The sequence below is a fragment of the Balearica regulorum genome, chromosome 21 (genome assembly GCF_011004875.1).
Source record: "Balearica regulorum gibbericeps isolate bBalReg1 chromosome 21, bBalReg1.pri, whole genome shotgun sequence".
In the NCBI taxonomy this organism is placed as follows: Eukaryota; Metazoa; Chordata; class Aves; order Gruiformes; family Gruidae; genus Balearica; species Balearica regulorum.
The window spans coordinates 6,992,175-7,112,058 of NC_046204.1; the positions used below are offsets into that span (position 1 = coordinate 6,992,175).

A 119,884-nucleotide genomic window follows, 5' to 3' on the forward strand; every position below is an offset into this window, starting at 1 on the left:
AGGAAGGGCACTGGCTCAGCCAAAGCAAAGCTGGACACTGAACCTGGCTCAGAGCATGCAGATGGGTAAAGCTCCTCCTCACTGCTACCTAAATTCGGCAATAATGGCGCTGCTGCTGACAGATAGCTCACTAGCATTGAAAAAAATCATCATCCCCCTCAAGCAGAAAAGCTCTCCAATGCAGCAGTGATCTGCAGGACACAGGGTTCCCCCCCACCTTGTCCTACGCAGAGACACGGATCCACCCGCAAATCTGCCTGCTGTGAGTGTCCCATCGCAGACCCGTCCCCGGCAGTAAATCCACTCTGTGCTAAACCATCTCTTCCCTCTAACCCCCGCATCTCCCTTTCCGTCTGCGTTCGGATGAACCTGAAGCATTTTCTTTCTCCCCCTCGTCTCCAAGCATACGTTAGTGTCATAGGAGGACCAGGGTGACCAGATGTATGGTGTCCATAACGAACCATCTTGTCTTCACCGAGAGGGATGTGCTTTAGGGAAACGGCAAGAACTCCGCGAGCAGATGCCTAGTCAAGAGCCTTTCCCTAAGCCCAGCTTCCAGAGGCTGACTTAAGCCCCAAAGCTTAAGAATTTACGGTTCTTGCTAGACAAATAAGTCAGCCATAGAGAAGCCCACGTCCCGTGTCTCCTGTGCCTGTTAAAATGTTTGCTTACGATGGCTTTTAGCTCCTACGAAGAAAATAACATATGTCAGGAAAAATCCTGGGATTCATACCAACAAATCTGGTAGCTGCGGCATATTTATTTATAAAACAGAGCAGGATCCGACATGGAGACCAAGGCAGATGTGAGACCTTGGGAGAACACAAAGAGTTGTTTTAGGGGGAACTAACACTGAAGGTGAGGCTGCATCAATGTGATGGCACCGCAGAGGAATAATTCCAGTTCTGTTTCATGCCTGGGACCAGTCCAGGTGAGTTATGGGACGAGCCGAAGGGTGCCCAGCTTCCAGGACCAGCTTCCCCAGCTTCTGGCCCGCTCGGTATTCAGCTCACTCATGCTTCAATGTTACACGAGCGTGTAACTGCAAATCTCTCATGCCTGTACGCTCCGAATGCAGCCTGCATCAACGGGCTGCGAGGTTTGGGCACGATTAAAAAAAAAACCAAACCAGAAAAAAACCCAACCCTAAACCAAACCTCCTGCTACATGGAGAGCAATTGAGCAGTTCTCATTATCGCCATGTGCTGCTCTGTATGTAAATGCAGTTTTCCTCAACCTGGAATGCTCTGAAGAAAAAATTAAATCACCTTGTTGGGAGATGGTGATGATAAAAAGCGATAACGCAGGGCCAAGCAGGGAATGGCTCCTCCTCTGAGCAAGTCAAGGAGCCTCCAACCTGTTTGGTGGGGAAGGACCACAGTTAATTCCAATGAAATTCCATGGTGCAACATCTGCCCTCCCAAGATCTCTAGTTCTAGCACAGCCAAAGTCCACCGAGGAAGGGAATTAAGCATTTATTTAATGTTAAATTAATCTAAGTATTTATTTCATGTTTAAAAGAATAATTATCTAATTATTTGACAGCAGAGTCCCTAACACGATCAAGGGCCCTGTACGGGTGGCTGAGCACAGACTTCGTAACCCATCCCTGCCCCAGAGGCTGCCGGAGAAAAGTCTTTCTTCGTGTGCAGAACACCAACACAGAAACACCCATGATCACCAGCATGATCGCACCTCACCGACGGTCCCCAGAGCCCTGAAAATCCCGATAAGTAATTGCAGCAGAGGTAGAGGATTAGAAAGGAGAGCTGGAAAGATCTGCCCCCGGCTAACGCTGCCTAACCGCAGCAGCTCTCATTTCCTACACCTCGATTTTCCCACCCCTAAAACGGGGCTAATCCCAGTTACGTGCGTCTCTGCAAGAAAACATGACACTGGGAAGCACGAGCATCTCTTTCTTTCTGCAGCTGAAGCACCCATCAGCCTCTGGGACTTCCCACGTTGCTTTTTCTTTTTACTCTAATTAATTAATTAACGTCTCAGATTTGCTTTCAGCTGCCTGCTCCGTTCCCATTGAAAATCTCCTCGCGTTTCAGCTCCTGTGTTCAGCATCCTCCTGGGCGCTGCGATGGGTTGCCATGGAAAAAAGCCATGATGTCACCTCTACAAATAAAACCGCCAGACCCCAAAGTTCATGTCTGTGGCTGAAGGGGGAGGAAATCCCAACGTGCAGAGGGACGCAGGGCTCTTGCCTTTGAAGAGGAAACCGAATTAGATGAATGGGGGGAAAGCATCAGATGACAATACTTGATAATCATGGGTTTTAGTTGGAAGGGGAAAAAAAAATAAAAGTCAGAGAGGAGTGTTTGAAGAGCAATGGTGAAGGGCCTGGTCCTGCCTGGGCTAATGCACCACTATCAGCAAAACTACATGAATGTGCACAGGGTTTCTCATGCACAGACAGAAATAACAGTTCAGATATAGAAAGTTTCAGGGTGTGGGAACAAAGTGGCTCTGTGTCTTCATTAAAAAGGAGGGTGAATATCAAGACAAGGAACTAACCACCATCATGGGAACTTCCGGCTGATGCCTACGGGCTTGGCCATTTTACTAGTCCTCCCATATATATAACAAAAACACAAATTCAGAGCCTCCTCAAGGGCTGCTCCTTCCACGCAAGGTTGAAGGAAGCACAAACACTGCACAGGGAATGACAGCCAGGGAAGAAATCCTGCAGGCTCTTCCCACACTGCTTTCCACTTCCCCTTTTTCTCACCTTTTATTCCCACAGCTTTAAAGAACAGGTTTGATATCAGGTCTAAGCCAGCTCCTACCCTACAGCGAGAGACGGGACACAAACGACTTTTCCATGTTCCTGCCAGTTCTACACCTCCGTGACTCATTCTACAACCTTGTTTTTCACCTACATCTCTATTTTAGAGACAGCAAGAGCTGCGGCTCCCTCACAAATGTCACAGCCACTGCGTGACTTCCCCTGCGCTTCTGCTCCCAAAGGGACTCCCTTACAGGGGAAACCCAAGCCCCGCTCCCGCACCATAGAGGGGGCCAGGCCCCACAGCAGGCAGAGCCAGGCCCGACCCCCAGCCCCACACTGTACAGGGGGCCAGACCCCACACCAAGGCCAGGCCCTGGCCCCTAGCCCCACACTGTACAAGAGGCCAGGCCCCACACCAGGCAGAGCCAGCCCCTGAGCCCCAGCCCCACAGCATGCAGGGGCCAGGCCCCAACCTCGAGCCCCACACCAGGCAGCAGGGCAGGGCCTGACTCCCAGCCCCACATCATACAAGGGGCCAGACCCCACACCAAGGCCAGGCCCTGACCCCTAGCCCCACATTGTACAGGGGGCCTGGACCCCACACCAGGCAGCAAGGCAGCCCCTGACCCCCAGTTCCATATCATACAGGGGGCTTGACCCCATGCCACAGCCAGGCCCTGATCCCCAGCCCCACACCAGGCAGAGGCAGGCCCTGACCCCCAGCCCCACACCGTACAGGGGAGCAGGCCCTGACCCCAAGACCAGCCCAGCCCCCCCCCCAGCACAGCCCTGGACAGACGAGCGACCCCTCAGCCCTTTCAGTCCCCTCTTTATTGTCACCCCCCGGGTAGGGGGGGCCGGAACGCATCTCTCCCGGAACGCCGCCATCGCGGCCGCGGTTGCGGCCGGGACGCTGAGGGCTGTGGGTGGGCGGGGATGGCGGTGACTGCGGGCGGCGCAGGCGCCCTTCCCGCGCCCGGCGCCATTGCGGCTGCTCACGGCGAGCCCGGCGCCAGCGCCCCCCCTGCCCGGACATGGCCACCGACTCCTGGGCCCTGGCCGTGGACGAGCAGGAGGCGGCGGCCGAGTCGGTGAGTGGGGGAGCGGGGAGGAGGGCGGCCGCGGGGGGTGTGTGTGGGGGGAAACCTTGGCGGCGGCCCGGCCCTGAGGCGCGGGGCCCCCGGGGCTGCGCTGGTTCCGCCGGCTCCGCCGCCTCCTCACAGAAAACAGCGAGCGCCGGAAACCCCTTTTCTCCTCGTTTTCTTTTTCTGGCGCATCAAGAGGGGCAGGGAGGCCCCCGGCCTTCCCCATCGCGGCGGGGCCCTGCTGGCAGCACCGCCTCGGGGCGTCCCTAGGCCTGGGCTCTTCCTTCCAGGAGCAAAATATACCCCTTTCTTTCTGTTTTTAAATGTCTTTCCTTTCTCCCCTCATTTTCTGAGTGTCAGAAGGGCAGGGAGGCCCCTCTCCTTCCCCCTCACCCCGTATCCAGACAGCCCTGTCAGCAGCACTGCTTCGGGGGTTGTCACCTTCATCCAGAGGCCAAAAAAATCTCCTTTTCTCTCTTTTTTTCTTTTTTTTTTGTTTTTGGTGGCGTTGGGTTTTTATATTTTTTCCTGCTGCTGAAGTGTGTGGGAAGACCCTCGAGGCGGTGGTAAAAGAAACCCTCGGGGAGATGGGCTCATCCTGGGGCAGCCTGTGTCAGCACTGCCCTTGGCTCCGTTTTCCATCCTGGAATGCGAATTTTCTCCCATTTTCCATCAGCAGAGCTATCAGGGAGCGGAGATGCAGGCACAGAAAACAATCCCCTTCTCCGTGTTGTCATTACAGCTTAGAAGAAGTTGTATTTGCCTGAAAACTCGTGAAATCAAGTTAATCTCACTCACTTCACCTCCTTTGCCTTCGAGCGTGGGTTTTTGCTGGGCCTGTGCAGTAGTTTTAGCGGTTGGTAAATCTGGAGGCTTTGATGAAAGCTCAGTAAAACATAGGTACGGTAGCCTTTGAATGACTCCGATTTTGTGTTTTTCTTCACTTGCAGTTGAGCGGTTTACACCTGAAGGAGGAAAAAACCAAACCAGATGCCAATGGTGAGTTACAGCCGCTCTGACCGTCTTAGAAGGGGCGTGATGTTTTCCTGTTGGGTTTGGAGCACTGCTGCCAAAGTAAATTCCTGATTAGTTGAGAACTTCCAGAAAAGGGAAACATAAAGCTAAGTTTAAACAGCAGCATAGACTAAATATCTGGTTCGAGTGCTTGTTCTGCTAGGCTAAGTTTTTAAAATTGTGTTTTGATGTATTAAAGGAGCTGTGTGGGCAAAATCTCTTGCTGTGGGTGATAAATTTCAATTTGGCCGTATAGAGCAAGCCATAACTTGGGTTTCTCCTGAGCAGGGTTCTCATCAGGAAAATGGGCTGTTTTGCAGCTTTTCCCACAATATTCAAACCCTAAAGCTCTGCGGGCCTGACCTCACATCTGCCCCAAACTCATCTGTTTTAATTTAGGTGCTGTTGTCAAAGCAGACGACAACGTAGAGAAGACAGAGGATGAGGAGAAGGGTAAGTGCCTTCTTGAAAAAAACCTTTGCAAAGGAATGTTGAAAAGAAATTAATTTTGTATATACTTAAAGTAAGTCTGCCTTATGTCTCAGGATGGATGATCTTGTATCCTGCCCCAAGGACTTAATTGTAAGGCATGTCCTTCCTCCATAATACTTTTAAAGCCATTGTCCTGTAATAACTTGCGAGACTCCTGGATTAGAGTGGAGAGAAATAAGGGGATAGCAGTATCCTCAAAGGCAGGACTGGATACAGGAGCAGTTGGATAACCTGGAGCTGGAATTGCTGTTGCAACCAACATGTTGCATTTATGAAATGGCTGTTAAGAGGTGGGTAATGGCTCTCAATCCTTCAGAAGGTGGCTTAAGAGAAACATGCTTTAGAAAACAGATTTATTAGCAAAACCTCCAAGTGCAGCAGTTCAGCTGTCTGTTTTAATCTCACTTAACCTCAGCCCTTGCTGCATTTCAGCCCTGGAATCTTTCAAAGTACCATTTGTCCTCAAACTTTCCTTAAAAAGAAAACAAACAAACAAACACTTGAAAGGTGTCTGCCTACACCTTAGATAATAACAGAGGCTTTTAACCCTGTCCCGCAGCCAGATGCTAAGCTATAATATCGTAAATAAGCAGAGTTCTGTAGCTGTTAAGGTCCCCCTTAAAATAGCGCTTGCTCTGGTTTGTCTTCCTAAATATTACATGTGAATCTCTGGGATATCCTGATAGATGTTTCATTCAGGAAGTTTCAGCTCTTTAGGCATTGTTCTGTAATAGAGAATTTCAGTTTTTGGATGCATCTTGTCCTCTTTAACTAGCTCAGTAATGCAGTGTTTCAGTGGGAGCGACACCTGAAACAGGCTGTGATTTAATGGGGTTTTTTTCTGCCTCCTTTTTCAACAGAGGACAGAGCTGCCCAGTCCTTGTTGAACAAGCTAATCCGCAGTAACTTGGTTGACACAACAAATCAAGTGGAGGTGCTGCAGAGGGATCCCACGTCGCCTCTCTATTCTGTAAAGTCCTTTGAGGAACTGCGACTGTAAGTCCTGTTAGACTTCCTGGCTGTGTAGCAGGTATCGCTTAAAAGGTCATGGGTTTCTGTTTCAAGTTACTGCAAATTTGTCATTAATAAATTAGTGTATTATTTCTTGTATTATTTAAATGCAAGGAGAATTATTTTATCTTGGTACTTTGTGAAGGCTTCCATCTGAAACGAGTTCCTTTTAAGTCCAGGCTGGTAGAGAGCAAGCATTGCTTTCTATAATCAGCTCTAGCAACGGTATTCTGAATTTTAACGTATGTTTTTTGGTCTCTGAATGCGCAGCGGAGCTTGTGTGTGATAAGCTGGATGAACAGAGGAGGGAGGGTTGTCCTTCCACGGCCATCATTACTTCGCCAGCAGTTCTCCAGTGAACGCAGGGAGGCTGGGAGCAGGTGTCCCAGCAGCACGGTGCTGTTTTGGAAAACACGAGATTTGTTTTATTGGCAGAAGTAATGAACACAACCGCCTTCTGTTCCTGGTCTCTGACAGTTGTTTGTGAAGGTCCGTCAGCAGCGAATAGTACAAAGGGAAAAGCTTATCTTTTCTCTGCTAGCGATGTCGGATTTATGTACTGGAGAGACTACTAGCGTTAGTGTTTTCTGACCCTTCCTGTAGAATACCTTTACCGGTGGAGCTTTCAAGCGACGATAGCTGTATTTAAGGCATGATAGATTTATGTATTTTTTTAATCTGCTACAGAGGCTGTCCTGTTGGAATTGTTGTTGGCTATATTGATGGTCTCAGGTTTGTTGCCCTTCTGCAAGCTCCACGGGGAAATCAGAGCCGACGAGACTCCTCGCCGTGAAATGTCAGCATGTCGTTTCACTTTGTTAACGTTAGTGGCTGAACGTCTACGAAAAAAGCTGAGGTCCTGTAGTGCCCGTTAGACTAATTCCCATCTTTCAATAGCCAAACAATCCTAGTGAGTTAATGATGGGGGCAGCCGAACTAATTGAGTCTTCATTTTGTTATGACTTGGTGTATCCTTGGCAACTGTTGCAGAGCTGGGCTTTGTATGTCCTTGCTTCTGAGCAGCACAAGGTTACGTTTTCAAAGAGCTTTTGTTCCAGCCATCGTCTGAAAGGAATATATGATTTTTAAAAAGCATGTTGTGCTGAATGGGAAGTTATAACAGCAGGAAATGGTGGGCAGGAAACCTGTAACCTGCTTTGAAAGGAAAGCCCTTGCTTCTGAGCACCACTAACAGCACTCCAGTAAGCACTCGGAGGTCATCGGCTCAGAGTTCGCTAGCACCATAACCTGCATTTTAGGTTGTTCTTGGAGCTCCTTGTCTACATGAGTGTCTGCTAAGCCTAGAAAGCTGCCTTGAGAAAAAGCAGTTGATGCATGTTTGACGACTAGCAGTGTCACCGCATGCTTCAGTTTGAGTGCTGGGTTATAACCACGGATCACTAGCTGTGGTCCGGCAAACTGGGCTGATGGGTCATTTACCAGTTTTGTGCAGTAAGCCAGTATCGCTCTGGTGTTGGGATGTCAGTTTGTTTTTCGGAGTCGGTCACGACTTACTGAAGGCCTTGTCATGTTTTCGTGACATTACACTTTACTCTGTTCCTCGTATACTGAGGTTGTGTTGTCCCATATTTGAGTCTTCAAGGAGTGATAATTTTGGTGCTGAGATTAGGCGTGGCCAAGGAAAAAGGATTGGCCTAAAGGACAGGATTAATGCTCTCTGCTCTGGGATTCCTGGGATTGTCTGAAAAGCTGCTTTAGAACAAGAAGCCCAGCACTAGCCTTAGAGCTGTGACACAAGGTTTTCCCTGTAGCCATGAAAGGTTTTGAAAAACTTCTTTCCAGACTTTCTGCTGTCGCTTGTTGTAGCTTCCAGGCCCTGTTTGAGGTCACTTCACCGGTGTAATTATAGCAGAGACACGGAGGGGGGTAGCTCTAGGTCTGGTTGCAAGGTTTTTTCTCACCTTTTTGTACACAGACGAAAACCAAATGTACTTTAATAGGTCACAGTATAAAACCTCTGTTTTCAGGAAACCACAGCTCCTGCAAGGTGTCTACGCCATGGGCTTCAACAGACCATCTAAGATACAAGAGAACGCCCTGCCCATGATGCTTGCTGAACCGTATGTACACATACTTTCCACTCCCTTCCAGTATAGGAAGGATTTGACAGATTTAGCTGAACTTTGGACGGGAGGATGGTGATGGGGGAGCTGTCTGGGCTGTGGTGAAAGGCTTCCCACAGTGCCATGGTGTTTCTGTGGTCACCAACTATGTGACAGCAGCCCTGGATTTGTCCCCCTCCTCCTAGGGCAGGTACTGAACACGCAGTGCTGCTGTGTTCAGCCAAGGTCAATCCAATTTTCCTGGTCAGCGTAGGGGAGAAATAATAAGGCTGCTGTGGAACATAGCTCCAGAAGTCCGTGGTGGGTGGGAGTAGTTGGGATGCTGCATTGCCTGCGTGGCTGGTTTTCCTCTCTGTGCCCCTAAACTGAGTCGTATGAAGTGTTAAGACACTAGGGGGAGATGTGCGAAATAGAAAAGTACTGACAGATAATCGCAGTTTTCCTTCCAAATCTCCATAATCAAGAGGTGCTGAGAGAGATTGGTAGAGGAGCGTAGCTGGTTGAGTTAGGCACCAGTCCGGAGCAGTGGTAAATCTAAAAGTTATTAAAATGCCACTTGCATTTTCTTTATCATTCAACCCCACAAATACGTTGTCCAGGCGGTTCATCCGGTTGAGCTCATGCCTGCTGTATGTTCTGCAGCCCACAGAACTTGATCGCACAGTCTCAGTCCGGTACTGGCAAGACAGCTGCCTTTGTCCTGGCCATGCTCAGTCGGGTTGAACCTGGGAACAAGTATCCACAGGTAAAGTTTCTGGGACGTGACTGGGGGCGGGGGTTTGCGGTGGTGCACTGCCACCTAGTGAAGAGGTTGGGCTTCTGTGGAGACCTTCAGTAGTAAATTTATAGCGTGGTGAACTCATCTCTGTGACGCTGTTTCTGTAAACTGCTTAGCAGGGGCTGGTGATTTGGGGACTCTGTCAAAATGCCTTTAGTGCAAAGACGTGGATTTTGCTCGTAGCTTGTTCCTTTCAGTCCCTCTCTTGCGTCACTCAGGACGCCATTGCTCTGTGGGGAGTTAAATCGAGGGGAAGGGGGAATATCATTCCAGGAGAAATTAAATCAGAGAAATATTGCATGCTGCAGGGGGTTAAGTAAGTGGAATTTAGGATGGAAGAGAAGATATCTGTGACAACAGAGCAGAGAACACCCAGAAAGAGGCTTTTTTAACCCAGTTTCCTTAAGAGTTGAGCACTGCTATCAAGGCTAGAATTCTTTCCTTAAAAAAATGCCGTTCTTATCTCTTAGATTAACTGTAGGCGCTAGGTTACTTGTCATTACTGTCCACATGTGTCCCCTAGCAAAGCATCTGCACTCTCAAGCCTGAGGAGCAGAATTGAATGCAGAATGCCACTAGAAGGCAGAATTGAGGGGCTTTCAGAAACCGTTCAGCTGCTCACATGTTCATCTTCAGGAAAACTGCAATAATAAGGATTTTTAAAAGGAAGTGTGATAACATTGCCCAGGATGTTGGTCATCTCGAACACGTTATCCTTCTGTCCCTCCAGTGTTTGTGCCTTTCCCCAACGTACGAGCTGGCACTTCAAACAGGAAAAGTGATTGAACAGATGGGAAAGTTTTACCCGGAGCTGAAACTTGCATATGCTGTCCGAGGCAATAAATGTGAGTAAGGTGAAATGTTGCCAGCAGCCTGTAAAAGAGAAAATTGACGTTCCTTGGGTGTGATACAGTAAACGAACAATAGAGTGGTCAGATGGTGAAAGTGGCTGGTTCAGAGAGGGGCAGAGTGTTTCACTGTTTGCACAGCCCTCTTAGGAAAGCTTTCCTTTCTGTCTTGGCAGTGGAGAGAGGTCAGAAGATCTCCGAGCAGATTGTAATCGGCACGCCTGGCACGGTGCTGGATTGGTGTTCCAAACTGAAATTTATAGATCCCAAGAAAATCAAAGTGTTTGTCTTGGATGAGGCTGACGTGATGATAGCAACCCAGGGCCATCAGGACCAGAGCATCCGCATTCAGAGGTAAGGGCTCGGCGTACGTTGCCCGAAGTGATTTTTGTTTCTTTCGATTATAGCTTTTCCATAACGTAGGGACAGCAAGGCTAGATTCTTGACTGGTTTCTTCACCAATAAAGTAACAAGATTAAAATGATATATTTAGCTGTAATCCAGATGGTTAATAGAGGCAGAATGTCAGGGGATGACAAGCAGTTTCATTTTCTTACAGAATAAAAAGCCTGTCCCTGGAGCAGGGTTTATTCATTCTTAAGAATGCAAGTCTGGATGCCACTGGTCCATGAGGGAACAATCAGGTGTTGGTTAAGATTAGCATTAGTCTTTCCAGCCACTGAAATAACTGATTCTGAGGTGACTGTTCGGCTTTGCCCGTAGCAGTAATCCCATCAGGGTATCAGGGGGGCGACAGTGTTGTGCAGGAACCCTGCCCATTTTGCTCTCTCTTGCAGAATGCTCCCCAGGGACTGCCAGATGCTTCTGTTTTCAGCCACTTTTGAGGATTCTGTGTGGAAGTTTGCTCAAAAAGTTGTTCCTGACCCAAACATTATCAAACTGAAGCGAGAGGAGGAGACACTGGACACTATTAAGCAGTATTACGTTCTGTGCAATAACAGAGATGAGAAGTTCCAGGCTCTCTGTAATATCTACGGCGCTATCACCATTGCCCAGGCCATGATCTTCTGCCATGTGAGTCCTTTTGGGGAACGTTCATCTCAACAACCCTGTTAGTGTCTGCTAGTGCTAAAAACCTAGCCAGGCACGCTTTTCGGAAAGAAACCGAGAAAACAAATTGCCCTTTTCTTTGGCTTTTCTGGCTCCCTCTGAGTGGAATCTTGAGAGCCATGATGGCACTAGCTACTTTGTTTCTCTGGGTTTGTCCATCCAGGTCATTTTTATTATTGAAGTCCTCTGAAGCAAAGATCAGAGGAACCCGTAGTTTTCCAAAACAAAGTATTACTCAGAACTACTGAAAAAAACCCCCAAAAACAAAACCAAAAATGTTTTGGGGTTGGAAAGTAGATAAAAATAGAGCAGAATGAGGGATGGGGAAGTCTTGTAGTTCTGCGGCTGATACATAGCTTTTCCTGGGACTCTGTTTTCTTCGGGTAATTGGTGATATACCTCTGGGGTCTCCTGTGAATCGTACTGAGACTTCTTGTTTTCTGGAAACCACCATAACTTGCGTTAAAAACCAGTGCGGACAGCACCAGAACAGCCACGTAAAGCTAGCTCAGACAAGGCAAAGCCTGTATTTGGGGTCTGCTGCAGCAGTCTGCTTTGATATGTAATAATCTCAGACATAACTGCAGCTCGGAAAACCATCATAATGGGAAACTGTTTAAATCAAGACTGCGCAGAGCTTCTGTTGGATTTCACAACTACAGTCAGCTTTAACCCTGCCATTTTCCAAGCTGAGTAGTTTTGTTTGCTTGACAATGGTCGTCAGTCTTTAGCATACATAGGTAACCCCTCATAGAGCGAAAGCCGAGGAGCAGAGCACAAAGAAAACGCGTATTTTTCTTAAACAAGGGCTCCTGCGGTGGCAGATGCATGTTTTCCTAGTTCTGACATGAGAGCTGGGGGCACAGTTTGTAACGGAGCAGGGGTGGGCACAGCACTTGGGAGCTGTTTCCTTTAGAGACACACAAACCGAGCAGCCATGGCACTCCCAGTTGATCCCAGAGAGCATTAAAACTTCCTCCCAAAGATAGACCTCGCTTTGTGTTTCAGACTCGGAAGACAGCCGGCTGGCTGGCGGCGGAGCTCTCGAAGGAAGGCCATCAGGTGGCATTGCTCAGTGGGGAAATGATGGTGGAACAGAGAGCTGCGGTGATAGAGCGTTTCCGAGAGGGCAAAGAAAAGGTGCTAGTGACCACAAACGTCTGCGCCAGAGGTAGGGCATGGCAGAGCCGGGCTAGCGAGGGGCGGGACCGGTGGTTCCTAAGAACATTGGCCAGCTTGCAGAAAGAACTCCTATCCTCAAGTGTTCTAGTCTGGAGAAATTAGGGTCCTTAAAGTAATTCCTGGGCTGCTGGCTGTGTCTGTGCAGATAAAGATGCCTGTGTGCAAAGCCAGGGTTCCTTGTAGGCTTCCTGCAACTTGAGAGGAAAAAATCCCTTCTGTGGGAATGTACAGCCTGGCTTGTACTGCTGACCCGTGGTGTTTAAAATAAACATGTTCCAAAATATGGAAATCTGCAAAATCTTGAACTCCAGTAGGAATTTGTGTTGCAATTGGACATCCTAGAACAGTTAAGACAACATAAGACTTGGAAAAAACTGTGAGGGCTGTACAGCTTCGGAGAGGAGAGTTTCCAAAAATCTGTAAGTGCTGGTAAAAGCATCTCCGACTGCTTTTTCGTTAGCCATTTCAGTGGGATTCTCTGGTGTAAGAGCTAGATGTTTTTTATTTCAAAGTACGCCATAAGGATATTGTGGGAAAGGTCCATTTCGGAGTTTGAGACTGGCTTTTAACTCTTTGCTCAGCGTGGAGGCAGCTCTCTGAAAGCTGTTGGAAATTCTGCCGGTAACCAAACTGCAGGCAGGTCAAGTGGTTTAAATGCAGTTGTGTAATCTGATGCTTTCTTTTTATCAGGGATCGATGTAGAGCAGGTCTCTGTTGTTATCAATTTTGACCTTCCTGTGGATAAAGACGGGAATCCGGATAACGAGACTTACCTGCACCGGATTGGCCGTACAGGTCGCTTTGGCAAGCGAGGACTGGCTATCAACATGGTGGACAGCAAGCACAGCATGAATATTCTCAACAGAATCCAGGAACATTTCAGTACGTACCCTCAGACTTTCTTCTATCTCTAAAATCGGATGTTATTTCTGCAGAATTGTGACTAGCTGTATACTGGGCAGATCGAACGGATAGTTGTTGAGCTTTAAACTGACTGCGGAAGAGCACGTCAGCTGCGTTTTGTGTAGCGTCACATAGGATTGTGATAGGAGCAGAAATAAGTTGAGTTGTCTGTTTGTTGGCTACCTGGATAGTCCTTAAAACGGATGGTTCCAGGAGATGGGTAAGAGCCAAGTACCTGGGTGGGCCTTTGCTAAAAGACCAAAGTTTTATGTTGTAGTTTTAAAACCTGACCGAATGTTTCATGCATAAACCCCTCAAGACCAGCTGAAGAAAACAGCTGTCCTTTCTCTGCTCTGTGTTACGAAATCTGACTTATTTCTCATCTTTCCCAGACAAAAAGATAAACAAATTGGATACTGACGACTTGGATGAAATTGAGAAGATAACTAACTGAAGTACAGCTGCTGGAACTGGTGTGTAACCCTGCTGTGGAAGCTCTCTCACTACAATTGGATCAGCGTTCAGATTGGCACGCCTCTCAGCTCATCCCGAAAAGGACTCTAAGATACGAGTACACAAAAATTACCTCATTTTAAAAATTGCAGTTGGACTTCAAATTGTGCGACTACGGGGAGGAAGAGGAAATGTTTACAGAAGCTTTTAACATTTCTTAGTTTAGCCTTAAAACGGGAAGATCTTTTGAATTCTAAGAAATATGCTTGCCAAAAAATGGGCAGTATGGAATTATCTAAAACAAATTTTAAAAAACCCAAGCTTTATTGCCTTTAATTGGAATAAAGGTCAGCATTAACCTGATCAGTTAAAATTCAACAGCCAAATATAATAATGGACATAAGTAAAGAAGAAGAAAAAACTCAAAAAAACCCAAACCAACAACAAACAAGGCAGCTGGCTTTTGGCTAAAAACTCAACTTGTACAAAATAGGATGTCATTCTCTTTGGCGCTCCCCTGAGCTCTTTAAAACTCATTTCTGGCTTTCTGATGGATTTGCCCTGCTTTTCCTTACGTAAAATTTGTCCTAAGGATGTCTCCAGTAGCTCATACTTGCAAACACAGGTGCTGTGTTGCTTTTGCTGGGCAGTATTTTCTTTTAATTTGTCCTTGCTTTGTTAGAATGGCCACTATACATAAAGCAGTGCGGTGGTGACAGCGCTCAAGTACGGACTCGAGAAGTTCATCTGAAGCGTTTAAACCTCGCCAAGGTGTAGGTAGGTGGGTGGGCTGGGGAGGGAGGGGCAGTACAAAGGGAACTGTACAAATTGATTTTCTGAATAAATTCACCTCCATAAAATGCTAACGTCTGTTGGAGTGGGGGTCAGTCACCTTTAGGCAGGTGGTGCCAGTTCTAAGATGCTGCTGTGAAGCTCCGCGTGAATAACGTACAGAACTGCTGGGCTTCACCGATGGGTAATAGGAATAAAAGAAAATAAAAAATCATGATAGCTGACATTGACCAAAAAAATTACCTTTCGAACACCAAATTTACCTGTTACAGTATGTTTCAGTACCAGAGTTTTGAGTTAAATTGCTCAGCCAAATTGCAGACGGGAAGCGCTCCACTTTCATTGTGCTCGTAAGTCATCGGTCCCTCGCCCCAGGGTGATCCTTGCCGGAGAAGGAAAGATTTACAACTTCTGTGCTCGGGCTTTTAGTGCGGTTGGGACCATTCTCATGCGCACAACTGAAAGCCTGTGGGTTGTTCCCCCAGCCCGGTTTCCAGGAGAAGGAGGCTCCTGAACTAGAACTTAGGGTGCACAGCTCTTTTTTGGGGAAAATGGGACATGCGTGAGCAGCCATCGGCCTGCTACTCGGTGCAGGAATCACTTCAAAACAAATGTACAAATTGTAAATTTAACTAGGAATTTTCTTTGCAATTTTGGCCATCATATTCTGTTCAAAGACAGGAACATGGATCCTTTTACCAAGTAAAAAAAGGCTCATTTAAAATGTACCTAAAATTTTAGGAAATTGTGCACCCTTTTATCAATTTGTATAAAGGCTTTAGTGAAAAGAAAAAAAAAAAAACCTGTTAAAATTAAACTTTTTGTATTCTGGGGTGTATCTATTTTTATTCTGTTGGAAACCTATTTAAAGTGGCAGGTGAGTGAGTGCTTGCGTGTCGAGTGGAAGACTTGTTTCAATCACCTACTTTAATAGTACAGCTGAATGACCTCGTGACAGCAGAGTATTGGGTTGAATTGTCATGAAAGCTGCTGCTGGTCCTGTGTGCTGTTTCTAATGTACTTTTAATTGGAATAAAGACCACATACTGAACCATGCCTCCAGTCGTTTCTTGCTTGAATACTTTTTGTTGTTGTTCCTAGCCAGGAGTTCTGATGAGTTTGCTATTTATGGCCTCAAAGCATCCTGTGACAGACTGAACTTCACCTGATTTAATGCTGAAATTCTGAAAAGCTGCTTGCAAGGGAGCTTGTTAGATGATACCGCACCGTAAATGAGGTCAGATAAATACTGTTCTTCCTCTGTAGTGCTCCCAGTGCCAGACTTGTCAGAGTTGCTGCCCAGACCTGCCCGCCTGCATCCCCACAACACTTTTTTTTGAAGGGAAGAGGAAGAAAATGGGAAGGAAAGAGGCATTTTCCCTGCACTGTGCTTGCCTCCATCAAGACTTTGATGTGGCTTTCAGAAAGGGAAATAATTAAAATGCACAGCTTTGGAGATGCTGGAGCCTGGGTGAGTTTGTTAGAGAACCAAACTCATTCAGCTTTATCTTGGGTGGAGATTTTCCAGAGGAATATCCTCCAGCATGAGGAGTGCTGTCTGCTCTGATCGAAGTTCCTCTTCTTCTGTTCTGGGTTAAAGCACCGGCCCCTGTGCGCCCTCAAACCCGCGTGGTGGTCACTGTGTCTCTGGTTGTTGGCAGCAGGCAGTCACTCATCCGAAGGGCTTCCTTCTTTGCCGCAGTCTGGTGTTTGGTACCGGACAGAGCTATAAACTCCAGGAAGGCATGGCAAGATGCTGTGGATGGCAGCTGACCATCCAAAGTCTGATTTGGATGGTCGTCAAGGTATTTGCCATCAGATTAATGGTGTTTCTTGTTTAAGAGGAGAGGCGATGGCTAAGCCTCTGCTTCACATAAATCATTTTAAGTTCAAGTTTCAGCCTGGAAGGTTTTATTGATTGTACTACCACACAGTATGAAAACACTCTGAAACTTAGAAGTAACATAGCATACAGAAAAGAAAAATCAGAAGAGAATTAACCACCTAACACCGAATTAAACACGGAAAACAGTTCCTGTTCCTGAACACAAGTGAAATACTTCCCTCCCCACTGTTTGATTAAAAGCACCCATAATGTTTTGACACCCTGGTCTCCCTGAAGACACCGGGATTGCTGCTGTGCAATTACCATCACGCGCAGCAGTAGGTAACGCTATTTCATCGGATACCAGTTTTACAGAGCCGCTGGACCCCGAGCACTGGCTTTAGAATGAGCTACCTCGTGGTCAATGCTGGCACTGGCTTTCTGCTACTGTCCTGGTTCTGCTACCGTTCTGAGTTGGTTAAACACACAGTTGGGTTTACCTCAAAATATTAAAATTAGCTCATCTGTGTGGCAAGTGGTCCATTTTTTTAGTAGCCTGAACCTTTGAACCATAAGAATTTCCATTAAAACCTGGCTGATGATTTTTTTTTAATTTTTTTTTAATTTTTTTTTTTTTTTTAGCACAAGCACATTGTATTTATCTAAAACATGCCAAGGTACCCTACCGGCCTTTTTAAATGATGGTTTAGTAAAAGATGGTCTACTGCCTGAGCCAATTCCTCACTCAAATGCAATGAATATATTTTTATTTAAAAATTCTCAAAGCAGCACTTGCTTTCTCAGGCTAACTCATTTCAGTGTAAAGGTGTTAAATGGAAGTATTCTGTAACATCCCATCTTAACTCTCCATCTATTCTTACCTATGGATCACACAAGTTGAATGAGAAAAGGATAACTACGTAGAAAATCCTGCTGGTCACCAATACAGCCAAAATAGTAACTATTTGTCCTCAAAAGGACGATGTAGTCACACTCTTAAAAGCTGCACTGAGGTTATCCAGAAAGAGCTGAGTCCTCACAGGTATATTACCATCGGTTTTGCAATTTAATACTTCACAATAATCCATTAACTTGTTATCACTGTTTTTTTCCAGATGGTTTTTGGGTTTGATCTTTTTTCAGTCACTCTCAAGAAGATGTTTGGGATGGTGATAACCTACTAAGATGGTCCTCCAGAGTGGGACCTTCCTGAAGTATGGAAAAGGACAAGGGGAGAGGTCTCGGAAACTTCAGTCTTCAAAGAAGAAAATTCACAATTTCAAAAAACCCAAAAAAGTCAAAGGCTGGTGGTGCTCAGAAAGCGATTTGTGATGGCACACATGAAAAAAGATGCTATTTATGTAGCAGGTCTATCCACTGGAAATACTATTTCAACACATAGACACAAGTCTGCTTCAAGGGGAAGCTTTGAGAAATGGCAAGATGAAGAAGTAGGCCCAGGAAATATCAGGCACTCAGTTTTTCGGAAGAAGTAACACATCCCACTCAGTGAAACGACCCAAGGTGGTGTTTCTGCGCACCTACAGATCTGCGTCGTGCTGATCTTTCTGTCGGATGCACAGCAGAGACTTGTGGCGAATCCCACATTCGTGGAGGGACCTCGTAAGGTCAGAGAAACTCCTTCGGGGCACCTCCATCGTCTCGACGCTGCAGCATTTGTATTTGGCCGACATTTTCTGTTCCGCCACAGCAAGGACGGTCTGGAGAGTGTCGGTGGGCTTGAAATGATGTTCAAATCTCAGACCAGAGGGAGATCGAATAGCAAGCAGCAATTGTGACTCTTCTTTCGGTGGCTCTTCCACACTTAAAATCGATGTCGAAGGGCTCTCTTGTCTCATCTTCCTTCCTGGCTTCTCAAGAGGACGCTGCGCGCATGAGCCTTCTTCATCAGGGACATCAGTTTCTGACAATGCACTGTCAGATCCTTGTTTTCCAGTAAGAGTTTTGATTTTCGAATTGTCCTCCCGCTCCCCGCTCACGTTCAGCCGGTCGGTCTGTTCAGCTACAGCTTCCACAGCGCCGCTCCCTACGCCTTTCCAGCCGATGGAGGGGAGCACCCTGTACTTGTTCAGGGAAGAGGAGGTCCTCAAAGGCACTTGCTGCAGGAGCTCTGGGATTTCCTCAGGAGACACCTGGCCAGATGGGAATGCCGGTTTTGTGGACGATGCTCTCCGGCTGTTCACTAATTGGTGGGGAGCTGCCGGCGGCGGGGAAGGCAGCACTCGGCAAGAACAGGCTTCCACGCTCTGAGAGTAATTGAAGCTCGGCCTCGTGCGCCCCTTGGCAGATTTTGGCCTGGTGACGTGCATGTCAGGGGTGTTTGTCCACAAGAAAGCGGCTGCTGTGCTTGAAGGGAAGCAGAGGTGAGATGGTGCTAAGTTCAGAAGAGCCGCTGTGGCCATTGCTTCTCAAGGCACCTGCGAACGGGGTAGCAGAGGGAAAAGTTACAGGAACTGGACAGAAAGCTTCTAGAGAGCTTAATCTCCTTACAGCTCCCATTTTTGTGCTGCACGGCAGCTAGAAATAGCAATCGACCCGGTGTATCACCCTATAGGCAGGCGGCAATCCTACAGTTCACTAACAGCCGAGTCAGACAGTGGGATATGTGTATTTATAGGTGCTGGCTTTGTCAGGGATTGTTTAAAGTTGACCTAGGGCATCGGGAAGTTGTGCCCTTCCCAACGTAAAGAAAGTTTTTGATGGAAAGAACAGAAACATGTTTTTTCTGAAGCTAGAAACTCAGTGAAAATGGGAGAGGAATGAACTTCAAAGCACAGATCTGGCCTTTTTGCTGTTCCTGCAGTGACAGATCAAGTTCCCATCGCAGACTTTTGGGTAAGACTGACTATGCTTTGCTTTTTAAAAAATCTCTGAAGACCTTTGAAATTGAATATGTCTGATTCAATACAGAGAAACCCATTTTGACTTCTCCTGTGACCAAAAGCTGCTTAACAGAGATCAATGTTAACTCCCTATAAAGATGAAGCCATGTTCTGCTGCATGTTCCCCAACTTAAGCTGTGCTCAGACCACTCGTGCTTTACCAGGACAAAGCAGTCTGAAAGTCCAGACAACCAGGCCACAACCTCACAACAACGTTTTGGAGAAATGGGGACAAGGTCACTCACCTCCTCTTCCTTTTCTGTGGTTTGTGTAGCAGGGGAAAAAAAAAAAAAAAAAAAAAAGCCAATTTTCATTGCTTGGCATTCTCCAGTAAAGATAAAGTCGGACTCGCCTGCTGCTCATCACCCCAAAACAAACAAGCCAAGAGAAGGGAACAGCCACTGTGGTTGTTCCTCAACATTTTGCCAGTGACGCATTATTTAAAGCTTGATTTCTCCTCCACCACAGTGAAATCGAAATGCTCAGCAAACCAATGCCGAGCAAAGCCAAGGCAAAGCCAAGCTGCTTGGAGACAGAGAGGTCCTCGAGCAGAGCTACGGAAGGGACACGCCACCCAAGTGACTCCTCAGTTTCCTAGGAGCTACGGAAGGGACACGCCACCCAAGTGACTCCTCAGTTTCCTAGGAGCTACGGAAGGGACACGCCACCCAAGTGACTCCTCAGTTTCCTAGGAGCCTGGGTCGGTGGGGGTGTGTGCCTTTCATTTACTGCTAAAGTCCAAGGCAACAAGCTATAGTTCAGCATCCTCTGAAGAGGGACTTCTGAGCACATCAGAGCACTTACCACATATCACCAGTTATATTGCCAGCTCAAAGGATTAAAAACCCCCAAAACAACCAACCTGCTGGAAGCCATGGGTCTGAGCGAGGGTCTGTACTGCTTCAGCACAGTATATATTAGAGGTTTACCAAGAGGAGCTGTTTTAAATATGGCACATTTTACATTTGGGTGCCTCAGCGAGGGATTGGCATGGGGAATTGCAGTCAGGGAGGGCTCTGCCCACAGACGGCCCAAAACACTGCGACCCCAGGGCCTGGCAGAGCAGGGCAGGGCAGGCAGCCCTGAGCCCCTGGCCCTACGGCACAGCCCCGGCCCCACGGCACAGCCCAGCTCCCCAGAAGAGCCCTCAGCGCCACAGCCTGGCCCCAGCCCCACAGCTGACCCTAGTCCTGGCCCCATAGTCAGGTCCCGGCTCTATAACCCGGGCCCGGCCCGGCCCCGCCGCCCCTCGCCGCCCCTCCCCTCCCCTCCCCTCCCCTCCCCTCCCCTCCCCTCCCCTCCCCTCCCCTCACCTCCCCTCCCCTCCCCTCACCTCACCTGCCGCCCCGGGCCGCCCGCGCCCGCCGGCAAACACAGCCGCGTTGCCATGGCGACCGCCCCGCTTCCGGTCCGTTCACAGGTCCCGCCCCGCAACCACCGAGACGACCCGGCCGGAGCGCCGCCAGTCGCGGTCCTCCAGCTGCCATGTCGGGCCTGGTGGCTGAGCAGGACGGGGTCGGGACGGGACCCCGCGTCCTCGCTCCGTGTCTCGGGGCTCCGGGAGCGCAGGGAGGCCGGGATCCCGGTGGACTGCCCGGTCCGTCTGCCCCGGCGCGGCAGCGGCCTGTGGGACGGGCCGGGGATGGCCGTGACAACCTGGTGCGGGTGTGAGGGATGTAACCAGGCTGGGGGACGGCCGCGATGTCCCACCGTGGGCCCGGGGGACATAGACGGGCCAGGGGACGGGGGTGGCAGCTCCTCTCCCACACAACTGCCCCAAACCCCGTAGGCGAGGGTTGTGCTGAGGTTGTCCCCGTCCCTCCCGCCAGAGCTCTTGCTTCCCGCTGAATAAAACCAGACTAATTTAAACTACCGAACTCCTTAGTTTTGATGAGAACACCTTTAGAAAACTACACTTTACACACAAGATCTGGGGACCTAAAGCATCCCGGTGTGCGCTGAGGGGAGTCCTGATCCCCCCAAGTTGGGTTTCCTTGTGGGAATGTACCCCGTAACGCCGCCATTTCCATCTCTCCCCGTTAATCCCTTTTTAAACCTGCCTCTAGTTAACCAGATGCTTCTCCCGCTAACAGATGCCCACCAAAGGCAGCAAGGAACAAGCAATAAATAACTTCAGATAACTTATCTACCGTCACATTGGGGATCTCCACCCTACGGGTGAGGGAAGATCAAGGCGTACCTGTGCCCTAAAAAAGGTAAGAAAATAGTTGCATATCAGCTCATCCCATCCACAGGATGTTCTGCGGTATCGCGTGGCAGATGCACACTTTGCAGATCAAAGCACCGGGCGTATTTACATTTCGGTAAGGCCCTGACCAAAGAGCCGGGCCGGTTGATACTCCTCTTTCTTTGCTCCGTAGGAAGGCTGATCCCAATGTATGGGATAATCACTTCCATGTGTGGTTTTTAAGCCCTCGGGTTTGTGGCTCAATTGAAGAGAGGGTTTAGCTTCCTCCTAAGATCCCCCGCAGAGAGGGAAGGCTCAAAGTGAGGGGATTTGGTTAAATCCACCAGTGGATCCCCAGTCCGGATGATCCCAGCCCTCTGGTCTCCCTTCAGGCCCCTGGATGGTGCCTTTCACGCGGGTTTAGCCAAACTCTACAGCAAAAAGCCAGGAAGATCAGGGCCAGCTTTCCCCGTCAGGGGCAACCCAGCAACAAAACCTGCCCTGAAGGACAAGGACCTGCAACGCCGAAGCACATGAGCAGGAGCGGTGCAGATAATGACCCCCCACGAGGGGGAAAACCTCTAATGGAAGTTTTTTTGGTGGATGAGGCGGGAAGGAGTTGCTTAATCGTCAGGGATGCCATGGCTTTTACGAGTCAGGTGGGGGGTTTGGGCATCAGTTTGCATCGCAAACAGTTTCTCGTGCAGATGGTGAGTGGGTAAGCCCCATGCCTGAGCGGGGAGGCAGGCGAGCTGCTGCTCCCTATCCTTTCCATATTGGGCTTGGATGGCTGTTTATTCCATTTGGCAGCAGGAAATAAAAGGTTAGAGGGAAGGAAAGCCTGGGACAGACATCTCTGCCAGCCTTGAAGGACAGCCATGAGGTGACATCCCTCCAGCGAGCAGCTTTGGTGGCTCTCAAGAAATGCCACAAGGGTTTTTCTTCTTGTATTACAAACCCCGGGGCCATTTTCTTACAATCTCCCGCCCAGAGTTCCCTTCCCTAGAAGCGTGGTTCGTTACTGAGGGTGGAGCCCTGCCTGATACTGTGCATTTGTGTGTGTGTTTGCTCTGGCCCCACGATTTCGCAGCACTGATAGCAGCTTTTGTTTGTTATCTCCTCTGGTTTTCTGCCTCCCTTGTTTTTTCCATATCATGCCTCAATTACAGTGATTAAATAAACTGTATTCGAAAAGCATTCCCAGTCAGATTTCCATGGTGTTTCCAGCCTTTGCTGCTGCTGATTTAACTTCACAGACCCCTTGCCCATGCACTCCCGGGGTATCCCGTGCCCTGAGGGCAGGACGGGAAAACTACAGACCCACGAAATGAGACTGTGGCGTTCGCCATCCTCCCTTCACCTCCCTTTGCCGATCGGCATGGCTGCATTTGGATGCAGACACGGCTTTGAGGGGACACTTGCAAGGGAAAGACCGAAGAGGAACCATCTCTGAGCTTGCAGGGTGCGAGTTGGCAAAACCAAGCACTAACTAAATCCCGCGACTTTTAAAACCATGGCCGAGACCTCAGCTGGCCTCATCCCTGAAGGCGCATCGGCCCGACGTGGAGACAGCTTCGTGCCCGGCCGACAAGCAGAAGCGAGATGACGGAGGAACACAGCGCTGCGGGGAAATTCATGTTTCTTGTAAAGAGGAAGGATGGAAACCTTCTACTTGAGCGAGGGGCCACTCGGCGAGAGCTGCTCTGTGATGAATAGCGCAGATAGAGGAGGGGGTGGACCTCTACCATCTATATAAAGCGAACCCGCGACGCCGGCAGTCTCGGAGCTGCGAAGTCCAGGCGGGGTAAGGAGAGAGGGGATTTTATTGCCCTCTTATTTCATTAGGCAGCTTGGGGGGCAGCGGTGGGAGGCTGCAGACAGTGAGCTTCTCCATCAGCCCCGGGCAGGACAACCACTGTGTCCCTGTACACATCCCTGCCAAGCGCCGCATCCCAACACCGGAGTCGGAAGGCCCCACTGGGAGTCAGCAGCGCTCTCTCGGGCACGGGATACCTTCACAATGCCGTATATCCACGGTGACGCTAATGTCACCGTGCGGTGCTGCCAGGGTGCACCCCACCGGCTCCGTGCCCTTGGCATGGGCGTGGGGGGGGGCAGCATCTTGTCCTAGCCCCGGGGTGCTGCTCATCGCCCGCCATTGCGGTTTCCTCCTCCAGGGCCAGCCTGAGGATGAAGAATCTCCTCTTTGCCATGCTCTTGGCTTGCGGTAAGTGCCCCAGTTTCACCAGGCCAGGCTGGAATCGTGTCTGCACGGCAAAAAAAGACATACAAACCCAGAGTCTTTGTGCACGATTCAGGTTTTTCTTTAAATTTTGCAGTTTAATGCTTCGTGTAGCACTGCTGCGGTCCCGGAGGTCTTTGTGACGGTGAGGCTTTGGGATACTCAGGTCCACAGTTATTTTAAGAGGTCCTGGAGCCTTTTGTCACCTGCTTTGCTGCCTGTGCCGAGCCCAGGGCTGATCCTGGCAATGTGGTGTTGCTGGTTGCAGGATGCAAGCGTGGCATAGCCCGTACAGAGCAATAATATCTTCTGCCAGACTGAATCAGGTAGCTGCAGAAACCAGACAGAATCCTGAGGGGGGTTTTTGGGAGGGCTTCTTATGGTTTGCATGCCTGAAAGCATGGATTTCCAGCAATGCCAGACTTATTTAATTTCTCTGCCCAGTGCGAGCCTGTCCCTCTGCCCCTCTGCAGGGCTGCTGCCAGCTCACGCCAGCGTTTTGGAGCTGGAGCGGATGATCAAGTCGACGACGGGGAAAAGCGCCCTGCTCTCCTACAGCTGGTACGGGTGTTTCTGTGGCATCGGCGGCAGAGGGACCCCGGTGGACTCCACTGACCAGTGAGTACCTGGAAAAACATCCCCACTCACCACCCTGCTGCAGGGTGTGCGGGGTCCCTAAAAAGCTCCTCACTGGCAGCCGGCCGGTGCTGGCGTGCTCGGAGAGGGGGTTTTGTGCTGTTCTCCAGCCACGTCCTGCTCCTGCCTCTCATCCCCTCCTCCTGGTCACCCGAAATTGGAGGCTGGACCTTCCCTTTACCTTCCAAATGCAGGAGGGGAGCAGGGGCAGCGGTTTGAGATGTGTCCCCCCCCGGCAGGTGCTGCCATGCCCACGACTGCTGCTACAGGAAGCTGCGAGAGGGCAAGTGCAGACCCCTGATAACCCCGTACCGCTTCGATGTCACCGACGGAGACATCGTCTGCAGTGAGTACCGCCGAGCAGAGGGGGGGTCCCACAGAGGTGGGGAACCAGCAACTGCTCCTTGTGACACCCCAGCCCCGCAGGAGGGTACACAGGAGGGCATTTCCCCCGCTGGGGATGAAACCAGCCTGATGCCTGGTCGGGTTTGTACAAGAGGACGCAGCGTACAATAAATGGGCGCCACAAGGGATACGGGCGGGTTGGAGAGGATGAGCACCGCAGCATGCTGCTCCATGTGCTTTGCCCGGGCAGCTCCAGGCATTGGGGGTGCTCAGAGGGGACCTCATCACCAGTGCCAGCTGGAAAAGCCACCACAGAGCCACCGTGGGGGTTTTTTTTCCCCACAGGTGACGAGCAGAGCTGGTGCAAGAGAGAGACCTGCCTATGCGACAAGGCGGTGGCTTCGTGCTTCGCAAGCGCTTTGCATTCCTACAATAAATCCTACCGCTTCTATTTCAAGCTGAAATGCCGAGGAAGTAAGCTCCAGTGCTGAGGAGGGGAAATCTGCACGCGAGGTCACAGATTTTGACTGGCTTTCCCAATGGCTGTGGCAGGAAAAGCCTGATGTGGGGGCTGAGCATAGCCGGAGCCAGCAAGGCTCCCTGCAAGGTGATGCGCAGGGTGAGGGAGGGCACGCACACATTACGGGTGGAGATCTCCCGGCAGAAAGACCCATCAGCTTCCATTTTTTTGTCCCTTCCTCCTCTCTTTTCTCTTTTGATTTCATTTCCCACCAAAGATGATGAAATAAAAGTTATTCGAAATCATTCTCCGTGGTGTTTTTCTGTAAGAGTCACTGAGCTTGAGGCACTGCATCTGGGTTGCCAAGTTTGGGGAGTACTTTTGCATCACATTTGCACGGTCCCGACTGCAGCCCGAAAAAGCCGAAGGTCCGATGGGCAGCTGTAATTTGCAGCCAGTTATTTATTTACTATTTCCCTGGCCAGGTCTATTCCGCTGCGGAGCAATAGTGCTGCTGCCGGATCCCCAGCTACAGAGGAGAAATGGGGACAAATAAATGCCACCAAGTAAAACTCTTTGGGGTTTGTCAACAAAATAATTCCCCAGCGGCGAGCCCAGATGGCAGCTGGCTTTTTTGGTTTCTCCCAACACCCCTTCCCACCAGCTGAACTCGCTCACAGAGCTAAAACAGAATGGTGCATTAAGGGGCAGGTGAGATATGGCCAAAAGGTGTTTTTAGAGGAATAATGGAAGTGGGAAAATGTGGGAGACGGTTTGAGACCCTCCTAAAGAAGAGTTCTCTGCAGAGGAGGGAAGATTCCAAAGCTCCGTCCATCCCGAGGCGGATGCTAATTCAGGAAGGCAGTTAAGGTGGTGACTAAATGGTTTCTCTGCATGGGGGTTGCAGGTAGGAGGTGGAAACATCCTACAGAGAGAAGTAAAGAGAAGTTGCATTCACTCATCCTAAAATACCCATTTTGTTTCATTCTCCTCTCACGGTAGGTGAGTGTTTAATCATCCAGTATCTGCATAACCCCGTGTTTCTGGGGACTGCACGTTTAGAGATGCTTTTCTTGTTGTCCATACACTTTTCCCACAGAACCGATAGATAACTCGCTCTGAATCATCTTTGCGGCGTGGCAGAGGAACAGTTCTCAAACCATACGACTCCTCGAAAACCCCAAACTTGTTTCATTTGCGGTTGCCGGGACGCAAAAGCTGAACCAGGGTTATTACTTCCTCCCCGTCCCGATATGTCACTGTGGTGCTGGGGAGGGCAGAGAAGGCGGCCCTCGGACATCTCCAGCCGGGGGTGGAGGGAATTGGCTTCCTCCTCAGGCTGGAAATGATGCTGCTTTGCTGACACATCCCATCCGGCACCGGCCCTCGTGCATGGGGTACGGAGCCAGGGTGTTGGGGAAATTTCTTGCATTTCTGTAAAGGGGAAGGATGGCACCTTCTCCTTCACAGAAAAACCCAGCTGGCAAGATGTGGGTGAAACAAGCGTCCGACGGTGGGAGCAAACCCTATATAAAGGAAGCCCTGAGGGGTGCAGGGCCCTACAAGCAAGCGGCGGCTTTCCTGAGGTAAGCGGGGATGGAGGAACGCTTTTCCTCTCTTTCCTCCTTTAACCAAAAGCTGTGGTGCGAGGCAGGGAGCGAGGTCCGTGCCGGGAAAACAGGAGCAAAGGAGAAGCTACCTGAGATGCCAGCTCAGAGGCAGAGTGGCGGGGTGCAGCCCTCAAGGGCTGATCGTTCCTCCAACTTTTCTTCCTTTCCCTTCATTTTGCTTTTTTCCACTCCTCTGCCATCCAGTTCCCATCGCTTCCCACCCCCAACGCGGCAGCGCTTTGTGCTGAAGCGATGGTGACGGGCACATTCTCACCTCCCTCATCTCCCCTAGTCCTCGGGGGTGAGGACCATCTCTGTCCTCAGATGACGGGGGAAGTAAAAAAGAAAGTGTTTGATATAATGGGGAAATGGTTTGATTTCCTCTCACAGGGCGGTCGAAAAGATGAACTTTCTCCTCGCCTTCGCCGTGCTGTTTGCTTTGGGTAAGTGTCCGCGCTCGCACGAGTCCCACCGCTCCCTGTGCAGTTCTATCCATGGAAATCAGGACCAGGTTGGTGATTTCTTAAACTTTCCTCATCACCACCTCTCCCAAACACGCAACAACTCTCCTGCACCGAGCTGGGAATAAGTTTCCTCTCTGTTGCATCTACTTACTCATTTTTAAGACATCACCAGCCTGTGATGTACCAGTTTGGGGGCTGGAGGGATAGGGATGCTGCTGGAGAGCCAGGCGTCAGCATGAGTCGCACCGATTTCCCCCCCCCCAGGCTTGTCCCCGGCTCGCGGGAGCCTCTGGGATCTGCACGAGCTGATTACGAAGGTGACGGGGAAAAACGCCTTGCTGTATTACTCCTTCTACGGCTGCTACTGTGGCTTGGGGGGCAAAGGGCAGCCCAAGGACGCCACGGACAAGTGAGCACCCACTTAACAATCTCCCTGCCTGAACACATCCTTGCATGGTTTCAAATTTGGAGGGTAGGGGGCAAAAAAACCCCAATTCCCAAAGCCTCGACCTCCCGTACAGATGCTGCCAGCTGCACGATACCTGCTACGACAGCCTCCTGAGATACCACTGCAACGCCATGGTGCAGGGCTACGACTACGGCTGGCACGGCGGCAGCCTCTCCTGCAGTAAGTAGGACCCTGGCAAAGGGGGGTGTCATCCCCTCCCCTAGCTGGGGCTGACCCTGGGCTCCACTCTGCCCGCAGAAGGCAGCTGGTGGTGCGCCCGTCATTCCTGCGAGTGCGACCGCAGCCTGGCGCTTTGCCTGAAGCGAAGCCTCGGGAGCTACAGCAAACGCTACCGCTTCTACTTCAAGCACTGGTGCCGGTGATGGAAGCCAGGATGCAGGGCTGGAGCACACGCCTGGGTTCTGCATCCGGATCTCTCTACGTCCCTGCCTGCACAGAGCACGTTAGTGCTGCTGTAAATTTGATCAATGTGAAAATAAACAATGTGCTTAAGCCATCCCGGTCCTCTGTGAGTTGCTGCTGGGCAGAGAGAGAAATCCCTGTAAATACTCAACATCATCGTCCCCAAACACACCCCAAACTTTGCAAAAACTCTGCCTCGGCCCCTGCGTCACTCCAGGCTGCAGCCCACGGGGAAAGGGGGGGGTTTGGCCGGCGAGGAAAGGGGCGTAGCAAAAAGCATTTTTGGGACAGACGAGTCATTTCAGCGCTTCCAGTTTGGAACCCAGGAGCAGCACTCTCCCTGGGAGGACGGGCTGGCAGCAAGGAAGTGGAGCCGGAGCGATCCCCCGGTGAGGACTCCCACGTTCGCCCCACTGCTGCGATGGGGCGGTCGCATTGCTGCCGCAGAAACAAAAATAGGGGGGTGGGGGGGATGTTGGGAGGAGGCAGTAGGCATGCTGCTTTCTGCTGTTTTCCATGCCTGTGGATAAAGTGTCATTGCTTTCAGGTAAAAACTCAGCCGGGAAGTTGCAGCCCTGGGGGGACAGCTGCTCTGCTGCTGCAAAGTGATGCCCTGGGTGCTAAAAGCGATGGGATGGGAGGTGGGAGATGCCCGGGTGGTGGGACAGCTTCAGGAAGCGTTTGCTTTTGGCCAAGAGGCAGCAACACGGATGCAAAGGGGCACGGCTGCCTGCCTTCCTCCCTCCAAATTTTGGGGCGATCTGACCTGATTTCAGAGGGATAAGGTTTGCAAGGTAGTCCCTGTCAGCTGGCCATGCTGCCTGGCTGAGTCTGTCCTCCATTTCTCCTCCCAGGCCCGGGTGAGAGGAAGATGAAGGTCCTACTGATGCTGGTGGTGCTGCTCGCCTGCAGTAAGCACAGCCATTCCTCTACCCATGGACGGGAGCCAGGCTGCAGCCCCGCGCTGATGCCGGGAGCATCCCCAAACCCCCATGCTCTCCCTGGGGACCCCCCCCAGCAAACCCCTCCTCTCCCCCCCCTGGTTCCCCAGGCATTGTTTCCGCATATAACTTGCAAAAATCACGTTTTCCGGTCGCTCTAGGTGTGTTCACAGCTCGCGGGAAGCACCCGCGCAAGTTCGCACCGGGACTCGAGGGAAGCACCGTAGGAAATCTGACTGCCCACGGCTGTTACTCGGCATGGGGCACCAGGGGCACACCGAAGGCTTCAATGGACCGGTACATGCAGCGCTGCCCGGGATGGCTAACACTGGCCCTGGGGTGGCTATTGCTGGCCCTGGGGTAACCCTGGGGCTCTTCCCACCCTGCTGGCAGAGCCTGTTTCAGGTAGGTTAGAAGCATCTGCCACCGTGTTTCAGATGGGTCCAGGCTCTCCTTCTCACTGCAGGTGCTGCCTGCTCCGTGCCTGCTGCTACGCCAAGCTGGCTGCACGGCGCTGCCCCGTGGGACTGATCCAGCCCCCCTCGGTGCCCCAGGCAGGAATCCCCACCTGCAGTGAGTCCCCGCCGTTGCGGTTTGGGATCTCTCTTTCCAGACCATCTCTGTCCTTTGTGGTGCCCTTTTTGGAGGCAGCTCCCTGGGGATGTTCCCAAAAAGGAGGTCTCAGGTGTGTTTTTTCTCCGGTCCCTGCAGGGTCCGGGACCTGGTGCCAGAGAGGTGCCTGCAGATGCGAGCGGGCAGCCCAGCTCTGCCGGATGCGCAGCCGGGGGCTGCTCCGGCGTCGCACCAAGTGCCGGGGACGAGCTGGGTGGTGTTGAAGCAAAAAGGCTCTTTGCAAAACCACCTCCAGGCTGATAAGCAAAGGGACGGCGCAGTGCCGGAAGCATTTCCCAGCCCTGGCAGGTCTCCTCGTCAGGGCTTTTTGGCTTCGACACGAGGACAACAACCCTCTCGTGAAGTTGCATCATTATACACTGGATCCGAGGAGGAAGAGCGGCACAGATGCAATGTTTCAGCACAGAAAAACAAGGGAGGGGTGGACACCTGCGCCTTGTCGCTGCAAAGGGCGAGATGGAAACCAGCGCGAGCCTCTCCGCTAACACTCATTTCCCCTTGGCTCGAGCTCCCTGTGCAGCCTGTCAGCTCCCTCTGCTTTTTGCTTCACTGCAGATTCTCTTCTGTTGCTCCAAAATAAAACCAGAAAATGCAAAACATCAGGCCTCAGTGTGACGTGACTCAGCTGAGCCCAGCGACCACCCCTTGCAGGCAGCAGGGCGAAGCTAACCTCTTTGCTAGTTTTCCCATTGAAATACGCAGAAAAAAAAAAAAAGACAACTGAGACGCGACGCATCTCCCACTGATGCGCGTCTGCACCCCTGAACTTCCCCTTGCTTAGCTCTGAGCCTTCAGGCTCTGAAAATTTGCAGTTGCCCTGAGATAGAGATATCAAAGCCGGTACAAAGGGCTGCAGGCAGGCACGATGCTGCGGGAGGGCTGGGCGCTGGCAACCTTTGCTGCAACGGGGTGGCCGGGAGCTTGCTGTTGCCTAACACCCAGTTGCAGAACAAAACAAATTTCTCACCAGAAAAGAATGTTTTGGCCCAATTCTGCAAAAACCCTGAGCACGTCCCCTAGGAAAAGGCAGGTCAGGCTGTGGCTGCTTCCCCCCCAACCACCGCAGCATCCCCACGGCGCAGGTTTCCTGTCCTGCAGCCCAATTCGGTAGGGTTGACCCCTCCAGGAGGTCTCAGCGCTGCAAACCCCCATGGGGCTCAGCACTGAAATGCAGCCACAGAAACAGCAACAAAACACTTCTTCCCTGGATATCAGCAGCTCTAATTCCTACCCTGGCTTGCCCCAGAAGTCAACAGCACCAGGAAATATCCCTTAAATCAGCACTGCTTCCCTGCAAGCATCAAGCTCTACCATCCTCCTCATCCAGCAGCGTTTGGTCCTGGGGAAGACAAGGAGGAAGGAGCGGGCAGCCCTTTGCCCAACAGCTGCTGTTTGCAAGGCATAAATCAAGGATCAAATCCTCACCGAGATGGGAGAGGGGCAATCAGGCAGACAGATTGCAGGCCAGGATGAGCCGAAACACAATCTCCCTGTTTAAATTTTGGGTGAATTTTAACTACCTGTGTATTTGTCTGCTTGGACAGCTGGCTGTATGAATCCATTCATACAGAGGTCCAAGCGCTGATGTGTTGGCTCAGACACTGCACTCCCTCAGTACATTGCAAGAAATTGAGCTGTAAAAGTGGTATTTTGTATATTGCAAAAGAGAAACAAACTCCACATCCTCCCAGGGATGCGGGTTCAGCCTGGGGCGGGGGTGTTATTTCACTTTTGGAGAAGGGCTACTGCAAACCTACCCTGGGTAGAGGGGTTGGGGCGGGCGGTCTTTCGCCTGGCAGCTCAGGCAGTTTGATGCACAAAAATGTACTTCATTCCCCAGTGATAAAAACTGGCTGCGGACTCAGAAAATATTGAATTATGGCAAGCTCTGGTTCACCTCATTAACTCACTGCCATCCCAAGGGTCTATGTAAATTGGTCCGGAGAGCTGATGAGGCAAACGGCATGTGCCAGATGGGGGAAGAGATTTTGCTGAGGCCCTGAGCCGAGTTCCCTTTTCTCACCATCTCTCTGATTTCCACCCAAGTTGCGTCCTTGTTCCCTGCCTCAGTTTCCCTATCAGTGATGGGGGGGATTTCCTCTCCCCGGCTGGGCGTCTGCCTGCACCGGGGTTCCCCGCAAAGTGGTGCAGAGCTGTATGCACCTCAATCTCTGCCAGAAGAAAACTGCTAAGGTGTTTGGCATCATCTATTTAATTAGAGATTCTCTCCAAGCAAACAACATGACCACCCTCTTTTTTCACCCTTCCATTATACGCCACTTGCATTTATTTTTTTTTTTCCCCTCACTCTGCTGCTTGCCTTATTTTGCTTCAACACAAAGATGAATCAGAAACCTCATGCGATGGTCCATGAGCGTTGCCTGCTCTGGTTTGAGAGCAAGACTATGCACAGCACCCAGCAGGTATGGGGAAAGCGATGGAGCATCCCCACACGCAAGGAGCATCTGGGCGCTGACAAGCTCCTGCTAACAAGAAAACCGGCATACGCTGCTTTTACTCGATCCTACCTTCAGCTGCAGCCTGTTCGTGGCTCACGGTGCTGCATCTCACCCGCTTTGGTAAGTCAGGAGGGGAGGATGCTTTGTACTGGCTGCATTTTCTCCCTGCCCAGGTAAGTCACGATGGACACAGTAAGATACAGAATGGCATTTTCTAACCGAGACATCAAAAAACTAATAGTCACCCAGGAACAGAGCGGTTCCCATTCTCCCTCAAGTTCTCCCACTTTGTTCAGGGGAGGAATTGGGATGCTGAGATACCCAGAGCCACACACGGATTCAACCCCAGTCTGCCCCACTCGTCCCAGTCCGCTGAAACCTCCCCGGGTGAAGGGTTCCCCCAGCATAGGGCATCCTGCAGCCAGCGCCTACGGCAATGCCGAGAGAGACTCGCACACCAAGCGGGACCGATAGGGCGAGGATTGTCAATATTTGCCCACTTTGGGTTCTCCAAAGGAGGGGCCCCATCGCGTGGGTACAATGGCCATAAAAGCGACCAGCGGCACCTCGGGCTCACCCAGACACCGGAGCTGCCACCACCAGGCATGAAGCTCTTCTGGCTGCTCCTCTGCCGTGAGTACCCCGCGCCAGCTCTCACCCCGCCAGACGATGTGGTGCAGAAAGTCTGGCACTCGCAATTTCTCCCCATAAACAATAAACTTGGGGAGGGTGAAAATACTCAGTTTTGGTACAGAAGGGTGGGATGAGAGGTTGCTTTTCCCAATGCTCCTAACCCTCTGTCTCCAGTCGCAGGGCTGGTCCCCGCCAGCTGCAACGTGTTACAGTTTGGTGCAATGATTACATTCAAGACCAAGAAATCGCCGCTGTCCTACAATGGTTACGGCTGCTACTGCGGCTTGGGGGGATCCAAACAGCCGCTGGATGCGACTGACTGGTAAGTCGGAACCTGGAGAAGGCAGAGCGGGTGCGAAGGGACCGCTGGCTGCTGCTCTCGGGAGCTGCTGCACACCCGTGCACCTAACCCGGGCACAAACGCAAGATGTTTCTCACGGGGGCTGTGTACCACCAGATGTTCAGCACTGTGGTATTGTCCCCACCACCCCCCATCCTGCCCTGACCACAACTCTCGTGCTCCCAGGTGCTGCCATGCCCACGACTGCTGCTACAAGAAGGTGGCTTCCTCTAGCTGCAGTCCCAAACTGGTCATGTACGAATACACCACCTTGGGAAGCCAGATCATCTGTGGTAAGAGACAGCGCGGGGGCAGAGCCCCGACGGGGAGGGCACAACCAGCCACGCTCTCCTCCGAGATTTCCTTCACGCCTTCCTGGCTTGGAAACCATGTGCTGGGAAGGGGGTGAAAATGGGGGGAAAACACCAGGAATAGGATAAACATTTATTTGCTGGGACTATGGTGAAGTTTAGAGCTTGGAGACCTCCTGAAGAAGGAGGCTTGCTCTTCTCCAGGGGCCAAATATACAGGGTTTGAGGTGAGCCTCCCATCATGGATGGGGATCTGGCACTGCCACCTCGCCTTCCCCAGAGCAAACCCTGCCATTTCAGGGCGAGTGGATTAAAACAAAGCACTTCACGGTGATCAAAGCAAATACCTATACATACACAAGCAGATAAAATAAATTAAATGGTCCCCCCAGGGCCACGCATGGTTTGTAGCCAGGTAGCTCCATGCACCAGAGGTAAAAGAACTACCCAAGACACCCCAAACTCGGCATGGGGGCTGTGCACGCCACGGGGACGGTCCAAAAGTCACCCTGACTCTCACACCCTTCACCCCACTCCATCCCACCAAATTTCCCCAAATTTTCTTCCAGGATCCAAGACTTGGTGCAAAAGACAGAGCTGCGAGTGCGACAGGCAGGCGGCAGAGTGCTTCCAAAAGACAGCCAGGACCTACCACAACCCTTACAAGAATTACCCCTGGTTTCTGTGCAAGGGCAAAACTCCCTCCTGCTAGACACATCAGGCTCAAAGTTTGATGGAAACGGTCTAAATTGTGGGGGTTTTGCCTCCCCTGTGGCCAGGCAGGGCCTGGCCCAGCCTGGTGGCACCAAAAAGACGTCTGGCGCCTTTCCCCACAGCCGGTGCACAGGGAAAGCCTGCTCCTCACCATTAAATAAATCATAAAAATGAGGGAATCCCTGCAAATAAAAATACATTTTCAAAGGCAATTTGTAGAGCATGTTCAGTGTCCTGTTTGCATTCGGGAATTGATGGTGGAAGGGGTAGGAAACAGCATGGAGCATTCACGGCTGGTTTTCTGAAGTAAATATTTATGGCTGCACACAGTTTTGCACCTTTTTCTTAAAAAAACCCATTTCCCAGAAGTGACATTTTAGCAGCCAACCAGTAAATCTTAAGAGCTTTGGAAGAAAAAAAAATAAAATCACCAGAAACAGCAAGCAGCTGCCGCACCCTGACCCCAAACTCGGCCCCCCTCTGGGAGCTTGGCCGCAACACAGCCCCATCTCACTCCTAACGACTCATTAAACAATTAATACTCACTAAAGCCAAGGGGGACTGTAGTGGTGATGGTCTCAAGGGTTTGGGGGGGGGGTGTCTTCCTTGCACCCCACCTCCAGGAGGGGCTGGAGCTGGCCAGGCAGGTCTCCTCAGGCCACAGCTCCCTCAGCCACCTCGTCCCTCACTGCAGCTGCACTCGATGCACAATTAGCCCTAACGAGCCAGGGCTGGCTCATCTCCAGAGAGGTCTTCTGCACACCTGCCCAGGGAGGGGGGTGAAAGAAAGGTGCTTCAAGGTATTTTCTTCCAGTTTCACCTCAGCCTTGATGGCTCTGGCCTGAATCCATCAAGCACTTTGTCAGGAGCCACATCCCTGCCCCTTCCTCCCGTAATCCTGGCGTCTTTGTGACTCCAAAACACCCGTTTTCTCCTTTTGCTCATTTTCTGAGGGCTTTGGGGTGAGGAGAGAGCCGGGCCAGAGCTGACGAAGCCAGTGCTGCCCTCTAAGGTTTGTGCCTGCAAATGGGCTCCGCTCCAGGCAACAGCAAGGAACGATCACGATCACACCACTCGACATGAGCATAAACCATCTCCGTTTTATACGACGCTGGAATACGAACATGAAGACCCCATACGTACAACTCCATTCACACCGTTCAGCTGGCACATCTTTGTAACCTTTATTGCATCCAAAAACCAGAAGTTTGGTAACAGAAATAGGTGCCCTGCTGAGTGTGCAAGGAGAAAACTCTGATGTAATTCCAACAGACTCCAGAAACAGAAGTCTTGTGGTTTCAACAGACTAGGTACAGGTACACCAGAAACTGAGGAGTACAGACAGAAAAGCCCTCCTGGACTTTGCGAGGCCAAGATGTGCTTGTGGACGGCAGACAAAACATGGTTAAATGCTTCAAACTTCCAGTTCAACTGAACTACTTACCTGCAGAGACAGGATTTGGGGAAAAAAAAAGTCTAGGGAAGAGGATGGCGGCACACAGGATCATGGAGGAAGGGTGTGGGCAGGACCCCTGATTAAATCAGTAATAAAGAGCAATCCTCCTCAAATCCCAAGGGAATGCGGACTGCTCATTGTCCTATGACCGCATACCATGAAGCGGTTAGCTCCACCAAAGAATAAACACGATCTATGAATCACAATGTTCCTCTTCTCTTATTTCTCTTGTTTCTCGAGGCCCTTCCTCCTGCAAGGAAAATCCATGACCCGTTTACAAAGCAAATGCCCTGCCTACAAGTGAATTCCCTGAGGGGCCCTGTGTAATGATTCCCTAGAAAAAACACACACTGTAAGGGCAGGTGGAAATTTCAATAGCTAAAGGAAAAATCAAACAGACAAAATGAAAGTTTTAACATCTTTGGATACAAAATGTTTGTGCACGTACAAAGCTATCCTGGCAAAAATAAAGAGTTTGACCGGTCTAACAAGACTTATGAGCCCAGCACATCAAGAATGTTTTAATCACATTACACTTGGAAATGAAAGCATTTTCAGCCACATATTTGGTTACAGGTATCAGAGGCCATGAGCTGAATGCCAGTGCCTCTCTGCTATTTCAGATGTGCCGGTGTTGCAGACCTGCCCGTTTATCCTGGACACGCATGAGGTGAGGTTTTGCAGGTCCCTTCACACCTACAGGAGCAGCTCAGCTGGATACAGGACAACTCCCTCCACAGCTCCCCAGGCTTCGAACAACAACAACCCCCTCATCCGCTCTGCCTCAGGAAAACAAAAAAACCAATTCATTCAGATCAATCATCTTATTCATAGCATACAACTGCAAATTCTTCCCATCTTTTTAACCTTGCAGAACCCACCCATTTTGGCATAAAACGGATTTTGCCAAAGTAGTTTTTCACGTTAAGAACAATACTGTGAATTCAAGGCTCACCTGTGCTCTTCCTACCTACAATATACTCCTCAGACTTCCCTCGGAGCAGTTACTCATGCCTACCACTGGCACTTGACATGCCGCCTCACTCGCCAGACACTATGTCCCACCATAAAGTATTAGGAGCTGCTTGGTATTACTTTTTATTTTCACCAAGCTCATCACAGGAACCAAAGTAACTTCTTCACCAGCATTAAAGCCTGTTTTCCTACACCACCAGTACTTACAGTACAGCTCCTTTTTTTTTTAGTCTTCAAATGCTCTCGATGAACAGTAGCAGAACACACAAAGTAGTACTAGCTCAGATCTTGGCAGTTCAGTCAAAAAAGGCATTTATATGTCCATGCTGATTTGGAAACTTCAAAGAACGCATCGAATTCTTTCAAAAGCCGTTTTCCTTACTTTCAAAAAATCTGTTTCTTCCTGCGCTGGTTGATAAGGTATCTCCTGTTACCTATTGTGTGTGTAAGTGTGCGTGTGCTTTCTTCAAGCTTAGTCCTTGATATAAGTCCAAAAACCTGAGTGAAGCTGAAATGCTGCAAGCCATCAATTGAGGGCCAAGTCCCACAGTCCTTACACTTCAGCTCAAATTCCCAGTCCTACAGCAGAAAGTATCACTGGATTCAAGCTGTGCATTCTACGGTACTTGGTGACCTTACTGAAGAGGAATTTAAGATGAAAAAAATTCTACCCTGGAAAAAGCTTGATTTATGAAGCGTGAAGTAGGCAGGGTTCCCAGTGATCACTGCTACTTGGAAGCTTGTTCCCAGAACTCTTGATCCTTTGGCTACACCAGTTTCATTTGGAGACTCACAACTATCAAGTTCCTGGCTTGTACTAAAGCTCTGGAGTAGCCCAAAAGCTCCAGAGTATGGCAAAGGAGTGGAGATTCCAGATGTCCAAGTAACAACACTCAACAGAAGTCTCATGCCTGCTCATGTCACATTTTGCTACCTCATTATACTTAGCAGATTGAATGAATCAGCTCTGCAGTCTCAGGAGTCCACTGGCATTATTATTGTTATTTTTTTAACTCAAAAGCCCTCAACAGCTAGCAAACAAGCTGATCTCAAACTTAAGCAAGCGTGGATGCAGTAATCCCATTCTCCCTTGATGTATTAATCACTTCTGAAACAGCCCAGTGCAACAACACAAGCAGTTCTAGTTAAATTAAAGCTTATCACTGGATTCTTGCATGGGGGGAAAAAAAAAAAAAAGAAAAAAAAAGAGGACTCTCACGTTTGATACAGTGTTGGCTGACACACTTAGCTTTGGAAAGGATTCTGGGATTCTGTTCCCTTATTTAAATTTAAATATAAAAAACCCACCCATGTTCCTGAGTTGAGAACTGTTAAGCTTTTCCTGACAGTAAGGTAAAATAAAGCTCCTCCAAGCATAACCAAGTAAAAAGTTGTTATATAAAAAAAAAAAAAAAATCTAAGCACATCACGAGATGTCAAAGCAACTCTGACACTGCAATGTGAAGAGAAGGTTCTTGCCTTCATCTAATTCCAAAACTATAAACCCAAGTCTCTACTTTTTGTTAAGTTCAAACAACTCTTCTCACACACAGGTTGATGCAGAATTACTGAATAATTGTTCGCCCCACAACCAAAGGAACAGGAAGTTCACGGGTGCTTAGAGGTCTCCGCAGAAACAGATTTTCAGATAACACTTGGTACTTGGAAATTTACTTTAGGGGAGTTTTGTCTTCATCGGTTTTATTTGCTTTTCTCACCAGAGCACTGAGAACAGATTCAGTCATATGTTTAGAACTGCCATGGCCTTCACCAAGGTGATGTGGTTGGTTGAGTCCGTCTCTCTCCTGCTGTTATCTGCACAGTTACTCTTGTTGGCCAAGACCTTTTGTCGGTGTCTTTCTTCCTGCCGCTTCTTCTTCTCTAGCCACTGCTGTTCCTTCTTTTGTTTTTTAGATGCCTGAAAGAGAAGGATGAAAATACAAAGTTGAAAACACACATTTTCTGTTCAGTCAGGGAAAAATAATACACTGGAAAGGAGACAAGCCGCTTTCAAAGCAGCTGCCAAAGAATGCCTATTCCAAACTACATATCAGGACTTTATTTTGTACCATTTTGGGCAGAGTGACACACGTCACTATTAAATATTTATATCTGACAAGTCACAGCTGTAGCAGCAACAAAATCCGGTAAGCGGAAGCTCTTTTTAATTCAAAGAAGATGATAGTTGCTGATTAAGCAATCCTAAGCATTCCTGTAATCATTAAAGGATGTGTAAATCACTGCCAAACCACCCTTCACATACCTTTGTGTTTCTGCTAGCTCGATTCTCTTCATCGGATCTAGCCTGCCCTTTGTTGTTTTCTATTTCACCCTGCTGCAAGCTCCCATTTCCAAAGATTCTTGAACCAGTTTCGTTTTCTTCCTGCAGAGATCCGCTACACAATTTCTGATCCTTGCTCTGGAGATCACGCTGCTCCTCAGCACCTACCAAAACCAGAGGTTTTTCTCAGACACGCTCTACCCTGAAGCTGTGTCAGTGTCAGTTATTTCCTTCTTCCCGACTTTCTGGAAAAGAGTGGGGGTTTTTTCAGAAGCTGGATTGAATCTGCCCTCACTAATTAACCTTCCCGAGCACAGAAAGGCTGAGGCAGCAGCACAGCCAACAGCAAGCTTCCCGAATTGCTGATTACAGTGAACGCTAAGGTCAGACAGCACTCTTCTGAAGCACCAGGTGACAAACTCCAGGTACTTACTGATTCTTTCCACTTCTTTCACTTGAAAGATGGCAAATATTGCAGATTCTATATTGTAGTCTTCCACTTCCAGAATCTGGCTTAGTAAATCGATGTCCTGTGCACAAGAAGAGAAAGATAACACTGAAGAGAGTTCAAAGCACTGACATACATTCACTTAACAACCATCTGCACCACTGAGAGGGGGTTTCTGGCTGCTTTCATCACCTTTCAATTAGCCTGTATTCCATTTCTGAAAAAGGTGAGGGAGAAAGCGTTAAAATCCTGAACATATAAGGAAAAAGGTATATGCTGTTTCACTCCTGACCCTTTCTGTTCTATGCACTTGCACAGTGCAAGCAGCAGTCTGCAGGAAACTTGCAGGCTATCCAGTGACAGCAGCGAAGACTCACAGAGTGTCTAGTCATTTGAGATCTTCAACTACAGCCGTCCTCAAAGGATTTCAAATTTTACAGAATTTATTGTTTCATGGTAAAATTTTCTGAGACATTGCAAGACAAAGCTTCCAAAATTATTAGGTATCCACACAGAGTATGTATTTCATCTACATTTAAGGGTTGAGTCTAGGATGAAAACCATCCTGATTTGTGGCTGTGGTACTGAAACTGTCCAAGATGAATGCTTTTTAGAATTTTTCCCAAGCCTACTTTCACGTATCAAGAAGGTTTGAATGTTAAGCATAAAAAGGTTACTCAATACTTACCGAACATCCAGTCGCATTACACACTTTTTGGATAGCATCTTCCATTTCAACTTCAATCTCATCTTCAGACTCACCCTTCTGTGGCTTCACTTCCTTCTCCTTATTCAAATAATTTTTGCAAAGCATCTGCAAGAAAAGCAAAGCCCTGCAGATCCTACAAGCACATGCAGCAATTTCATCATATGCAGTAAAAAAAAAATCTGACATCATAATAAATTTAATTATTATGGCACACTTTTCTCAGAAACATCCTGTGTCAAAGCATCTTGGAAATCATGTAACTCCATCATCACTGACACCGCTTCCCACGACTCATACACTACTGAGCAAACTCACACATTACGAGATCATGCATACCAACAATCACTGGCTTTTGAAATGAAGTATTGCTGGTTTTTAACAATACCACCCATTATACAGTTGTGTGCAGAGGACCTCAAGGACAGCACAGCTTACTCCTTAACAGGAAAAAGCAAGATATGAAGGGGACTACTATATCCAGCTGCTGCATTTCCATCTCTTTCCTCCCTTCCCTTTGTTGTTGCATTCGAGGTGCACAAGTATATAATTTAGATGTGGCTGCTTCAAGACATCTACAGCCCTCATCACAGCATCAGATTTGGGATTGATTTTCAGCCCAGTAATTTAAAGGCTTCACAGCCTGTCTCAAGAGGGTAGGCAGCACTAGTTAGAACGACCTTGGGGGCTTTTCCATCCCCAGCACGACACAGGGACCAGACTCTTTTCTCAATCTCAATGCAAATGAATGTTACCGGTTGGTTTCCTTTCTCATCTGCCTTATTTTATTTATCACCCACAGCTGATTCGGGTCATCCTATCATAACTGACCTCCATCTGAAGATACGCTGGAGCCTCAGAATTGTCATTGATTCTCCTCACACTGTCGTAGTGCTCTCCATAACGATATGCAGCTTGCAGTTCCCTCACATTGTTTTTGTCCGTGCCCTGAATCTAAGTGAAACAAACAAATTACAAATGAGGATTTGGACTCAACTTTAGCATCATATTATTTTTTTGAAGCAATGATAAACACCACGATCAGAAGCAAAGCACACAGCTACTGAAGAATCTTTAACAGGAAGAGTTCATCTAATAATCCAAATGTGCCTACAGGAACAACAGAGCTTCTGTCTCAGGGATAATGTTTGAAAACCAGAACACAACGTTGGGTCAGTTACATCATAACAAAAGAAACCTGGTATGAAATATTTCAGTGGAAAGCTCAAAACTATATTCCACACTACACAGAAGCTATTAGTGTGCTGATCATCTTCCCAGAAGCAATTTCAGTGACAGCTCCCATTGAGTGTACAATGTCTTTTGCCCCTCAAACAGGAGAAAAAAAGAATCCGTTCAAGTTATGGCCACAGTGGAAACAGTCATCCAGAGTAAGTTTTGTTCTGCAGCTCAGACAAGATGCTGTTTTAACAGTTAGCATTTCAAATGGATATATTTTGTTTTTAAAAGAAAGACTAATAGAAATAAAGCCAATCCACAAAAATTAACTCCATTCAGGAGCACTGTTAACAATCAAATGCTCCTTTGCTTTATCAGCACCAAGTACAGCAGCTTCTGTAGAAAATTCCTGCCCTGAGCATTATCTGTACTGATGCAAGAATAATTCCTACCCTAATCATCAGTGTCTCAAACTCTTAGCTAAAAGCTACACAGCATTCCACCTCTTGCAAGGAATGCAGAAAATTACACTGCATTTGCAGATCTCCTTTGCTTACCTGTCAAGCCAGAGTTCAAAGATCTGACAGCTTTCCTGGAGAAATCATCAGTAAGCAAACGACAAGAAATGCTTGCTTTAGGGCTCCAGAATTTCCCAATCCTTTTACGTCTTTGAATCAGCTTATCCCACCTTACAGAATATACACCAAGTCACCTTTCAACCATGTCTGCGGTTTGTGTCGCACTAATGACTTCACAACAGATACTTTCCATTCATCTATTTTACACTTGTTCACCTTTAAGTTCCAACTCAACACTTGGTTATACTTAACTCCTGCCTTTTATCCTATTAAGTTATTCAACATGTTGGAACTCAGTAAGATTTATTTTCAACACTCCTCCTCTGCCAGAGCCTATTAAATAGGTACTTAACGAATCCCAAAGCTCTTGAAAGATAATTCTGAAAATTACCCAATTTAGCTCTCAGTATTGAAGCCTTTTTTTTGCAATACACTGGAACTGTAAGTAAAAGATAGCTGCAGATAAAAAAAGGCAAAATCACTGCAAAAAGGTAAGCAGTTATCCAAAAAGCCAATAAAATAAGCTATACATCTGAGCTCAATGCCCCAAGCTCTACATTTATGGTCACTACCAAAAAAGGAAAAGGGTGTTTAAAGCCCTAAAAAGTCCATGCAGAGATGCCCACCTCCAAAGGGCTTTGAATTAGGCCAGAGTTTGAGGAACAGCTGGAGGTCCTGAACACTTCTCACATTTTTCCAGCTAGCTGCAGTGTATACAAATGGTTCTCTTAAAATTAAAGGATAACTCACCATCTGCTTTAACGTTGGGACTAAAGGAGATATTCACACCATCTGCTTTAAGCGTCTTGCTGATCTGCCTCTCTGGAAATGCTCTTTTTGGAATCTAATGTAAAAATTTGCTGAGGCTCCAAAGCAGAGAGAGAGGTGGGGGAAAAGTATGTAGATGTATAGAAAATTAAGAAAAATTGTGTCCTGGGTTAGTCAAGTCCAGCGACTTGCTCACATTGTCACCATGCTGTGATCTGACACCCTGATGTATCCTCTGTGCACGTAGGAGACTCCTTATGTTACAACTATTAACATCTTGCTCTACTTGCGCCACTCAAGAGCCTAAGACAACCTTTCACTAACACAGCTGGACTCAGGCAAAACAGAACCTCATCACAAACTCCGTATTTACAACCCTGGAAAAGTCAATGAATGAGGAAAAAAGAGTTTAAAGTTTTTGAGAGGATATACAAAATATTGATAAGAGTTAAGTACACTGAGGTGAGCATCCGGTTCAAAACAGTAACAAAACATGAACAGCACCCCCGTGAACTCTCCTGCAGGGTCATTACCTCTGTACACTCTCACAGGTCAAGCAGTTGAGTGTTCCCACCATTTGTGTGGTTGTCAGGTACGTTTGTGGGGTTTTTTTAAATATGTAGCTTAGCTTTCTTACTGCCCATGGCTGCAATAATAAGAGTTTAAAATTGTTTGGGTCCAGGAATCCACCTGACACTGTTTCAAATGTATTTAAGGCACCACTGACAGCTTTCATCTGCTCTTTTACCTTGATTGCCCTTTTTTATCTATATGCTTCATTGGTTCTGTCTGTAAATCTGGGCCAGAAACAATCCTGACTTGAAAACAGGTTCTCACTTGCTCAACGAATGGGCAGAGATCGAGCGTGAACCCATTCCAGTGTGGACTTGCCACAGAAAACCAACAACAACCAACCAAACAAAAAGAGCAGGAGGGACCTGACGGATTACTTGTTCCAGTGCCCCGCTGTCAGAGGAAACCATACACACAGTCCTCTCCAGAAGTTGATCAAACACCGCCTTAAGGTTTTAAAACTCCTTCCCCTCTTCTGCCCAGTCCAGAACCTCATTTCTCCAACTGCCAGAAACCTCCTCATTCCAAACCCCACACAGAACTGACGGAGCTTCGTTCCAACACACTGCAGGGACTGCCCTGTTATACCTTCAATCCCATATTCCTGAACCTTATTGTACACGTTTCCTTAAGCCTGGCTCAAATTCCTATCAGAAAAGTCACCTTGGATGCAGCATAATCTTCAGGAGAGAGAAACTTATCAGTGAAGCTAGCAGCTTAAAACCAAACTAAAACATACTGCTCTGTCTCCACATACTTATCTTTCATGCATTCATTGTTTTCTTTCATTTCCTCTCCTCCTAGCTGAAATCTGGAGTGTTTTCCTTCAAGGCTGAAAAAGCAAGCACAGCTCTACACCATGGCCAGCTAACTACTGCTACCGGCTGCTTTCTTTTAATAAATCAGGAAGTTTCAACACTACTTGTACACATTAGCTAAAAATTAGGCCAAAACGTAGTAGTTTTGTTTCTCACCTGCCACAGTGGGGCATTAAGCTGATGAATAACCACATTCATTTGATTGTTCCTTGCAAAGGCCACAATAGCATCGTTGCCAGTAAAGGTACCAGGCTTTGCCAAATTGGTAACTAAAGGAAAAAAAAAAACATTCAGAAGAGTTGGAAACCCAGTTTCTGACACTTCCAAAAGCACTGGAGGGATAGTGAGTAACAAAATTTCAACACAAGTCCAACAAATTCTGGAAAGGAAATCCCAACTGTGAAAGAGTAACTGCTGAGGCAAGAATGTGGCAGCAACAGAAGTTTATGTATCTTAAAGGACCACAGAAACCTCTAAAAAACACAGTACATCCATGGATTATGCAAGGCCATCAGCTCTGTGTTAGCTCGGAAGGAAGAGTGCCACATCCTAAATGACCAAACTGCTTTCATGTGTCACCTGCATGGCACATCCTCAAAGCTGTTAGAACAAAGGCTGTATTGGTCTCTGCTTTGGGTCTTCCCCCAGGTTACCACTATAAAATACCAAGTGTCAAGGAGAAAAAGAAATCAGCCACTCAACACCCACCAGTATTCACAGAGAGCTAGACAATTTTTCTAAGTTCCTTTTGAAAACACCAAATTTTTACTTCTTTTTTTGCCTCTCTTTTCTTCTCCAAGTTTTTCCTAAATTTAACAATTTCCAAGACAAATTTAATGCAAGTTTGATAGCTCATCTTTGCACAGAAACATAACAGACAGAAATGTAAACTCAGTTTCTAAAAACCAGAGAGGAGCCCTACCATAGCTCTGGGATGAGGCAATGTTTAGTAAGAAGGTGCTCAAATGAGATGTAATCACATTACACATAACCCCTTCCATCGGTTTCCTATGGAGACCATACCGTGTTTCTCAAAGGGCACATCATCCTCCACAAAAGGCTCAAAATCCTCCCACTCCTTTATCATGTAATCCACCATTTCCTGGTGATGTCTGAGGTAGTTCTGCAAGTGCCCCTCAAGCTGGTCACTGAGGGCCCGAAACAAACAATTGCTACAGAAAGAGAAACCGCAAGTTAGTGTGTCTGAAACATAGCTAACAGATACACCATTAAACCAATGATCCTGGTGTAGCAGCAGAAAGAATATGGCATTAAAGGGAAAGGAAAAGAGCCGCACTCTTTCTGCCCAATAAGTTCAACAAGGATATGAATGTGAACTAGCACCTGTTCCCTGTGCTTTGAACGGTTGCTGAAATTTTAAGAAATACTGGTAGGAACACCATGTTTTAAGCGAACATGTCATCAGCTCCAACACAGTAAGTCAAGGGCGGCAACAGTGCTGGCCAAACTGTCTTAAACTGACACTGACACAAATGACATAATGCAACAAAGGACAACCTAATCATCTACCAAGCAATTTCTCAGCAGAGGTGTCTAATTCCCCTTTCTCCCAATACTTATGGACCTTCCTACCACTCAGCAGGCCAACTGAGCCCTCAGCCCCTGGGGATCACTTCCACTTCACACCTCCCCCTCAGCCCCAGGGTACAACAGGCCCCGCACAAACACAGAGCAGAGCCCCCGGATCCGTGTGGGGTACATGGGGGAAGCCTTCATGCCTGCGGAGCACTGGTCCCACTCAACCCTGAGGGGAAAGCCTTCAATCCCCAGGGACACAGACTCCCTACCACCTGGGAGAGGGGAAAGCCCTCAGTCCCTGGGGGCAGGAGGCCCATGGAAGCGCCAGCACCAGTGGTGCTGGGGAAAGCCATAGCCTGGCACCTCCCGTAGCTTAGAGACCGAAAGCCCGGAGCTGTCTGGTGAGGCCGCCGCTGCCCGAGCTGGGGACAGGAGCTGATACGGCGGGGGGACTGCAGGGGCTGCCATGCCTTCCTGGCTCCAGCAGCAGGCCGGGCCTTAGACACCTGCAGGCGGGACATCCCCCAAAGGCACACAGAAGGGGTGCCTGGCCTGAAACCCCCCTCAGCGGCCCTCGCACAGCCCCACTCACATTGGGGCTGCGGGCTCGCTGAGCCGAGCAAGGCCCCAACATAGCGCATAACGTCACTCTCCACCTAAATTAAAGTCCACTGTGCAAAACTGTAAACGTCGAGCCCCTGCTCCCAGGCCAAAGGTGCCAACCCCAAAACAGATGCCTGGCCTGAAACCTCCCTCAGCGGCCCTCGCACAGCCCCACTCACATTGGGGCTGCGGGCTCGCAGAGCCGAGCAAAGGCTCAACATAGCGCCTGACGTCACTCTTGACCAGAAATCAGGGTTCACACTCAAAACTGTAAACATCGAGCCCCTGCTCCCAGGCCAAAGGTGCCAGCCCCAAAACAGATGCCTGGCCTCAAACCTCCCTCAGCGGCCCTCGCACAGCCCCACTCATGCTGAGGCTGCGGGCTCGCCTAGCCGAGCAAGGCCCACTGTGCCTGCGCTGCCCATAACGTGACCATGCCAGCACCGAGAGCGGCACAAGAGCGCCCAGAGTGCCTCCGTTCTACCCCACCCCCGGAGGATTTCTCCAGGAGGAGGAGGAAGAGGAAGGTGAGAGGAGGGGATTCCAGGAGGGAAACTGAGGCTAGGGGAAGCAGAGGGCTTTAGGGTTCAAAAGCAGTGGGAGCTGCAGAGGGGAGTGCAGCCATGCGTCAGGAGCAGTTCAGAGAAGGGTGACCCGTGGGGAAAAGGTTGGGGCAGATGCAGAGAGCAGCACCATAAATTACAAATATTGTACCAAATTGCTTTGCCGGAGACTGCCAGATTCTTCGCCTCATTAGCTTCTACTGTTAATTGTACTCCTCTGTCCAGGAACTTGTCCTCAGGGGCACAGCCACAGCCCCCATGCCTCTCCCTGCTGCTCCAGCACACCCCCCACCACGAGAACGTGGCTGTCGGCAGCGACGGGTCGGGAGGAGAGATGAAACAGCACCAATTAATTAAATGTGATTTTAGCATGCCGAACCTTCGTTTCCCATTTCCTCAGGCACTGAGGGAAAACTCCTCTGAACTGCAGAGGGGGGCTGGAGAAGGGGGCACAGCAAGGAGACGGTGACTTGGGGAAGATCTCCTGCTGCCTTCGTGCTCTGCCGCTCTTCCCACAGCAACCAGTGAAGAAGCCACCCACCCACCGACGCCCTGCCATGCTGTCCCTTTGCTCCACGGGTATCGTGACAGAATCTGTCTGATGCTGTCAGAACTGCTGCGCATCAGTCAGATTTCTGTCCAATTCCTAGCTCGCTCTGTTCAGAGGATGCAGCCTAATGGCTTTGTGATGAACGCTAAGAAAACACCCCAAATTTGGGAACAGACACTGAGGTAACGAGTGAATCGGCGCCCTTGGCATGAATATTGCAGACGTGCCATGGAAGCGCATCGCAGACTAACAAGGCAAGATAAAAATCACCAGGTAGGATTATCCTGCAAGGCATGTCAGGTCCCATTTACCAGGTCAGTTGTTAGTACCAGCTACGAGGCTGCTTCTGAGCACGATCCACTGTGGCTTTACTCACTGCCAAGAACAACCTCTGTTTCGACCTCAGTGTAAAAGATTCCCCGTCGCACCAGATGATGCGCTGTAAATCTGAAGGCTGTTGTCCATTCGCAGCAGCCCTCTGCTTTGCTCATACGTACACTAGCTAACAGGGTCAAGAGGCTTCACATCAAGACAATTTTTAAGTCACTTTTTTTTTTTAAGCTCCTCTTGTCCAGAGTCACAACAGCAGCTTGGGCACAGGAAGAAGCTCACATGACTATCACCAGTATCTTCTCGGATGTTCTGAGTATTACTGTGCTCAAAGCCCTATGTCAAGTGAGGATTTTACCCTGAAATGACACAACTGCTCTTTTATATCCATTTCCTGTCATAAACAAGTCCACAAGAAGCATTCCATAGGAACACATTCTTATGCAAACATACTAAAAGCAGGAAAACAGGATGAGTACATAAACTGACTGCAAATGATTAATGAAAGAGTAATTAGCCTAAGTAGCATTAAAAGACTATAGGCAATTCAGTTAAGTACAATCTGCACGCAAACCAGTGAACATCACTCGTGATGCCAAGGCCAAAACTGAGGAAAAATTAGGGCACGTCCTTTGACACCTGGTGGAAAATTTCATCAATGGAGGACAAGGAACAGACATTTTTAATGCAATATGACCAATAAAAACGGGGCAGAGAGGCCACACGCTCCCTGAACGGCAGTGCCAAAACCACCACCCAGGAATTGCACGCTGGCGGCCTCCCGAGCCCCCACACTAGATGACGCTTCTTCCCCTGGGGTCCCCAATGGCAGAAAACCGCGGCCCCGGGGAAGCAGGAGGACCTCTCTGAAACACAACGCGCTCCGCTCCTCCTTCCCTCGAGTGAGTTGTCCTCGCTGCTGATGTACATCTGTAGCAAAACAACCGTGCCTCTCAACCAGGTCTGAGTTTCCAGCACATACAGTCGAAAGGCACGCACGTCACCCCCACCCATTGCCAGAAAACAAACAGAGGGGGAGGCATGGATTCATCCCACATAGTTTTTAACTGAAATATTCAAATTAGGAGTGTAGTTTCCCCTGTTGGTGTCTGTTCCAGCTTCCCAACATCTGCAAGACACTTTCATACTGTTCTGGTAATTAAGAATCTGTAAATTTTAAGACATTTCCATTTTGGACATGGGAACTGACAGACTAAATTTGAAAATTCTAAAGCATTGTAAAAATGGCAGGTCTGTCTTCTGTTTTCCCAGATCTTTTCTTTTTAACAGTGTTAACTTACTAATAAAGAGGTATGTGAAATGCAATAGAAAATTCTCCTATTTTTAAACATAAAGGAGCCTTGCAGTTCTCCAGCCCACCTCCAGTTCAAGTACGAGTCCCACTTCTGCAACCGAAAGATCTTCAGGCTCCTAAAGTTTAGAGTCACCCAAAAGTCCATCAAACACCACTATATGCCACGTCAGCAGAAATACAGCAGACACGCCTGGACACTTTCACAAAGTTTGTTTACAACAAACCTTCTGCTGTTCCTCAGCAAAGAAGAACGAGCTCTTCTCACCTCACCCCCCATCAGTGAGTTCATGAGATTAGAGTCTTCCTGAACTCCTCACCCTCCTAAATTGCACTTGTTTGATCTCTTTCTGTTGGAGAGGCTGGTATGTGGTAGCACAGGCAGCTTTGAGCATTCAGGTGCACCTGAGGCTACTGATTTGGTACTGTGTGACTTCTACCGGTAATGCTGACCTAGTCCAGCTTTCTGGGACTAGTGACCCTTCTTTTTCTACCTTCCTGCCTTCTTTCCACAGGATTCTTACTGACAAACAATCTGTATTTTACCCCTCAAGTAAAAAGGTAGAGAGAAATTAGAGGGTGAGCGATTTTCTTCAGGCCTTTATGTTTCAGAAGAGCTGAATATTCACACCACCACCTCACAGAAGGGCATTCCTGAGTGCATGAGGTTGTCCTGTGAATGCCAAGAAAAAAGATGATCCTACCGAGACACTAACCTTGCTTTTAATTTCCAGATCTCTCCCATGGACTCTGTGAGACCCTGTGTGACCCTAGGTCATGCTTCAGATCACACCTGAAGCCCTCTGATGACTGAAACCAACAGGGATGCCCCTAGGATAAAAGAGTTGATAATAATCATTCAATACTCGATGTTAATAATCTCAATCTCATTCTTTACTTTGCACTGTAGGGTAACAGCTCGAGGGTAGTGACTATTGCTAAAGCAAGAGCAGACTTCCTACTCAGAGAACTCAAAATTGCTGATCCTTACAGTCTCTCTAATCAAAGCACTGCATTCAGTACACCCATTTTAATATTAGATAATTCCTCTGAATCTGTCACTGTCCAGCAAAGCAGCCTTTAGAGACCAATGAAATTGTTTTCAACAAATAAAGTACTAATTTAGTAATAATGGTAGCATCTTGGCTATCGCGGTGAACAAAGCTTGCAGTCTGCTAATGCCATGGGGTCTGCTTCTGGACAGCAACTGCTCAGTGATATTATCAGCTGTTGTAAAACCTCTTGGCCATGAAGTTAATGATTAACTCAAGTCCCCATCTCATAAAAACATCGTATCGTAACAGCATAACACACTTAAAGCTGCCACTAATCAATCATGCATACAACAGGAATAAAGCAACACATAAAAGGAGCCAGAAACTCAGCAAATCCTTCAGTTGAGGGAAGACAAACCACACAGAGGTTTATCTCCATGGAGAAAGCCACTGACAAGCTAAACAATGAAAACGGATCAACAACTCCCAGAGTACCACAGGCTGGAAAGGACAGTCCTGTGCCCACTGCGGAAGGTGCTGCAGAAATGAGCAGAGCAGAACTCCTAACAGAAAACGCTGCAGATGTGAAGAGGCTGGAATTCACTGAAGAATGTATTACAGAAACGGAGACACCTTCAGGCACAGAGCGAGACAGTCCTGATGCCTTTAAACCAGCAATTTTGGAAAGAGACTGTCCAAATTCAAATCCTCTCGTTATGCTAACAAACTCAAACTCTCCCGAAGTATTCGGTTGTGAAATGAACCACCAGCGTTCAACCACAACATCTGTTGATATGGACTGCCTAGTCTGCTTCAACAAATACAACATCTACAGAGTACCAAAGCTCCTGGACTGCGGGCATGCCTTCTGCGCAGTCTGCCTCAAGCTTATCCTCAGCAAAGAAGAGAGTACCTGGATAATCACCTGCCCCCTGTGCAGAAAAACTACTTTTGTGTCAGGAGGACTCATCCGCACACTTCAAAATAAAGACGACGTCATGGAACACTTGGAAAACCTCGATTCAAATCCTGAGGTACATATCTCTGCCATAGGGCTGGACAGCAATAGCTGGACTCAGACCAGCCAAGATGTTTTACACGGAGAGGAAAATGTTCCGGTAGACAACAGACTGGCTGTCCAGAGACTCGTGCTGCTCCTGCTGCTCGTGGTGATTCTCACTATCCTCATCCTCCCGTTTATATACTCTGGGCTGATAAAATGGGTAATTTGTCTCATGCTTACTTTGGGGTTGGTCATGTCTATGGTCCTTTGCTGCACTCCTAAATTCTACTGGAGGTGTAACAGGGACTCGTTCACCTCCTGCCATAAGCAGACCCACATCGTTGCTATTGCCTGAAACAATTAACATGCACTGCCTAAAGACTGGTCCTGCCTGCAAAGCTGCATGTTAGGCGCACTAGTCAGTTATTGGACTTTGAAAGCAATCATTCACGTAGTAAATTCAACAGGTGGCTAAGCTGGCTCAATGGCAATGCACAGTGGTGTTAAATTTCATCACTGGAAGCATAGTAAAATATTTATATGTTGATATCTAGGACATAAAAATTGTAGGGTTTCCACACTATTTTTATCCCAGACTAATAATTTTGCTGGTTTGCTTTTGTCATTTTGTTCTTGTTCGTGCTCTCTCCTGATTAGTACTGCAGAACATTATCTGAAATGCCTCACAGATGATGTCCTGTGAAAATCCCTTGCTGTGGTTGTGTTTCCCACTCTCTTAACGGATGCACACCTTTTCTTGTGACAATGCGGGGAAATAAAACTGCTGAATCAGGGACTGGACACCTAGCCTCAATGGAAGAGAGTCGTTTTAACCCAGGTTATCACTTAAATCCCTATCACTGCCAAAATGGTTGCTGTCGGGGATGGGAAAGGGACTGGGAAAAGGGCATGTCAGTCAATAGCATTTTAAGTGACACACAAAATTGGAGAGGAAGAGGCAAAATCAACACTCCTAATCTCGAGTCTGTGGCTTGCAAAGGGCAAGGCTCTCAAAAGCTCATGACACTCCAAATTCCCCTTGTTATTTAGCACAGAAATAGTTCCTCTCACCTGAACTCCTTTATCCAGCTACCCGCATCGCCTCTCTTCTTGCCTTTTACATGAAGTGTGACATTGGCCTTGGAGATGCCCACACAGATAAACAGAAATCTCTCAGTTGCTATGCTATACCACATGTGATATTTTTATATGGAATGTGTCCATTAAAGTTTAATAATGTTAATTGCTCATTGACTTCTGTGTTTCAATTCCTCACTGACAATTAATGTCAAAACATCTCAGTTTCCTCACTGACAGGAACTACAGCTGAGAAAGCATATTAGGGAATCTGTACAACTGAGTTGGTGAGTAAAGCAAAAAAGTAATGTGTTGGGTTTTTCCTTGATTTAAATAAATACTTAGTTGCTAATAAAATATCCTATAAGCCAACCCAAATTAAATTGGAAAAAAAATTAGAAGTTTGCTCTTAGTTAAGTTACATTTTCAAGAGTACCCTGGATCTCCGTAGACCTTGGATCAGGCCTGTGGTAAATATTTGTGTTCGATAAGAATGGAAACTGATGTACCCCAGTTGCTCAGTATATATATACACACATAGTGTCTCACCAGCAGATAAAACGGATTAGACGAAGAGGGTAAGGAGCTGCTGTCCTCCTAGAGTCTTGGAAAAAACAGGTCTATGTTCTGCCTAAAAACACAAACCTGCAAGGGAAATAAATGCTTTGTTTTTTCCCATATATTTAGGCAGCAGCTGCCTTATTGCAGAGTACATATATAGTAACATTTGGTAATAAACAACCAGAAAAAAAGTTTTTCAATTGGGAAAATGCAGGTAGTTTTAAACCCAAATATTTTACTGAATTATTCCAAATACAGTGACTGGACGACCTGTACTGAAAATAATTTCAGAAGCTCTTGCCAAGTCTTTCAGCTCATAGACAATTTTCCTGTCGAGTTCCCTTCACTAACACTAATGGGTGACTGGTACTGTAAAGGTTTGTAACAAATATATTAATATTGGCCTGAATGTAGCATGCATAGTAAACTAGAAGGGTTAAAAGAAAATCATGTGCTAATTAGTACAGAACACTAATCTCATTCAAACAACCAGATAGCAAGGAAGAAACAGACTGCCCTAAAGATAAGATTACAAAGATGAACAGGATGAGAGCCATAAAATAATCTCAATTAAAACAAAAAAAAAAGATAAAACTTGGGAAATTTTGCCTAAAAGAGGAAGAGACCAAGCAAGATTCCCAACGACACCAACTCCAGAAGGGTGTACGTCACACCCAGTATCAGTTTGCCATCATCAGTCAAGAAACATAATGAAGATTTTAGAGGCAGCGTCCCTTCGTCGCCGCATCACACACAATGGAGCCTGGTCAGCCCATGTGGGCTTGTCAACACACAGGTGTGAACAAATGAAATCAGAGAATTCAGGAAAAATCAATTTGTCACTTATCACCCTGTCCTTCCAAAAGGGTATGTTCAATTTTATTACACTAATTTCTACAGTGTCAAAAAAATGGCCAACAGAAAAGGGCTTCCCTGAAGGCAGTATACACCAGCGGGAAGGAAGCAGGCATGCTGTGCGATTACCAGTGAGAGACAGGCCCTCTGAAAGAACCCCTATGGATCCATACAGTAAGATCGCCAGCCGTTGAAGTCCAGGTTTCCACCCCCACCGCTTTCTATCTGCACCTTCCAAGCCTGCGTTCAAGCAATTCGGCCGAAACGTTTCTTCAGCCTTTGAGAGCCACTAACAATCAGCTGATTCGGAGTTCATGGATGTTGGTGGGAGTCATTAGGCCCTAGAACCTGATATCTTTATAACAGCTGTGGATTCTCATCTGAAAAGATAAGGTTCAATGACAATGTAAACCTTTGAGGCAGCAACTAAGTTTATGGATAAAAGGCCAAAAGAATTGTATTCCTAGTCCAAAACGTAAAGGATTTGGTTGTACTTAAGTTTAAATTCATGCCGGTCTTTTTGGCAAGAAAGTTTCGGCTCCGAATTGCCCGGCTTACCTTACCTAGCTGGCTCCCAATTTCACATAGTGACGAGGTAACATGCTGTAGCCTCAAAGAGAGAGGTTCATAATTAGAAATGGGCCCAGGCAGTAATATTCAGCTGTACCTGACAAAATGCATAAATACCTGAGAACAGTGACTTACAAAGAATCCCACCAAAACATTAAAAGCATGATAAGACCCAACAGCGGTATTTAAGGATTATAGTCTGTATAGACAGAATTCTGGACCAGAAGCTTCAAAGGTGTTTTGTTTAACAATGTGTGTACCCAGGCCAGTTTTAATTAAAAAATACGCCTATCCTTTTGTCATGCTGTGCTCCCACTCTGCCTCCCAGCCCACAGGGCTCTTCCCAAAGCCACAACTTTCCCTATCCCAACTCCTTTTCAGGCTTCTCATCAACCACCACCACCATCGCCCATCACAGTCACTAGTTACTTATATAAGAAAGTGAGACAGGTGCCTGAAAAATTTTGAGTGTAGGTGTTCTAAATTACCATTAAATGTAGAAGTCTCACTTTATCTACAGATCTTTAAATTATCCATAATTGTGCTGGCTTTGATTACTATTAACCTATGTAACAACATCCCAAGTTTACATCTGGTAAAACTCACTCATCATTCCACTCAACTTATGTTTTGGTCCACTTTTACCAGCTCTCCTGTATTATCACGGAGATATAAACAGGCAAAACCAAACATGGAATAAATAACACATTTCACACCTCCACATCACTCAGATTCTGTACAAAGAGAACTTCAAGTCCTCAAACACAGAACTGTCAAATCTACAAGAAACTTATTTGTAGATCTTGGTCTGAGAGACACAGATTTGTGTCCAGGTGACTCCTTGCTTGTTGTGAACCAGTTGCAACTTGTCCATTGTGTTGAGCAGTTACCTAAGTTGCAGGTAAAGTAGATACCTCCTGCACCCTAACTGGGATCCACAGAGCTCACCTTCTGAACTTCAGGGTCACGTTTAATGACTATATGATGATGCTTAAAATACCTATACGTTACATGAGTACTTATATGAGTAAACCTGAGGGGGTCTAATATTAGTTGCAAGCAACCAGGACATGATATTTGCCCAAATCAAACTCAGCTTTTAAACAGAACTGGTACCTGGATTTTTTTTTTTAATTTATTTATAAGTAAGTCCCACACAGCAGATTTTAAAGTATAAATCGGTTACCTCAGCTACCAAGCAATCAAAACTTTTTTTGCTTTCGTGAAATGTGATCGTACAGAAAAACTACTCTCCTGCCCCTGAAAAAAACATGGATTTCTCATTAATACACATTGGACTTGGGGTTCCAGCCTGAGACTGCTCTCAGAACAAATGCTTATCTTAAAACACCCCAAAAACACATAGCAAAAGCCTTATGCTTGGGTAGCTGAACTGATTCCAAAGCCTTAGGATTTCTGCACGGCCAATCAACCACAATGGAGAAAAGCCTCCTGAGCTGTGCCAGTGACCCTGCTGCTATCAAAAGCAACACATACATGGCCTTCCTATTTGCCTGACGAGGACATATATATATACATGCACACACCTCAGCTTCTGTTCATATGGCTTTGGGATCCCACCCAGTAACATGGCACAAAATGTGAGACATGACTGAAGTTTGTTTTCCTCAGGGCAACCCTCAGAGATGCCAACCAGTCCTGGATGGAGGGGGCAAAGAAGTCTTTGGGGCAGCAACCTGAGAGTGGCTTCACCAAATATATATCCCTAGCTCTCTCTGTAACCCTCCCTCAAAGAGGGAGAAGTTCTCACAAAGGAAGAAGGGCTTTAAAGGGTGCAAAAAGGGCCAGTACCCAGGTAGGCCTAAACCCTGAGTGAGCCATCGACATGGTGGACAAGGCCAAGATTGTGGATAAAGGTAGGCTGCAAGGAAAGGAGCAGCTATACCCATCTTAGGGTGGAAATGGACCTATCTCAACCCGCCACGAAGGGGCCGGGAGCAGGGTAACGGCCGGCCCGGGGCTGGCTGCCAGCCATCGCCATTACCTCAGCCCAGCGCCGCTCTACCCTCCGCAAGTTACGTGCCTCGCTACGCCGATCGCGTAAAGGAGTACAGGTCCGCCCAGAGCAGTCCGCCTGCCGTACGCAGATTGCGTAGTGGCGGCGGGCAAGGCAGGAAGAGGCGGGCGGGCGGCGGCGGAAGGGCGCGCGGCGGCCCCTATGTGAAGCCGGGCCGGCAGCAGGTTGGGGCCGGGAGAGGTGGGGAGAGGGGCTGGGCACGGCTGGGGTGCAGCTCCGGGGGCTGAAGGGCCGAGCGGGCTGTTGGGACTCTCTCTCTCTTCAGGCCGCTTCCTGAGGGGAGAGCTGTGGTGGCGTCCGCGCTGCTGCCGGGGGCTGGTTTCCTCCCCTCAGTGGTTGTCAAAAGTGCTGTTTTCTGTAAAAAACCGCCTGTGTTCTAGTAGCAGAGATGTCAAACGCAAAGGACTTGCGAGAAAAGTGAACGTTGGCAGCTGTGGAGGTGTTGTTCCTCACAGCTTTCCCAGCTGAGGTGCTTCCTTCATGTTTTTCCCACTAGTGATTTCTCTCTGCTGGTCGCATCCTTCTCCACAGCTTTCCCGCCCTCTGTGTAATGACAGCGCTTCTCAGTCACTGCCGCTACAAGTGTCCGGATTAACTGGATCAAACGCGCTCCGTTTTGCAACTACTTAAGCTTTTAGCTTTTCCGTGTCCCCGTCCCCTCTGTCCCAGATCGCTGTTTTACATTTAGCGTGCATTTCTGCAGCAGTCGTCTGTATCACATTCACGTGGGTTTTTTTATCAGGGACTGAATTAATTGCATTCTGTGTCTGTACGTCTTATCTACTGATTAAAAGAGAAGGCCGTGGCGCTCCCAGTGTGTAAGCACGTGTGTGGCTCTGGAGCCCCACGCAAGGAAACTCATCTGCTCAAATGCTTCTGGTGTCACAATTTGTGGCTGGTGCTTAATGACAATTTGGCCGTGCCATCCTCTGGTGTGTCTTGGTAAGGGACTTTTTGGCTAACCCCATCTGAAAGATTATCCATTGTGACTTCTCTGAAGTTGATGAGATGCCTCATTAATTTTTGAGAGTCTCTGAGATTAACATGTCAGCGGTTTGGTAACTTTTGTCATAGTTTAGGATAAATGCGATGCCGGCATGTCTGTAATTCTTCCAGCAGTAGGGAGCACGTGTGTATTGTACAGCTTTAGATCCACGTAAGGATTATCTTTCTGCTTTCCAAATGGGATTTTGGGAGCTGCTGTATAAAACACAGCACCTCTCAAGAAAACAAAGGGCTTTGTGTGAAAAGTGAGTGCTGGAAGTGATAAAAAATTTCTCTTTCAAGTGACAGTTCAGATTATGGCAATGCTATTGATTGCTGAATCACATTGTTTGAGATGTGAATTCCAGTGCCACAAGCTGTAAATAACTTTTGGGATATATTTCTAGCACTCAATTCCCTCACCTTGGATTTAGTGGCAAAACTTCTTGGCCCAAGATTTCTTTACTAAATCATATGTTGCCCCTTTTTTATGTTGCATATCTGAAATCCAAGCCCATTTTTTCCTAGACATTTATGAAGAAATAGATACCTATGCTGAGGGATGCACATTGAGCATACAGATCAGAGTGTCTTCAGAGCAAAGTCTTTGAAAAACTTTCTCTGGGAATTCTAGATGCTCAGCATTGTGAATTATTTGTTGCATAACGGCAATAAAGTTGCATGCAAGAAGCCACTATGGTGTCGCTCCATAATTGATCACGTCTTCTATGTTATTGGGAAACAAGGTTAAACAGTTGTACTGTTTCTAGGTCCTTTTTAGCTGCTTCACTTTTCTTATGAGCCTGTGTTGAATCAATAAATCTATCACAGCAGGGAAGGGGATTTTATTTTCAATGCTGTCTCCCATAATGAGCTCATAAATCTGTGTCCAGAGGTGAGTAGACATGCCAAGTAATTGTAAAGTTATTGAAACTTTAAGCATTAGATTATTTCTGGGCAAATTGGTCCATAAGTCTGGATGTTTTAGGAAGATCAGAGTCTAGCAAGTGACATGAAATGGATTTTTGGGAGTCCAAATGAGGGCTTTGGAGCTCCTGAGGTAATAAAACAATCATCTTGGGAGTTTGTAAGAAAGCCCTGGAAAGCCTGGAGATGTGTCTTGCACCACCTTCCCCACTGCAATTCAGCAAATGCAAATGCTGCTGCCTGTTGGGGTTGGTACTGGAGCAGCCAGGATTGATCCCAGGCACCTGCTGTCCCTGGGGGAAGTGTAACCTGGCCCTTCCCTTCTCCGGTTGGTACGGAAATAACAGAGTTTATTTATTTCTGTGGACTTTGTGCTCCTGTGTTGCTGGAATGTGATGTTTCCATGGAAACGCAGTGAGACGCCTTAGACCCGTGTGGCATTGGGAGATAGGTGTTGCAGTGGGGCTGAGCTCTCTCAGGGAGAGAGCTGTGAGTTACGATAACCGTCGGCCCTTGGGTGATGAATTTTCCTTGCATTTATACATCAGCAGTTAAACAGTGCGAGCCTTGAGAAATACGAATCGCCTCAAATAAATTTCTGAGCGGGAAAGCAAGACAGACGCCTTTCCTGGAAGACCATGACAGACAGCATGTAGATAATAAAATCTCTTTAAAAAGAGCTGCTCCTGTGCTGCATTTCTTTCTTCTAGGACTCTAAAACTATCCCATAAATAGTATCTGCATCCTCTGGGATTCAGTTGTAGTGTCACAGGCTTCTAATTCCTATTAAACCGCTTTCCTTTCTACAGGGTTCAGAAGAAAAGAAACATTTAAATAGGAAGTATATAATGAAGTAAGTGGTTTGGGCCCCTTAGAAATGAACTGAATCTTCACGAAGCCATGTGTTGGGTTTGTGTGGCAAGGTTTTGGTAGCGGGGGGGCTACAGGGGTGGCTTCTGTGAGAAGCTGCTAGAAGCTTTCCCTGTGTCTGATAGAGCCAATGCCAGCCGGCTCCAAGACGGACCCGCCGCTGGCCAAGGCCAAGCCAATCAGCGCCTCTGGGATAACATATTTAAGAAGGAAAAAAAAACAGTTAGAGGGAGCCAGTAGAAATTTCAGGTGATGTAAGCAAGCTTTGGAGCAGATTGTTCCCCATGGTGAATCGTGAAATGAGCTGTTGTCACGTCTGCCTGATATCAGTCATTTCGGGTAGTTGGTTGTATAATCAGGGGAGCTCCAGGGAGCAGTTGTAAGCCGTTCAGTTGCAAATGCGCAGTCAGAAGTGCATACACATCTGTGCTCTAAAAAAATAATAGTTTGGCCCAGCTCAAGGTCCACGTGGCACAGGGATCTTATGTTTAGGGAAAAAGCAGTGGCAGGTTGTATAAAGGAGAGAATGTTACAAGCAAAGCATAGCAATGTTCATGGGACACATTAAAAGTTCTTATCAGAGGCTGCAGCTGGACTCGACTTTCTTAACGCAGTCAGCAAATTAAACAGAGGAGCAATTTGGGTTGGGGATGAGAGAAGCAAATTATTTCCCAGGCAGCTGTACTAGTCCCTGCGCCAGGTGCAGAGCTTTTATTTTACATGTTATTTTTGCGGTAAGCATGTGAATGATTTGCCTGAATGGAGCCCAGTCCCTTTGCATCTTGAAGGGGGCTTCTCCTTCTGCTGTGTGATGTATTGTTGGCTTCTTTTGTGCAATGCTTTTGAGAACTGGTGAATGGAAAGTCTCCTGTTGTCTTCTTTGGTCACAGCACTGTGTTGTGGGGGGATACACAAGGTGACTTAATATCGATAGCAAGTGTGACAGTGACAAAGGCAATTTGTCTCCTTGCTTCCTGGTTTCCAACTGCTTATTGTTTTGTTGGGTGTTTTTTCCTTCTGCTTTTTCCTCTTTGAACTTGCAGGTAAAAATGGCCGCAGAAGAGAAGTGGAAAGGTTGGGCTTCGAAACAGCATAGCGGGTCTGAACAGGCAGGTGAAAAGGAACCATGTGTGCTCCTGGGCCAGCTGGGTGAACCGGGAAGATTTGCTTATGCGGCGCTTTGTGGGATATCCCTAGCATGGCTGTTCCCTGAAAAAGAGCAAAGGTACTACACGGGGGAGCAAGGGGTGAGCAAAGGAGGTGGCTTTTGGGCAGCAGCTTGGGGGGAGCTGGTGTTCTTCTCCAGTTAGGGAAGATCTTTTTGACATGAGGTGTTTTCTTAATTGTCTTGACTCTTTCTTACACCTTTAAGACTTTTATACTTCTCACAAATTGCATCCCTTAATACTGCAGACTTCAGAGCATGTATCGAAGCAATCTGAATGGTGCTAGACCTTGCTTGCTTGTTTGTTTAGCCAGCTTGTGTAGCAGCTCGACTTCTGCTGACTTGTTACAATGCTTTGATTTTTGCGTGAACAGCAACAGATCAGCATCTGAAAGCAGGGACCACTCAAACCGTGCAAAAATACCCAGTTGCAGGGCTTTAACTGCTACTGTTGCCTTACAGCTCCTTCAGGACGGAATTCATTGAGGGCTTTGTGAAATGGCTGGACCTGCCCGAAGCTGTCTTACCTACCATGACAGCATTTGCTAGTGGCTTAGGAGGTGAGGGCAAAGAAACATTTGCCCAGATTTTGCTGGAGGATCCCATCTTGAAAGAAAATCCAGTTGTCATTACCCAAGTAAGTTCATATGCTCCCCTCGCCTTTGTTTTGCAAAAGAGATTTGGCATACATGTCTGTTTGCAACTGAAGTTGTGTTTGTACAGTCAGGGAAGTAAAATCAATATTTCTGATATGCATATATTTCTGAGCAGCTGTGTGGGTGACTGGCAGTCTCTCTATCCATTAACAGCTCATGGAAGCGATGAGCACAAGGCACAGTTACTGTCTGTTGAATTAACGTTTTGTGTCTTTGATACCTTTGCTCTACAGAACAGAGAACTGTCAAACTTTTTACTCTGACACTGTTATTGCAGTGGTTTTGGTTCATACGTACATTCTGCAGATTTTGGTGAAACACTGAACACGATAGACCTGATTTTCATTTGTTTCAAAGCCCCATGGCTATGCCAGTAATACAAAACACCTCTACATACATGCTCCAAACAGCACAATTTCCAGAGTCTTTTTTCTAGACTGACCTTTGTCTGGAAGGAAATAAGTTCTTGTGATTTTATTTTCTTTCATTGAGAAAGTATTAGCGAGACTGGACTACTGTGTAGCGTTCTGATGTAAAAGCTGATGTAAAGATAAAAGAGGTGAAGCATTTTGATGGCATTCACCTTTGCCGCAGAGTCTCAGCTGGGGAAGATATCTCGTCATCCAGCCTCAGGTTCTGCCGTGCAGGGCGAAGAGCACGGTAGGCTGCTGCTGATGCCAGGCAGAACGTGGCCACTGTCCCTTCACACACAAGTGCACTGCACACAAGGAAATAGCGAGGCATCCTGCGTGCAGACAGGTACTCTGGGATTGAGTAAGAGTTATCACACGCTCACCTTTAGCAATGGCCCCGAGAGAACAGCAGATGCGAAAACAAGGCTGCGTAAGTCAAGATACGATAGGCGTGAACTTTCTTGGTCGTCGTGACCAGCTGCCATTATCTCAGCCATCTTTCGTGACTTCTAGTCAGTCCATAAAAGGCCTCAGAGGATCTGCTCCAAACATCCGAACGTTACAATGCCCAAGGTCCTATAACAGTAGAAGTACAGTGACAGAGAATCTTAAGCTTAATTAGTAAGTTAGGACAGATCTTCTATAATAAGAGTAGCTGTTTTGACGTTGTTTGCTCAAAATCAATAAATCTGCACTCGGTTCTTTCTGCATCTGGATGGCTTGGTGTTTCTCAGGTTGTTTCCCTTGTTCTCTCAGCTTCAGGATGGATTCTCTAGAATTAGGCAAGTTTTCCTGCATTGATGCTGAGTTTATTAAGGGTGAAATTTTGGGAAACTTTACCTTGTGCTTCCTCTGACCTTATGCTGCATAAGGGCTCCTTGTGCTGTTACAAAAGTGGCTCTGGCTCAGTGGGAGCGTGCGATATTTTGCTCTGAGCCAGAGAACCAAAGCACTTATCACCTGGGTTCAGGTGGAATACAGAAGCCGTAGATAACAATTATTTGATTAGTTGAAAGCAAAGATCAGGAATAGCTATCGGTCTAATGCCACAACATCGGTACCTTCTGCAATCATGTATATGGGCAAGGTGATTGATTTTGTCAAAGGAAAGATAGAATTAAAGGCTTTTTTAGACCAAGGCAGAAGAGGTTTACAAGGTATCTTTGGGAAAGCATACTGGCATGTGGGAAACTTCAGTGCATCGAGCTGAGATCAGATTTTTCCTTCTTACCTGAAAATCAACAAGCTACAGGACAAAGCTTTGTGAATTCTCGATGTGTTGCTTTATGGTGCTTTTGCCTCTTTGTATTCAGCTGCTACTGATGCAACATTTACTGTTTATTTAACACTTTAATTGTTCGGTGTGTTCAGTGGCAGGGTCCTGTCAGCACTAGCCCCTGCATTTTTGAATGCCCTCCATCTCAGCAGTGCTGCAGGGATTATATATGAGGTCAAGAGATTAGAGGTGAGCTTACCATTGATTCAATGAAAATTTGAGGATTATGGATTTTTATCTTTGTTCGCGTTCATTGCAGATGACTAATACAGGCAAATGTTGGTTAACTGAATCCTTTAAGGACAGTAGTCATAACACAAAGGCTGTGAGTGTGGTGTGAGAAGGCAGTGTAGCAGAAGAAGTGGGGAAGTTGACTTTGTCTGCTTTTGTTTCTCGATAGGTGAGAAAATATTGGAAGTTCTTATTATGAATCAGTTTTTTGCTCTGAAGATACTTAGAATGCCCATTTTCCTGAGTTTTTCTATACATCTACTGCGATTTGGATCAGATGCTCTCTGTTGTTGAGGAAATGGGTTCTGAACTCACAGCAATTCATAAAAAGCTGTCAAAGACTCTGAGTAAAGATTGCTTCCCTTTCTTTGTAAGGTTTCTCAATCGTGGGTGGTAGTAATGTGCATAGAGTTCACAGGGAGATTCAGAACACCAGCTTCAAAGATTGAAATATAAAAGCTGCTGCTTAGAGGAGGAAAACGAACTACTTGTGAACTAATCTAATCAATGCTGATTGGATTCCAGAAGACTGCACAGCAGTATGTGCAAAGCCTAAACCAATTAGAAATATTTAAGAATGCTAATTGGTACAGATGCAATAAAGACAGTGGGTCCAGTTTATCAACTGATTGCCTGTATCCATCCCTCACCTTTTGAAATAAATGTATATAAATGCTTAGGCCCAATTTTTAAAAGACATTATTTGATATTAGGTGCCACAGATGATACTAGGCATATCGTACAGGACCTACATCAAGACCTACGGCTCCATTTGCAACACACAGGGCGAATTTGTTGCCTAGAAATGGGCTCTGCACAAACCACAAGCCTGTTGGAAAATTATGGCAACAAGGTCACAAGCTTCACCTTATTCTAGACTTCAGGCTCTTTGCTTGCTCAACTTTCTGCTTGAGACTCCCATCCCTGGACCTTCTGCTGGGCTTTGACACCTCTGTGTCAACCCTTCCTCACAAAACTGCAGCCAGGGAGGAGGTGATGGTGCCCCTGGATCTAATACTTGGGTAGTTACAGTACTCAGGCTCTGGGAAACTAGAGTTACATTCCTTCCTCTGTCTATGTGGATTAATGTCTCCAATTCCCATGTCCCACCAACCCTGGGAAACAGTCTGCAGCATGTGTCCATGCACAGAGCACTAATCATGACCAGACCTGAAGAGAAGCCTTTTTTTTCTGCAGCATGGTGATCGGGGGAACAGAGGAGACCTAATGCAGTGACTAACTTAATTTAAAAGGGTTATTTACACACTGGAGACAGCAAACCAGGACCTTCCTTTTCTTGGGTGAGCGCTCCGCCGTTGGGATGCAGGATGAAGGAGCAGGGGTGACTGCTTTGTGCAGAACCCAGCCCAACAGATACCTCCTGGAAATGCTTATTCCATTTGATGTTGCAGCAAAAACTCTCTTCTCCTTCATGAAATAACAGACTCTTCTCATGTTAAAATGACATTCAGAGTCCAGGCACTTACTTTTGCCTGGATGAGATCTACAGTTTGCCCCTCTTCTAGTGGGAGCTGGTTAAGGATGGCTTGTTCTGTGTTCTACACTTCTCATGCAGTAGGGGAAAGACTAGAGACATTTTTATGATACAAATTTTCCTTAGGAGTTTTCGAGACTAATAATCATAAATTCTTTGGCAGCGTCCTACATCTTTGGCTGCATTTTTTGTGTTCCCGAAGGGCTGAAGGATTCCCTGTAAAATTCAGCTGTGCTTTATTTGTGTGTAGGACAGGGAAGTAGCTAGACTGAGCTAGTGCTTAGTGTTGTAGTTACATAAAGAATTTAAAATTTATCCAGTGACAAGACAAGAGGAGAACATAGTAGTAAAAACACTGGCCTCTTTTTTCATGGATTTGTCCATGGAAAACATCTATTGGATTGATCTGTTTTCCCAATTTTTTTATGATGAAGAGCCAACACAGAAGTCAAGTCCCTCAAGCTTGACAGATGGCCATAAATTCGGAGATTTCTATTTTTTTGAGCACTTAATTCAAAAGAACTTCATGCCAGTTCAGCCTTACCGCCTAGAGCTCTGAAATCACAGAATGCAAAAGAAAGCAGAGGCCACTGGTCCATTGGAGTAGTATTCAAATCTGTAATATGAGTATATATGACTATATAGCGAGCAGAAGGCATTAGAGCGATAGGAGGATTAGAGCCCTGTTACTCCAAACTTTGAAGTCCGGCATAATCATGGTGCTTTCAATTGCAACAGGATGGCTAATAAAAAAAAATAGGAGATGCTTCAGCATATACCAAGCATTTCTACTTCTGTCCAGCCATTTGTACCTGCATATGGAGAATTTTGTACTGGAAACATCTGGCTTTGCTCTGTGCTGCCTTGCTGAACTGTAGCTTGCTGGCTTCCCATGTTTATGAACTGACATGCTGCAGTAATTAAATCATAGTTCGATGGGTTTTCACACCTCCATTTTGATACCTCCAGGCGTAATCCATCAGTTTTAACTTCAGTATTCTTTTTTTTTCTTCTTTTTAGGACCTTCTGTCCTTCTCTCTTAGAGATGGTAAGTTTACCTAGCAAGTATTCTTTGTAAGAACAATGTAGATGAGTTTACATCTGATACTTTAAAATGCTCAAAAAGCTCAAGATACCATCCTATTTTATCTTAACTTCCTTTATAGCAAAAGCACCACACTCTTTCCCTGCATCCACTATGGGAAAAGCAACTATTATATTAGGAATGATTAATAATACCTGTTAAAAATGGAACTGTTCACCTCCTTACCTTCACATGAGTGCATTGGTATGCAAATGTATGTGATGGTAGAAAAGTTCTGGAATTAAATACCTAGAGTGGGGTGTTTTTTCTCCAGTATTTCCAGGGGTGCAGGACACCTCTTCCTTTAGGAAGGCAACAAAGCTGTTATGAAGATCTCAGCCTAGCAAACTTTCAGAAGATTGCTTGTTGCCTAAAAAGAAAAAAAAAATATTCAGGGAATAAATTCCAGAGCGTCCTGTGAAGCCTGTTATAAATAAACGTGATTTTACTCGTATATGATATTGCGCATAAAACAATTTTCTGGTTTGCAATCCATAACATGGATTAGTCTGATAAAATTAATGAAATAAAGGCTGCCTACTGAACAAAATGTTCAGTTCTGAAAGAAGCCTGTTTTATATCACTACTTGCATTTTTTAAATCTCTGTGTTTTAACATGTTCTCACAGGAAAGAATTCACTGCTTGCTGATTAGCCCGTTTCACTACAGAACAAAGTACCATTTTTGTTCTTGCTTTATTTTTAATGGAAAATTGACAAGTCACTTATTGCAAAACTGCTTATTTTGCTAAGCTGGAATTTAAAGGAAATATATTTTCAAGCCTCACCGACTTAGTGCCAAGCTGGCTAAGTAAAAAGCGAAGTTGTGTATTAGCAGACAGGAAGTCAGGAGGCTACTTTCATTAAAGCACCTGCTTGGGCTTGCAGGACGTGGCATATCGGGGATGAAGTGAAGATAAATACTATCCTTATTTCTCAGCGAAGCACAATCTTAAAAGTGGCGTCATTAAAGTCTACTGAAGTAGTCTGGTATCTTGGTAATGATGGTAATAAATAAATAAAATTAATAGATTGCCAAATGCCATATTTGATCTACGTGCAGCGGGTATCAGAAGCATACTTTGTAATTGGGTCTTGCTGGTACCTTCACCCACCCCTAGAAAAGCAATTGCATTTTTCATCCCAGAGTGCACTAAGAACCCTTTACAAAAGTCTATCACCAGGAAGCAGCAGGTGCTACTGAGAGAAACACATTCAAAAAGCAAGAGTTGGCACAAATAATTTAAAATCTGTTACATTTTAAATGTCTTTTCTTTAAGAACACCTGCTTAGAAGTCCAGGAGTAATCATTACTCCTATCACATGTCGTCTGAGTGCACTGTCCACTCCTGCATCTCCTGCAGTGAAGTGTAAATGCAAACAATTGTCAGTGATGCTGTGAGGTGAGCCAGTGTGCAGTTTTAAACTCCACAGTCCCTCTTGTTGCCAACAAGATCAATTGAATATAAAGGTTTTGTATGGAGATGTATTTTTACAAGATACCATATCTTGCATCCATGCATAGTTGAGGTGTACTGTGTCATGTTACATATATGTATATATGATATTTCCGGTTAGGACTGGTCTTGTTGCAGCATTTCTCTGTTAAGAAGAAAGATGCAGCCTATCCAGAGCCAAAAAGTTTCTGTCACAGAGGATGAAGACAGAAGGGTTTGAGTTCCTTTTCCTGCCACAGAGGCAATTACCTGGTGTAGTGACTCTGTTCACAGGATGAGGTTTGCAGGGAAGAAGGATTTCCATTTATCGCTCTCTTCTCTAGATACATGTGTTCAAATATGTAGAAGATGAAGGGGGCCTGAGGGAAGGAGCTATGCTTGTATGCGACACGGTTCTCTAGCACAGCTGAATGTGCCACTCGCTATTTAATCTGGTGCAATGCAAGACTGATGGATTTCCTGGGTTTCCCTCTGTTGAAGGGTCCTACGATGCTCGAGCCAGGGTGTTGATCTGCCACGTCTCCTGGCTGCTAAGAATCCCCTTGGAGGAGCTGGAAGTCCTGGAGGAATCTCTGCTTGAGAGCCTGAAGGAACAAAAGGAGGAAGAGTCAGAGTAAGAACATTTGGGTTGACTATGGGATGAAAAAACACTGCTGGTGCTTGAAAGCTTAGCAGTAATTACTTGTGCCTAAGTCCAGTCTCTGATCATTTCCCCCATGGCTCTTAGCATAATCAGTTAGGGCTTGATTAGGGTTGCAGAGCCCTCGCAGCACTTTGGCTGTACTGAGAGGCAGGAAAGCTCAGTGTTCTTAAAATTTAGAGCAGAGACCCAACCTTGCAAGCTGGTAAAGGATACTCCACACTAACTCCCTCATCTCCTTCCAGTTTCCTCTCCTAGACTAGATTATGCTTAAATACATCAGAAATAGCTCGTGGCTCTTAGCTCTTGGCACAGTATTCTTCAGATAGAGCTGCCTCTTGCAGAATGAAATTCCTATAAGTTTCAGGATTAGATCCTCTGCTGCTGATTTCCTCTGTATTCTGTTTAAGAGACAGCTGTCTAACTCTTTTCGACGGTAGATTTCTGAGGGCAACAGTCTGCAACTTTAGATACTTAACGGACCTGACTCCTAATTCTGTGTTATAAATATGAGATTAATTCTCTTAATCACCAGTTCTTAGATGTGAAACAGCCAAAAAGTTGGTATCTATAAGAAATGTAGTATTTTTATATTCCACTTATAAGGCAGGAATTGTGTGAAGCTTTAGCAATATATAAGGCAGTAAACATGTCCATAGTGGACTTTCAAGGGACTGTTTACTATTTTTATCCGTCAACTCAGCAAACAGGTTGTGAGATTAACCTGAGTGCTAATAAAGGCTTTAATCAATGTCCCTGACACAGTACAGTTCAGACATTACCGTGAGGTCCAGCATGTGATTGGTGTCTTTCAGTTATAGCTTTATTTAAATAAAGCTTAACTTTATAGCACACTGTAAAAAGGGAAAGTCAAAATAATCTCAAAGATCATGGACTGCTAAACTGGCATGCAGGAGCAAGGGTTGGTAGTAATGGGGACTGGTTTGTTGTGGCTTGTGGAAACAAGCTCAATCCTGGGCCTTTAGCGCAGGAAAACACCGATGCCGAGGGCGGTATGTCACTTGCAGAGATGACGCTCCATTACCTAATTCTGCATCAACTGGACTGTGGCTCTTGAAACGGGCTGTAGCGCAACACCAAAAGATAAAACGGCGTGTCTGATAATGGCAAGAGCGACTGGAGAATTACGCACTGTACCTACAACCGTGGCTTTCAAACGTTGCAGCTAGCCCAGTGGGTTTTGCACATATCTGGTGTGGCGAAAGCCATGGATTTCAGTCTTGTTCTTTGCACAAGTTGTAGCCATGGATAAAATAAAATAAATACCTATTAGATAAAAGAGGAAAAAAAAATGTTTATAGTGACAGTAGTCCAAGACTGCAGTACGAACACATTTGTTATTGCAGTGCTAAAACAAGGCTGAGGTTTGTGGGCAATTGATGACCCTTTGTTTGTTTTAAAGTTAGGAGTCAATGGGGAAAGGAAGCGGAATATCAACCTGTCGCCACTTTGACCTCACAGACTTTTGGGGCAGGGAATACATTAACATCTGCGTAGGATGCTTCCAGCTTTGACCATCCACTGCAAGAGGTTTTGGAACAGTAACAACCAAACAGGGTTTTGGCAGTTTCTGCATAGGCGGTTTTTACTGATATTTGTTAACAGAAGGTTCTGCTCCCGCCTTTGCTGCTTTGGGTGTGTTGGCCTGTGGCCCAGATTGTGCAAGGTTAAATGTACAGCGTGGTCATCTATAGAACAACGCTCCAAACACTTGAATTCATTTTACTAGCACCAAACATGTCCTGACTTGCAAGTATGAACCTCTCTTTTGTACACGGTTCTCTAAGAAATGGGAAAACATGACATCAGTTGCTCACTAACGTGTACTCCTGCCACTTCTCATCATTGACAAATGACCTGTCATTCCACCTATAAAATCTTTTTGAATGTAATTTGTGGTTCTGGCAAGAAGCTGCATATCCAAGATGACTGAGAAGTACCAGAAGAGGGAGTTAATTACCAGAGTGGATAAAAAGCAGTCTGGTAATCAAGTGATAATTGTAATGCAGAAGCTATTAGGAAAGCAATTGTCAAAAGCGGTTGCTAGCAGCTACAGAAGGAAAGCAACGACAGGTAAAAGTTCTCACAAGAGTAGTTTTACTTACTGCATCTTCAGGCAGGCTGTTGCTGCAAACTATCTACCTACATAACTCAAATCGCTCATTATTGCCACTAAAGCCAGGTTAGCCGTATTTCAGCTCTTTCTGTCATTATTTTCAGCCCAAGACAAGAGCACATTGACTATAAAAGCTGATGAACCACTATATAGAACAGAAATTGCTGGATATTGCCAGCTTAGGTATTAACAGTCAGGCTGCAGCGCTTATTTAAAGAATTCCAGGAGCAATTTTTTCCAAAGCCAGGGATTGCGATTGATGACTGCATGTGCAAACTAGCGCATATCCAAATACCGCTTTGACCACGGGGTTGTAGAAAGTGAATGTGGTTATACGGAAATTGCTGAAGAGACAGCCATTGCAGGCTGCACTGTGGTTCTCTGCAGACAGCTACGTTTGTTGCTGCACAAGGTAATACATGATGTTTTTTGGAGGATCTCTGTGGAGAAAAAGTCTCTGTGCCATGCAAGTCTGTGGGAGTTCTGCAATTGACTTCAGCGATGCAGGAATTTCACCCACTGTGCTTCATTCTTCTCCCGCTGTGTTTTGCAAAGCTGCATATTGTTTGGGACTCATCTAAAATTGTCTTTATCAAAATTACAGTGTGCTTAGGGGGTTCCAGGAAGGATTAGGCAATTATATGGATAATGAAAATCCACAATTAGGCTAGGATTAAGAGGGAAAATATCCAAGTTTGGAAGCAAGATAAATTCTCATGTTTCAAGGCCCAGATTAGCTGCTGCCTAAGCAGGCTAGAAGGAACCTTCTTCTGTAAACAACTTATTTCAGTATCCTCTGTTTCTCGCACTTTACTCTGAAGTGGGAAGTGTTTCTTGTAAGAGAGAAACCAAAGACGGTGGACAGAAGCCAAAGGAGTACCTAATAAGTGATACTTGTTCCTTTTAGGTTTGTTTACCTGTTTCTGATAAGCTTGTTAAAATGTAGCTTAAGTGCATACAGACAAATGAACTAATGACTGTGTTTGATACCTATTATATTATTATATTGTGATGTGCAATTAGAATGCGGCTCAATATAAACACTGTTGTTGGAGAACAGTTTAATTCCATCTCTTTGTTAGCACAAACTATCCCTATTCCCTTTTGTTTCAAACACACTTAGCTTTCTTGCATTTTTTTAAGACACATAGGCAGTATATAGTTCTTGAAATGCTTTTGACTTTTTGTTTCTTTTTTTTTACAAGCTTCAGCCCTATTAGGAAGGGTTTTCCAAGTAAGTAACATCTGTTGGCTTTTGTCAGCAATTAAATCGTTTCAATTTAAATCTGTGGGTTTATGTCCATGCTCATAAATCTGAGTGTGTTGTCCACACCTGCATGTTACATTTTACTGTTCCCAGTAGGGAAATTACACTGAGGAGAATAAAAGCAGATTCTGCTGCAGGCCTGTTATCCGTCAGCTTTTTCCATCAGCTTTTGTGCTTCTATCCCCCCCGCAGAACTGCAGAAGTATCAAGAAAAAAGAAGGAAAGAAGAAAAAAGCTGAAGAGATACCTGCTGATTGGTTTGGCAACCGTTGGGGGCGGAACAGTGATCGGTGAGGCTGCCCTAGGCATTTTGGAAACTTGCTCCTGAATTGCATGCACAGCACTAGGGCAGAGGGAGGGATCGCTGAATTACACATTCACCAATGGAAGCCATCATACCTTTCAGCTCAAGCTCTAATTTTAAAGCATTCACTGAAGGTAGTATATCACTTCAGATACCAAAACACCACCCCAAACAACAACACAAAAAAACCTTACACGACAGAAGAAACCCCAAATCCAAGAAAAGTATTTTCAGCCACACGAAAATAAAACTGAAAGAATTAGCTGGAAAAGTTATTCTAGTGTAGCTTCACTGGCTGGGGGAAGTACTAAACTGAGGTCATCACCCATAAAAAGTGTTTTCTTCTCTTTTGCTCTTGTGTTATAAGAGGATCAGATCTTCAACTCTAAATTCAAAATAGCGTGAGATGAGATCAAGGTTTCCTAAGCAAACAGGGCATAGCTCACCACTGGCTACCACACATTCTTCCTTTGACTTTTAAATTATTCTTCATTTTTACTGAAGTCAGTCAAGGAATCTATGCAGAGATTCAGAGCCTGGGGAGGGTCTCAGAAAGCCCCTTTATTGGTGATGCAAAAAAGACCATCATTTGTCCTCTTTCAATTAGCAGTACTCACACAGCACAGAGAAAGGACTGCCTGTTTTTGTAAGTGACAATAGTTTGCTGGTGTTACTTGTTGCATCTTCAGGCTTGACGGGGGGTCTTGCTGCCCCTCTGGTTGCTGCGGGAGCTGCTACTATCATTGGAAGTGCTGGAGCTGCTGCTTTAGGTTCGACTGCTGGAATTGCTGTCATGGCATCCCTTTTTGGAGCAGCTGGAGCTGGCCTTACAGGTAAGAGAGTGACCACGCATTTCTCAGCTACTGAGGCACAGGCTCGTGTCTGCAAACACAGAGCTAACAACTTAACTGAGCTCTGCAGAGCAAGGGAAGCAATTTGAGATGTAATCTTACTACTATGAAATTTTTATTTCAACGCTGATTAAGATATTGTGTAGCCCCTGATGACCAAGTAGGAAAAGAATATTTGGTATGTGGCTAATGAAGGAAATGGAAGCTTGCTGCTTTGAATTAGAAAGATGCTGCCTTGGAGAGCAGTGGTTTTTACAGCTGATGTCTGGTCTGCAGCAGAAAAGCCTTCTGCTGGGATTCCCTTGGATCACACAAGCTCAGAAGGATCACTGTGGCTCCATACCAAGCTCGAAGTAATGTGTGGACTTGCTGAGGGGTTTGGAAAGGAAAAAAACCCCACTATCCAAATTACCCAAATAATTTCTTATGAACTTCTACCGTTAGCAGTCTGTCCTTGCTGTGCAATTTCTGAGACTCATGTTTCTGCCTTACTGCGTGTAGGATACAAGATGAAGAAGCGTGTGGGAGCCATAGAAGAGTTTGAATTCCTCCCACTTACTGAAGGCAAGCAGCTTCATATCACCATAGCAATTACTGGATGGCTGTGCGCTGGCAAATATGGTAAGAACAAGACGAGGAAACTGAGAGGAGCTTGGAGAGCCACATCTCTGTTCCACTCCAGGCAGTATCTGGGCTCTCATAGCACTGTGACTTCTCCACGCTTGCATGGCCTGTTGACTAAGAGAGATCAACTCTCAACGTAAGACTTTTTAACCCAATCTGCAATTCCAATCAAAACAGGAAAGAAAGAGGGCAGTAAATTGGTAGTGATAGTGGGATTGGTAGTAGTCATAGCAGGATTGTTTCTGTTAATAAATGCTGTCTGGTTTTGCCTGAAAAGTCTGTTCAGGGTGGATGATTTCCAGCACCAGTACAAAGTGTCTCACCTATCTCTGAGACCTTATGTTTATCCTCCAGCAATTAACAGAAAATAGTGTCTTTTTTCTTTCTCGGTATCTGCCAGATAATGAGGTTTATTGGCAAGAAAGTTCTGTCAAGTAAATCCTGTTAATACAGCACTCAGGAGGTGAACTTACAGGCAGCAACCTTGAAAGGTCTGTAGTGTTTTATTTTCCACTACAGCTTGTCATATAAAATATGTCAACTGTCTGCTGATCAGCAACCTGACTGAACAGCTGCCAATTTATTCAGAGGCATCGTAATTAACACTGGATATCATTAATGCAGAAGGATGTCTCTGTCCTCTTGCTTGTTAGGTTGCAGCTTGCTGTCAGAGTAAGGTTATTTTCAATTTGCAGTACCGCACTTCGGCTTTTCTCATCGTCTGCTTGCCAGGGGTCCAAATCCTTAGGGTGGGAGGGCTCCCAGGCACTCTTACAAAGACAAGTGTGTCCCTTCAGGAATGTTTTTGTGTCTGTTTGCCCTTAAAAGGGAGTTACAAATGACACGCATTCTTCTTCCATAACTAGCAATCTGCTATAATGTTTAAAAAGGCAAAAGTAGAATTGTCATCCGGTTTCCTCCTTACAGCTGTGCCTGTCTATTTGCACACTTGCATGACTCCTTAAAACAGAGGGACTGAGGATGGGATTTTTATGGAATTTGTTACCTTGTGATTTTTGAGCTCCCACTAGATGAAAATTCTGCTCTGCCCTTCAGAGTTCATCTGCCATTAATAGCATTGCCAGGCCCTGCCTGGCCACTTAGTACAAGCTACACTACAAACAGGAGAGAGAATGGCTTAAAAATTGTTCTTTCAGCTAAAAATTAGGCTTGCACAGTGTAAATTATCCATTATCTCTCAAACATCCAGGCACTGCTTTTTATTAGCACCTGGAGGGGAAAAAATGAAAGTGGAGTGACTAACTAGGCTAGATGGCAAAGTAAAAATAATTATAGTCTGGATCTGCAAATGCAGATTCCTTGTTTTCAGACAGAACCACTAATGCAATCCTTGCCCACCTAACTGAAGTGCTGGGAAGATGCTCAGCGATAGATTTTGACAAGATCTTACATATTTTCTGTGCTTCTGGTCCCATTGAACTCAGTCCATGCAGCCATTCAGCACTTCATCCTTCTCGGGACAGCCCCTCCTTTGGTCTATATGAGAAGATGGAGCTGCCAGACTTAGCCTGATGTCTGACAATAGGAGGAACGTCCTTAATAACTGACGTAATTAGTGTTAACGTCCATCTGTCTTGGCAGTCTCTGAGGCGATTCAATGGGTCCTGAAGTCAGCCTGTCCACACTGAAGACTCTTTGTCAAGGCAGCTAAAGCTAGGGCATTATTTACACCCCTCAGTTGTAAAACAGTGGAAATACGGAGTCTAAACCTAGCAGTATTTTTAAATATGATTCATGGTTTTCACAATATATCAGTGTATTCCAGTGTCCAGCCAGTTCTTTTCTGGTTCTTTGTTGGACTCATCTTGCCAGGAGCCAGCTGTTGTTGTGGTTTTTCTGAACATGAATTCCATCTTTGCAACTTTGCATCTTTCTCAGGGAGTTTCACAGCACCATGGAGCAGCTTGTTGCAATCGAGCGAGCAGTATTGTCTGGCCTGGGAATCCAAGTACTTGATGGAGCTTGGCACCGTCTTGGATTCCCTGCTGAATGGTTTTGTGAACATGATGGCTCAAGAAGCCTTAAAATTCACCGTCTTGTCAGGTAAGAACCTAAAATGTCTCAAATCTGCTTGAGTGGCTCTTGTGCAGTTTCACTGTTGGTGTCTGTTTAAAGGAGCTTTCCAAAATGAGGAAGATTTCTGAGCGGGCATCTCCCTTGGCAGTATTGGCACCGCCCTGCAGAACGTTCTCTGCCACACCTGCAGTTTAGATTTGCTCTCCTGAATTGCCGTGCCTCTATGTCATTGACGCGTTCTTTTAAAATCACAGCTGGAAACACCTTCCTTCATGTGTGACTGTGTTTATTTCTCTGTGTTAGTACACTGTGTTTTAGTGCTTTACATAAACCTTTCAAACATGCAGGTTACATTCATGTATAGCGTCTGTTTGCCTCTGTATCAGAACATCAGATTCTTTCTTATCTTTAGTCTAGCAAAGCATTTCTCAGATCAGCTCTTGAGAAAGAAGAACTGGAAATGACAGAAGGTCCTGGGTTTAGCTTTTAACTTCAGTGAACCGTCTTGCTTTTTGATGTTTCCTAAGAGCAGCCTAGATTTGTGACTATGCCGTGCTGTTTGTGCGTTGCAGGTATCATGACAGCCTTGACTTGGCCAGCTTCACTCTTGACAGTTGCCAGTGTCATTGACAACCCCTGGGGAGTGTGTCTCCATCGGTCTGCTGAAGTAGGCAAACACCTAGCACATATCCTGCTCAGTCGACAGCAGGTAATTACCTAGAAATTATCCAGGAATAATGTCTGGAAAGGAGGTTAAATTTTATAGTCGTGCTAGTTAACTACCAAGTGGCATCTTTTCCAGGGAGAAGAAAATGAGTAATAAACTGAAATGTTAAAAAATTATGCATGAAGGCGACCAGCATGTATCTGGTTCCTTGGGGAAAAATAGGAAGTCCCAAGAGAATCAGAGAATTCCTGCTAAGATTCATTCCATTTAACTTAAGGCTTTTCTAAATGAGGAAGAAAAGATCGAGGTCATAAATGACAAGTGGCTTGACCATGTCACAAAACAGCCAGGCCAACTCACCTAGTGGAAATCTGAGAACAGAAAGTAAAGATAGGTGAAAAGGGAAAGAAAAGACAGAATGTTAAAAATATTCACTGATAATTAAGAGGCACTAGCAAAACAACGTAAGAGAAGACTGCAGCAGCAGATGCACTGTGAGCCGTGTTTTTGCTTATGGAGAAGGGGAACGGGCTGCTACCTGAAAGACGTGACAGAAGTTACTAAGCCTCCCTGAGAAGGCTTGCAGAAGATGTTTCTGCTCAAAAAACCCCTGCCTTTATTTGCTGGGCTATCACTGGTGTGGAGGGAGCCATTTTCTGCTGGCCATGTGTTCGTCTCACAGGCACACTAGTCCGGGTTCTATTATAGAGGAGCCTGCGGGAGCCATGGCCCCAGAGCTGCATGTCATAAAGAACAATGTGGAACAGCAGAGTAGAAACAAACTTGATTTCTCATAAAAATACAATCCCAGGAAAGGCAATAAACTTTATTTCATACGAGCCCTTTGTTTTGCTTGGGGGCATTTGTTACTGCCTTTTAAGCATTCGCTATTGTGAAAACACACATTCCAACATGCCGGAGTCTAAAACTAGTTAGCGTGGTGCCAAGGGAGTCCATCGCACACCTGCTCCCTGGTTAATACAAAGACCATTTTTCATTGCTGTTGAGATTAGGCTTCCTTTGATCTTAAGAAAATCTTATTAGGCTATTCAAAATAAAAGCTTACCTCACATAATTTTTTAGAACAGCCACACAATGCTGCTGCCATTCAGTCTTAAGTCTCGAAGTGGTCAATATTTTTGTATTACAGTTTCTTCTTCTGTTTATCGCAACATTTCTAGGAAAATTTTGTTCTGTGAATTAGGCTTTTACTTGGAAATTTCAAAACAGCAGCAGTGAATGTTTTATTTCTGTTCAAAACATCCACTTTGTTGTAACTTCTGATCATTGGATTCTTTCAATTGGTTTTCTGAATATCAAAAAATACAAAGTACTCAGATGTGCAGAACTCTCAATATTGAACTGTGCATAACTTTGAGGATACATAATCCCTTTGAAATCAGCAAAATTGCTGAAATGTTTAAAAGATGATGCACAAGCGTAAGTGCTTTTTGTATTGGGGTCTTGGGGATCCTGCGGCCAGTCTCTCTTTCTAGCCCTCGAACAGTATTTAATGGCATTTTCTCTTTTCCTTCTTTCTCAGGGCAAGCGACCTGTCACACTGATCGGCTTCAGTCTGGGTGCAAGAGTCATTTACTTCTGCCTGCAGGAAATGGCTCAAGAAAAAGGTAAAATTCACCTTCTAACCTTTTTCTCCTTTATTTTCCTTACTGCAGGTAGATAAGTTTTTCTTCTGAGAGGAAGAGTTTGGAACAGAGCTTGGGTCTTTTAGTATAGGACAGAAGCCTAAAAAAAAAATGGGTTTGAAATACATCGGGAGCCAAATTCTACTGTCATTTCCACCAGTTCAGTGGATTAAATTGGCTGTCTTCACTCGAGGTGCTCCAGTGTGTCAGTTGGGTCTCCAGTCTGTAAACAACAACTTGACATTTCGTGATATTTGACTGCTAGATCAGTCTGTGAGCTGCCCACGCGCCACTGTGATCTTGGCAGAGGATGCTTTGCCTTTATTGGAAGCTCTCTGTAGCTTTTGTATCTGATTCCCTGCGTCCTCCCTTCCATTTAAGTCACTGAAATGCCACTGTCATCTGCTATTTTCATGGTAATTTTTCCCCAAAGTCAAGTATAAAACCATCTGTCAATTTATGACCCGTTGTGGTTCTGTTTATTAATAGATTCTATTTTTAATTTAGAAAAAGAATAAAATCATTATGATCAGTTGATGTAAATTGCATCTTGGAGCTGAGTCAGTAGTGAGGGTGTGCGTGCCGCCTGCCTTCCCCCCTACGTAGCTAATTTAATTCATTAACCCTTTAGCCTCACTGAGTCACTAATGAATAGGGAGCTTTATAAAGGAAAATCTTCAATGAAGTCCAAGAAGGTGGGAATAGAGCCAGGTGAGGACAGAGAAGGTCAGCATTTTTTTCTCTTGACAACTGTGTACCAGAACTTCGCTTCTGGTTTAAGATGGAAGTCCTCAAATACAGGATTTCTGTTCTCAAAATAAATCTAATCAGATCCAGAATGATCCTAATGGAGTTACACTGAAGCCAGAACCCAGATCCTAATCTGGCCCTCGACCTGCTCTTTTTGTCTCCTAACAGTGCCAGGGGCTGAGATATTTTCAGGCTTTTAGTTAATGGTCTGCAGTCTCTCGCTGGAGTAACATGGGACCGTAGCAAAGTAATACGTGAAAGGAAATCATTAGAGGTCTTTTTAAGGCTGGCTGCCATTCTAAAGAAATCTAAGCATCGTAATTATGTATCATAGCAGCTCCCCACTGTACACTAATTTTTCAGTTCCTTAATTGAATTATGAAAGCTGAGCTGTTTGCAAGATGAAAAGCAGCATGTTTAGCGCAGATTGCCAAGGCATTCTTCACATGCACATTCCAGCGCAAGCCACAGAAGGAATGGAGCTGGGACCTGGGACATCTGAGGCTGATTTGGGTTTGGACTTGGATGTCTCACACAAAAGAAATACACAGCCTACTCATGCAGGCCTTTTGTATCCAGATGGCAGTGGCATTTCTGAGGACAAATAACTAATCATGGATTATCCAGTGAAACGTCATGGCAGAAACTCAAATTCTGTTAAAAGAAAATACTCTTCTGCAAAGCAATTAAATAACCTTTGGGATACTTCATCATAAATTACTTTGGAAGCCAGAGCTTATTAGGTTTCCAGAAAATTACTTTATAGCAGAAGATGTAGTAATGACCCGTCAGAGACAAGTTATTGCACAGGAAGATCAGTGGTTTGATTTCTTCATCACGATTCCCATGCAGTTTAGTAAATAAAAAGTGTAAACTAATGAAAATTGATAATGATCTGAACCTGAACCTTGAAGCCACACTGCGCTCGACAGGTGTGAGGTATCACACACTATATATTTGTCTAATACTGATCACAGTGCCCTACAGATTCATCACCACTGGGTTATCATCTCTGCTGCGGTCAGGGGTTGGGAATACAACTGCCAAACTCTGCCATGAAACACCGCATCCGTACACTGCCCTGAGAGACCTAAATCCCACCCTTGTTCTCTTTTCCATGAGGACTAATGTGACAAGATGCTTTCCCCTTTGCCCAGTGAGTTGTGCCCTAACGGCACAGCAAAGCCTAGCTCCCAAGGACTGGTTACAGCCCCTGGGTCAGCTTGTATCTTCCACACCTTTTCTGGACAAATCATCTTATCAGCTTTTAAATTTTGCCCATCAGTAATTGCTTTTTTTGTTGTTGTGTTGTTTCATTTTCCTGCTGTGCAGACTTTATTATTCTTCAGCATATAAAAGATTTGCAAACCGTGAAATACATTTACCTTATCTAGAGCGTCAGCAGCTATGCAGACCAGTGATCTGTTCTCAGGTTTCTGTCCCCCTCTGTCAACATTCGAAGAAAATGAGTATTTTTCAGCCAAGGCTGAACATTTTTGTTCTGAGCAAGAAATAAGCTGCACAAAGGACTGGAGAAACATAAGCTTCCGATACCTTGCCCAAATGTTCAGGATCCTGATGAATTAGCTGTTTGTTTATTCAGTTGGCTCACACTGTGGCCATGGAATTTAGTACTTTGGTTGGAACAAGCTCCCCGTTTGCAAGGCTCTGGGTTTCTTTTTCATTGCCCATGATTATGGGAACAGGACTTTATTGCTCACAGATTACACTAACAAAATTGAATTGCTCTTTGCTGTTCTCTTGATTGGTGCAAAATTTGCTTTGCAGTAAGAAATAATACCGCGAGAGCTCTTTTGGATTGTTGTCAGGCGCTGGGATTTACACTGCAGAGAAAGATGCAGGCACTGCAGGCAGCTCCAAGTCTTTTACTACTATTAGGGAAAGGAAACCAATTGATTTACATTTTAAAAGTCTAGCCAGGCAGCACCTCTCCGTCATAACTTGATGTGGTATGCAGTCATTCTCACTTTCGCTTCCCCATAAACTTCAGTGTATTATTTTACAAACTGAGAATGGTTTGGCTCACATCTGGTACGCGGTGGTCTCCCAGCGCTGGAGAGTATGGATTTGGCATGCTATATGCCCACGAGTCTCTCAAGATGTGCGCTGCTGTGAATTTCATTTAACTGCTATGGCATCAGGTGCTTGATCTCCCTTTACGAAGAAGATTTATGAATAGATATTAATATATTGTTTAGGAGCTTAGGAAAGTAGCAGAGCTGCCCAATATTTCTCATTCAATCATTATTTCTACTGAAATTCCCCAGCTGCAGCTGTCTGATAAGAGAGGAAGATTTATTATGCTTAAAAGTCAATATTCCTTTTCAGCAAATCATGCCCTGGGCATTCAGGTTAAAGTACCCTTCAAGAAAATCAAAGTAGTTTGATAGATTATCACTTTGTGTTGGCAAATGCCTTGACTGTTGCTAGGTCTCAATCAATATTAAGAATTTGGAGATTTTCTGTTGCGTGTACAGGTCATGTTTTTCATGAACTCAGATCTAAGGACTAGTTGTGGGAAGAGTTTATCGTGCTTAATATATGACAACTTTTGCTCCCTATGTGGGACGTCAGTCCCTTTCACCTGTTTCAAAGCGTCATAGCTCAGCTCTGTGCAAACCCAGATCAATACAGCTGTAGAAAGAACTTTCCACGGGTTTGCTGCTTGAACAGCATCTTTCCAGACAGAGGCCAGGCCACTTCTCCCTCTTGCCATCAGCCTAGTTCCTGTCACTGCCTCAGGATCTCTAATTTTCACATTTACTGACTCCAGCTGGATCTGCGGACACTTAACATTTAGGCAAAATGCTGTTTAAGATCCTCCTTTCTGTTGTTTCTGTCTTTAAAATTTAAACCACAGAAATGATTTTTCTGTAGCACACATCTGAACATACCCCTCCTTCATGCAAAGGTATATTTTCTGATCCGTCTTCTAAATCTGAGCTGTTCTGCTTTGACCTTAATAGACTCTCAAGGGCTCATTGAAGATGTGGTCTTACTGGGAGCTCCAGTGGAAGGAGAAGCCAAGTACTGGAAAGCTATCACAAAAGTGGTGTCGGGCAGGATCATAAATGGTTATTGCAGGTCTGTATGTGCTCAGTGCCCCGCTTCATTATCCTAGCGTCACTTTGGAATGATTTTCTACTCCTTTTAAACATTTTGTAAGTGAATAATTGTTCAGCTGGTGAGGACGTTGATTCAGCAGCGCCAGAGACAGCAGTGCCAGAGCCTCTTCCCTCCGGAGGTCTCTCCCTCGGATTAATTGGAGATGACAGTCTTCAGGAGACACTTGAAGGCTGTTCTGTCTGCAGTTCTTGGCTGTTTGCATACTTACACTGGAAGCCTGAGGTGCTTAAAGCTGGGTCAGTGTGTTTGTGTGCATATTTTGACATATTTTAAGGCCCCTTTAAATCTCAGCTTTATGTAAAGGACTATAAATATGGCCGTTAAGTTCACTGACAAAGAATGCAAATTAAAATCTATAAAAGCTTTGAGATACAATTCACTAGGGGATGCTTATGGGGAACAAGATGTCAAAATTGCAATGGAAGGGAAGAAGCTCAAGCAAATGGAAGATTTTTTTATATGTAGAGTCAGTTTCTGGTCAAGATAGTCCACAGGAACAAGATATTTCACTTACAAAGGAGGTATAGCTGGAATAGCTATAGCAAATTTACTAAGGACATGAAAGAATAGAAAGGTTACCTTGAAACCAAATATTGGCCTTTTAAAACTGCACGGGCAACTGTTATGCAGAGTTGTGAGAGCTGCTGGGTGAGAAGAGGGAGATTCAGAGGCAAAAACCAGCTGAAGCAATCTTATAAAAGCTATTAAGAATTCAAGTGACAGTATCAAATCTAATGACCATGTATTGGAAGATAATTGTGACAAGAACACTGCTTACCGGCACAATTAGAAGGGGGGAAATTAAAATGAAGGAATGAAGCAGGGAAGACTAAGAGCATGAGAAAATAAATTGAGAAATAACCAGGCAAGAAAATTAGCAAAGAACGTGTAACTGCAAGTCAAGACAGCTTATAAAGCCACAAGCCCTCAGGTCAAGGACACTTCAAATGCTGTTGGTACTTTCCATACACACAAACATATGTATGCCCACATATAGACGTATAAGATAAGGACGTATTGTATTACTGTGCCTCTAAATTAGTATGTTAATTTACAAAGAAGAACTAAATAAAAGAATTAAAAGCATTCAGGATTAAAACAACAAATTATTAATCCCATCTGTCAGGCTGAAAATTGTTGCTTTTGTCCTTTTTGGATGACAGGAGGTTTTATGGATGCTGGATGTGCACGCCAGTTACAGTATTTCTTCATGTGACATAAGGAAAAAGCAATTGCTGCCTCCTTGGGCGTGCTTCTGTGTTCCTCCCAGAAGCCATAAATGATAGCAATTGCTGCATATAACTGAATTTGCCCCGGCAAATACCGTTCCTCCCCGTGTTATACAAAAATCAATTTCACTGCAAAAAGCTCAGTGTATTCATTTCCTATAATATATATAAAAATAAAGATTTTGTTATAGTTTCAAAGCTAGCATGTGCTGTTGGAATAAAATAGTATGTGTGTTTGTACCTCTGTGTGCGCAGTAATTTGGTTAGACTCTGCTTTGGCAAGCCCGTGGCTTGAACGTTGAATGAAAAATGATGTAGAAATTGGTAGCTTGTTGCTCACAAATACGAAGAAGCCGGTGAGGAGGCTGTCAGGAAATATTCTGCTGCGCTGGTTCTCTGCTTTGCCCTCAGATGCTGAACTGGAGGGTTATTCAGTTAGCATGAGGGGCAGCTAGAGGAGGTAACTGGGAGATACAGGGCATCTGTGTGAGGATATTGGATATGGGAGAAAGATTATACAAACATTTTGTGGTAAGACTTCACCTGATTCTGACTTCTCTGCTCTCTTGCTTACACAAATTGTGGCCTCGTTCTGTCACTTTAGCAGTAACTCTATTTAGGTCAGATGAATTACACTGAATAGAACTCCTGCAAGATCAGATTTGGGCCCAATTTGTTGAGTTTCAGTCCAGTGTAGCTTGTCTCCTTTGGCTTTAAAGTCTGAAAGGACATGGGGAGTGAAAGCCAGCTGTCAGAGCTGTCCCATCCGATTTCACAGCAGGGTTACAAATTCCTACCGGGAAACCTTAACCAAATCAGTTAGACTCGCTCAGCTTTTGAAAGAACCCCGTGCCTGAGTGGCGTGGGTGCTTCGCAAATTTTTTGGAGAGCTCTGCTTGGACTTACAACTTCTAGCACAGGCTATTTTGGAGTGGACAGGAGCAGCCAGAAATGGTGACCTGTGCAGGTGCATTTCACCTCCTGCCATCACACTGTGTAAATACCGCTTGCAACCAACTTAATTCTACTCTAGAAGAGTGTAGTGGTGTTTATGTGCCCGGTTTTATGCTATTGCTCAGCGCAGAAGGGGAAGGATGCATTGCCTTCTCTCATCTTGCTATAGTCTATCCTGAAACTGTCACAGTGACTTATGGCAATACTTTACAGCGGGAAGAAACTCTTCCTAGTTTTGTCGTTGAAACCGTGTATTTATACAGTACCTATAAATCAGGAGCGCTCCGAGGAGCTTCACAGTCGATATTTATGTCAGCAACATTGGTATTGTAGGCGTCATCAAGTTTACAGCTGTCTACAGCCTGGAGAACTTCTACCTATTAGTACATTAAAAAGATTAAATAAGCGAATGTATTGCAATCTCTAAGCAAATACAGCAATAAATAGAACGGTCAGATTTTTAAACCTGCTGCACGTAATGAGACTATACCCATGAAACAGGATTAAATTCAGACTTACACTACTATGTCCCAGGAACCTGCCCTGAATTCAGCAACTGCTGTGATTCCTGTGTCAGACAAAGCCGCGGCAGGTCTTGGGCCAGACATTACTGTACTTCCCAGCCCTTCTGCTCTCCTCGTGGTCTGAGTAGTCACAAATTGCATTGGTTTGGCAACAAGATTTATTCACACTCTTCTGCTCTGCTCCTAGGGGAGACTGGCTGCTGCGCTTTGTGTACAGAACCTCTTCTGTCCAGATCAACGTTGCGGGCCTCCAGCCAGTCGACTTGGATGACCGGAGGATGGTAAACATGGACCTTTCGTCTGTAGTAAGTAGTACTTGTATTCTCATTTTTTTCCATCTGTCCTTTGCTTGCAGCTCTGCAAGCTCACGCTCATTGATTAGGGGAAGATGGGATACCCAAGAGAGCACCTCTACGTACACTGTCCCTCTTTCCTTTCTTTGAGATAACTCTCATCTCAGACTTCACTACAGATTTGGTTGGCCCAATCAGTGCTCAGCATTGAACAAAATAATGAGAATTTGCCTCTTGTTGGCTACGTTTGGGTTTTTTTGGCTCCAAAATATCTCATACTGGAGACAGAAAATGCCGTTATTCTCCAAGAAAGACCTTGCTGTCTTGCAAGCCCCCAATCAGCAGGTAGGTAGGATCAGCACCTGGAAAACCTGGAGCTCAAACACAGGACTGCGGAGCAGGTGTAACCTGCAATCTTATCTTGGTGGAGCCTTCAGCGCTGTTCAGGTTCGACAGGGGCAAGGCCATAGGCCTTGTACCTTGGTCCCCTGGGCTGCATTGACGCCATGGTGCGGGAACCAGTTTGTCATTAGAGAAGCCCTGTGATATCGATGGCTGGTTTGCTAGGTCCAGACCTGGGCTGCTGCCTTTTTGGAGTGTAGGTCTCCAGGAAGCAGGAAGAGAGTCACTTGTATGTCTGGTAGATGTTTAGTTTTCTCAAAGCTATCTGGTGTCATTAATGATAAGCCACTATATTATATGTCTAGCAATATTCAACTCAATTACCTTAAGCAAACTAATGATCTCATTGCCTTGTCTTTACTCATGAGTGAGCTCTTCCACAGCAAATCATGCAGAACTTAGCTTGTGTATTCATATTCACAGTAATCTTGGGCATGCAATCTTGGTTTTCCGTATTTTAATGATTTAACTCGTTTTTCACTCTCTGCAAACTGGACTGGAAGATGCTCAGCACACAGCTCAGGATACTTCCGTGGTGATTGTTTCTGCTGTGACTCCTCCCAAATGTCCCCCCAAACTGGTAGGGATTGTCAACGTTGCTTGGAGCCAAAGGCACTTTTAAGTGCTTTCAGATTTTTTTGGAGCACCAGCCCGCTGAGCCTATAAATACCCAACTGTTACCAGCTCATTTCATTCATTATAACTGAGCTATGCACAGCCCTTGCCAGGAAACACAGGGCTTAATGCTGCACAGATAAAATAAGACTTTGCAGAACAAAATATAGGCTTCCCAGAAGGAAGTGGTATAGTAGAGGCCTTTAAACATGGTCCAGCACTGTAGCTGTTCTTGTATCTATCTTTGCAGCTGACTGGGTTGTCTTGGTTAGCATTTCCATGGGCTCCTACATCCATTTTTTCGCCATCCCCAGAGTTGCCATTAGTTGCTTGTGAGCAGTGACATCTGCTGCAGGCATGAAAAGGAAAAATGGCCAAAGACGTCGAGCCGTGGTAGCACTGGGGTGACTTTTCCTATTAGTTCAGTCCATGTTACTCTCCTCTCTTTGACTTCTCTTCAGAGACCCTCTTTCTGTTGACTTTCTGCTTCCTGCACTTCGAAACTCCCTGGAGTCCTGCGGACTTTATCTTGCCTGGCTGGCAGCAGCCTCTCCATTTTCCCCCCGAGAGGAGCAGCATTTACCTTTCAGCTAAATGAATAATGGTTGCAGAGCGGCTATCCGCTAATCTTCTGTTGTGCATCTGTATCCATTCTGCGTGATGCCAACAGACAATCCCAGCGCTGTTCTCATTTCAGAAAGAGCTGACACTTTCACTTGCTTAATCTTACTGCAAAGCACTGGGGGGAAAAAAAGAGCAACCCCCGCGGGGGGAAAACCTATATTAAGTAGGTGTCATCCTCTTGATACATTTTTCCAGACCATGGAACTTTATGAAAAGAAATACAGTGCATATTGGTGAACATTTTAAAAGTAAAAGGAGCAAGAATGGGAAAGGAAATATTCAGGGGCAATATTTTTTAAAGTGGCAAGAAAGCAAAGATGGATTTTGCTGCAAATAATACAGTGCAGTAGCATAACAGAAATATATAGAGAGATACTTTCTATAATGGGGACCAGCTCCATCCTTGCAGATGCCCTTGCTTGAGGTCCCTGTGAGTCTCCTGCCAGGAATAAGAAGGGACAAGCTGTGACAGAAGAATAAAGCATCAACGATGCAAAGGTGCTCAGTGTGAAAATATTATGCAGGCAGTCATGGTATTTTAGGCATCTCCCAGTCCGTCCATGACGACAACTGGACTGGATCCAAAGGGCCCCGTTCTCTGTGCTGTGGTAGCATCAGAATCCTCAGACAAATGGAGGACTAAGAGGCCTCAGTATAAACAGGAGTTCACCTCCAAGGCATTTATTGCATGTCTCTCTTGATTAGTATGGTTTTTATCTGACTGTCAGTAAAAAAACTGAGAGAAAAATGTCTTCCCACTCAGCAAATGGAGTTATAAAATCCTTCCTAATGGTTACAATGGGACTGATTTATTCAGTAGATTTATTTGACAGCACCTGTTTCAGAGATCAAGGAAGTAATTGAGCTGTAGTGTATTAGATTGATTGCTGTTTGTTCAAATGGGATATTGTGGATTACATTTTGCATTAACATTTGAATGTTGCAGAAATTCTCAGAGTTGGAACGTAGCAGAGCATTTTCACAGAGGCTCACCAGTCAAGAATGGATGCTTAAGTTTCTCTGGGCAGTTTTACCGCAGCAGAAACCAGGGATGAACTTGCAAGCATAGGGGCATTAGGAAGTCTAGTGGAGAGCACGGATGGATCGTGACAATTATTGCAGAAGTCAGTGCTGTTCTAGCATTAGTCCAATGTGAAAATTGTCTTGAGGATCTTTAGACTATGATTAAATGTTGCATCAATGTTAAAACTCCTTCCTTTCCCATGCTTTCGATAGCAGCTAAATTCTTCTTTTCTTATTCTTCATCAACTCATCATCTGGATGGCAGCTGCCACAAATTCCTGTGAAGGCAACACACGGCAACACCAACTGAGAGTAAACCCCTCCTTATTCAAACACCTGGAGCACCAGAGCCATGCTCTTTATAGCCAGTAGACCCAAGATACTCTTATCTCTAGAGCAGTCGTTGCAATGGTCTGTAGAGAAAACGTGTTGATGCATTTCACAGCCGTGTTCTTCTGCAGCAGAGCCTCTTTGTAAAATAATCCGTATCACACATCAGCACACCTTTGCTTTTTCCCTCTGAGAGACCTCAAAAAGCTCTTTACCTCTTCTTTGCTGCTGTAACCGAGCAGTGGAAAAGCTCTCTTTCTGGCAGTGATTATAACCCAAGAATAACTGATCTCTCTTTCCAAAAGCTCTCTCAGACAAGGGGCCTAATATTCCCATTAGGAAGGAAGGCAAACAGATTCAAGGCAGGCTGGCCTTCAGCCAGACAGGTATGCAGTGTGCATAAATACCATAAGCAGGTGAGAAATCCAAGTGTTGTGAAATCCAACTGATTTGGCACTTCTGTGAGTCAGGCCTTTTTCCCCAAAATGCATTAAACTGTGATTCCCCGCCTCCCTCCCCCACCATATTCCCAAGACTTGCAGCAAAGAATTAATTACGTTTACAAAACGTGGATTAATTAAGAACCCTGGAGAGTTCAAAAGGCAAAAGGTTGCCTATGTCTCGTTACACTTTTGTTTCACTTGTTTGAAACAAGCAGTTCCACCTCCCACAGTGACAAGCTTTAACAGGATCAGAGAAGCCACAGCCAGGAGCAGACCCCGGCTTTGGGCAGCAACTCGAAGGAGCCTGGAGAGCCTTCCCTCACATCTGGGGGACATGCAAGTCTTTGTGGAAACAAGTCTATTTGTCTGCTAGGCTATAGGGTCACAGGGATGATTTCTTCCTTTTCTTATGTCCTTGCAACCCTGGAGTGGCTTAGTTTTCCATCATCTTTCTTGCTGTTGATTCGGGAGCTCCAATCACACGTTAAATCACACATTAAATACATATTAAATACATTTTCCCCTTTGGGATGCAAGCAGAGGGTGCTAGCAACGTCAGTACGTTAGAACAGAGGAAGAAACTGAAAAACCCTTCCCAAAAAAGTGCAAATGGTGCAATTAATAACTTGCAGTTTGGTTTTGCTTTGTGGCAGACAAAAACTTGAAGCCTGGTGTCCCTCCTTGCTTCAACACAGATGTATTGCTTCATCCTGACATACTCCTTGGAAGGCTGGGGCTAGTTAGCTGCTTCTAAAAGGCGGAGAGAACTGTTTTGTAGTGTTCCTTGAGCCTTTATTTCTTCAATCTGGGGCCAAAATTCAGACATGCACTGCCACTCAGAAACGGTGTGGTGCCACAACAGTGTGGCCTTCCTGCAGATTTATAGAAGTAATTTTCCCCTTTCCTCCCTTGTCCCTGGAACGTGTGTTGTACCGTTGTATCGCAGTGGGTTTCCACAACATCTGTTTGAGCGTGTACAGTGTTCAGACACCCCGACTGCCCTGAGCAAAGCTGAATTTCTGGGACTGCACCCCCCTCCTTCAGAAAAGTTGAGTTTACCAAGTGCCATGTTTTAGAAAGATTCCCAGGTAGTTTATGTTTACATCTGATACAATTCAACATGCGATATTTGCTACTCCATTTGAGTAACCAGCAAAGTTTTGATACCATTACATCTTTCTCCCATGGGGCATAAGAATTTGCATCACTTACCATCTTTTATAGATTTTCTCTTATGCTTTACACATTAGAGCACCTTGCATTTGAAAATAGGACTGTTCTTGCAAAGCCAGAGGTTGCAGGTTCCATTCTTGACAGGTTTGTAGCTGTTGACTTTGCAAGCAGCTATCCCGATCACACAGACCTTACTTGAGCAAAACGGCCAGCAAAAGCAGGAGTTTTCCCTAATAATGTCTGATTCTGCAAGAGTGGCTACACAAAGCACAACAAAGTGAATTAAGGAGAGAGAATTCAGCTTTTTATTTCCTGTCTTTAGAACATGAACGTTAATTCTGTATAATTTTTGTGCTCAGTTTTGAGCTGCGTTTCTAACCTCTTCAGCTACCATGGAAAGAAAATTCTGTTGCAGCATCCAACTAAAAGTGTTAATCAAGGGGAAGCCTGACTTAGCTGACACACTCTGTACATGAGGTTTTCTCCTGTAGCACAGTTTCAGCTCATGGGTTTGAGGTCTTGGAATGACAAGAGGATGTATCATTGATATTAACTGAACGCAGCCGAAATACCGTGAAGCTTGTCACTACCTGCTGCCCCAGTGACACCAGTGTAAGGTCAGGTCTTAAACTCGCTGCAGATCACGGTGTGATGGATTTGTAGGAGATGGAATTGCTAAGGAGAGATGTTGCACTATTCTGTAGCTGTTGAAATTTCCCAAATTCCCAAGACTTCTTGCCCAGATACATTATTACCATCAACTCATATAGAAGATTAAGGGATGAATAAGATGAGGACAACAAAAATTCCAAAGTTAACCAAAAGTAATCTTGTTTCGTGGCGTTGAGCTGAGAAGCTGGTTTGAAAGCCGCAAAGATGGTAATGTTTCAGCTGCCAAATACTGTGTGTTCCCGGAGCAATATGGGGAGAGGAAGGGTGATCAGTCCCTTTCAGTGTTACAGAGTCCTCCTCGTTGCCGGCAGGTCCTATTATATCATCCTGATGATGGAGACTGAATCTCATCTCGATGTTTTCATCTGGACTCTTGAAAAATTCTCCATAATCCTGGTTTGATCAATACAGCAGATATTTTGGATCACTAGTGGACTGCTGTAGTTTATAATGTCAGATATTGGGGTCCCCTAAGCTATATTTAGGAATACTCCAGTTCGATATATCCATCCAGTCTTTGTTCTTCGGGATCTTTTTTCCTCTGAGGCCCAAGAGATTATGTTCAAATTATTCCCCAGTGATAATTATATGCACAGTTTATGCTGGGCCTTTTAAAACATTCTTTATACTGTCTAATTTATATATTTTCCACTTGGATTAGCACCAACAAATAAGCATTTGATTATAGCCACCTTAATAGTGAGTGGCATGTTTTGCAACTTTGATATAGTTGGAAAGACTTTCGAGTGTTCAGACACCAACCTAATAGCTAAAGAAAAGAATTGAATCCACTTCTGGCAGCCGTCAGTGAGAGCATCAGCAATAAAATAGTCAACAGCAGCTCCGCAAACAGCTGAAAAATTCAACTGTTGCCTTCAGCTGGACGGTTTGGTGTGCAGAGTGCGTTACCTGTAGCAGAAGAACGTTTGTGAAGGCACCTTTCCCCTGGAACTCTTTTGAGGGCGCTCTCATTAATTCAGAATTTGTGACGCTCCCTCTTCCTGAGCTTGTCATGCCCATCATCACTGATGTAGAGCTGCTCTCTACCTCACCCCCTGAGGGCTTCAGGCTCCCAAAACTTATTTCCTCCATTGACTTCCTCTGTTGTCTTGTTATATTCTGTATTTTACTCCTCTCCATTGTACAGTCCTCTTGGAATTGGTGAAGGTAAATTGAGAGGAAAGCTGGCAGAGTTTTTAATCAGTGGATGACTCCAGCGAAAAAAAAAAAATCAATGTTTACTCAGAATTTTCAACATTGACATGTTCCCACAAAAAGTTTGATGGAAAAAAGTCCTTGGAAAAAGTTATTGCATTGGTGTGAAATTGGCCCCAGTGCTGCCTGAGGGTAACGGCCCTCAATTATCGTCCCAGAGGTCAGAACAACTTGATCGATAAGTTGTGGCTGAAAGATGATTGCATGAAAAAATTAGTCTTGCTCAAGAAATGCTGCTGTAATTAAAGGAGAACTTTTACCGGTCAAGTTAGTATTTAAACAAGAAGAAACATAAGAATTGACTGACTTAATCTATTCACAAGAAATGTAATTGTGCAAAGGGATGACTTAGAAGCAAAGGCTATTACCTTTAGCTGAATCATGCTCCAGTCTTTATTCCATCAGTTTTTCAGAGCAAAAATAGAACCATTAAAGAGGCATAATGCAAATGACATCATTGACAGTATTTTCAAAATAAATTCAGCTCTATAAACTTTTCCTCAAATATGTTTTTATTAGCTTCCCCTCTGCTGGAAACCAGGACTGCTAACGTTCAGGATACACCTACAGTGGAAGGGAGGACTTGTCGCAGGTGCCAAATTCACCTTTTTTAATAAATCCATTTAAGTTCCAGCTTCTGAATTAGTGGACGTATTCACTGCCCTCACTTTTGGAAAACATTGTTTCCTAAGAACCCAAACAGAAGAATTTGATTTCTATTTTAACTTAATTCAGCCACAGCCTCTTTCAAGGTTTGTTTTCACGTTCTCACTACGGGAATCAGCTCTGCCACTGGCTTTTGCCAGGTCCGGCCATATTTCCCCACCTGGGCAGTGTTAGGTCTTTGCCGTAAGCTCTCAGAAAACTCTGGAAAACAGACAGGATGTTTTTTGCCAGGATGAGTGCTCTTGATCATGGAAGATGTACCCAGCGCTCTGAATTAAGGCTTGCACTGACATGTGGGAATAACTCTGACCAGAGGAGCCTGCCAGCTTGGCAGAGATGACTGCAGTTTGAGTGATGGCCTGGCATAGCTTGCGAGTCCTATAATCAATCAGTCTTTCCGCCATCTGGAAGAGAAAGGCTGCACGGGTTTCGAGGCAGCATCCAGAACTGAGGATTTTTGAAAAGCAACGGTGGCATTTGAGTTTATTCCTTTCTTTACTAATGCTACCCCAAAACTGGCCGGCAGTTTGTTTCGGAGCACAGGGTTGCGCTCTGGTTCTCTTCCCAAATGACAAATTCGCTGCCGCTTTTGGGAACGGAGAGTAAACCCGAGAGCTGAACTGGCAATAACAGAAGCTGCTGAGCTGGCTCTACCGAGATGTGCCACCCGGAGGCAGTTTGCATTTCATTATGTGGGTACACAAAGTGTCTGACACACCAGCAGGAAGAAAGGGCTGCTGAAAAGTGAGGTGTGATTATTATCTGAGCTTCAGAAACTGCAGCTCACTCTATTAATTCTTTTCACCCCACACAAAATACCATTTTCTATTCAAACAGATAGTATTTGTCAAAAGGGAATCCTGAAACTGTGATGCCCTCCAAGGTAGTCATTACTGATCCTGCTGAAATAGCGAAGCTCTGGAGAGACATTTTAACTTGAGGGTATTTCTTCCTGCATGATAAAGTTGCTCTTTGGATGTGACGGGCTCAAAACAAATCAAAGAGGTGAAATTCTCAACTGTATTAATGACCTGCGCTCCTGTAACTTGCAGAGTAGCTGTGAATTCTCCGCTCGCACCCCATGCCTCGCTCCCTCCTCTGTAATCCTCCTTTGATCCATAGGATGTCGGGCCAAGGAGAGCAGGAGGAAGGCAGAGCCCAGGCCGAGGGATTCCGAGGTGAGCTCTTGCAAATTACGCAGCCCTGCAAAGCAAAGAGCTTTGTGAGCTGCGCTGGCCTTTGGAGCAGCTGTGCGCTCTTTGCGTTGGCCGCTTGTATGGGCGGAGGAGCTCTTTTTGAAGGAAACTGGAGAGGATCTTAAAACAGTTGGCTCTGGAGTCAGCAAAGACTTCTTCTGCCATATCAAACAGAGCAATGTCTTTGTGATTGATACCCAGTGTCGTGACGCAGTAAGAGTCTTGCCTGTGCTCACGAGTCCGTGGCAGAGCCAGGATCGTACATGGTATCTCCCTCCTCCCACGTCCTGTCGCAGGCTCCCCAAGCATCCCGCTGGGCTACGGGATACACCTTGGGTTCCTGTAGCTCAACACCCCACAGAAGTCGGGGTTCTTCCTCTGTCCTAACGAGCTGATCATGGACGGACCCTGTGTTGGTGCCTTCTCTGTTCTTCCACAACGCTGGGGAAAACCAACCGCAAAGGCAATCGAGTGGAGATCACACAGCTTAGAGCTAATGGAGAGAGCCGTGTGGTAACTGCAGATCGATTCCCTTACCATCTCTGCTCGGACACGCTAATCTCTGTACCCTGTCCCCCTCCATCTCCAACTGCTGGCTCTAATACCGAGAGCAGCATCTGTGCCCAGAGCTCACGGCTCGCCTCGGTACAGCAACCACCAGTGGGTCGGTTGCAGGTCAAGGGGTGGAATTATTTGTTTTCAAAGCTCCTGTAAACTGAGCTGTGTTTTTGTGACACTGTAAACAGAGGCACTTATTGTACCAAATAAAAAGACTCCCATTTGAGTTTAATAGGCGCAGCTGATTAAGCTCAGTGACATTTTTGATACTTTTGGGTGGATCTGAACTTGAAAACCTTTCCAAACTTGCTGAACTGACAGCTCTTTTCAGCTGACTGATGGATCCACCTGAGTGACGCTGTCGTCCATAGCCCTTTGGAGATCCTTCTGTGCAGTCCTGCAGCAGACTTAGCAAGGCAGGCAGCTGGCCTCTGTTTTCCAATGAGTCCAAACAACCATAAAATCAAATATAACAGTGGAGGAGTCACCTAAGCACACTGATAAACCTACCCCACTGTTTTGATTTCCTTATAACAAGCATAAATATATTTGCTTTGGTTACAAGAACATTTTTCTATTCCATTTATTCTGAAATTCCTCCTGCACTTTGTTCTGACAAATACTCAAACAATTGTTTATTTCCCTTTAAAGTTTTTAATTGTCCCTTACAGTGTTTAGATGTTCCCATCCCTTCTCCGGCACAGCCTACCCAGTGGAGGAATTCAGCTTTTCAGAATATAGGCTTTTGAGTGATGGAATTGCTGAATTTCTCCCCCAGGGTGGCTTCATAGTTTTAAAGTGGCAAGGCAATTTGGTCTCTGTTCTTTTGCTGATGGTTCACTACAGCAGAGGAAGAGTCCTGCCTACCTCCTCTCATACTTCTCAGGGCTTGCACTGGTCTGGCTTCATGGAATCCTCTCCTGGGCTATCCTGGAAAAGGAACTGAGTTTCCTTTGAAGAGATTTAGTGGTATTAGCAGTAAGGGACGGACTACCAGGAGGTCTCAGCTCCTCTTTTAGCTGCATAAGAAAAGGCTCAGCTCTTCAGAACTGCTCCCACCCAGCATCTCTCAGAGATCGGAGGAATTCCCTGCTGTTTTAGTGGAAGCTGCTGGATACTGAGGAGTTACGAAAATCTCGTCCTTAGGGTGGCAGAAGAAATCTGTTCTCTGTTACTAATCCCTGGGTAACAGAACAGGCCGAGGAATGCCTGAGCGCTGACCAGGGCAGGTAGATTGTAATGACTGTCGAGGTTTCAGAATACAGCGAACCAAGAGACTTTGGCAACCCCTCCCGGTAAATCCATTTCCTTCTTGTTTCTCTCCACCTCGTCCAACGCTGCGCTCATTTCTTTCTTTAGCACCAAGCCTCCCTACTGAGTAGTAAAAGGTTCATACTTTTCCAGAGAACAACATACACATCTTAACAGCCAGTCCATTAGTCCTTCAATGGTTATTTTAATTAACTAATCTGTTCAAAACATCAAGAGCCTGTTGAGCCATCTGGACTGATTAAAGTCACATATTGCATTACTAATGTGCTGATTAAATCCTTCATTTTGCTCCAAGCCCTAAGTGCATCCAAACGTTACCACTCAAAAGCTGCTTCACACAAACAGCTAGGAGGTTTGGATTTTGCCCGCGCGGGACCGGAGGGATTGCTTTAGGTTTGGGTAGAGGAGCGCTGGTAACCCTGTGCTGGAACAGCGAGGAAGGGCTGCCCGGGCATCGGCCAGCAGGGAGGCGAGCAGAGGATCCATGGCTGGGTTTCTTGGCAGACCTCTGAAAAAAGATCTTAGCGGCTTGTATGAGCAGCCAGCCCCTTCCTGGGGTGCTCGTACACGTGGCTGGGAGGCAGGAAAGGTGGGACTGTGGTGTCAGGTATTCCCTGCGGTGGAAATTCCCTATTTACTAGCAGGATTTGGGGAAAGAAGAGGCGGTGTTCCCTGAGACAGCCTTCTGACTGGGTCAAGAAGGATTTAAACTGTTAGAGATAGAATTTACCAAAGATGCTAAAGTATCTTAGGGTACAAATCATACCCCTTCGTCTTTGCTGAAATCTACAGGCCGGCTGGTGAGTGTGCCATGGGAACGACCTCGGCTCAGCCTCACCGCACTTTTCCTCTCCACAGAAAAACCCCGCTATAAATCCGCCTTGCAATTCTTTGCTCCCAAGCGCTTCCTTCCATTTTGGCTGTGAGCGCAACAGCAGAGGAGATCTTGGCTGTCGTTCCTTCAAATGTTCAGCTTGCACAGGACACCGAAACAGAGAAGGCAGTTTCTGCCTTTCCAGCCAGGTAGCCCTTGGCATATGACAACAATAACCTTGCAGAGGAGGTTTTCTCTCCCTCTCGTGCCCTGACTGGCAGAGTCCATTCCAACATCCATCTCAGAAGGGGTTTACAATACAAATGGGTGGGGTTTTGCATGTATTGTTGACTAATTTGGTTTACAAACCCTTAACTCCCAGGTTCCCGGTTTTATGTGGTGTGGGACAGGTCAGTGCACCTTCCAGCCAAGAACCTTAACACACTTGGTAGCTGTTGTGAGGTTTAATGTATCCTAATTTAAATGAGATGATAATCTTTGCTTTTACAAGGGAGCTAAGGCACAGGGAGGACACGTGATTTAGCAGACAACAGGGAGATGAACTAAGAGAACTTGTCTCCTACCTGGGCGTCTCTCACCATGGCAGATATCCGCCTCTCTTACCCTCGCGGCACCCAGAACCTGGGGGTTTGTAACTCGGCAATGTCTGAGCGTTTAAATGTACACTTCTTAGAGGAAAAGTAACCCAGCAGAAGTGTGTGCCACAAAGGGCGCAGCCAGTTCAGGTTACGCAGTGGACGACTGCGTTTTTCAGACCTCGTTCTCTCAGCCTTTCAGAGCTAAAGCCAAGTCTCACAGCAGCGGTGGCTTTTGAGATGAAGGACTTGACTGAGCTGGCTTCCCCGCAGCTTTCCCACTAACGGGACTAACTTGTTGCTTGCAGGTAAACGGCCACCTGGACTACATGAAGCAAATGGACACAATCCTAAAAGCCGTGGGCATTAAAACCAAGGAGCGTCAGCTGGAAGAGAAGGGCAGCGGCGGTCTTTTCTCCCCTCTAGCCAAGAAATCACAGCGGGCAGCAGGCAGCGACACTCGGGAAGAGGAAAACGCCGTGCAAGAGGAGGATGCGGCTGACGGTGAGGCTCTCCCCGCCGGCCATGCTTCCTCCAGCTGTATCTTGGGAGAAACCTCGCTCCCCTGCCCAGACTGCTCAAACAGTGGGGACAGCAAGGAACAGGCAGTGGGCGAAGGAGAAAATTAGAGCTCTGCGTGTTGGGCAGAGATGCTCAGCCAGCACTAAAACCACTTTCAAAGCACCGTCCGTTGCACTGGGGTTCCCAAAGGAGTATCGGGAGAGCTGGCAGAGCTGTAGCTGCAGTTTTCAGACCCTCCTGAGAGCCTGGAGCGCAGCACCGGCCTGTCACTGGATCACAGCTTCCCAAGCAGCCACCCACGGCGTCTCCCATGGACCAGAAAGGGCTGATTCCTGCCTGAAGCAGCATTGCTCTTCAGGAAGCAGCAGCACTTCCCTCCTGACACAAACTGGGTTTATTCTTGAGGGAAGCAGCTGTCACCATTGGGGACTGTGTCTCTGCTGTATAACTCTCAGGAAAGCAGGTGGCTCCGTGGGTATTTTTAAGCATATCATGGAGAGGGGCTCATCACTAGGAAATTAAAAGCAGTTTTCCATCAGTGGTCGATTTGGGGTTTGGTTTTGGTGTGAGCAGGTGCGTTGCAGGCTCTGGCTGCCCAGCTACGTAGTCTCGGCATCGACGCTTCGGCTCAGCTAGCTGGGGAGGCAAAAGGCTCGGCCGACCTGGCTTCTTCCCCCATCTGCTGCCAGTTTGCTGCGGGGCTTGGGCACTTTGCAATCCACGAGACTGTTTCCCTATCTGCAAGCTGAGGGCGATGAGTGTTCGAGGCCTCATGACTATTAGAAACATGCTCTGAGTCCCTAAGTGAAAGACAGCAGAAGAAACAGAGTGGGCTTTTCATGATTTATTACTTTGTGAAACTTCCTCCCAGGCTTTGCAAGCCAGCAACCCACAGAGACTTTCGTTTCGTGTCCCACACACATCTCCAACCTTAAAAGCCCCCTCTAGACATATTTTTAATTGGCTTAGAATAAAACCAATACTTGGCATAGGATAAACATGAATCTGTTTGATTTCTACCTCCTTCCATAGAAGCGAATTGGCATCCACTCTCTTCTCACCCGGTCTCAAACCGGAGGGAGGGATGCTGCTTTACATCCCCCGCTACGCAGAATCTTCCAAAACGGCATGGGACTGGTCCACGTCTTCCGTAAAAGGTCCTTTTCTGGGCCGTTTTGCTGCTAAGCCCAAGAAAATGCATCTAGCGGGAACATGGCAGGAGGATGAGCCCTCTTTGAGAGCACCTCGGGTTTTTTGTGGTTTAAAGCAAGTGCCAGATGGTATAAATACCTTCCCACATCAGGTCTGGAAGGTCTCGTTGGCTCACGAGAGGGGAAATAGTACGACTGCAGCTTCCGATTCCCGTTCACAGGGAGTCCTCCTCCTCTCTCCCCGTTCCAGCAGTTTATTAACCACCTCTCCTTTCTTTCCCGAGCTTTCTGCAAACCTTACCTCCAGATTATTTCTCACAACGTTGAAAATGCAGCTGTTTCCAGGGGTGCCGGTGTCACCTGGCACTGCACCGCAGCTTTGGGTACGCTGCCTGGCTTTTCCTCTCCCCAGTTCCCACCCTGAGGGGGACTCAGACCTGCTCAGCTCCGATTCTGGAGCGGTGCCTTGCTGCAGAGCGATGGGAGATGTTTCTGCGAGAGGCTTTGGGATCCCACGGGGACAGACGGGCCTGTTTTGCTGGTCGGCATTGATGCTGTTGGCTGCGGGAAAGGGATACGATTTTCCCACCGCCTCAGAGGATTTCCACAAAAAATTGCCTCGACGAGAGAGTAACATATTATTGCTTTGAACATTTGGCTTGAAGAAGCAGTCTCTGTCCATCTCCTGAAGCCTCTGTCTGCCGACTTGGTTACCAATGGACTTTCAGAGTTCATCGAGCATTTTTCTACTCCTTTTTAACTGGAATTGCAGTCAAAGTACATTTTTCTATAACGCCATTTGTGGAAAGATGTACATCTTTGTGCTTGATACCAGACCCGGGCTGTCTGTCTGCGGACAGGTGCCAAAATATATTAAATGGATTGATGCTTGAACCTGTGCTCAGTCCGTTTGTCACGACCGTTTGTCCCTGACCACTGGGCTAGCCGCCGGTTGCAGGGGATTTGTAGGAAATGAAATAAATGTCAAATCACTCATAAAACCTCTTGTTGTTCAGTTCTGGAATGTACGTGGGCAATGAAAACTAATGAGACCTGCTTGGCGCGTGGCTCCAGCATCCCATACCCTCAGGTGCTTTGTATTCATTCGTATAATCGTGAGGGGCGGGAGCAGGATCGAACTCGTTAGTGTGAGCTCGGAAATAGGCAGCAAGGCATGTAGGGTACAAGTCCCACCAACGACCAACCCATCTTTGCATCTGAAAGGCACTTGAGGACAAATTTGCCAAAAGCATTTGTTGTTTTATTATTATTTTTAAGTGCCTACTTCCCATATTATTCACTGTTCTCTCTGCTTATGGCTGGGGCGGGGCTGGCATTGTCATTTAAAAGACGATATCCGTTTCGATTCTTATTTGAAGGGAGAAAAAAAAAATCTTTTCTAATTGCATCATCTAAAAACTGACGGATTGTCAGAGCAAAGTACGATGGTCATGTGCCAAAAATAGGAAGCTGTGGGATGGAATCTAAAGGGAAGCTCATCTCTGTCAGGATACCCGTAGAGCCACAAGCAAGTCCCACACCCACACCCTTGCTGAACATTCGAAGTGCAGCGTTGAACATTTTGCATCAAATTTAATCCCCCGTTGTGCAGGCTGTTCACGATTAAACACGACGGTTTCACTGTGTTGCCGCTCACTGCTTTCGCAGGAAACTGAGACAGACACGGTCCAAATCGGGCAAGGAAATTAAACTCCAAGGAGATAGGATGTTCTGTGGGCTGAAGCTGCCCCAAACCTCCTGTCCATGAGTCATGGCCCGTGGTTTCCACCATTCTTCTCAGTGCATTTGGTGAGACAGAGGTGATCTGCTGAGCTGCGGGAGTGGAAGCTGAAAAGCAAGCCTTGGCTTAAGTTTAGGGAGACGGAGGCTGGCGGAAGGGTCTGGAGTCTGAGGTTCAGACTAACCAGGGATGAAAAGGCCATGAGAAGCAGCTCTCAGAGAAGGATTGGTGACGGTGAGCAAAGGGATGGAAGGAGAGAGAAACAAGTAAAACCAGCAGTAAAACCTGGCTTTGCACTGTTTACACCTACCCGCAGAAGTGCTCGGTGACGACGTCGTCTTCATGTTGCATTTGAAGAGAGTTTCAAGCAGCCACACGTGGGGAGAGAGGTGTCCCGTGGCAAATCAGCCCTCTGGAGAGTTTGCGTTGGGCTGGGGGATCCTTCCCAGCACACGGAGGTCCATAACCCCCCGTCGGCATCTCCCCCACGGACGCCCTCACTCAGGCCACAGGGGTGCTGAGCTGCTTGGGCTGCAGCTCCGCGTCCGGGGGCTCCGTGTCGAAAAAGTTGGCCAAACGGGTGCCGGAAGCCGGGAGAACTCGGGATCCGTTGCCAACCGGCAACAGGCTGTGTTCGTTCCCCAGCGCCCCGGAGTCGACCGAGTCGGTCTCGGCCTGCAAGGTGAGGACGTTCTTGAGGGACGTGGCGGCGCGGGGTCCGCTGTGGGAGTTCCTCATGGAGAGGGAGATGGCGCTGGGACGGGGCTCCCCCGAGCGCCGGCAGCAGGGCAGGTATTTGCCCATGGCCCTCTTGAAGTCCCTCATGAAGAGCGGGTAGATGATGGGGTTCATGGTGCTGTTGCAGTACCCGAGCCAGGTGAGCACGTCGAAGAAGCCGGCCGGGACACAGCTGCAGACTGCCTGGCAAGGGGACACAGCAGGGATTAGCAGCTTTTCCCACATTTTCCTTTCAAAGGAATCCTCCAAAACGCTTTCAAAGGGTTTTTCCTTGCCGTTGCTCCTGGGGGGGGAAACTGCATCTTTGGTCCCAGAGGCTTTCCAGCAAGACCTGCAGGTAGCTGAGATCCGCCCCAGCTGGATTCAAAATGAAAAGCTTTTGAAAAACCTGACATAAAACCCCCGGTACGTACTTACCTGCATCACGTTGGTGATGAAGAAGGGGAGCCAAGCCACGAAGAACATGCCCAGGAGGATGCCCAGCGTCAGGCTGGCCTTCAGCGCCTTCTTGCTGTGCTTGTTGGCGAACCTCCTGCTCTCGCTGCCGGCCACGGGCAGACTCGGGGCGCGGGGAACCTGCAGCAGGAGACGAGGTGGTGAGCAAGAGCTTCTCCCCGGGCTGGAGCCGCCGGCACCGGCCTCCTGCCCAAGAAAAGTGGCGTTCGGTGCTGCAAATCCTGCAAAACCCCCCCGCTGTGATTTCCCTTCTCACAAGGGGCAGGAGGATGGCACACACCGCAGTCCCTGAACCATAAATCAGGAAGAGGAAGGAATAAAAACCCTCAACATTGAAAGGATTTTTTTTTTTTTACTGTAAAACGGGAGGTGCATCGTTAAGATGCTTCTTTTAGAGAAAAATCCAACTCAGTCAATGTTTTGCTGAGGATAAAGCATGCCCTAAAGAGGCAGCTCTAGCTGCTGATTAGAGCAGCAAACTAATTATATTTTTAAAAAGCAGGATGTCAGGCATTTCAGCCTACAACCACCATAACTAACTCAGTCCTCTATCCACTCTTGCAATCGAAAATTAAGTTATTACCTCAGCCCTCCCCCGTAATTAAACGAGGCCCCGTTGCCACTCAGCTTCCTGCCCCAAAAAAAGAGAACAAAAATCCAGATAAAAAGATGAAACCCGAGGGTTCCCTGGCTGACACGTTGTTTTCAGCTCACCCTCCGCCCGAGCCGACTCGGGGCTCCTCGGAACCTGCTGGGACATTTGCCTCTGCTGAAATGCGGGGTGGGGGGGATGCTGGTTTTTCACAGCAGAGCAAAGCACCTGAGCATCCCCCGGTCCCGCAGCACCCATCGGGGGGGGGGGGTGTGCGTGGAAATAAACATTTTATGATATTGTCAGTTTATTCTTTGATTCTCATTGAAAGTCTGGTACTTCTTACAATGTGTGGGAGAGCTGGCTGGGTCAGAGAGTCCTGGCTCCTTTCTTAAGAGAGAGAACAACAAACTAAATCAAGGTATTTAAAGGCAATTAAGTTTGTCTTTTCCCTGTAGGATGTGAGGTCAATAAAGCCTATTACAGGGAATTAAAACTGTTAGATTTAGTGGCAATTACCTTTTCCCGGAGAAATACAAACAAGTGCAGCCACGTTTTTGTTACAGAAAACACACACGCCGGTTTAACCAGCAACCGAGGAAGGAGGTATTTTGTGGTTCCTGTTATAGACCAGGCAACAAAAATAGAAGCTGGCTGTTCAAAATAAGGTGCTCTCCAGAATTTGGTATTTGCTATTATTTAAAATCCTTCTCCCCCATATGTCTCACGCCCACCATGGCCAAGATTTCCGAGTGGAAAGTCAGATAAGATTAAAACCCTCTGGGATGACGCTAGCCAAGAAGGGGGCGAAACCGCATTTATTTTGTGCCGCTGAGCATTTTCGCCTGTATCTTAATTTATTTCTCAGTTCCGCTCATGCTGTTTCTGTGCTCCTGAGCAGCGTAAAAGCACACCATCACCCCGAGGCCGTCCCGAAGGCAGAAGCCCCGCAGGCCCCCCCAAACTACAGGGGTCTGCGAGAAGCAACGTCCCTGTGGCCACCTTACCTGTGGCGTGGTCTCGTCGGCGGTGGCGGTGGCCACGTTGGAGGCGAGGGAAGCCACCTGCACCGCTTGCTTGCGGGCTGCCAGGAGGATGCGGCAGTAGGTGAAGGAGATGGCGGCGGACGGGAGGAAGAAAGTCAGGCAGGAGGCCACCAAGGCGTAGGGCAAGCTGACCAGCAGCCGGCACTGGTCCTCCTCCCCTCGGGAGGTGACGTTTGGGGACCAGACCTCAAACTCCAGCTCGTGCCAACCCATCTTGATGGGCAGGAAGGAGGCCAGCGCAGCCAAGGTCCAGGTGGCCAGGATGAGCCAGAGGGCCCTGCAGGAGGTCATTCGCAGCTTGTATTTGAGGGGGGAGATGATGAGCAGGTAGCGGTCCAAGCTGATGACACAGAGGTTGAGGATGGAGGCGCTGCAGCACATGACGTCGAAGGAGTACCAGAGGGAGCAGAAGTCGCCCCGCAGCACCCAGCGACCGTAGAGCTGGTTGAGCATGGCTGGGGGCATGACCACCAGCCCCACCATCAGGTCGGACATGAAGAGGGACACCAGGAAGTAGTTGGAGGTGTTGCGGAGGGAGCGTTGGGTGACGATGAGGAGGATGAGTAGGAAGTTCCCCGCCGTGGTCAGCAGGATGATAAAGCAGAGGAAAGCGGCCACCCAGCTGCTCCCCACCAGCAGCGAGCGGTCCCCCAGCACGCTGGCGTTTGGGGCCCCCAGATCGGCCTCCATGAGGAGCCGGGCAGCAGGGCTGGCTCCAGAGCAGGGGGACCTTCTGCAGCCGTGACTTGTGCTAGGTGATCATCGCCGGAGCCACCTCCAGGGGAAGGAATATCATCTCTCCATCTCCACGCTGTGTCCGTCCTCCTTTCTCCTCTCCTCCTCCTCCCCCTCTCTTCCCCCACCCTCTCTTCACTGGCAATCAGGGCAGAGTGACATTCCCAGGAGCCGATCAGCAGTAGCGAGGTTCCCCTCCCCGTTACTCACAGCCAGGCATTTCCTTGTCCCTGCAAATCCCGCTGAGCTGGGATGTCCCTGGACACTGCTGCTGGATGCTGGGGATGCTCTGGACACTGGGGAGGCTTGGGATGCTCTGGATGCTGGGATGCTTGAGATGCCGGGGATGCTCTGGATGGCGGGATGCTCTGGATCAGGGAATAATCTGGACCCCAGGATGCTCTGGACGCAGGATACTAAAGATGCCAGGGATGCTCGGGACCCAGGATACTCTGGATGCTGGGATGCTCTGGATCTCAGGACACTTCAGATGCCAGGCATGCTCTGGACCCAGGATGCTCCAGATGCTGGGGATGCTCCGGACCCCCAGTGCTCAGCTCTTGCCCCCTCAGCAGAGCTTGGCTACCTGCAGAGCTCTGTCCCCTGGGGCAGCGGCCCCCCCCCAGCTCCTTGGTGCCTGAGCTCTGCTGCTGCTGCAGCCAGAGCCAGCACGGAGAGGCAGAGCAGCCCTGAGGCGAGTCCGGGGATGCTCCCAGCCAAGCTGGTCCGTGAGGAGGGAGATGCAACACGCAGGAGTGTGGGAAGGTGTCTCTTCCCCCAGCAGAGGTGCGTCCAGCGTGCAGGGGGGGTGTGTGTGTGAGGGTGTGTGTGTGTGTGCAGGTGCCAGCCAGCCATTTACCTGCTGCTCTGTGATGCACGGAAAAGGATGCAGAAATGCCAATTCGGAGGAGGTGGGGCTGGGGAGGGAGAGGAGGAGATGAAAAGAAATGCTAATGAAAACAGGGATCTGGTCTAAACTCCACAAAGTGGCAGCCAGAGAGTTCCCTTTTCCACCTTAAAGAGACAGCCAGCTCCGTGCTCTGCCTCCCCTCCGCCGGCTGCCCATGCCCATGCCGGAGACCCCGCAGGTTGGCGGCTAAGCCCAGCCGGCAGCACCGAATGCCAGGCTCCATCCTCCGTGCCAGTCAACAAAAAGCAAAATTTTGCAAAGCCAAATAAAAAAGCAACCAAACTGGCACGGAACAGCCCCCAGTTGCCTGCTCAGAAAGCAGCCAGCAGCATGGAAAGGACTTGCTGGGTGATTTTCCAGCAATCTGCCGCCAGGGATGGAGGGGGTGAGCAGAAGCCAAGGGAAGCGGGTACCCTGCGCTGGGACAGCCACGGGTTTTGCCCCAGCGCGCTGGGGTTTTGCGGGCTCGCTGCCGTGCAGCCCGGGCCTCTTCCTTTGCAGGGGCAACCCCGGCTGGACCCACGGCAACTTGCCCTTTGGCAAGTAGGAGGCAATATGTCAGAGGACCCCGTGGGTCCTGCTGGCCTCTTCGTCCCTTCTAGTTCAGAAGACACTTGTGAGTCGTTAAGTGCTGTTAGGTATCCCACGCCACCACCTCCATGCTTCAGGGCCAATACCTCGGGCTGCTTGGCAGGGGCTGATTTGGTTTTCTTTAATTACACAGCTGCCAAAAAGTTGGGGTTTTTTTCTTCAAATGGCTGCAGTTTCTGCTGGGACGGGACCAGAGCCGAGGGCACCGACTCCAGCACAAACCGGAGCTGTGTGTGCGTCCCTGCTGTGCCCCTGGCACCTACCCCTGTGGTCACAGGGCCAGACGTTGCCCTTTCCTCCCTGTGCTGCACCGAAGCTGCCATTAACCCGCCTCCCCTGGAAGATGCCTCTGCAGATGTGTGGGTGAGCGCCAGCTGTGCACACTGCACCCCCAACACCGGCTGGGCTGCCCAGCTGCCTCCCCAGCACAGAAATGTCTCTTTACCAAGATTTACTTTTCTAATCATCTTTTGAACAACTTTGTCGTGCTTTTCTCAGTGGATGAATGGGCAATTCAGGTTTCTGAGCAAGGGACGGGGGAGACGCAAGGCAGGGCTCACCTCTGTGCACGGCGACAGCCCAGACGCAGCCCGTATCCCCCAGGATCTCCGTGCCGCTCAAAAGCTGTTCACTGGGAAACAGCTGCCGTCACTCGTACCAGGAGCAGCTCTCCTGGGAGCTTGTGCAGGGCATCTGCCCTCCCTCTGCTTCCCCAGGACCCTCTCCTTGGATGCTCCCAGCCAAACCCACCCCGGCCACCTCTGCGTCACTCTGTCCTGGCAGGCATCCCAGGGCAGAGCGCACACACGCGAGGCTCTGATCGCAGCAGGAGGTTTCTTTAGAAAAGCGCTTGTACCAGGAAACCCTGACTTCCTCGTCCCATCTGTGCTGGGAACAAGCAAGAAAACCCACCCCAAGCCCACGCTGCGGCAGGCTCCCCAGCTAGGATAAATCAATGCAGCGGCACAGATTTATCCCAGCTGGGTCCACGCTAGGAAGTCGTGCCACAGTGCAAAGCCGTGCTTCCTCCTCAGCCCTGCTGCATCCCCACCGTAGGAGCATCCTCAGTTTATCTCCAAAGGAGATCAGATGAGGAGTGTGTCCTCCACAACGAGGTATGCGGGAGGTTTTGTACGCTTGGTTTGGATGCGTTTGCTGGGGAAGTCAATCTGAATTGATCGAAGTAAAATGTGTTTAAAAGAACCTGCCTTGAAATGAAGTCCAAATCCTACCGATGCCCCTGCAAAAGCTTCTCTGCTCCGGCAGTTCTGCTGGCCTCTTTGTGCTCTCTCCCCTGCGCTGCGTTTCTGGACACATCTGCAGGGGATCACGGTTTCCACCACCTCTGCTCTCCAGTACCACTAGCAGGGAAAGCAAAACCAGGTTGTCAACAGCCACCCAAGCGTCAGCATGGCAAAAAAACCCCAAAGGGGCTGGTGAGATGGAGCGAGTGAAACTGGAAGGCTGAGAGACCTCGGTGAGGCCATCCAGGCAGTCCAGTGCCTAACACAGTGGCCTCCAACAGTGCCATCTACTCTCAGGATCTCATTCCTTCAACTGGGATGGCTCCTGAGGGTGGATTTTGGGCAGAGCCTGGCTAGCTACCTTGAAAAGATTTGTGTTTTCATCTGCAAAACAGCCCTCTGGTGCCTGCCTCCACTGCAGCTCAGGTTGTGTCGAAAGGAGGTGGAGACATCATGCTCCCAACACCTTGAACTGCAGCTCCGGGAGTTTATAGGAACAGTCTCCCTGATAAATCCAGCCCAATAAAAGGACCACGTGATGGCAGTCGGTGACACCATGCGTTTCTCCACCTTTTCCTGTCTCCTGTCTTGCCAGTAAAGTTCCCGTCCTTGGGAGGACACTTCACAGCCTAAAAACATTATCTTCACGCACAGGACACCTCCACCCCTGCCGAGGTCCTTCCTTTCCAGCCCATCACCTTCGTTGTGGCAATTGCTGCCTTAATGCAAACCCTCTCCCACTTCACCACCCAAGGAGCTGCTCTCCGAACTTGTGCAGAGGTCCCCAAGCCCAGGACTCAATGAGCCGGCCACTTGCACAGCACAGCCCCCTGTCCCTCCTGGAGCGGTAGGACTTTCCCCAGGGTTAGGCTCAGACAAGGGAGCATCATCTGATCCTTTCGGAGGGCACAACCGCGCTGGGTGTCCAGGCACCAGTGGGACTGGAGGTTTGGAAGGGCGCGCTCTGCCCTGCCCGGGGAACGCTTGATCCAAACGCCCTTGGAAACAGCCCACTGGTTTTCAGCCAAGGCACTTGGGTCCCCTCCTCACCCACGAAGGGATGTCCATGTCCAAGTTCGCCTTCCTCCACTCCAGAGGCACTCCTGGAGGCCACGAACATCTGGATGCCACCAAACACACTGGATCAAGACTGTCACCTAGTGGCAACAGAGCTGATAAAGGTTGTACGATCCCACAGAGACCCCACGCACTTCCCACACAAGTAGGACCCGACAGCCCTTAAACTTCCAGGCTGCAGCAACCGTGGGCCCCCGAGTGCAACCGTGCCTGGACGACAGCTGACGTGCAGGCTCCCCGTGTCCATGTGCAGCCCATATGCTGAGTATTTGGGGTTGGTTTTCCTTTTAGCGGCTCTCCCTCCTCCTCCCAAATTGAATGCAGCAGAAAACTAAAGGGAACCGTCGTTCTCCCATGCCCTGCACCCTCCTGCGCTGCTCTCCCGTCTGGTGTCCTGGTGTAAACGTCCTCTCCCCCGTCAGCACTGAGGAGCCTACTGCCAAAAACCAGACAGGCATCAGAGTACTGAGAAATGGAAGTCAGAACTAATTTATTTAAGAAAAAAAAAAAACAAAACAACCACCTTGTAAAAAGGAGGGGGAGGCATCGATTACAAGCTCTGGAAGCTCTTGTCAGGACAGCGCCAAAGAAATCAGCTTTATACAACAGAGAGAAAGGGGTAGCAGGAGGGGGCCAGGGCCGTCCCCCCACCCCGAGCCTCCCCAGCCCTGCATGAGCAGTCCCCTGCGCAGGTACAGCGGCATCCCGGCACTCGTCCCCCTTCTCCCTCCACCACCATTAAAGTGCAGCAGGGAGAGGGGAGAGGGGCTGGCTCCCACCCAGACCACCCCAGCGCGAGCCTGCTCTTGGCCTTCCCCTGCAGGCCACAAAATGCGAAACCCCAGTGCCCACGGCCATGATGCAGCTCCCTCCTCCCCAGGGACCTATGTGGTGGCCCTGAGGACCAGCAAGGAAAGGGCTCTCATCCCCATGGTTCCCACCAACCTCACGCAGAGGCACGTCCTGGGGCAAAACGCTCCCCAAGAGCCACCTAATACCAGGGGGTTGGGGTTGAACCAGGATCCAGTGGGTGCCAGGAGGAACGGCGCCTCCACGCTGAGCCCACGTGTCCTCAGGCACGCAGGGTAGACGGGAGGAAGAAGGGATGCCCCCAGTCCCGCACACCCCAGGAGAGATGCACATCTCTTGTGGGACTGTGGAGAGGCTGCATCCCTTCTTCCTCCGCCCCACGCACGAGCCTTTCACAAGAGGAAAAACCAGAAGGACGCAGCAAGGGCTCCACAGCAGGTTCAGGAGCCTGCAGACAGCCCCTGGGGAGCCTCGCTCAGCGCTTGCTCTCAGCCAAAGCCCCCTCGCCCAGGTTCCCGCTCCTCTCAATATATTATTACTATTATGTGCAAGTAGTTTTGCATCAGAAAACCCCGAGCCCTCCTCTCTCCCCTGCAGCTCCAGCCTCAAGTCCGCCCCTCAGCCCTGCTTGTTCCTCAAAACGTTCCTCCAGCCCCGGGGTGTCGTGGAGAGCAAAGCGTGAGGGTAGCTATTAGACAGGAAAGACTCCACCACCCCCCTCCCTCCCCAAACCCCAGCCGTCTCCCTCGCACACACCCCCTGCCCGCGCCACCGGCTGCAAGGACAGTCCACGAGGGCCAGGTCACTCGTCGCCCTCCTCCTCGTGATGGTGGTGGCTGGAGGCAGGAGGTTCTTCCACCTCTTGTTGGTGGTGGGCATAGTGATGGGGGCTGGGACCTTCAGCGGGCATGTTCTCCTCCGCATTCAGGTAGACGTTGAACAGGGCTCCCTCGTGGCTCGGCTCCTTCCCGCAAGCCTGGCAGCTACAGTGAAGTATCTTCTCCACCAGCTTGTCAACCCTGGGGATCTCGTCGTTGCCTGGACAGTCCAGCGTCACCTGGGTAGAAGGACGAGGACACCGTAAGTGAGCAGGCAGGCTCAACGCCCGGACAGCCGTCCTGCTGCGGGCGGTCCCCATACCCTGCGGAGTTGGGGTGTTTTAAGCCAGAAGTGACAGCTTGCTGCCCCTACAGACAAACCTCCCCACAGACTGCAAGGCAAGAGCACTCTGGGAAGCTGCAGAGAGCCAGGGAAAATGCACCGACTCAAGTGGGACACTACTCCCAGGCACTACTGGCACAGAAATATCAGTGGCAACAGCAAAGGCCACCCAAAAGACGCGTTGCTGAGCATCTCAGATAGTTTGGACTCAACCATCTGCCCAAATGTTTGAGTGAAAGCAAAGCAGAAGGCTGAGCCCAGCTCCCTGGGAGCCTGGGCCTGCCTCAGAGGCAGGGTTTATGGCTCTGCCAGGATCAACAGTGGCATGAAACTGTGAGGTCTGAGGGTGACTGGCAGATGGGCTATGGGAAACACCTCTGGACACTAAAGAAGGCAAAAACTCCTAAGTGGGAGGAGGCGACAAAGCGAGTGGTGCAGAGAACAGGCACGCGGGATGAGCACTGGGATGAATAATGCAGGGACTGATGGGGGATGCTGCTGCAGAGTGACAAATGCATCATTCATCACAGCAGTCACGTTGCTTCCAGCAGCCCCGTCCACCCCGGCATCTCCAGACAGGGTAAAGTCACCTGAGAGACATCCTGGAGCGAAGCTACAAGTGCGGAAACCTCAGGGATGGAAAACGGCTTGCCCCAAAGCAGTGGCAGAGCAGAGCTGAGAGCCCATCCCCAGCTGCAGAAAGGACCGCGAGCAGGCAGGGATACTCACGATTTCCCACATGGACTGGGCTGGCATGCAGGAGTCACAGTGAACCAGGGACTCGGTGGACTGAGGGAAGGTGTTGGGGACGCTGTAGCTGAAACACTGTCCCAGACAAGCCCTGCAAAGATAACAGGAGGGATGAGGGCTCAGGGGAGGTGCCTGCTCTTCCCAACAAAGGCAGACAGAGATTTGACCTTCCACTGAGACAGACAGAAGGCAGCCGGGCAGAGGCAGGACATTGTGCCTGGCTTCTTGTGCGAGTGACAGTCCCCAAAGTGCAAATGGAAATCAGCTGCATCCAGCTCTGCCCTGAGGGTGGATCCGTACCTGTTCTGGATGGACTTGGACTCGCAGCCGCTGTGCCCCACAATCTGGGTGATGTTCTTTGCCTCGCACCAAGCGCTCTTGTCCGGGAAGAGGGCGAGCTTATTTATGGGGGGCGGCGCGGCCAGGAGCAGCGCTGGGAAGAGGGCACCAACCACGAACCATAACATCATGGCCAGCTCTGCCAAAATCCTACGACTGGAGACAGAGAGCAAAGCGTTAGCAGGAAAGGAAACAGGCAAGCCAGCTCATTTCTCCAACCCTGTGGCAGTTCTCAGCTGCGACAAGCACAGGTATGTCCTCCCAGTGTGGGGGTACTCACATCTCCCTCCACGGCCAACGAGGCTCCCCAAAACACCGCACGGGGAGTGGGACACGCTGCACTGCCTCTTCCCTGTTCAAAACCAGCTCTGGGGTAGGAAGACCTGCATTAATTCTCCTGAGCTTTGTGCCAGGAGCAACAGCAGGCTTTTCATCATTTCGCACCCAAAGCTGGGCTGAGAGAAGTTTGCAAAACAAAAGTGTCGCTCCCATGGGCCGAACGCAGGTTGGAGAAACTGCGGAGTGCAGAAATGTTTTTGAGGAAGGAGCACACTTCCCCATTTCCTTCTCTCCCACCTGAAAAGCCAAAGCTGGCCTTGCTGCAAGCCTTCCCAGAGAAAAGGGATCGCTTTCCCAGGGAAAGAAACCCACTCTCCTCCTGGCAGTGCGCAGCAGGTGTCGCTGCAAGGCAGCAGCAAGCAGGGAGACGTGGAAAACCTCAATCCAGAGGCCAGGAACCCGAAGGAACAACCAATACGGCATTTATTTTTATAGAGCCACTCACATTCAGCAAACGGTTACTCTGAGGATGGGAACTGAGTCTGCAGCCAAGGGGGGTCCTTTTAGTACCAAGCTTAAACCTTGCTCACAAAGGTGGTCGGCCGAGAAGGTTACTTACCACCCCCCGGAGAAACCCCACGCAGGGTTTCCTTGCAGGCCAGCTGTACTCTCAGCCAAGGTGCCTGCATTAACACTCCCAATCACTGGGGAAAGGCAGATGGAAAAGCATCACAGAAATAGGGAAATTTTTTCCTTTGTGGGGTTTGGATGGAGTCACAGCGAAAGGCAGACATTTATGCTTTCTAAAGTATTTGTTAGAACCATGTTATTTGTTATTTCCTTCTATTTATTTATCCAGATGAAGATCCAAAGCCCACACTGGAAAGACTCCTGCTGATTCCCATGGCTCCTGGGCCCAGCCCTCTAACGCTTGCGGGGGAAGGAGAGGAAAAATGCCTTGTTTATCAGATGCCGGTGTCAGAGACAGCTCTGCGCTGGAGACTCCCAGCCGGGCGTCCCCCCAGTCGCTCAGTCTATCTGCACGCTCTTCACCAATGCATCCTTGGCCAGAGGACCACCACGTTTATCTAAACTATTATTATGGGGCAGAGGGTTTTGCACTGTTACCCCTCCACTGAGCCCAACCTCCTGGATCTGAATGAGAGAGAGATGAGAGAGAGATGCTTCCCCACCCTCCATCCCAAGGCATCCAGAAAAGGGCATCCTCATTCCCTGGCCCCGGGATCTCTGGAGGAATCAGATGGGGTCTCTCCTAAATTTTCTTATTTCCTGCTAATACAGGAGCCATAATGGTATAATACAGCAAAACCTTTATAGCCCTGGCTTCCTAATCCTCCTAGCACTTGTTCACGAGAATCCCATGGGTCCCTGGTGAGAATACCTGCACAAAGCAGGGTTTGCAGGTCTTGGTTTGAGATAAGCAGAGAGTGTTAGCCCCTGAACTTGCACTGCCATTAATAAGAGCGGTGTGGTTAAATACATTTATCCTGCAGACAACTCTTAGGGCTTAATTCTGCTCCCTGATTTTTTTTTTCCATTTCAGTGGGAGAATTCTGCAATTTCTGCTAAGAAGAACATGGCTAAGCTGCACACACACACACACACACACACACACTTGGTTTGCTTGGTTTTCTGAAACAAGCATCGCTCATTCCTCAAATGCCAGCAGCTCCGTGCTGAGGAACCCCGCTCCCAAAGGAGAGTCCGAGATCAGAGCTGGGATGTGACCCAAACAGCAATCACAACCCCCCGGGGAACAGCCGAAATTCCTCTGGAGTCAGCACACAAGTTCACTTCCACATGCCCGATTAGAGAGCAATTTCCTTCTTTCCAAAGAAAGGTGGTGGCTGGGTTTTTTCCAGGTTTCTACGCATCTCTATCCAGAAGCAAAGCAGCAAATGTTTCTGTCTGCGCTGACAGCCCTGCTTCCCTGGGACCTTTTTTTTTTTTCCCTGGAGGGAGGTATTCAATAAAGAGGCGTTTCTGCAGCGCTGGTCAGAGCAGACCCATTGCCAGAGGCACGAAGGATCATCTCCGAGCATCTGGGCTCCTGTCTCACTCCGATACTGAGAGGAAGATGAGTGAAGTTGTGCTCTGCTAAAGCACAGGACCTGGCCTGGATTCAGGAAAGCACTTAAACATATGATTAAGCCCTCTCCTTTCCAGAGCAGGGATGTGTTCATAACCAGGGCCCCTAGCAGCACGGCCGCTGGTCAGGTTTGCACGGGGGCAGTCGGCAAGCGGGGGGAACCGGGTCCCTCCACAGAGCTGGAGCAACTGCAGCTTCACCCCATTCTTCAGGGCACTCGGGTGCTGAGCACTGCTATCCCCTGCTGATTTTAAGCCTTCAACAGGCCACATCCACATGGTGTTTTCCTTCTCCCAAGAATGCCCTGGAACCCGCAGGGCCACATTTCTAGTAAGTAACAAGGTTTATGCCAGTGCCTAGGAAAACATCTGATGCAGCTGAGTTTGGGAGGGAGCTGGGGCTGGAAACAGCCTGCTCGCAACTGCGGCATGTTCGCTGGCATAGTTCAAACCAGTCATGCGAACAGAGCTGCCACTAAAACCATTCATCTGACAGCAGCCACAGGGTCGGAGACAAAAGGACCGTGTTCCTTCTCCCCCAGGCTGGGAAGGGAAGGGAAAAAGGAGGACAAGGCACCCGAGCAGGTTTGCAAACTCCCGATTAAATAAAGGCACCGAGCACATTCCTCCGTGACAAGCTAAATTACACGTTGCAGCCCCTAAAGGAACAAGTGTGTGCTCCCCGGCGCTGACCCCAGCCCTGGCCTGCTGGTGGGCGCAAGCGCTTCCCCGCACACAGGGGCTTCTTTCTCTTCTCTGCACCGGGGCACATTTTTTTTCCTGCTAGTCAAAGCTTTTCAAGCATAAAGTTCAGCTCAGTTCCGGCAGACCCATCAGCCCGTGAGGGTCCCCCCCACTCCTTTGCAGGGAACCGCATGGCAGCTTCCTCAGCCATCCCTGCAGCACACATTTGAGAAATCAAATGACTCAGCCCTTGAGCCTGGCACATCCCGGACTCCAGAAACAAACAACATCTCAGCGCACGCACAGCTGCAGCCTTGCAGCGAGCGGCCCCGGAGCCCTTTTCCAGCCTGTCCCCGTGCCCGAGGAGCTAAGGGTGCACAATGTCCAAGGCTGACGGGTCTCAGTGGTATCGGCTCAGCATCCCTTCGAGACCCAGAGAGCCTGGCAGGAGTCCTGCCGGCAGCTGAGCCGCCCATGAGCCTGGTTTTGAGATCTGGTGGTAGCACGCTCAAATGTTTTGTGTCACCTTCCTCCTGTCCCGGCAGTCCCGGGGACTCTCAGAAGTCCCGCAAGCAGGGCAGTCCCCGCCAACGCCTGGAAGCAGCTGGGAAAATCTACATCGTTACATCGGCTGGAGGACAATCACGGGAATTACCTCGGAGGCCACGTTCCCACCATCCAGCCCACAGCTGTTCCCGGCCATTTGGAAACCAAACACTTCTGGAGGAAAATAAAAAAGATCTAATCAGTTTTACCCTCTTTTTCCAGTGGGAAGTTTACACCATAATACAAGACAAGCCTGCAGGTGGACATGGGGAACATTTCATGAGTAGTTTAATATATTTATAGGTATTTTTCTTATCCAGAATCTGGCAATTTCGCCAAATACATAAAAACACAGACACAGGTATATTGTGCTTATGGCCACACACACAGCATCCCAGGTTCTGAGACAAGAAACCCCTAAGCTTTATAAACATTGCTTGGCCAAGGCTCAAAGCCTGTGAACACAGCACAGAAATAGTGTCAGCTCCATGCTGTAGCTAAGGAAAATTAGGTACAAACCTAGGAAACGGCCTTACTTCAGTGTCTGAATTAGTGATTCAAGTCCTTGCGTGAGATCTCAGCAGAGATGGACAAAGTGAAGGTTTCAGCTCCTGGTCTGGATCAGGGCTGGGACCTCCACCTTCCTCTCCTGCCTCCCTGGACACACGGCATGGCTGTCCTGCCCGATGCAGCCGGCTTCCCACCCAGCCACACCATGTTAAGCTGCCAAGAGCAACCCCAAGTTGGTGTTAAACATGAATCACAGCAGTACCGGGTCCTGCCTTTGTCTTCAACTAGTTATTTGTGCCATTTTGCTGAGAAAAGCTTCTGCACAGCACTGCCAGGAGGAGACCCCAAAGACGCACAGCTGAGTGCACTGCTCCGTGCCTCAGTTTCCCTGCTTGTAAGACCAGAGACGGGGGAGCGCTGCACACCAAGTGAGCTGATGGGTGCAGAGAGTGTGGGAAAGCACGGGGAGGTCTTTGGAGCGCCAGATTTTCTTCGAGGGAAGAGGCTGCCCGGGGCAGGAGGGGAGGGACGGCTGCCAACAGCCCTCGCCCCACACGATGCGGTGCGCGTTCCTCGACGGGAAGGTGCTCGGGGGGAAATGCCGCGCTGCAGGGCAGGCAGGAGTCAGGCCAGGACGTTGCTGTGCGGTGGGGGAGTCACACAAGGATACTGTGCTGCAAAGCAAGGGGGGGATGCTGCCCGGAGAACAAAAAGCTCTCCGAGGACTCGGGTGGGATCACTCCTGCATGTGGAGGTGGCCAGGAGGCATCTCTGTTGCAGGTAGCTGTGAACGCTGAAAGGCAACCGATTATTTAGGCATCTAAAAGGAAGCAAAGCCACAGTAAGTGTCTGATTTGGTGACAATTGGAAAGAAACATGTATCTGTCCCAGAAAGATCCAGGGCATGGGTTTCCTTACACACAGGATTTTGTCTGTACAGTACCTTCTGAGTACTATAGGGAATCACCTCTTAGGAATCTCAACTCAAATAAGACTTGCAACAAGAAATATCACAGGCCAGTGTCAGTAGGAAGAGTTAAAATCTAAACTGGGAAAACCTGAAAGGTTGCTGTGCACTGAAAAAAAAAATAATAAACCAACTGATTTTATTCAATACTTTCCCCTATTCAATACTTCCCCCTTTTTTGAAACATGAATTTAGCTAAACCTTTGGTAGCTTTACATTTTTCAATTTGGTTGCAAAAAAATACAAAGTGAAACATTCTTTAGGGGACTCTACTGTTGTGCCTGCAGTAGCCCTGATTAATCTGATCGATGTCACGACAATATCACCAGGGGAGAGGGAAGAGAACTCTGCACTGAAAATGTCTAGAGGTAATTCTTCAGGGCAGCAAGACAGATGAGTGCTTAACTGAACACAGAAGTCTCTCCTGAGCTAAGACTTTCAGTCTTGCTTTGCTGAGCTGCAAAATCTGGGAAGAAATTACAAAAAAATAAAAAGGGAACTACCATAGGAAGACATTTGATATTTAACATGTAAAAGAATCAATCCTAAAAACTTTTAGATAATAGAGCAAAAGCCGTGTCATTTCTCACTGTGGGTCTGGCTGTCTCTGCCCCTTTCAAAAGCAGGAGATGTTAGAGCTTCCCTTTCCGTAACGTATTAATTTCCACTCAAGCACGGTTGGGCGATTTACAGAAATAAAGCAGAAATAGAGAAAAACAGTGCAGCATTTTCAAAGCTCTCTTCTCTCCCCACTTTGGCCAGAATTTCAAAAAACTTTGGTATGTTGGGAGTTTAAATCTGGCTTCTCGACCATGTACTGAGCACTCGAGAAACTCATTTTATGCAGCTGGGAAAAAAATCGAAGCTCCTTTACCTACAAAAGTCATTGGAAAGCTACCTATGGACTTAGATAGGCTTAGAATGCGGTCCTAAAGGAGCTCTGCTGGAAAAGGGACACACTAACGGCCTGTGGAGGAGGCAAGAGTAATATAAATAGTTTCTGGTAATCTATTTCAATTGCTCAATTTCTTCAGCATTAAAAACAATCGCAGACAGGAAAATGCATCAACATAAAGCACAGGAGTATATCCTAGTCCCATAGCACCCTATACTCCCTCTCTTGTTCAAGCACCTGCTCAAAATGTGGGACTCTGCAGCCCCTAAGAGCAGCGAGGCAAGCGCAACGGGAGCGAGGATCCCATCCTGTGCTGGGGACCTGAAAAGAAGCCTGGTACCAGCCTCCAGCAGCCGGCAGTTTTGGGGAGCAGTGAGACTGGGGTGCCTTGGCGAACTGGGGAAAGGGAGAGCGTTATGGGCTCTGTCTGAGACCCTGTGCAAGGAAGGACTAGTCTGCAACATGCTTTGGCTAAAACAGTCCCCAGCGGTAGGTCGTATGTGAGCGCGTTGCAGATAATATGAAAAATAGGCACTTTCAAACACAGCTGTTAGCAGCGTTTCAGCCAGAGGCCTTGCTCGCATGTCTGGACCTGAAGGAGGCTCAACTCCCTCCTGTGCTTCCCCTGGAGCCGGTGTTTCCCGCACAGCCGTCCCACACGCTCGCTGCCGCAGAGCAGGCAGGCAGAGCCACTGTCAGCCTGGCTGGGGCTGAGGGGATCGGCCGGAGCTTTGGAGGACCATAGATGTCCAAACACAGACCGTGGATCCAAAACTCTTTGAAAATCCCATGCGAGTAGCAGTGATTGCTGCTCTCCAGCTGGGCTGCTCTCTCTAAAGCTGGCTCTGACCCCTGCAAGCACCAGTTTCCCACCCAGCATGGAAAGGGGCTCTGTCCTTTCCTCCTCCACAGCATCACTAATCGAGAGCCCGGCCGCTGTCACTCACCTGACGGCATCTCCCCAAGGCACCTGGCTCGCTCCAGGGCACAGAGTCACACCGTTTCCCCTTGCAACTGAAGCTACAGTCTCTCCCCTCCTTTTTCGGTGAAAACAGCTTTCACGGGGCAGGCGGTAAAATGTGCACTGCCTCTGGGAAGGGTCCCAAGAGTCGTTCACTTTTACCCGTGTTTGATTTGCACGCAGGCACCAGCGATTTCCCTGGGGAGCGCTTCTCCCAGCAGGCCCAGTTCTGCTTTCACTTAGTGAGGTAAACTGGGACCGGCTCCTCCAAATGACTCCACTGGTGCAAATGAGATCAGAATCTGGCACCGCTCGTCTTACTCAAAACAAGCATAACTGGAACCAGATAAAACCAGTTCTAGTACATAGTGGCCACCAGGATTATTATTTTTTTAATTTAGCACACACGCCGCGTAAGGCCATCCTGCAGTCAGGGATGGGAGTTGTCTCAAATGCCAATCACGCTGGCTTTCAGCTTGCTCGGTCATTCATTACCAAACTTGCATAAAAAATCAAGCCCTGTCCTACAGAGCGGGGTTGTGCTTGCAGGATCAGGTTCCCAGCTGCTGGAGCAAAAGGGGGAAAGAGGGAAGGAGAAAGGGGTTCGCAGCTGAAGCTGTGGACCTTTCAGTGACGGTTCAGGATCCTTCCTGCCATTTCCCTCTCCCTTTACAACCGTTTAGGCCACAACAGCAGAAATCCAGTTGACTTGAGTGCTGGTTTGCCCTCTTTTAATCTCTGCTTTACACTGCACCAGCCTTCTCAGTTTTGACGACATAAAACCCAACGTCTGTGTTATTTACCCACGGCACTGACTGCAGTATCTCCAATACCGAAGCATAGAAACACGTGGCACTGCAGGGCCAGAGGCTTTCGGGGGTAACCTAACAGCTCACAGCCCAGTTGGTATTTTCAATTGCTACCAGACGTGCTGGGGACTGACCTCACACTTGACATTTAGACAGTCTGTCCTAAAACTGCAGGATTGGGCCCAGTAACCACAATGAAATCAAACCGTGAACCGAATGCCGGTCTTTTTTCCTCTCTGGACAAGTTGTCTGAGCTCTGTTTCAGAGAAGAAGGAGGCTTAAGCCACATCCGAAAGAGTGGCTCGATCCTGACGCCATGTCCAAAGCTCAACTCCAAAGAACTGCAATCTTGGCTGGAAGAGGGGTAGTGGCCCAGCCCAGCTCCACAACTGGTAGAAGGGAGTGTTGGGTTGCTCCGTTCCCACCATCGGTGCTAGTTTACGCCCAAGAAAGCTCTGGCTCCCACCGCCCCGTGTCGCTCCCTCCCTAAACAGCGCTATGCGAGAAACAAAGGTCTGGGAAACAGCAAGCACAGCTCCTGCCAGCGCTAACGGGAGGTGTGGAGGACAGGCTATCCCTCGTTCCCACTCCAGTCCTCCCCCAAAAGGACAATTTTATCAGCCGTTCAGGTTTTTAAGAGTCCGATTTGAGCAGCTGAGAAGTTTCCTTGCCCTAAGCCGTACTGGACCCACCGGCACTCTGGTCCTTGCTTTATCGCAGGGGATCTCTGAGCCTGGGTGACTACAGACGGTTTTTTCCTTCCAGCAGACTTCAACGAAAAAAAAAAAAAAAAGCAGGAGCAAGGCTCTACGACGGAGCAAGTCCCCAGCTCTGCCTGCCCTGCGGTCGCTGCAGCTACGATACGGGAGGCGGCAGAGGTATTGCTAACACTTTAATGGGAACAGCACAGAGCTCGGGGAGGAATAACTGCCCAGGAGTTTACTCTGCTTCTCGGGCAGGTTTCCCACAACCGTACCAGCTTAACACCACCTTGGCAATGCCAACATACACCGTGGGCAAAGTTACTCCAATACGGGCAGGTCTTCAAGGCTACTTTAAAAACAGTTTAGCTTGGGGCCCAATCCTGCGCACCCAAAACTCCCTCCAGCTTGACTGTTTTCCTTGCTCCGGAAAGACAACTGGGCACTCAGGAAGACTTTGCTCGTTCACCCTCTTTGCAAGACCGCAAACTCCCCAAGCTGGAATTCGGCACAGAGAGGTCAAGCCAAGAGCCTGGATTCTTCTCTGGGCTGTTTGCAAACACTGGGGATTTTTATACTAAAGGCAAATTCCATTTCCCATCCTGCGGTTTGCAAATTTGAGGCGAGCTGCCTTTTTTGAGATGGGAGACTGTCTTCGAAAAGCAAAAGTGCCCATTGTATACAGCTGATTTTTGGCTGGTTGGACATTGCAAAGAGGACATTAAGTTCTTAGGCTAAAAATACAAGGGAAAAGCTGGGCCTCACCATATCACTAGGATCTTTCCCACTCGTTTCAGTAGGGTGCAGATTCTTCAAAAAAAACCCCAAAAAACCCTGCATGGCAAAGCTGTGGTGCCCCTACTCCACAAACACTTCAGAGAGGCTGAATTTTGAATTTGATGGGGTTAATCCTATACATAAAAGTTAAATTGCAGAGCAGAGGATAAGTTTCTAAAGGGACAGTGCCCCCGTAAGAGAAATGTTAGCAGGCAAGTTAAAGCATAAGGGATTGTCTGGATCAACTTTAATGCAGCCTGAAAATGAGCTAAAGCATGTTCTGTCCCTGGAACATCTCTCGGAGAAAAAGAGAACTCCCCACTGTGCGTAAAATGCAGAGATCACTGTATAGAACAAATAAGGATTGCTGCGAACACTTAGACAAACTGAAATACTATGTTACGACTCAAGAAACAGGTAGAGCTCTATCGGATATAAGCCTTTGTAATATTCCACTAAGCACAAAAACTATTTGCAGGATATAAGGATGTAAATTCATCCCCAGTGCAAACTTTTCCAGTAACAAAAGTTTACTGCCCTGCCATCAGGAAAATTTCCTGCCTTTATGATACCCGAACTACTACACGTCCTCTGGTGTTGCAGTTAATCGATACACTGAACATTCCCATTCTTTCCTCTACACTTTTGTTCAAAACCCGAAATAGATGGGAAGGACTCTGTACCACATATGTGCAACTGATAGAGTGTGGCTCCCCATATCCTATTCTTTTCTTTTATTTAAGCTAAAGCAGCGGTGGAAATACTTTAACGATTGCACAGCAGATCCCCCGAAGTACGCCTCATCTGCAACTGATTTCTGCCCGTGGCAATATTCTCATCCTCCCGGCCATCAATCACCAGGGGCGGGGGGGGGGGGGGGGGGGGGGGGGGGGGGGTAGAGAATAGAAAGGAGAGGGAAAAGAGGCGGAAAATCTGGTGCTGATCAGCGGCGGAGAAAAAGCAGCAGGTCCGCTCCGTTTTGGGGCGGGGGTAGGGGAAAAAGGGGAAACACACACACACACACACACACACACACACACACACACACACACACACACAAAAAAAAAAAAAAAAAAAAAAAAAGCCAAGGGGTACTCACCACCCAGGCGACGGCGGGCACATCCCATGGGGTCCGGGGCCGCGGGCGGTTACAGCCCCGCGGTGCCCGGCGGCTGCCGCATCCTCGGCGCCGCGGCCCCCGGAGGCGCGGGGCGGGCGGGGAACCTACCGCCTCCCTCCCCCCGGTGCCGGGCTCCGGGCGGTGCCGCCGGCCCCGCCGCTCGCGATTGCACAATCGGGACGGGAGGGGATGGAGGGGGGGGGGGGGGGGGAAGCGAGAGGAGGGGAAAGGAGGGAGGGAAGGAGGGAGGGAGGAGGGAGGGGAGCGCCGGCTGCAGCGCCTGCCCGCCCCGCCGGGGCTCCGCCGGTTTATGGAGAGCCCCGAGCAGCCCCAGGAAGAGCAGCAGCCCCCTCCGGCCCGCGTACAGCCGGAGAGACGAGAGCCGGAGCGTGGGAGCTCCGCGGAGCCCCGACGGGGCGGCCCCCAAACACTCACGGCCGGCGGGACTCGCAGCCCCCGGGCCGGGCACGGAGCTCACACCGGTCAGCACCGACCGCCCTGGGCGATGAAGCCCCCGACAAGTGCTAAACACTAACGGGGTGAGCCCGTTGGCAACGCACGTCCGTCAAACCGGCCTGGCTGTAAGAGCAAAGCTGTGTCCGAAGGTGATTTCCCTGTGTTTGCTCCTGCAGTG

The 119,884-nt window shown here is 47.7% G+C and overlaps 10 protein-coding genes across 20 annotated transcripts; 6 read left to right on the forward strand and 4 right to left on the reverse strand.

The window, feature by feature from the left end:
* Positions 1–3,665: 3,665 nt before the first annotated feature.
* On the forward strand, positions 3,666–15,501 carry LOC104631047 (ATP-dependent RNA helicase DDX19B). Its single transcript, XM_075773610.1, has 12 exons — positions 3,666–3,828; positions 4,773–4,821; positions 5,236–5,289; positions 6,189–6,324; positions 8,328–8,420; positions 9,066–9,168; positions 9,932–10,046; positions 10,226–10,403; positions 10,847–11,084; positions 12,129–12,291; positions 12,993–13,184; positions 13,598–15,501. The coding sequence occupies exons 1-12, from the start codon at positions 3,772–3,774 to the stop codon at positions 13,657–13,659; spliced, it is 1,440 nt and encodes a 479-aa protein (XP_075629725.1). The 5' UTR covers positions 3,666–3,771; the 3' UTR covers positions 13,660–15,501.
* Positions 14,860–20,660, reverse strand: UBXN10 (UBX domain protein 10). Of its 2 annotated transcripts, none has more exons than XM_075773616.1 (2): positions 20,517–20,660; positions 14,860–18,713 (listed from the first exon to the last, which is right to left on the reverse strand). In XM_075773616.1, the coding sequence occupies exon 2, from the start codon at positions 18,696–18,698 to the stop codon at positions 17,817–17,819; it is 882 nt and encodes a 293-aa protein (XP_075629731.1). In that variant the 5' UTR covers positions 18,699–18,713; positions 20,517–20,660; the 3' UTR covers positions 14,860–17,816. The 2 variants fall into 2 exon arrangements, with proteins under 2 accessions (XP_075629731.1, XP_075629732.1); XM_075773617.1 differs by having other exon boundaries at positions 20,512–20,585.
* A 1-nt stretch (position 20,661) lies between these two features.
* LOC104640126 (phospholipase A2, membrane associated) lies at positions 20,662–25,355 on the forward strand. The gene is made up of 6 exons (XM_075773619.1): positions 20,662–21,394; positions 22,594–23,170; positions 23,544–23,593; positions 24,082–24,226; positions 24,484–24,590; positions 24,935–25,355. The coding sequence occupies exons 3-6, from the start codon at positions 23,557–23,559 to the stop codon at positions 25,078–25,080; spliced, it is 435 nt and encodes a 144-aa protein (XP_075629734.1). The 5' UTR covers positions 20,662–21,394; positions 22,594–23,170; positions 23,544–23,556; the 3' UTR covers positions 25,081–25,355.
* Positions 25,356–26,446: 1,091 nt separating this feature from the next.
* LOC104640129 (basic phospholipase A2 homolog blK-PLA2-like) lies at positions 26,447–30,165 on the forward strand. Of its 5 annotated transcripts, XM_075773613.1 has the most exons (9): positions 26,447–26,635; positions 27,050–27,170; positions 27,285–27,532; positions 27,645–27,751; positions 27,830–28,383; positions 28,849–28,905; positions 29,097–29,232; positions 29,402–29,508; positions 29,647–30,165. In XM_075773613.1, the coding sequence occupies exons 3-9, from the start codon at positions 27,302–27,304 to the stop codon at positions 29,769–29,771; spliced, it is 1,317 nt and encodes a 438-aa protein (XP_075629728.1). In that variant the 5' UTR covers positions 26,447–26,635; positions 27,050–27,170; positions 27,285–27,301; the 3' UTR covers positions 29,772–30,165. The 5 variants fall into 5 exon arrangements, with proteins under 5 accessions (XP_075629728.1, XP_075629727.1, XP_075629726.1 ...); XM_075773612.1 differs by having other exon boundaries at positions 27,050–27,532; XM_075773611.1 differs by lacking the exon at positions 27,050–27,170 and having other exon boundaries at positions 27,388–27,532.
* A 258-nt stretch (positions 30,166–30,423) lies between these two features.
* LOC104640130 (group IIE secretory phospholipase A2) lies at positions 30,424–34,237 on the forward strand. The gene is made up of 4 exons (XM_010308392.2): positions 30,424–32,660; positions 32,835–32,982; positions 33,187–33,293; positions 33,881–34,237. The coding sequence occupies exons 1-4, from the start codon at positions 32,633–32,635 to the stop codon at positions 34,021–34,023; spliced, it is 426 nt and encodes a 141-aa protein (XP_010306694.2). The 5' UTR covers positions 30,424–32,632; the 3' UTR covers positions 34,024–34,237.
* A 995-nt stretch (positions 34,238–35,232) lies between these two features.
* Positions 35,233–45,867, reverse strand: OTUD3 (OTU deubiquitinase 3). Its single transcript, XM_075773231.1, is given in 10 exon segments — positions 35,233–38,374; positions 38,720–38,901; positions 39,171–39,267; positions 39,874–39,999; positions 40,723–40,845; positions 43,964–44,076; positions 44,831–44,979; positions 45,678–45,721; positions 45,723–45,792; positions 45,794–45,867. Coding segments are annotated over 10 exon segments (1,155 nt in total). The 3' UTR covers positions 35,233–38,197.
* A 4,202-nt stretch (positions 45,868–50,069) lies between these two features.
* On the forward strand, positions 50,070–51,935 carry RNF186 (ring finger protein 186). The gene has a single exon (XM_075773078.1). It carries the CDS (start codon positions 50,137–50,139, stop codon positions 51,055–51,057), a length of 921 nt encoding a protein of 306 aa, XP_075629193.1. The 5' UTR covers positions 50,070–50,136; the 3' UTR covers positions 51,058–51,935.
* A 3,935-nt stretch (positions 51,936–55,870) lies between these two features.
* TMCO4 (transmembrane and coiled-coil domains 4) lies at positions 55,871–97,698 on the forward strand. 4 transcript variants are annotated; one of them, XM_075772984.1, is made up of 15 exons: positions 55,889–55,967; positions 56,546–56,745; positions 59,628–59,809; positions 60,212–60,386; positions 64,841–64,868; positions 66,841–66,973; positions 70,597–70,694; positions 71,398–71,541; positions 72,061–72,180; positions 74,083–74,247; positions 74,793–74,929; positions 76,431–76,515; positions 80,271–80,388; positions 83,325–83,442; positions 95,338–97,698. In XM_075772984.1, exons 3-15 carry the CDS (start codon positions 59,634–59,636, stop codon positions 95,656–95,658), a joined length of 1,818 nt encoding a protein of 605 aa, XP_075629099.1. In that variant the 5' UTR covers positions 55,889–55,967; positions 56,546–56,745; positions 59,628–59,633; the 3' UTR covers positions 95,659–97,698. The 4 variants fall into 4 exon arrangements, with proteins under 4 accessions (XP_075629103.1, XP_075629099.1, XP_075629101.1 ...); XM_075772987.1 differs by having other exon boundaries at positions 55,962–55,983; XM_075772988.1 differs by lacking the exon at positions 56,546–56,745 and having other exon boundaries at positions 55,871–55,967.
* On the reverse strand, positions 97,673–103,814 carry HTR6 (5-hydroxytryptamine receptor 6). The gene is made up of 3 exons (XM_010305458.2): positions 101,237–103,814; positions 99,599–99,757; positions 97,673–99,364 (listed from the first exon to the last, which is right to left on the reverse strand). Exons 1-3 carry the CDS (start codon positions 101,963–101,965, stop codon positions 98,945–98,947), a joined length of 1,308 nt encoding a protein of 435 aa, XP_010303760.2. The 5' UTR covers positions 101,966–103,814; the 3' UTR covers positions 97,673–98,944.
* Positions 103,815–106,305: 2,491 nt separating this feature from the next.
* On the reverse strand, positions 106,306–119,428 carry NBL1 (NBL1, DAN family BMP antagonist). 3 transcript variants are annotated; one of them, XM_075772994.1, is made up of 5 exons: positions 119,230–119,428; positions 112,620–112,684; positions 108,854–109,048; positions 108,533–108,644; positions 106,306–107,699 (listed from the first exon to the last, which is right to left on the reverse strand). In XM_075772994.1, exons 2-5 carry the CDS (start codon positions 112,640–112,642, stop codon positions 107,445–107,447), a joined length of 585 nt encoding a protein of 194 aa, XP_075629109.1. In that variant the 5' UTR covers positions 112,643–112,684; positions 119,230–119,428; the 3' UTR covers positions 106,306–107,444. The 3 variants fall into 3 exon arrangements, with proteins under 3 accessions (XP_075629109.1, XP_075629110.1, XP_075629107.1); XM_075772995.1 differs by lacking the exon at positions 119,230–119,428 and adding an exon at positions 115,830–116,128; XM_075772992.1 differs by lacking the exon at positions 112,620–112,684 and having other exon boundaries at positions 119,230–119,427.
* Positions 119,429–119,884: the final 456 nt, after the last annotated feature.

Excerpts from the sequence above, each read along its gene's own strand:
- LOC104640126 (XM_075773619.1), top strand. The coding sequence starts at position 23,557 with ATGAAGAATCTCCTCTTTGCCATGCTCTTGGCTTGCG. Across the intron at positions 23,594-24,081 it reads TGCCATGCTCTTGGCTTGCG|GGCTGCTGCCAGCTCACGCC; the intron begins GTAAGTGCCCCA and ends GCCCCTCTGCAG. Across the intron at positions 24,227-24,483 it reads CCGGTGGACTCCACTGACCA|GTGCTGCCATGCCCACGACT; the intron begins GTGAGTACCTGG and ends CCCCCCCGGCAG.
- RNF186 (XM_075773078.1), top strand. The coding sequence starts at position 50,137 with ATGGAGAAAGCCACTGACAAGCTAAACAATGAAAACGGATCAACAACT.
- NBL1 (XM_075772994.1), bottom strand. The coding sequence starts at position 112,642 with ATGGTGGGAACGTGGCCTCCGAG. Across the intron at positions 108,645-108,853 it reads TCCAAGTCCATCCAGAACAG|GGCTTGTCTGGGACAGTGTT; the intron begins GTACGGATCCAC and ends TTATCTTTGCAG. Across the intron at positions 107,700-108,532 it reads CCCAGTCCATGTGGGAAATC|GTGACGCTGGACTGTCCAGG; the intron begins GTGAGTATCCCT and ends CCTTCTACCCAG.
- LOC104640130 (XM_010308392.2), top strand. The coding sequence starts at position 32,633 with ATGAAGCTCTTCTGGCTGCTCCTCTGCC. Across the intron at positions 32,661-32,834 it reads CTTCTGGCTGCTCCTCTGCC|TCGCAGGGCTGGTCCCCGCC; the intron begins GTGAGTACCCCG and ends CTCTGTCTCCAG. Across the intron at positions 32,983-33,186 it reads CCGCTGGATGCGACTGACTG|GTGCTGCCATGCCCACGACT; the intron begins GTAAGTCGGAAC and ends TCGTGCTCCCAG.
- HTR6 (XM_010305458.2), bottom strand. The coding sequence starts at position 101,965 with ATGGAGGCCGATCTGGGGGCCCCAAACGCCAGCGTGCTGGGGGACCGC. Across the intron at positions 99,758-101,236 it reads CCGACGAGACCACGCCACAG|GTTCCCCGCGCCCCGAGTCT; the intron begins GTAAGGTGGCCA and ends CTCCTGCTGCAG. Across the intron at positions 99,365-99,598 it reads TCATCACCAACGTGATGCAG|GCAGTCTGCAGCTGTGTCCC; the intron begins GTAAGTACGTAC and ends TCCCCTTGCCAG.
- UBXN10 (XM_075773616.1), bottom strand. The coding sequence starts at position 18,698 with ATGGCCACAGCGGCTCTTCTGAACTTAGCACCATCTCACCTCTGCTTC.
- TMCO4 (XM_075772988.1), top strand. The coding sequence starts at position 59,634 with ATGGCCGCAGAAGAGAAGTGGAAAGGTTGGGCTTCGAAACAGCATAGC. Across the intron at positions 66,974-70,596 it reads CAAAAGGAGGAAGAGTCAGA|AACTGCAGAAGTATCAAGAA; the intron begins GTAAGAACATTT and ends TCCCCCCCGCAG. Across the intron at positions 80,389-83,324 it reads ATCATAAATGGTTATTGCAG|GGGAGACTGGCTGCTGCGCT; the intron begins GTCTGTATGTGC and ends CTCTGCTCCTAG.
- LOC104640129 (XM_075773611.1), top strand. The coding sequence starts at position 26,499 with ATGGCACCTTCTCCTTCACAGAAAAACCCAGCTGGCAAGATGTGGGTG. Across the intron at positions 26,636-27,387 it reads CAAGCGGCGGCTTTCCTGAG|GCTTGTCCCCGGCTCGCGGG; the intron begins GTAAGCGGGGAT and ends CCCCCCCCCCAG. Across the intron at positions 29,233-29,401 it reads CCGAAGGCTTCAATGGACCG|GTGCTGCCTGCTCCGTGCCT; the intron begins GTACATGCAGCG and ends TTCTCACTGCAG.
- LOC104631047 (XM_075773610.1), top strand. The coding sequence starts at position 3,772 with ATGGCCACCGACTCCTGGGCCCTGGCCGTGGACGAGCAGGAGGCGGCG. Across the intron at positions 8,421-9,065 it reads CCCATGATGCTTGCTGAACC|CCCACAGAACTTGATCGCAC; the intron begins GTATGTACACAT and ends TATGTTCTGCAG. Across the intron at positions 10,047-10,225 it reads TGCTGTCCGAGGCAATAAAT|TGGAGAGAGGTCAGAAGATC; the intron begins GTGAGTAAGGTG and ends CTGTCTTGGCAG.